The sequence below is a fragment of the Camelus ferus genome, chromosome 19, assembly GCF_009834535.1.
Source record: "Camelus ferus isolate YT-003-E chromosome 19, BCGSAC_Cfer_1.0, whole genome shotgun sequence".
Classification (NCBI taxonomy): Eukaryota; Metazoa; Chordata; class Mammalia; order Artiodactyla; family Camelidae; genus Camelus; species Camelus ferus.
In genome coordinates this window covers 2,722,864-2,864,560 of record NC_045714.1, presented here as the reverse complement: position 1 = coordinate 2,864,560, position 141,697 = coordinate 2,722,864, and the positions used below count along the sequence as shown (strand labels likewise).

General features: G+C 47.3%; 4 protein-coding genes and 1 non-coding gene across 12 annotated transcripts; 1 reads left to right on the top strand and 4 right to left on the bottom strand.

The window, feature by feature from the left end:
* Nucleotides 1-12,176: 12,176 nt before the first annotated feature.
* CD40 (CD40 molecule) lies at nucleotides 12,177-22,334 on the bottom strand. Of its 2 annotated transcripts, none has more exons than XM_014561762.2 (9): nucleotides 22,202-22,334; nucleotides 18,814-18,892; nucleotides 18,414-18,539; nucleotides 18,006-18,152; nucleotides 17,553-17,646; nucleotides 14,806-14,867; nucleotides 13,152-13,250; nucleotides 13,017-13,045; nucleotides 12,177-12,467 (listed from the first exon to the last, which is right to left on the bottom strand). In XM_014561762.2, exons 1-9 carry the CDS (start codon nucleotides 22,250-22,252, stop codon nucleotides 12,321-12,323), a joined length of 834 nt encoding a protein of 277 aa, XP_014417248.1. In that variant the 5' UTR covers nucleotides 22,253-22,334; the 3' UTR covers nucleotides 12,177-12,320. The 2 variants fall into 2 exon arrangements, with proteins under 2 accessions (XP_014417248.1, XP_014417250.1); XM_014561764.2 differs by having other exon boundaries at nucleotides 12,321-12,467; nucleotides 13,164-13,250.
* On the bottom strand, nucleotides 13,944-14,015 carry TRNAV-AAC. Its single transcript has one exon. It is a non-coding gene; the product is annotated as a tRNA-Val (tRNA).
* Nucleotides 22,335-41,039: 18,705 nt separating the features above from the next.
* On the top strand, nucleotides 41,040-69,813 carry NCOA5 (nuclear receptor coactivator 5). 5 transcript variants are annotated; one of them, XM_032461280.1, is made up of 8 exons: nucleotides 41,040-41,196; nucleotides 52,050-52,116; nucleotides 60,750-61,076; nucleotides 62,447-62,583; nucleotides 63,563-63,689; nucleotides 65,548-65,747; nucleotides 67,112-67,432; nucleotides 67,893-69,813. In XM_032461280.1, the coding sequence occupies exons 2-8, from the start codon at nucleotides 52,079-52,081 to the stop codon at nucleotides 68,480-68,482; spliced, it is 1,740 nt and encodes a 579-aa protein (XP_032317171.1). In that variant the 5' UTR covers nucleotides 41,040-41,196; nucleotides 52,050-52,078; the 3' UTR covers nucleotides 68,483-69,813. The 5 variants fall into 5 exon arrangements, with proteins under 5 accessions (XP_032317171.1, XP_032317175.1, XP_032317172.1 ...); XM_032461284.1 differs by having other exon boundaries at nucleotides 67,112-67,455; nucleotides 67,893-68,087; XM_032461281.1 differs by lacking the exon at nucleotides 52,050-52,116 and having other exon boundaries at nucleotides 41,042-41,196.
* A 667-nt stretch (nucleotides 69,814-70,480) lies between these two features.
* Nucleotides 70,481-107,606, bottom strand: SLC12A5 (solute carrier family 12 member 5). Of its 3 annotated transcripts, none has more exons than XM_014561753.2 (26): nucleotides 107,197-107,606; nucleotides 94,262-94,356; nucleotides 93,796-93,927; nucleotides 93,261-93,407; nucleotides 92,386-92,440; nucleotides 91,755-91,885; nucleotides 89,917-90,158; nucleotides 88,974-89,185; nucleotides 87,151-87,321; nucleotides 86,751-86,849; nucleotides 86,546-86,603; nucleotides 84,461-84,635; nucleotides 83,730-83,848; nucleotides 83,312-83,410; nucleotides 82,279-82,398; nucleotides 81,832-81,936; nucleotides 80,384-80,552; nucleotides 78,075-78,270; nucleotides 77,060-77,229; nucleotides 76,547-76,678; nucleotides 75,481-75,588; nucleotides 74,492-74,614; nucleotides 74,200-74,399; nucleotides 73,857-73,871; nucleotides 73,467-73,600; nucleotides 70,481-73,264 (listed from the first exon to the last, which is right to left on the bottom strand). In XM_014561753.2, exons 1-26 carry the CDS (start codon nucleotides 107,315-107,317, stop codon nucleotides 73,173-73,175), a joined length of 3,420 nt encoding a protein of 1,139 aa, XP_014417239.2. In that variant the 5' UTR covers nucleotides 107,318-107,606; the 3' UTR covers nucleotides 70,481-73,172. The 3 variants fall into 3 exon arrangements, with proteins under 3 accessions (XP_014417239.2, XP_032317168.1, XP_032317170.1); XM_032461279.1 differs by lacking the exon at nucleotides 107,197-107,606 and adding an exon at nucleotides 99,840-100,111 and having other exon boundaries at nucleotides 70,665-73,264; XM_032461277.1 differs by lacking the exon at nucleotides 73,857-73,871.
* Nucleotides 107,607-111,815: 4,209 nt separating this feature from the next.
* MMP9 (matrix metallopeptidase 9) lies at nucleotides 111,816-118,910 on the bottom strand. Its single transcript, XM_006187637.3, has 13 exons — nucleotides 118,643-118,910; nucleotides 117,880-118,112; nucleotides 117,358-117,506; nucleotides 116,933-117,061; nucleotides 116,670-116,843; nucleotides 116,291-116,464; nucleotides 115,726-115,902; nucleotides 115,448-115,603; nucleotides 114,433-114,718; nucleotides 114,172-114,311; nucleotides 113,686-113,836; nucleotides 113,492-113,595; nucleotides 111,816-112,111 (listed from the first exon to the last, which is right to left on the bottom strand). The coding sequence occupies exons 1-13, from the start codon at nucleotides 118,778-118,780 to the stop codon at nucleotides 111,993-111,995; spliced, it is 2,130 nt and encodes a 709-aa protein (XP_006187699.1). The 5' UTR covers nucleotides 118,781-118,910; the 3' UTR covers nucleotides 111,816-111,992.
* Between the last annotated feature and the right edge of the window lie 22,787 nt (nucleotides 118,911-141,697).

Below are 141,697 nucleotides of genomic sequence, written 5' to 3'. Positions count from 1 at the left end.
TTTGTGACTGGCTTTGTTCAATTATCAGACTGGTTTTAAGATCCATCCTTTTTATTGCTGAATAATATTCCACTGCATAGATATACCACATTCATCAGTTGATGGACATTTGAGTTGATTCCACTTTTTGGCTCTTTTGAACAATGCTGCTGTCAACACTCATGTACAAGTTTCTATGTGGATGAATGTTTTCAATTCACTTAGATATACACCTGGGAGAAAAATTGCTGGGTTATATGGTAACCCCATGTTTAAATTTTTGAGGAAGAGAAACTGCCAAACCATTTCCAAAGTGGCTGTACCATTTTACAATCCCACCAGAAGTAGATGAGCATTCCAGTTTCTCCACATCTTTGCTAACACTTGTTATGGTCTTTTGCATTTTAGCCATCCTAGTAGCTAAATTCTAATGGGCTTAAAATAGCATCTCATTGTGGTTTGATTCGCATTTTCTAATGACTGATGATGTTGAGCATCTTTTCATGTGCTTATGGGCCATTTGTATGTTCCCTTTGGAGAGAAAGGTGTATTCAAATTCTTTGCCCATTTTCAATTGTGTTATTTGTCTTTTTATTGTTGAGTTATAAGAGTTCTTTAGATATTCTGGATACAAGTCTCTTATAAGATCGTTTTTGCTTTATTCCTACAAGGAAAGATTATAGCAGTATCAAAAATGGGGGGGAAAAACAGTGAGAGCTGTCATAAATCAAAGGTGATTGTAAAAATATATACAATTCATTAATTCAAGAAACAAAAACTTCATAATCATCTCCAATGATCCAGGCACTATTCTTGGCATTGGGGGCATAGCAATGAACCAGACCATTAAAGTTACTACCAAACATTTCACTAACTAAAGTTCTTGGTTTCTAATTATATGGAGAAAAGCAAAAACCAAACAAAGGAAACAAATAAAAAAGAAAACCCATGCTCTGCTGCGCTTGAAGAGACAGATGCAGTCATGTCTGGGGATGACTCAGCTATTAGATGGTCAGGGAAGGCCTCTTGAGGAGGTGACCCTCGAGCTGACAGCTTAGGGAAGGGAAGATACCGAGCTTGCAAAGATCAAGGGGAGAAGGTTCCTGGACAGAGGGAATAAATGGAACTGAGCTTGGTGTGCCTGGAACAGAGTGGGTGACGGGGAGAGTCATATGGGATGAAGTGGGAGAAACAGACAGAAAAAGTCCCCGGTAATATGAGGTGTAATAAACCAGAGCAAAGGACTTGGATTTTTGTAAGCACACGGGAATCCCCTTTGAGACTTTCAAGCAGTAGAGACACATCATCGGATTGTTTTTAAAAGCCCTTCTGGCAGCGGTGTGGTGGATCGTGGGGATGCAAGGTGGACACAGCAGGACCAGTGTGGAGATTACTGTTACAGGCAGGCAAAGGATGATGATGGCTTGGGCCAGGGCAAGAAGCAACAGAGGGAAGTGACAGTTTCAGAATATGTTCTGCAGGTAAAGTTGACAGACATGGCTGGTGGATTGGATAGGACAGGCAAGGAAGAGAGAGGAACCAGGGATAGGTCCTAGATGTTTAAGCATCTCCTCAACAGGGAGGGCAGGAGTGGAGACAGAGATGTGGGGGTAACTCAAGCTCCATTTTGGACTTTTAAGGAGAAATGCCTATTGGACATCCAAGTGGTGATGTAGAGAAAGCAGCTGGACATTTCTCTGAGTCTGGAGAGATGGATTTGGGAATCACTGGTGGTGTTGAAGTCCACAGGACTGGATAGAGTCCCGAGAGAAGAAGGGGGCCAATGGCACACCAGCTTTAGAGCCCTAGAGGAGAATCTTAAAGTGGAGATTGGGGAAGAGCAGCTAGCGAAGAGGATGCAAAGAAGAAAGCATGGAGTTGAGGACCCAAGAGGAGAGGTGTTTTGAGAAGAAGGAAATGGTTGGCAAAATCTTGTTGGAAAACACATCCGTGTTACTGAGTTCTAACAGAGGCAGTTGCTTGCTGATGGCTCTGAGTCTGAGCCTGATCTCTCTTTGGTAAAAGGTGTGAAAGACAAACCACTACCAAACTGAAATGTCCTCCTTGGCATTGAAAGAGAACTGGAAAGTTCCCAAAGACCACAGATCATGTACCACCCAAGACCCCCACATCCCTGGGTTCTCCTAGTGCACATGGAGAGCCATTTCTGCAGGCAAAAGGGAGTCATTGAAGGCTGTGGACAAGGGCGTGTCATGGTCAAATTGGCGGGCTGGGGAATGGGCTAGAGAAGGAGAAACTGGGCAGGAAGAGCAGAGAGGTAGGGAGCCCTGAAAAGAGATGTGAGGTCTAGACTAAAGCAGAGGAACCTAGAGATTGTCAGGAGGTCCCCTGAAGCCGCTGCTTAACCCCTCAAGTCTCAGAGCCAGCACCTATATTCCCACCTTACTTTCTGTTCTTCCCAAGTCCTACCTCCTCCCCAGCTCTCTCTGACCCCCGCAAGCCCCCATCCATTCCCATTCTGCCCCACACCTAACACACAATGTTAGAATTTACTGAGTGCTTACTATGTGCCATTCAATCCTCAAACCCCTCCACTTCACAGATGAAAAAACTGCAGCACAGAGAGGGCTAACAAGTGGCCCAAGATCACACAGTAAATATTCAAACCAAGGGGCTCTGAATAAAGTTCGTGTTACAGTGATGGAGAAAATGGAACCCAACCCCCTGTCTCTGAAGGAAGCCCTTTGTTAGTGACCCACTCCTTGCATACCTCCAGTGATGGGCATTTCACCACCTCTCAGGGCAGTCTGCTTTGCTGGTCAGGTTGATTTGTAAATCTTTCTTTTTCTGTCCCTACAGTCTGTCTCCCTAGAACTTCTCCCCACTGGAGAGGCAGCAGAGGGCTGGGGGCTGGCATGGATGGTGCATAAAGGTAGAAGGAGGGCTCTGAGGTCAAGCCAACCTGGATGAGCATCCCTTGCCCACTCTGAGCGTCTGTTTCCTCATTTAGGAGGTTGGCTGATGATAAAACCTGCCTCCGGGTTGTACGGATTGAGTGGCAGATGCTCAGTCCATCACCAGGCCCACCGAGAGCTCTGGGTAGGTGGGAGCTGCTAGGGTCATGGTCATATCTGCTCTGTATAGTCTGCCCCCACCATCCCCGGGGACCCTGGCTGTCAGTCCAGGTCCTCAGCCTAGGCCCTGCTGTGGTTCGTCCCTGGCCCATCCCTGGGCTCCCCTCTCTGCCCCAGGCTGCCTGCCCTCCTGCGGCTCAGGTGAACCCAGCTGCACCTGCTCCCTAATCAGGATGCCAGGGGCCCCCCAACCCCCACCCCCCTGCAGGGCCCCAGGAGGCTCCTCACTAATTCCTCTTCCTCAATCAGCCAGTGCTCTCAGAGCCTCTCAACTGATTGTCCCTTTGTTCCCTGCCAGGCCAGTGCCGCCTCCAGGGCCCAGCTCTCCCCAGACGGCTCTTTGGGTGCCCTGCCCACCCCCTACCCCCTGCTCTGTCATTTAGGTTGTGTCTGGGTCTGCAGGCTTCTGAGGAGGCTGGGGTGCAGTATGACTGGGGCATGTACAAACAAAACCACCGGGAGTGTGTGGTTGTGCACACATACACACACACACACACACACACACACAAAAGAAGTATCAACACAGGAGCAGGAAGCAGAGCACATCTTTTTAAAGGACGTCCACATTAACCAGGAAAACACACATACACACTTTGGGAGACAAGAAGGCACAAATATAAACCACCCAGGGACATCCACACACAGTCCAGCAGGTGCTCCATCCGCTCCAGCCTGTATTTCAGCTCCCACCACCCCTCTGCTGCCAGGCCCCTCCCCACTTCTTAACTCCATGGATGGGTTAGTTAATGCCCAAGGCCCTCAGCCCTAGTGAGCACAGATAACAACGCAAATCTCATTTCCAGAGCGTCTGTGTCTGGCTCCCACCCCCACCCCGCTGCCTCGGGGCTGCGCTCACACACCAGGCCCCCCACCTGGCCCAAAACATCAATAGGTGCTGATGGCCTGGCTTCTGGCCTTTATCATCCCCCAAAGTCGCTGTGCCCCTTCCTGGCAGATGGGAGGCCCAGGGCGGGGGAGGGAGGAGGGCCCATCCTGCCTTGTGACACCCCCCCACCCCAGAGCCTTAACACACACCGTTTCCAACAGGAAAAGCTGGCCTTGCTCAGGAGACCAGATGATCACATCCTAGTCGGCTGGCTGCGTCCTCTTCTGCCTCAGTGCATGGAGGGGTCCCCTGAGAGCTGGAGGGTGGGAGGGGAGGCAAGAGGGCTCTGGCACTCTGGGCTGGATGAGTCCCTGTGTGCCCTGCAGCCCTCGGCTCACCCCCTGACTCAATGGCCCAAATACCAGCGGTCACACAGGTCTTTGGGGAGAGGACCCAGGCGCTGCTGGCCAGAGAGGAGACAGAGGGAGCACAGGGCTTTGGAGACCTGCTGCCTCAAACCCTTGCCCTTTTCAACTGAAACACACCATCCTGTTATAGGGGATGTGAAAATACTGAACTAGACTTGACCCTTGAACAACACGGGTTTGAACTGCACAGGTCCACTTATATGCAGATTTTTTTCAATAAATGCATACTACGGTACCATACAATCCAGGATCGGTTTAATCTTTGGATTAGGAGCTGTGCGTATGGAAGGCCAACTGTAGTTGTATGTGGATTTTCCACTGCACTTCTAACCCTCCATGTTATCCGACGGTCAACTGTACTTCCAAACATGTTGCTAACTTGATGCTGCCCCAAGCTCTTCAAGTAGCCCCAACCCACTTGTCCCCTCCCTGACTCTCTCCTCATTCCAAGAAACTGAAGAGTTAACACCTGGCACAGCAGGGGGCCTCCAAGGACCCTGTCCCTCTGAGGTCCCTTCTCATTGGTCCTTGCCCGTGATTACAGGTCAGCAACTAAAGATGTGGCGCATCCTCCAGGACCACAGTCCTGACCCTGATTCTGTTGCCCCTACTTCTCACCCTGGACCCAACCCCTCCCCCGATGCAGCTGCCTGCCCAGTTCGCCCTGCCTCTCTCTCTCTGACTGGGGGAGTCTGAAGCACAGGTGACTCAGGGCCTCCTCACAGCCGAAGGGTCCTGCATCCAGCCCTGTGGGTAAGAGTCTTATTGGGCAAGGGCTTCAAAGGAGAGTTGGAGGAATGGAATAGATGGAATAGAGCCGCCCCACAAAGACCTCAAAGGGAAGGAAGGTCAGCAGTCCCCTCTCTGGGTCTGGCCAAGGGAGAGTGGCAGTGGCCCTCCCACCTGAGCCCCAGTTTCCTCTGCCGCTGGCACCCTTGCTGCCCCATCCTGCTAGTCCCTCCATCATCTGTAGATTTATTTCACAATAATTTCATTTCATCCCTCACTATGAGGGATGAGCCAGCAAGGTGATTGGGGACTCTGTGTTGGGCTCATAAATTTGCTGCCCTGCTATGAAGCCCCCATGAAGTCCCCTGGGGGGGGGGTAGATAGAGGGTAGATGGAGGCAGGTGAGTGTGATGGGCTCTCACCCACCTTTTCCTGTCACCCTTGCTGGGGACAGGAGAGGGGGCCGCACTTGCAGGGGAAACGGGGAATTTCCCTGCCCTAGAACTGCCAAGGGTTCTCTCTACATTCATTACAAGCAAGGCTGATTATCACTTGTTATGCAGGTAGACCCACCGTCCCCTGCCCCTCACCAGCTCCCAGCCAGGAGGGGAGGCCATCTCCTGGGTGGGCACTGGAGCTGGCTGAGGGGAAAGGGGACGAGGAGCCGGGTCTAATGCCCCCTCCTTCCTCTCACTTGTCAGCGGGAGGCTTTGCGCTGGGTGGGGAGTGGGAAGCTTGTGAACAGCTAGCGCCTTTCAGGAGGGAAAAGCATGCATGCACACACACACACACACACACACACACACACAAACACACGCAGAATAGTAGCACGCCCACACTAACACCTGCTGGAGAAGAGATCACAAACACGATAGCAGAATCAAAGCCACATAGGAGAAAGAAGCACGGGATTTGGAATCCAGAGGAGCCAGGAATTGGATACTGGCTGTGCTGTGTTTCCTAGGGCCACTTACTCAACCTTTCTGAGCCTCACCGGGTTCAGCTGCAAGGATAACCATACCCCCTCCAAGGGTTGTTGTCAGGATCAAATGAGATAGTGTGTGAGAAGTGCCTGCACATAAATGGCAGAATCACTGCTTGCTACACACACACACACACCCCTGCCCTCACCTTTCTGTATCTCCCCATAGCTTCACCTCTGCCCTCCAGGAGCTGCCCAGAATAGACCCCCACCTGGGGCCATATTCAGGTCTTCTTCCTTCACCTCCCCCAGCCCACCACCAGAGCAGAGACTCAGGGAACTAAGGTTTAAACCAGTGGTTTTTCAGTCCTGGTTGAATGTTAGAATCACCAGGAATCTCTAAAAATATACCGAAGCCTGAACTGCTACCATCACACCCCCTACCCCACGAACATTTTAATTTGTCGGGAATGAGATTCGGGTCATTCTCAGTATTAGGAGCTCAAGCTTGGTAGCCAGACAGGACGGAGCCCTGGCTCTGCCCCACGCTGCTGGCTCTCTGATGGGGAGGAATCCCTTCCCCTCTCTGGGCCTCAGTGTTCCCCTCTTGGAGAACACGCACCCCTCACCCCAGGAGGGCTGCGGGCATCGGTCTTCAGCGTGGGGTCTGGCCCTGGTCGTGCGCTCAGGGAGCCGGCTGGGTCCCCTCAGCTCCAGGTGGGACTGGGGTTTCTCGCCGTCCACCCCCACCCCAGCACGTCCCCTCCAGGCACTGCTGTGCCCTCCTGCCGCTCTCCATATGAATCCTTAGCCCCCTGCCTTCCTCAGGCTGAAGGCTCAGCATTTCATCTCCCCGGGGGGCCCCACCCCCCCATTAACCCTTCCCAGGGTCCAGGGTGGGATCAGGCCTGCAATTAGATTCACACAAGAACTGGTTTCTCCTCGGGACCCTGGCTTCCCAGATGGGAGTGGGGACCCAGGAGAGGCAGCTCTGATCCTGATCCCCCCCCCACTCCTGCCTAATTAGTATTCCAAGGAGAGCTGGCTCCACAGGCCCCAGGATTTGTTTGCCAGCCGGCCAGTTCCCTGTCTCCCCAGTTCAGAGTGAGTAATTCTGTCCCTCCCAGGCCCATTTAAGGGAGTGAATAATTAGTTACATTCAATTAGGCCTCTTGCTGCCACTGTGGCTCCTGCCTGCCTCACTTGGGGGGACACGCGCACTAATGAGATGGCACATGTCTGACACCTGGGAGCAACTGTTAAACACTGGTGACCCCCTACCCCCGCCGCAGGGGGCCGAAGGCTTTGACGGGGTGGAGAGGGCTGGATGCTGGGGAGGAGCGGAGAGGAGGAAGGCAGGAGGGTGGGGTGTAGGCACCTTGGATGCAGGAAGGGACTCAAGAGGAAAAGGGGAGAGAAGCCACCTAAATGTCCATCAATATGGAGCCCTTATGTGAATCAGGCTCCAGGCAGACAATGGAATCCTATGCAACAATTAAAAAGCGTGTTGTTAATCTATATTTATTGGCAGATGTCTGCGTATACAGCCAAGCAAAGAGGGCTGCTTACAAAACAGTGTATGTAATAATAGCTCAAGTTTAGAAAATATTTTGGGCACAGAAAACAAGTCTGGAAAGACCTGTAGCTTGTGGGTGGCAGGGGCAGTGGGGAGGCTAAAGGTGGGCTTATTTTCCTGTGTGCTGCTTGGTTGGGGGGCAAGGTGTGATGGCTAGGTGTGACTTTCGTGATCAGCCAGAACAATAGTACGCGTTCAAGAGAACAAGGGTGAGGTGGAAGGGCTGGGAGAAGGGAAAGGAGGTGGTTGGTTAGGGAGCTAAGCAGAATGCAGGGATGGGAGGGGATGGGCAGAGACTGCAGAGGGTGGGAGGGAGTCCTGGAGAGAAGAGGAGGCAGGGAACTAGTTCGGTGCCAAGGCCCAGCGGGATGTGCCAGGGATGTGCCAGTTGACAGGGAGAGAGGCAGAGTCTCAGGGACTGGGAGAGGGGACTGGAATAGAGGAGAGGGGCCCTCCACCCCCAGTCCCCCATTCACTGCCCCCGTCTGTTTGGGCAAAACCTGCTCACTGACTTTACTGAGCCCGCCCCCACAGCAGTGCCACCTGTCCCAGAGGAGCCCCCCTCCTGAGCTTCCCCCATCCCCCAGACTCCAAAACCACAGCATGGGTTTTTTTCTTTTTCTTTTTCTTTCTTTCATTTTTAAATTTTTTTTACAAATTAAAACTGTATCTCCCCACCCCTGCAGGTGGGTTTGTAATTTTCTGTGCCAGGATCACTCTTGGGGAGAGAAATCCTTCGGGGCAGAGTCTTTAATAACTTCTGCTGCCCAAGGAATCGACTGCAGGGCCCTGAAGGCTCAGGGGGAGGGTACATGAGTCCATGCCTGGGAGACTGGGATGGGGGAGTGTCCTAGAATTAAGAGGACATCTTCACCCAGCTCAGCCCGAGCCCCTCAGTCCTCGGGCGGGCGTCAATGCTTTAGGTCCTGTTAACCAGGGTTGCAGGGTGGAGCCTAACCCCCAGGAGCTCTCTCCAGCCTCCCAGCTGGGGTGCAGAAAAAAGAGACTACCTGCTTAGGACATGTTGCCTAACTTGGTTCTGGACACTTCCAAGGCCTCAGTTTCCCCATATAGAAAACAAAATTGTCAGACACAATGAAATTCCCAGTCTCTTTTAATTCCAGTCGTCTGTGACATGCTTTCTTGGGCTCTCACGGAGTTTTAATTGGGGGATTGGTAGCATTTAAACATTGGGAGATTTCACATTGAAATCTGGATTCCCAGCAATACACAAATCTCATTCCTTCATGGCAGCCATTGGAAGGAATCCATAGACGCTGCCCCCACCCCAAGATGGGCAGAGCCTCACCACTTTGCCAGTCTGTGCCGTCCTGACTCCTCCTGAACTGGGCTGCCTCACTTTTTAGCTCCTGTGCGCTGGTGTGTTTGCCACCCCTGCCCTAGAGATGGGCTGTTCCTGCCTTGGGCCTTCCCTCTGCCCTGGGCACACTGTCTTTTAATGGCCTGATAACATGTCTGGTTTTTTTTACTTGATGAGTGGGTAGGAACCACAGGCTTTCGGATCAACCTAGTTAGGTGCAAATTCCAGCTCTAATTCTTCGGACCTTAGTAAGTCATTTAGCCTCTGAGCCCCGTCTGTAAAATAGGCATTAGAAGAGACTGTACTGCCTTATGCAGAGTTGTCATATGGACTCAGAAATGCATGTGAAATTCTTAGCACCGTGCCCAGCACACAGTGAGTACTCAGTTCATCCGTGTTCATAGTGGTGTCACTGCACAACCTTAGCTCGAGGGGAGGCCACAGTAGGAATGCAGTTGATGCTTGTTAAATGAAGGAAGCAGTGGAGAGGGAGATCTGGGGAACGGATGAAATTGTAGAGTAGAGGTTACAGGAGGCTCAGGCTGATGGCCAAGGGAAGAAATGAGAATCTGCAAAAATCAGCTGCCAGGGTCTTCGGACATTAATTTGGCGCCACCTTCTGGCTTACGTGAACCTCACACCCACCCATTCATCCACCAGCCAGAGCAGACCCTACAACACTGGGCTCATCCTCTTCTTTTTAGAATTGACAAGACCCTTAGAACTTATAGGACCAAACTTTCATCACATCTAGAGGGGAAAAAAGTCCAGAACCAGAGAGCAACTTTCCCAAGGTCACACAGAAAGTTCCAGGTTGAGCTCCGCTGAGAACCCAGAACTTGCTACAACTGCCAAGAATAACCCTTTTCCTTTGTCGGTGATGCCAAGACACACAAAATTGTACCTTTTCATGCCTGACTTCTGCTGACTCTTAGGGGGAACTTCTCCAAAAGCAGACTCTGTAACAAAGAAGGAATGCAGGTAGTTTATTCAGGAGTTAAACCCAAGAAGCATCAGTGGAGCGGTGAGGAATGAGACAGGGAAGGGAAGGAAGCCCATGCAGAGGGGTGCCTGTGGCTCCGTCCCTCTAAGGAACCTGGGAGACAGTGTAGAGCACACCTCAGATTTGTCCCTCCTAAGGGCAAGGAAGCTGGGGCATTTACCCTTCAATTTTCACTCCTATTTGGTTGAGAGTATTCAGGGCACCAGCTGCCCCCAGGTACATCTTATCTGGCCCACGCCTGCACCAAACATGTTTTTAAACCAAGGAAAGCCCCGAGGCAAGCAATGCCAAGTGCTTGCGATAGGAAACGGGCTGCTTATCTAGAAATGTGAATGCCAAGGGTGGTCCCTGGACCGGCAGCATCAGCATCACCTGGGAAAGTTCTTAGAAAGTCTTGGGCTCCATCCCAGACCTACTGAATCAGAAACACTGGAGGTGGGGCCCAGCAATCTCTTTTAACAAATCTTATAGGTGGTTCTGATACATGCTTCAGGTTGAGAACCAATGACCTAGGAGAAAACAAAGGAGCATCTGCTACAGCCATTGTCTCCATTTGCCAGATGAGCAAATTGTGACGCTGAAAGGTGAAAGTGACCTGCCCAAGGTCACACAGGTAATAGGTGGCAGAGATGGGTCTTTTGTCTCTTTCCACAATACTGTAACATACAGAAGAAAAACCAGCATTTAGACTCTAGGTAGGAGATAAATGTGAGGTCCCCGAGCTCCCCTCCCCCAACCGCACAATGCCACCGCTTTGTCCTGCTTTCCAAACCAGTCATCTCCCCCTGGTGCATCCAAATGGTCCTTGAAGCTCTTCCAGGCAGCCTGCCAAGCCAGGTGCCCCTCTCCTGGCTCCTAGCTGCCCTCACAGCCTCCACTGGGGACAAGCCCTCTCCACCCCCACCCTCCAGACAGCAGGACACGTTGAGAAAATCCGGAGCAGCTTCTCACAGGGGCAAGGGTGAGATCCCAGGGTTAAAGCAGCCCGGCCTCATCTTCACCATGAATCTTTGTGCTGGAGCTTCGCCTCGCTCTTCCTTCTCCTTCTCGTCCTACAACCTTCCTCCCCTCCCCTCTGCTCCCACTCCATCTGCTGCTCCTCCTGGCTAGGCTCCCCCTCAGTTGGCACAGCAGGAAAAGAGAACAGGACAGTTTATTTTTATCCTAAGATACTGCTTGGGGGGAAGGGGGCACCATCTGACCAAGAAGCAGCAGCTCCTGCAGCAGTTGGGAGGTCAAAGGAGGTGGGAGGCCCAGGAGCTCCCGGGGAAGAGGCTACAGATGTAGGCTCCAGAGAGCAGGTGGGTCTGGGAGAAGCAGCACAGGACCAGGAGTGGGGAGCTCTGAGTTGCAACATCCTGAACTGCTGTGTGACCATAGGTAAGTCACTTCACCTCTCTGGGCCTCCATTCCCACCTCTGTTAAAGAGGGAGGGAGGGAGGAAGAGAGGGAAGGAGGGAGGGATGCTGGCCCTGCCTGCCCTGAAGGCTGTTGCTGTGAACATGAATCAGATGGGAAGAATTCTTTGCAAACCTGATGCCAAGTGCTAGTGCACATGGAAACCGCCCTGGAGGGGCAGCAGCCTGGGGACCTTCTTATTTATTCTCAGAAAGTGATCTAATTCTGTGAGCTTACCAGCATGTTAAGCAGCTCATGTCACCCAGCATGTCCACCCCCATTTTTCTTTTTACATGTTTGATGACTTTTTAATTACATAAGCTGTGTGTGAATTCACTCTCCTTTTGGGGGGAAAAATGAAGCATTATGGGAAAGTCAAATCTTTCTTTAACCAACCCTCCCCCAGACACTTCTTCCCCAACCAAGGCATGACAATTCTTTGAGCTGAGCATATTCTGTGTATTTTTCCAGAACCCCTTTGTTACCCTTACATATATAACATATACTATGTTTATACACATTTATCCATAGACAATATATCATACCGTTTTGGGTTAAGTGCTTTAAAAAAATAAACCATTCCTCAACCTGCTTCCCCCCTACCCCACGACAGTGTTTTCAAGATCCTGTTGCATAAATATATTACAATTTTATTTAGCCAGTCCCCTGTTGATAGACAGTTAAGCGGTTTCCAGTTGCTCACTGTCATGAACAATGCTGGGATGGATGGATATTCACGTATATGCCTCCTGGGCTCATAGAAGCCACCCATTAGATCTGTAGGCACTGCATCTCTGGGTTGGAAGGTTTAGTGGATATTACTATATGGTCTCCCCCAAAGTTTTGTCTCCACCTTTAAAAGCAAACTGGGAGACTGAATGGGCTCCAGGGCTGGGGTAAGAGTCTCCCCGAGGTGAACTGTTTCTGGACTGCAGGGGTGTAGGCAGAGGGGGGCTTGCCAACCCCTTGCCCTCACGCCGCTGCAGCAGCCCCAGGCTCTCCGGCCACGTGCCCATGTTGCACGCTCCTGGGCACGCACAGCCTCACTCTCGCTCCTGCACAGAGATGCGGCTTTCCTTGCCATCCTCCTGGGTGACCGGCTGGCACCAGTGTAAGGTCTCTTGCACTGGAGTGGGGTCAGGATCAATCGTCTCCACAGGATCCTGCCTTTCAGCCTTAGGGTGGAGGATCTGGGGAGACAAGGCTTGGGGTTACCCCTCGCAAAACCTCTGAGCCTTTCCCTGGAAGCAATCCCACCCCTCACCCCAAGCCCCTTCCCCCTTTCCCAAAAGGCAGGTCAGTGCTGATTTCATGGGTGTCTCCTGCCCCCTGCTGGCCATATCAAAGCTGTCAAGAAGCTTCCATAGTGGGAGCCAGTGGGTTCAAGGAGCTGTCCCTCTAGTACCCATTCGTAGGCCCCCCCCAACACCAAGTCCCCCAAAACGGGGTTCCCCCACGTATTGAATGCCATGAAAGAACAGCAAATGTCAGATTTTGCCAGTGGTGCCTGGGCGGCTCTGTGGGAAGGTGAGCTCTGGAGATGACAAAGGCTGGTGCCGAGGGAGTGGTTAGGAGGAACCCTGGAGCACAGGGGCCGAGGGAGAGTAGCCAGTTCTGCTGCCACCCCACTGGCCACAGATGCAGACCCTGAATCAATTTTGCTGCCCCAGAGACAACAATGAATCAGCCTTTCTCTCCAGTTAACCAAAACTCTGAGCCGGTTCCCTGGGGTGACCTACCTTAGTCTCTTGCTCCTTGGCCACCTTTCCTAGAGAGAAAACAAAAATGGGATGGGGAGTTAGTGAGGCCAGATCAGGAAACGGGTGGCCGGTTCTACTGTACCTTCTGCTCCCCCCTCCCCATCACCTCCCCACCTGGGGACTCACTGATACAGGCAGATACCAACAGGACAGCAAACAGGATCCCCATCGTGATGGGGATCACCACCAGGGCTCTCATCCGATGCTGGAAACCTGGAGAAATTGAGACTTCAGCAATGGTTTCCCCACCCCGACCCTTCCCAGAGTTACTGTGCCTTGCTGAACTCCCAAATCCTTCCGTGTCTAAGCTCGTCTACATCAGAGGTTTACAACAGGTGGCCCCAGGGAAAATGCGGCCAGCAGATGTCTTTAGTGTGACCAACACTATTTTTTTAATTTTAAAAAATATCTGCCAAAATTTTAAAATCAGGGGATTGCATATTTAAAAATCTGGATATCTGGTTTCTTTTAGAAATTTGGAAGATCCAGCCTCATCTGGCCCTCGTTGGCCAGAACTAGGGGGTGACAGGTACCTCCATTCCTCCCTACTCTTTGCCCAATACCAACGCTCAGCACCATTTATGTCTACATTGTTGCTTTTGTTACTGTTGCCTTTGGAGGGGAAAGGAAAGTATTTCTTGTACCTAAATATCTATTCTAAACAGGAAGATGAAAGAAAGACCAAAAGACAGGGTAGAGTTTAGGGTAAGGCAAGTGAGGCTCTCTCATTGGGACAAAATTTAAGAGGGTACCAAAAAACTCAGTAATCAAGATTAAGTCACGTTTTAATGTCATGTTTTGAAAAATCACATCAGCGAACTCTGGCCCACAGGCCAGCTGCCTGTTTTGTTGTTGTTGGGGGAAGGTAATTAGGTTTGTTTCTTTATTTATTTTTTGTTTATTTAATGGAGGTACTGGGGATTGAACCCAGGACCTTGTGCATGTTAAGCACATGCTCTACCACTGAGCTATACCCTCCACCCTCCAGCTGCCTATTTTTTAAATAAAGTTTTATTGGAACCAGGGCCAGAATTAGGGTGAGGCAAGTAAGGCAAGGTTGTACAAGAGCAGGGTTGGAGATCCTGTTTTTATTTAAAATTTTGCTCTTTTGCTCATTATGGATTTCTTGCATTAATTTTGATTTTTTAAAAAAATACTTCCTCAACTGTTATTTATCTTGATGATGCATTTTTTATTTATCTTGATGACTGCATTTTTCTGGCACCCCCTTAAATACTGTGCCCAAGGTAAGTGCCTCCCTCACCTCACTAGTCCCAGCCCTGCCAAGAGGAAAAGTGATGTTTAAGGAAAAGCAAAGAGAGTGTATTTTCCTGACCTTTTTCATTCATTAACATGACCCTGCCTAACCCTTGGAGTTATCTGAGTCTGTGATCTATGCTGTAGGCCAGCCTCCTGGTTCTAAAGTCAAAACTGAGGCCCTGAGAGTACCCACGATGTGCAGGATGGCAGAAGAGCACTGATGGACCACCCAAGGTGCCAGAACCCATGCCAGGCATTTACACCAAATTATGAATGGAGGTGGTGGTATCCCATTTTACAGATGAGGAAACTGAGGCTTAGATGAGGGAGGTGACTTGCTCAGGCTCCACAGATAATTGACAGAGCTGGTTGCCACAACCCCAAACTCTTCCTCCTCTTGCCTCCCCTTCCCTCCCTCTTTCCCCATCAGTGCTTCTGGGGGCCCCAGTCACCCCCTCAGCTCCCCACCTTCCTCGCCTGCTGTGAGGGCCCATTCTCCAGGACTTACCACAGATGACATCAGTCTTGTTAGTCCCTGCACGTTGCTCCACGAGGCCTTTGCTCTCACAGCTGTGTACAGACATGTGCGCATGCGCGCGCGCACACACACACACACACACACACACACACACACACACACACACACACACACACAGAGAGAGAGAGAAAGAGACATTAAGTTTCCCCAAACATAAGCTTTCCAACCCCAGAGGGAGACAGCCAACATCCAGCAAGTCCAGGATCACTAAGCACATATTCTGTGCACCCTCCTGTGCTGGTTATTACAGGAATGACACAGACTCTGTTCTTATGGAACCTGTGAGTGCAGAGAAAAGAGTATTGTGCATCTTGAAGGAGTGATAATCGGAGAGTCTCTGATGAGTGCCCAGCTTTGTGATATGGGCTAAAGTGAACTGGGGGTTGTTGTTCAGAGAAGAAGAGACAGAATCCCTGATAGCTGGATTGGAGAGATGGTAAGGGCTTCTCCACCTCAGCATGACTGACATTTGGGGGACACATAATTCTTCTTCTGTAGTGGAAACAATCCTCTATGTGGTGGGGATATTTAACAGCATCCCTGGCCTCTACCCAAAAGACGCCAATAGCATCCCTCTCCCTGGCTGTGACAACCAGAATATCTCCAGATATTGTCAAATGTCCCCTGCAGGACAAAACTGCTCAGTTGAGAATCTCTGGTTTAAAGGTTGTCCAGAAAGACTTCCCTGGGGAAGTTAGATCTGAGTGGGCCCTGAGGGATGTAAAATTTAGGGCAGCAGTATATTCTAGCTAAGTAGGAGAGCAGGGTTTAGGAGGATGGCGTGCTAGATAGTGTTAAGGAGTTATGGAAAATTGGGTCTTTAGGACCTGATCACTGATAATCAGCCATGGAGGTTTCAAATGGATTCAGCCAGTGGGTTATGTCAGCATCCAAGCAGATGACAAGTTGTGAGAGGATTCAGGTGGCCAGAGAACTCCCAGGAGGAGAAATTACAGAAAAATGGCCAGTCAGAAGGCCACTGCTGGAACCAAAACATGAGATGACCAAGACTTGGGCCAAGGCGGTGCCAGGAGGAATGGGAAGAAATGGACCGAGAAGGACATAACAAAGGAAAAAAAGATCTAAAGTGGGGGAAAGAGAAGCTTCAAAGAAAGCACACACACGAAAAGGGTGCTTAAGCATTTACCAAACATGTTTACGTGGCTTTTCCTCGAGCCTTGTGAGATGAAAGTCATTCCCATTTTCCAAATGAGGACACTGAGGCTCAGATGAGGGTCACACTTCCACGGGGTCACACCCTTTCTAAGCTGAGTGAGGCCAGAACCCAGTGTTCTGGTTCTATTACACCAAGGTGCTGCCACTTTTCAGTCGATATTTGTCAGTAAAGATTTATTGAGCACCTACTATGCACCTGGCACTGTTCCAGGCATAAGGGATGCATGCGTGGAAGAAAAAAAGGTCAAGTCTCATTTAAGAAGTTTGCAGTCTACTGAAGAAAGGCAGACAGTAAACAAATAACAAAGTATATATGGGATGCTACTCTGTGTGAAAAATATGTTTGCATGTGCACACATTTATTTGTTTGTGCATAGAATTTCTGGAAGGACACACAAGATCAGTGGCTGTTGGATGGCTGAGGGCCAAGGTGGATCGGAGACATACCACTATAGGCCCCCTTGTGCCTTCTGCCCTCACACCTGTCTTATTCATTTTTTCAAATTAAATGTGAAAAGTACATCAGGCATGTGTTTAAGGCACTCCAGGCAGAAGAGTTCGGTGCAAGAGAATGAACAGTGTGTTGAGGGGACTGCAAGCAGCGGGATGTGGGAAGAGGTCAGGAAATGGAGCTAGAAGGTCAGAGGCACCACCCAGGAGTCTGGGGTTCACCCTAAAGGCACAGAGAGCCATGAAGCATTTTAAACAGGGAGTGCCGTGATCCAGACTGAATGGTGGAAAACTCACTTCGGCGAAGGGATGGAGAACCCTTTGGTGGCCTGAAGGGAAGAGAGCAGAGGCAGAGAGGCCAGTGAGGAGGCCAAGGCATCATCCAGGCCACAATGATGAGGCCTGAATGAAAGTGGTGACAGTGGAGCTAGAAGGTGGAGGAGTCCCCAAGCATTTGGAAGGCCGTATGGACAGGAACTGATGACTGATTCGGGGTTGGAAGTTGGAGTGGGAGGATCCTGGAACAGATGCCCAGAGGCATGCTCGTGCTTTTCACAGTGAGTGAGAGCAACAGGCAGGTGCCTATGGGTCACCGCGTGGAGGTGTACCCTAGGCAGTTAGATACAACAGTCTGGGACCCGGGAGACAAATCTAAAAGGGAAATGTTGATCCGGACCCATCTGAGGGAGATGGTAGCCAAAGCCATGGATGTGGGTGAGACCCCAGGGAAGGCGGGCAAAGTGATGCGGGAGTGGAGCCTAGAACAAAGTCCTAGAGAACCAGCAAAGGAGGAGGGAAGAGGAGCAGAGGAGGAGTTCAAGAAGAGGAAGAGAGGTCACAGTACCCCCAGAGAAGGGAGCGTTTCACCAAAGATCAGAGATCAACGGTGTCTGTCACCACCAAGAGAGAGCAGGCAAGAAAGTGCTGGGAAGTGTCCATGTGGTCGGCCACGAGGTCACTCTAGAAGTTCTGCAGGTGTACGAGTGTGCATAGACATAGGGAGCAGGGGCTGAAGGACAGGTGGCCAGACAGAAGGGAAGCAGGTCCCATGCTCCTCTTGGGGCAGGAAACACAGGGATGAGCCCTTATACCTTGTCCAAGGGTAACACTTTTCAAAAGCAGATGACACGTTGGAGAAGAAGCCAACCGGGCAGGGTTCACAGATGGTATCAGAGACCCCTGTAGCTGGGAAGGAGGAGGAGGAGGCATTCATCATCACGGTGGACCACCTGTCTGGCTCTCAAGGGAACTGGTGGCCAGGCAGGACAGGAAGAGCGTGCTGCTCTAAACACTCCTCCCACCACACATACCCTCCCCCAACTACTGCAGCCCCTGGGAAGGCTTCTCCCACTGCCTTCCCAAGGCAGATACCCTTGGCAGGAGGCAGAAGGAAAAGGTTCTACTTCCCACCCACTCAAGTGGAGATATCAACGTACGTTGGTCCCTCCATCTCCAGGGCCGAGTGCCCACTGCCCAGGCCCTCTCCTTTGGCCCTCGCCTTCTCTCTCCTGCCCCTAGAGCTGATTCCTGGACAGGCCACTTACCGATCTGCTTGACCCCGAGGCCAGGGAGGCACAAGCTGTTCAGGGTGCAACTTTCGCAGGTGTCACTGGTACAGTGTTGATCTTCTTCACATATGCAAATGGTGTCTGTTTTCGAAGTGCCCTCCCTCTGGACCAGGAGCCCTAGGTCTGCGCAGAGATGGGCGGGGAGGATGGGAACCCTTTGGTGGCCATGCTCGGGGGCCCACTCCTCACACTTCCTATTCTTTTTCTCTTAGACCCTCTTCCAAGTAGGGATGGTAATAAATTAGGTAACAACCAAGACAACCCAGACTCCAACCGATCAGAACAGACCCTGGCTATTTAAAAAAACAGAATGGCTACACTGTCAGGAATGAGCTGGAATATCAGCCCAGCTCACAAGTGCCCCTTCCCCGGCAGCCCACGCACTGGGGTCACAGTATTTGTGCTGGTGACAGTGTTTCTCTCTGTTCCAGGTGGCTATAAATTCGCCGTTACTGCAAGGAAGGCATTCTGTGGCGGTGACCTCTGTGCAGTCGTTCACCAGTTTCTCTCCTGGAAAACAGCAGGAAATGAAGGTAGCTCCAGCCAACACATGAGTCAGATACATCAAAAACTGATGAGGCTGGGGAGGCGGAGCCAAAGATGACAGTCTTGGACCCTTCCAGCCTACACAGTCTGGTGGGGGACATAGAAGAGATAGGAACCCTAGTTCTGGGTAGGCAGAGAGGGACCCCAGAACATCCCAGGGCAGGGATGGGACATCTCAGGGGTCATTTAACACATGAGTTTACAATTGACACATGGGGCTAGAGGGTTGGCATCTCACCTGGCGGGCACAGATTACAGCACTGACTGTTTATTAGATATTGGTCTTCTCTGCATGCAGTGAGTGGTTCTGGGTGGACCTAAAAACAAAATTGGGCAATTTGAAGGGATCTTGAAATCTCCACTGTAGCCGCCTTGGCAGGAAGGTGCAAATCAGCCAGGACAGAGGTTAGAACTTTTGTGTGAAAGTGAGAGTCCAAAGCAGAAAAATGGAGCCTACATATTACTTGGTGTGTTTGTTTTAAACTAAACTGCCAGCTGGTATGATTATAAAAGCACCCAGAGAGTCATTCTGGTATTTTACAAAGTAATTTCACTGGAACCTCACAATATAAACTGAAATATATGTTTACAGATCTCCCTTTTGGCTTGACTCCTGGGTCTTTCCTCTCCCCAAGACCCAAAGGACGTAAGGACTCCAGTACCTCCCCTGGAGTCCTGAGGCTGGCTGGCTTCAGCTGGTCTGCGTTCTGGTTGGGCTATATTTAGCACCTGGCCTCTTCCTTCTAGCCTTCTGCTCCTAGCCCCTTCCCCTCTCCAAGCCTCATCATGTTTTCTCCCTCCAACCCCTCATCATCTGATTATCTGACCCCTCCCTCATGAAATGTCAGGATTGTGAAGCCAGAAGGACAAAATCCAACTCTTCTGCTTTACATATGATGAGAATAAGGACCAAGGAGGCAGGGTCACTTGCTCAAGGTCACACAGTGATAGAATCTGGGTAAGAACTCAGGTCTCAATACTCTCTCTCACCATCAACTTGGGACTCACCTGCACTATTTTTACTACATCCAAGTACCACCCCTGCTGTTAATTACTTCTTCTTCATTTAAATACATTTATTTTCAATGTAAACCTCAAATCATTGTCCCAAGAGAAAAGCCAGTATCACTTCTCCTAAATAAAAGGCAACTCTAAAAATAAATTTAACAGAAACAAAACAATGTTATTAAACCCCAGGTGGTTGCTTTGCTTTCTGACAACCCTCCACCCTAGGCCTGCTCCTGATTTTTGTTTAAAAAGGATTAGCAGGCGTATGAGAGGTATTAACTATATTCTAGCTCCAGAGACTTCCTCCTTGAAAAAATAAAAAGGATTTTAAATGGAACTGGAAAGTGAACCTAGGTTGTTAATTCTACATCCACGTGCTCCCTAAAATCATCCCACAATTTGGGAACAGCCAGTGAAAAGAGCACAGGGTTAAGAGCCAAATAGCTTAAGGTGCCAGTCTTGACTTTGTAACACTTCCATGTTATTTTGCCTCTCTAGGCCTCAGCTTCTATATCTCTAAAATGGGAGTAATACCCCCATATATGTAATATGCCCCACATATTAGGTTGTGAAGGTGAGAAAGAATAGATGTACATGGCCTGGCATAGTGTCTAGAAGACAGTAAGGTGCTCAAAAAATGGCAGTTTTAATGATTATACATTTGTGTTTTTAAAAAATTTTTAAAGATTTGTTTATTCTTTTTTTAATCTCTTTTTTAGGGGGAGGTAATTAGGTTTATTTATTTATTTAGGAGGCACTGGGGATTAAACCTAGTATCTTGTGCATACTAGGCACACACTCTACCAGTGAGCTATACCCTTCCCCCCTTAATTATCACACATTGGTGAGTATCAGCTTGTATACCCAGCACCCTGGCTAACTGGCTGGCTCTCTAGGATCCTGCCTAATTGATGGCCCTCATTCAGCATGGGTGGGCAGATTACTTACAGAAATGCATATCACCCCAGGTAGGGAAGGAAATGGAAACGGCTGCTGCTCCTACCATCACATCACAACGCACCATCCCATGAATGTGCTCCCTGAAGCCCTCTGCAACCTCCCACCACACTCCTAGAACAATGAAAAGTCATGTATGCCATTTTCCAAACACTTGAGAAATACAGCTCCCCCTCTGAAAATTTGTCAACCGCCAGCTCCCACATCACAGCTTCAATCCTGCTGACACCAAGGAGCTCAGGGTCAAGGCTTGGAGACTCATCATCTGAGAGCGGGCTCAGGAATCAGGCAGATGTAGACTGACATGCAGATTCCACCTAGCTGTGAGAATTTGGGCAAGACATTTGCTCTGTTTGAACCTCAGTTTGCTCATCTTTATGAGGGAGTTGAAAGAAATCAGCCCCAGAGAGCATGTAAAGTATTTTGCTCAGAGACTGACATAGATGAAGCTTTTAGTCAATAGCCCCAGCTATTGTCCCCGCCTGGCCTCTACCTGGAGCTAAAATTGTAAGTTTTCTCTTGAGAAGCACAGACCACCCTTCACCCTACCTCCCCTGGCTTTTCCCCCAGTCCTCCTCCAAGAGCCCTCTTCCTCTTCTCTCCAGCTCTGCCCTCTTTCTGCGTCCTTTTTCCCTAAGAGCCATGGCTTAGAGTGAAAAAGCTCTGAGACCAAAGCAGACCCCACGGACTCTCTTCCCTTGCTGCCACCCCTCTCCCAAATTCATGTGTCATTCCTACCTTGCCTTTGTGCCAGAAACTACAGCCCTTGAAACTTAGGGGGAGACCAGAGGGGCTGGGATGAGAGTGTCAGGTACTCAGGGGGATTCCCAGCCTCCAGAATGAGGAACTACAAAAATACATTTTAACTAAAAGTGAGTCAAGTGCGGACCTCTGAAAATCCCGGAGATGCGCTTGGCTGGGCATATCTGAGCCCTTATGGTGCCAAGAGAAACCCCTGGTCCTAACCCTTTCATGGTCCCATGAACTGTTCATCTCGCCCGAGAGTCCCCTATGACATCTTAAATTCACAGAGGCATAGAAACAGCCTTGGGTATTCCTCCTAAATTGGATCACCCAGGATTTGGGGCTAGGGTGGGAATGTTAAAAGTTCCTTGCCTTCTCAAAGAAGCACCTGGGCCTCTGCACTCATGCCTTGTTCCCACAGGACGCCCTGGGAAAAGGCAGCCCCAGCTGAAAACGAGATGATAACCACTCACAGAGGCTGGCATCTGTCCACAATAAGAAAGAGAGAGGAATCTGGCCAGACCCGCCTCTTCCCTTATCTGGCCTCTCTTTCCGTTTCTGAAAGCCCTCATCCGTCTGTTTTTGGCCAGCCTCTGAGGCAGACCCAGACTCAAGCCTTTTGACCAGATAGAGGCTTGAGGCTTCTAAAACCCCAATCCCATCCCTGCAGGGACGTTTCCTGCAGTGACCCCACTACGTGACCTATGTGGGCTACCTGGGAACCAAATCTGGGAGAAGAGCGAGGCAGCCCACCTCATTCAGCCAGGACCCGTGGTACCTTACCCAGCTTCCACCCACCCTCGCATCCTACCAAAATCAGCTGGAAGGTCCCCTCCCGCGAAGAATTTCTTCTCTTCCCATTCCCTACTCTCAAATCTCAAACTCTCGCCTCTGGTGGGAACAGAAATTCTACTCACGGTGGTCAAAAAGCAACCCCAGAGGAGACACTGCAGAGGCAGGCGAACCATGGCGAGGTGAGCACCAGGCGGTGGGAGCAGAGGGCGCCGGGCCTGGGCCTCTACCAGTTCCCCTGCCCCAGCCCGTGGGCCCTCCCAGGAAGGGGGCGGGGTCTTCGGGGCCCAATCGCTGCCAAGCTCGCTGGAGGGGACGCGCTCCCGGCGGCTCTCCCGCCCGGGATTTCCCCCAGGACACTCCCAAGCAGTCTGATTCCCCCAGGAGTTTAGGGACGCGCTGTGGGGGGAACGGAGGCGGGGGCGTGGGGGCGGTGGGCTGGAGAACCGGGAGGCGTGACCCCAAGGAGAGCCCTTCTTGGAACTCCGCGTCCCCTGGGACTACAAAGGCCAAGCTTAAGTGGGCTAGGAGGCAGCCCGCTTCGGAGATGGGGCGGGGGGCGAAGGGGAGGGAGAGAGACACCCCCCCCGGGTGTCGGGAAGACCCCCGCATGGTTCTTCCCCGCCGCCTCGGGCAATTCCGACAGAACTGAAAGCGTTCCCACCGCGGATGGAGGGGCCTTAGGAAGTTCCCAGAAAACGGGAAGGCCGCAGCTGGGGTGTGGGAGGAGGACTGGGGAGGCATTTCCAGGAAAAATGTTTCCCAGCTTACAGTTTCGCTCTCTTTTCAAAGGAAATTCCCTAGCGTGGGTGCAGAGTCCCAGGCGCCCCATCCATCCATCCATCCATTCATCCCCATCAGATTCTATTCCATCCCAGTTCACATCCGTGCCCTGGAGACAGGCACTTAACGTAGACCAGCCTCTCGTGGGACGTAGGACCCCTTGAGAATCTTAGGAGACTGGGGACCCCCTCCTTCTGCAGAAACATGCACACCCTTGTACTTAGTATTTCCTCAGTTCGGGCCCTCCAAGCCATTCTGGAACCAATGTTAACACTCTCTGCTCTGCTGCAGGAAACACTTGGATTCTAGTGTAGGCTCTGCCTTTTATGGGCTGAGTTTCTTTCAGCCTCAGTTTTCTTCCATGAAACCTGAGGAACTTGAACTAGACAGCGATTGGAGTGATGACCCTCCAAACTCTTAATTTCTGGGCTGGGCCAAAAGGCCAAGCTGCACAGATCAGGGAGGAGGAAAGAAAAAGGGCTGCTAACCCCGTTCTCCTGGCTTCCAATCACAAAGGCACATTTGCAGACCTGTAGATTCTACCTCTGGAATCCTTCGCCTCTTTTCCATCTCCTCTGCCACTACCCTAATTCAGAGGCTCAGCGTCTTTCACTTGGACTGTCCCAATATCCTCACTCATTCAATAAGGGTTGAGCCAGTACCACGTGCCAGTGATCTCTCTCTCTCTTCTCCCCCACCCCACCCTCGTCTGGCTGTTCACACCACTGCAGCCTTTTGTAGGATCTGGTCTGATCAGAGCACTTCCCTGCTTAAAAACCTCTTTGGACCTTGTTGTTTATCTATTCTGTATATAGTAGTTTGTATCTGCTAATCCCAAACTCCCAATTTATCCCTACCCTCCCCTTTCCCCTATGGTAGACCGGAAACTAACACAACATTGTAAATCAACTATCCTTCAATTAAAAAAAAAAAAAAAAGGAAAAGTAATAAAGGCTTGTCCTATGAGATGTCCCCAAAACCCCACAGAAACCTCTTTGGGCTCCACTACACCCTCAGGATGGTGCAGCATGTAGTCTCCACTCAGGCTGCACCCTCCCCACACTCACACCCTACCACGTCCACCCACACATGCTGGCTTCACCATGCTCACCTTTTCCCCACTTTCCAAACACACAATTGTTTTTTCTTACTGTATCTTGCTGTTTCCTTCTTCCCTTCTCCTTCCTGGGACCAGTTTAAATTTTGTCTCCTCTTGACTCCCTGATACAGAGGTAGATACTCCACCCCATCTTAACCCATCCCCCTGTACTCCCATATCATTAGCATGCTGGGCTGTCACCCCCACCTGCCTGGCCCCATTTGATTATGAGCTTGTTGAAGGCAGGACTGAATCTATCCCAGCCCTGGGCCCCCAGACACATTTGCTGAATGAATAAATAAGTGAGGAGGTTCCATAAGTTCTCATTCTAAGCACAGTCTCCATCAAGAAGGAGGTACAAAACAGGTCATCTCAACACAGAGCTCAAACTGGTAGTCAGACACCAGTAGTCCAGGAACACTTGAAATCAGAGACCAGGGAACTTCATGAAAGCCACACCAGCATGCCTGGGATGAAGAGAACATTAAAATATCTTTTCCCTTTTTAACCCACTTTGAAAAAACAAGCACAGTTTTAATTCCGGGGGGGTGGGGGTGGAGAGGAGGGGCGTTGCTGTAATAACTTCAGCCATTACTTATTCTTTATTTGCTTGATTCTAAAATTGGGCCCTTCATAAAACTGCCTTGGAAAGGAAGTACACAGAATTAAAACATTAATTATATTATATAAAACATATCATAGCAACAATTAAGGCAGCTTAAATTAATGTGTGAAAGGAATAAATAGTAGCCTCCGGGTTGCCCTGTGGGGCGAAGACCAGATGAGATAAAGAGAAGATATTTTAGTGTATGCACATCCCAAGGAGACATGGGCTGGCAGACATGGGCCCAAAGAAGGCACAAAATCTCTTTGGGCTGAGAAGAGTATGCTGGAGGAGGAAAGACAGAAGATGACTTAGGGGGAGGGTGGCAATATTTCAGACTTTCTTCAAAGAGTGGAACTAGGAGGATTTCAGTGATGGGAGTAAGGCAAAGGACATTGCAAAGAGTGGGGACCCAGGATTTTGGGATCACAGAGGAAATGGCCTTTGTAGGGAGGTAGGGGTCCCATGGCCAAGGTGAATAGGTGAGAAGCGTGCCTGGAGGTCAAGTCCGCAGCACTGCCAGGATCTGGCTACCAGATGGTTCTAATATGCAAACCCAATCGTGCTGCTCCCAGGTTTGAAGCAAATCCCCAGAGCCCTCACTCCTTAAGCTCCCAGGGCCTCAAGGCCGTGGGTTTCCTGGCCTGCCTCTCTAACCATCCTTCCTGCTGTCAACTTACTGCCCCCAGACTATGCTGGCATCTCTGCCTAGAAAACCCTTTCCCACTGTCCTTTCATTGGACCAACTCTTTCTCATTCTTCAAGGCTCAGCTCAGGTGCCCCTTCTCGGAAAGTCCTCTCCATCAGCCAGCCTAGGATGTGCACACCTGCTTCCTCAAGCCCTCTCAGAACCCTGGAGCTTTTTGCCTAAGTAAGACTCCAGCCCTACCACACCATAGTTGAATTATTCTGTTTACTCACAGAACCAGTTTATGGAGGCAATTCAACTCAATAGGACATAATAATGAAGCTTTCTTCCCCCCTAAACTCTGCCTTCAGCCCTGCTGTGTTGAATCTCCATTTTCCATCCCTTAATGACATCCTGGGCAGATTACATTACTTTTGGATCACTTTCTGTTGTTAAACCTCCATCCTTGAAAGCTTTATTCTCAAACTCAATTTAAATCTCATTTTATCTTCTCCCTTACTTATCTAAGAATTGACTTGCTCCCACCTGCTTGGATAAAAGGTGGAGGGAGAGGCATGGATTGGTTGGGAGACATGCCCAAGCACCCTCCCTCTTATTGAACTTGGGAGGACGGAGTGGGAGCAGCCCTCCGGAATAGCCCTCTCCCTGTTGGTTGACCCTGCTTTCCTGGCTACCCCAGAGTGCCAAATGTCCAGACATGGTTTCTCGTGGGGCACATGAGTAAGTTTCTTACGGGCTTCTGCACTGCACAGTTCTCTAAAAAGGGGCGTCTGGCTCAGACTTGAGCTTTCCTAACTCACCCCACCACCAGGGCTCCTGCCACTGGTGGGACCCTCTTGCTCAGCAGTCAGCTTGCTTGGGTAGGATACCAGAGAGCCTGGCTAACCACTGCAGTGTCCACTTGACCCTGAGAAACTTGCATGTCTTGGCCTGCTGCTCCACTTCCCCCTTCCCCCTCCCCATTTCTTCTCCTCAGCTCAAATAAGCAAAATAAGCATAGGGGGACATCAGCAAGTTCACTACCAAGTAGACCCCCAGTGGGGTACAGCATTTCAGCAACCCCTTCTTGAAATCACCCCTCAATATCCGGGGACTCCCAGTTACAGAGGGACACTGTCTTCTGCCACAAACACTGTACTCCTCAATAAAACCAAAGAACTCTTCTCTCCCCAGGATTATTATATGCACAAGGAAAAGGAAAGTGAGGTTTTGGCTAGGGGATTTAGGACAAGTTTGTCCCCCTTTAGTAAACCTTGGAGGGAAAATATCTGGCTCCTGTTTGGAATGCAGACTACACAGAGCCTGTGGCTTTGGCTGTGGGCCAACTCCTAAGTAACAGGGAACTCCCACTCAATCATATTTGGACCAAGGCATCCCTCACATGTAACTTCATTCCTAGAAAAGAGGATCTTTGTACCCTGAGGCCCACACAGAGCCCAGGCACATGCTGAATACTAAACAATTGTTTGTTGAGTAAATGTGGGACTATGAAATAATGAGACAGAAGGGATCCATCAGAATCCACCTACTCTTCCCCTCACTGTCCTAAGTAACTGCCAGTCTCCACCAGATGACTGGGCTCTCTAGCTGGGATCCCCAGGCCCAGCTGTGGACAAAAATCTTTCCCTTCAGCTCAGCAGAGCTGGATTGGGATTTATCAGAGGGAACAAAGAAACTTAGGAAAGAACCCAGCCAGAAATTAAGGAAACTCCAAGTGCCAGCAAAACAGATGAGTGAGCCTTCAAAGTATAGAAGTTCTTTATCATGATCCGGGTAAAGCCACTCACTGACTTGGCTGATCCTGATTCCTAGACAAGGAGACATCAGGTCTGGCTGGTCTTCAGCCTTCTTGGACTCTGATGTGTGGAATAAGAGAAGGTTTTGGCTCGGGGAAGGGATCCAATTTCTTTACCATGACCTCAAGATCCTGTGTGATCTGGCTTCTGCTGACCTCTCCTTCCACTTGCCCACTTGCTTGCTGCACCCTAGACATCCAAGCCTCTCAGTTCCCCTCTCAGAGCCTTTGCCTGGGCCACTCCCTCTGCCTGAAATGCCTCTCCTCCTACTCTTCATCTGTTAACTATTTTACCATTCAGGTCTCTGGGGAGATGGCACCTCCTCAGAGAAGCCTTCCCTGATCACTTTATCTAAAGTGAGTTCCTCCTCTACCAACCCTCCTTCCCCACTGCTGTCCTCTCTTGTAGCACCTGTTCTAGTCAGGGTTGCCATTGCAAGCAAGAGAAGACAATGTTGGCGAACTTAAATAGAAGAGAACATTCTTGTAAATGTATCAGGCAACTCATAGAATTGACGGGAAGGCTGAAGAACCAAACTCAGGCAGGGACTGAAGGAGGCAGGACATAGTCAAGACTTCTACAGAACAGGTCTTACAAGCCAGCTCTGTGCGAGCCCACCTCCAAGAGCCCTCAGTGATCCTGTCTCCTGGTCTTTTCATCCTTGGGTAGTTCCATCATAACTCCACTGTTGGTCTGTGTGACCAATAGAAACAAGAAGTGATGTCACTTCCAAGGTTAGTTTTAAAAACTACTGAGGCTTCAGTCTTCTGTGCTCTGTTGCGTACTCTCTCTCTCTTCCTCTCTCCTCCCTGCCTCTCCTTCCTCACCCCTTGTCTCTCCCTCTCTCTCTCTCTCCCCCATCAGGCCCTCTGGGGAAGCCGGCTACCATGTCATGAGGATACTTAGGCTGTCTAGAGAAACTTGGATAGCAAGAAACCAAAGTTTCTGGCCGTCAGCTGCATAAGAGAGTTTAGAGGTGGATCCTCTAGCCCTAGTCAAGCCTCAGATGACTGCAGCTCAGCTGACACTTTGACTGCAGTCTTGTGAGAGATGCCTAATCAGAACCACCCAGCCAAGCTGCTCCTGGATTCCTGACCAACAGAAACAGTGAGATAAGAAATATTTGTTGTTTCGAGTCATGAAGTTTCAGGGTAATTTCTAACACAGCAGAAGATAACTGATATCATCTCTAAACTGACCCTGAACTTGAGCATCATTCCCTCAAAGCTCAGTCTTGGGAAGGGGCAACAGAGTGACCACGCTTGGCTGATACCCCATATTCTGGCTCCCAGAAGGTAGGAAAGACATCTGTGCCCTCTTGGCCTCCTCAGTGGGTCCTGCCCTTGCCCCATTCCCTTCAAATAAGAAGGATGTTCAGATACTGAGCAGCCAAAACAGTCCATTTGCACTGCAGTGTCCTTCAGAACACTTACCACGAGCTGCAGTTCTCCACACAGAAAGGCATTTTCTCCTTTCCCCTTCCTCCTCTTAAGTTTGGGCACACACCAGACCCCAAAACCAAAAGAATCAGATGGTCTCTTGGACCAATGATGTAGGGAAGATATCCTTAAAAGTCAAAAACCTGTTGCCTTCAGAAATGCCAAACCCTGAGGAAGGAACTATGAGAAGGCCACGTCTTCTCAGTGAATTAGTGGGGGAAAAAATAAAGTTTGGGAATCAGGATGAAGAAATACAATTCTGCGTTGTTTCCTATAGTTGAAGCCCAATGAACAATCAAACCTTTCCTGCTATTGATATATATACGAAGCAGACACTTTAAACAGACCAAAAAAGTTACCTATGGCCCCATCCTTGAACATTGAAATTAAATCAATGTTTTTATTTGTACACACCACCTTGTTGTCCTTGTCCATGTATACCGTCAAATTTTTCTTTCTCAAGGATATCATAGATAATTTTTCTGCTTTATATTTATCTGTAACATTATACCATATGTATTATTTCCACTTCTGTAAATATCTATTTTTTCTTTGTCTTTTCATCCTCTTCCCCTTAACTTTCCCCTGGTAGATATCTTTCTACATATCTAAGATTACATTTGTTCATTTCATAGAAAAAGAAATCTTAATCATTTTTCTGCAGTCACTTTCTCACTTAGCCATATATCATGGAAATCATTCCAGGCTGGTAGACACAGACCTGATGCTTTCTTTTTTTTAGTAATTGTGTAATATTCCATGGTGTGGACTTGTCACAATTGATTCAACTATTCTTTTGTTGATGTGCATTTAGCCTGCATCCAAGTTTTTACCACTGCAAAGCACGTTGTAACAGCACACATGTTTATACATATGTGCTTAGGTATTTGTGCTTTAATTTCTATAGAACAGACTTCTAGAAGTGGGATTTGTGGGTATGCATCTTGTAAATGCTAACAGATATTTTCAAAATACTTTCCAAAAAATTGGGAAATTCACATATATGAAGGGACCCTTAACTTTGCCTTCTCACCGTCACTAGATGTTATCATTAATTTTCATATTTGACAATCTGTTGGGTGTTGCTTTAATTTACATTTTCCCAATTATTAGTGAAATTGAACAGCCTATCAATTCAATTTCATTAATAATTAGGAAATAGCCTATCAAATGGTTATCCTCTTCTATGAACTAACTGTATATATTCTTTGTCCACTTTTTTACTGAATTGTCTTTTTTATGTCAGTTTCATTCATGTATTTATTTGTTCAGCAAATATTCATTGAGTACTTACTATGTGTCACGTGTTAAATGTTATACTACTGACTAGACAAATTCCCAGCCCTAGTGAAGAGGTCTTCGGATATCGATATTAACCCTTTCCTCTGTCATCCATGTTGAAAATCAGCTCAGCTGTCTAATTGTACCTCCAGGCTTTTCCTGTAAACATTTTCTGGCAGACTGTTAATCATTATGGTTTCGGATTTTATGATGTAAAAATATGGATGCCAAGCTCAGCTAATCATTAGTTTGTTAGAATAGAAAGAGCATTCAATCCAATCTCCTATGTAGCGCCTTTTTGTAACCCACTCGCATGCCGTCCATATACATGCGCCTGTTCCCTACTTTAAGTATCTGTAGCCTTCTGCCTGGGGGACCTTTTATAGCTGCAGGAGTATGTTTAGCTCTTGAGGGGATCAGGACAAAAGTTCCAGAGTTAATGCCACTGAGAGCAGCCTCCTACCAATGACAAGGTGTTGGTGAATGAACATCCCAGCTCCCTTGTTCCTTAGGTGGGACAACTGAGAGGTGTGTGTTCTACCTTGTCTTCCCCACCCAGATAAAGCTCCACATCCCACAGTGTAACCTGGTCAGTAACCCACCCTGGAATGGCTTTCTTCCTCTCCCTATTTCACTTCCCCACTCATCTGTAGGTACTTCCTGGGGCCACCTCCCAAATGAACTAGTTGCACTTAACTCCCGGTCTCAGTTTCTGTTTCTGGGAGAATCCAACTGAGGCAACTTTATTTGCATATGAGGAACTAGCAGCAGGAAGTGGCGTAGCTTGATGGGTAGGAATGTGGCCTCTGAAGTCAGAAGCCTGAGTCCAAAGCCTGGTTTCACTTCTAACTATGTGGCCTTGAGCCCGTTTTTAATCTCTGACTTCTTCTCTGTTAAAATGGACCTAATAGCTCACATGGTTATCATAAGAATTAAATTAATTATGTAATTATCTCATAATATCCCATTAAAATTTGTATTAATCATCGACATTAGAAAACTGAGTCCTAGAGCATACGTGTGCCCAGTCACCAGGAACCTGACACTCTTATGTCCCACACTTCAGAAGACTCTTCTGTCTTCCCATGGGCTGGGGATGTTACAGTTATGGGGTTCTGCTTGTCCTGGACTTTGAATTCTCCTAGACTTATAGGTAGAATTGGATGTTTATCAGTGCTATCCAATAGACCTTTCTGCAGAGAGGGAAACATTCCATATTTACACCATCCAGTATGGTAACCACTAACTATTTGCACCTATTAAACACTTAGGATGTGGTTAGTGCAACTGAGGAAGTGGATTTTTTATTTACTCATAATGAATGTAAATAGTCACGTATAGCTAATGGCTACCATATTGGACAGCTCAGGTCTAGAGAATGGGGGCTCAGCAATGGTAGGAAGAATCTTAGTTCTTTTCTTCTTCCCCTGTTTTCTCTCTCCTCCTGTCACCTTTCCTAGCCCCAGCTATTCAGCTTCATAGCACTCTCCACCTTTCCCTCCTTTGTGTATGCCACGTTCTATGGAGGGAAGCAATAGGAACTATGATAATCGTTGTATTTTCATACACCCAGCCAGGTGAAACAAACTCCTTTTTGATCCCCTGGTTGAAAGACAAGACGAATGCCTGCTATAAATAAAGCTGAATAAAGATCCTTTTCTGGATGGCTTCCATTGTTCCCTGTTCCTTACAGTATTCACACTGAGATAATTTCCAGCTTCTCAGATCCTCAATAGTTATAAAACATACCATTACCTCATTTTCATTTCATTAGATTTACAAGTCACAAGACTACTTTGATCTTTACCAAGTTCACCATTAATGGTTTCAAAATAATGGTTCTTTCCATTTCAGCATGAGCCCAATACAGAACTTCCTACCTGAGTATTCTTTTATCTCCTGATTCCTTTTAACTGTCTAGACAATAGCAGCTAATGGAGTTTTCCAAGTGTCAGTATGTATTTCGCATCCACAAAGACGTTCCCCACACTGCTCTGTAATCCCATAGCAATAGCAGTAGTCTCTTTCAAACCATCTAATCCTGATAGATGACATGGGAAAGTCTGCCTGAGTCATGTATCTGATAAACCATCAACTCTCCCAGGCTATATTTCCATGGCACCTTTAATTAACTCCTTGGGGCACAGTGGGACACATGACACATGGGCTTTGGAGCCTGACAGACATGGGTTTTAATCCTATTTTAATCCATGTTGTTTAACTATCAGAAAAAAATAACTTCCCCTGTTTGAGTCTCAGTTTCCTCATCTGTAAAATGGGGGAATAGGATACTTACTTTGCAGGGTAGTGAAAGGACTAAGAGGATTTATACAGGAAACAAGATATTGAAGTCATTAAAAGCATGGACTTCACCACTAGGATACTGTCCTGTCACCTTGGGTAATTTACCCATTTCTCTGAGCCTCGATTTTCTCATTTATAAAATAGGGATAGAAATAACTACCTACCCATCAGGGTGTTGGAAGGATTAAATAAGGATATATATACAGCCCTCAGACAGTGACTGACTCACCTTAGCATGCCCTGAGGAGAGCTTCTCATCCCAGTCATTGACTACTTTCTTTTTTTAATTGAAGTATAGTTGATGGACAGTAATATATGTGACAGGTGTACAATATAGTGATTCATATATTTTAAAGGTTATACTCCATTTACAGTTATTATAAAATATTGGCTATTTTCCCTGTATTTTATATGTAATAGTTTATACCTCTTAATCCCCTAACCCTATACTGCCCTTCCCGCTTCCCTCTCCCCACTGGTAACCACTAGTTTGTTTTCTATTATCTGCGAGTCTGTTTCTTTTTCTTTCTTTTTTTTTTTTTTTTGTTATACTCACCAGTTTGTTGTAATTTTTAGATTCCACATATAAGTAATATTATACAGTATTTGTCTTTCTCTATCTGACTTATTTTACTTAGCATAATGCCATCCAAGTCCATCCATGTTGTTGCAAATGGCAAAATTTCATTCTTTTTATGGCTGAGTAGTATTCCATTGTATATATAAACCACATCTTCTTTATCCATTCATTTGTTGATGGATATTTAGGTTGCTTCTGTATCTTTGCAATTTAAAATAATGCTGCTATGAACATTGAGGTGCATGTATCTTTTTTAATGAATGTTTTTGGGTTTTTCAGACATATATCCAGGAGTGAAATTGCTGGGTCATATAGCAGTTCTATTTTTAGTTTTTTGAGAAACATCCATACTGTTTTCCATAGTGGCTGCACCAATTTACATTCCCACCAACAGTGTACGAGGGTTCCCTTTTCTCTGCATCCTCGCCAACACGTTTCTTGTGTTCTTTTTTATGATAGACATTCCAACAGGTGTGAGGTGATATCTCATTGTGCTTTTGATTTGCATTTCCCTGATGATTAACAATATTGAGCATCTTTTCATGTACCTGTTGGCCATCTGCATTCCTCTTTGGAAGAATGTCTATTCAGTTCTTCTGCCCATTTTTTAATCAGGTGGGGTTTTTTTTTTAATGTTATCTTGTATGAGCTGTTTATATATTTTGGATATTAATCCCTTATCAGTCATATCATTTGCACACATTTTCTTCCATTCAGTAGGTTGTCTTTTCATTTTATAGATGGTTTTCTCTGCAGTGCAAAAACTTTTAAGTTTAATTAGATCCCATTTGTTTATTTTTGCCTTTTTTTCCTTTGCTTTAGGAGACAGGCCAAAAAATATTGCTACAATTTATGTCACAGTGATTATCTACTTTCTTTAGAGCAGGATTCTTAAGCTTTTTTGTGTTGTGGACCCCTCTGACCATCTGGAGAAGCTGATGGAAACTTCTCAGAAAAATGTTTGTAAATGCATAAAATATGATAAATAGAGTTATAAATGAAACCACTTATATTGAAATACAGTCATCAAAATATTAAAAAGACAAATGTGTGCTATAGCACTGCATGTGCTTCTATTAATGGATTAAGTAATAAGATCTAGTGGCAAGTCTAAAATTTACATAATTTCAAAGTAATGATGAGTGTAAACAATAATTCAAGACATCTGCAATAAATGTAATGTGAGATGAAATATCTGCGACTTCTATTGGAGACAACATAGCAGGCTCTGCTAATACTGCTGTTTGTTGACTATATTCCTAGTTGAGAGAAATACTTAATTTCAGTTACAGGTAAATGAAAATAAGGAAGTAGGTTTTTCCCAGTTCATGAACCTCATGTTAAAGGGCCCTGCTTTATGTTTAGCACCCCTTATTTTCAGCTGTGGGATTAGGAAGTAACCCAAAATTTTCCTCAAATCCCATTGCATGGCCTCTGATTGAAAAAGAAATTTCAAGACAGAAATCCACCACCCTGTAAGGGTATGCAAGAGGCTGACAAACTACTACCAGCGAACGCTTATTGGGCAGTACTTGGCAGATACTGCTCAAGGGTTTTAGGTATGTTAATAAGCAACGTTCACAATAATCCTTTGAGATAGGTCCTATTACTATCTCTGTTTTACACTAGAGAAAACTGGGACACAGAGAGGTTAGGTGACACACTCAAGGTCACACGGCTAGCAAATGGTAGAGCCTGGATTTGGACCCAAGTAGTCTTAATCCATAGTCTGCACTCCTAGCTACCATGCTATTCTATCTCTCTACTCTGAATGGGAAGAAAGAATGAGATTTAAATCAAAACTGTCGGGATGAATAGAAGTTAATTAAAGAAGTGGCAGAGAAGGGAGGAAGGGGGATGAAAATGTAGGAAAAGGATTGGGAGAATATTTTAAGGGATACTATTGAATCTGGCCAGCCTTATGAGGCTATATGACTACAAGGCTGTGTCATAGAAGGCAATACAGCTCCTGCCTGGTTCTTTCAGCCACTCTCTCAGAGCCCTGAACCCCACTGGAGCAGCACAGGTGCTCTGAGACCGCCATGCTGTGAGGAAGCCCACACTAGCCCATGTGACAAGACCATGCGGAGAGGCTCTGAGACTATGTGAAGAAAGAGATGCCCAGCCAGCGGCAGCTGCTCTTTCCCCTGCTGTCAGACTAACTCTGAGCTGGAACTTCTCAAACAAACCCTTCCCAAGTTCCTGATTCCCAGAAAGTACGAACAAGGATAACATGGTTGCTTTACCTCACTAAGATGGAATCTGGACACTCACTCATCCTTCAGAGTCTGTTTCAACTGACTTGGCCAGTTATCCAGTTCTAACCCTCATAAGAGGGATTTAACATTCTCAGGTTATTTGTGAGGGACTCTGAAATATGGTAAATAGCTTTTAGGCATGTTATCTCTGCAATTTTAATTACCTAGCCACATGGTTTGCAAACCTGGGAGAGTTTTGTTGTTTTTTTTTTTTTAACAAAAATGTGGATTCTCAAGTTCTACCCTAGACTCACTGAATAATTATCTCCATTAACTCAGCTACTCTCTGATGTTATCCTTAAACTTTTTTTATGATTATTATACTTATATTCTATTTCTATACCCCAACCTATGTAGGCAAATTAGGAGATGGATCCTTTGAGAATTTCAAAGGAAGAGGGGCACTAATCAGATTCTCTAGTCATCTGAGCAGCATAAACAAGATTCAATTACTTACATCAAAGATAATTATCTTTAAATGTTTTCACAAGTATATTCCACAGGGCTCTGGAAATAAAATAAATATATTCCATCTAGAGTAACAATAATTGAAACCATGTGAATTTCCTCAAATAGAAACAGAGATATTACAGAAACAATGAATAGCCCTTAATTTAATCCTCCTAAAGAAAAGAGTTATATAATAAAGAAGTGATACCAAAAAGCACCTACCTATGACATCATACATGAAAATCAATTCTAATTTAATTAAAGATTTAGTTATCAAAAGAGGGAAAGTAAATCATAGTAAAATTAGCAAAGAAAGGTATATATTTATTAATTTTTCTGGAGGGATGAAAGTCAAAGGTCAAAAATGAGTCAGCAAGGCCGTGTTCCTTCTGGGAGCTCCAGGGGAAAATCTGTCTTCTTGCCTTTTCCAGCTTCTAAAGTCCTCCTGAATTCCTTGGCTTATGGCCCATCCTCCATCATCAAAGCCATCAGTGCAGTAACATCTTCCCATCTCTCTCTCTCTCCCCACCCCACCTCATCCCCCTCTTCCTCTGTTTCTCTATATCCATCTCCAACTCCATCTCTCTCCCCTGCCCCTGCTTTCATCATCATGTCTCTTCTCTGACTCTGACCTTCCTACCTCCCTCTTATAAGGACACTTGTGATAACAGTGGGCCCATCTGGATAATCAAGGATTATCTCCCCACCTCAAGATCCTTAGTCTAGTGACATTTGCAAAGTCCCTGTGCCATATAACCTGTGAATATGTCACAGGTTCCAGAGATTAGAATGTGAACATCTTTTGGAGGACATTATTCTGACTACCATGGTTGTATGGAGCCATCCTGATATGAATGGATTTGTCATGGAGGCTGTCCCTGAAGGCTGCGAGGGACCTTAGTGACTGCTCTGCTGCTCTTGAGCCAACTCTTTCAACATACAACAGCACTTGCCAAGTGGGGCCAGACCCATTCTGATCCACTTTATTGTCAGAATCTTCCTCTGAGAAGCTATTAGCTTTGTTAAGACTCTGTATAACCACAAACAAAGTCCCCTCCACACACACCCCAACTGTCCTGAAGAACAAGGACTCACTGATCAACTTCCAGTGACATTTATTGCATTTATTCTACCTATGAACAAAGTAGTCCATGAAAACCCAAGGGCTTCTATTTTCTAGGGATGGTGTAACAAGCTGTTAGCACAAGCAAACCAATAGAAAGACAAAAACTATGGTGTCATAAAATGAACCTACATGAGATCTATGAGCTGATGAGTCCGTGTGGTGAGCCAGACATGATTCTAAGAACTTTATGAGTGATATGTGCTACTTCATTTCATTTAACTTACTTTATACTGACCTTATGAGGTATGCCCTATTCTTATCCCCAATTTACATATGAAGAAAATGAGGCATGGGAAGTTAAAGAACAAGCTCAAGTTGGCCCAGCTGGGAAGTGGTAGTGTGGAGTTGTGGATGTGGGGCAGTCTGATTGTGATCCACTTCATAAATGGTAAACTCCCCAAACAGACGGGTCCAGGGTGGGCCAGGGAGAGGGATGTTGTGAAGCCTGTTGTGTTCAGTGGCAAGCCTGTCTGCCCTCATTCTCAATGCCTCTCTCCTCACCTCTCTCAGAGGCCAAGGACCCCCACCAAGACCAGCAAAGAGGAATGAAGAGTTTCTTGATCAGGTGACTCCTCTGAGATTTGAAAATAAGATATATTAGCTCTTTAGCCTGGAAAAAAAATGCATTTATGCATGTAATATTGCAGAGGGTTCTAGTCAAAAGAAAGTTACTGGCTGAGAAGGACAGAGCATCACTTCTGTGTCTTCCTGCCAAAAAATGTATAACCTGAACTTAACAATGAAGAAATATAAGACAAGCCTCAATGAGGGACGTTCTATAAAATAAACAGCCTGAACTCTTCAAAAAAGTCAAGGTCACAAAAAACAAAGAAAGACTGAGGAACTGTTGCAGATTAAAGGAGACAGAAGAGACTTGAAAGTTAAAGGCAACATGTAACTCTAGGCTGGATCCTGGACCAGAAAAATAGTTTCTTTTGCTCTAATGAACATTAGTGGGACAACTGGTGAAATTCAAATAATAGGCATGATGATACAAAGATACTATAGAGATAATACTGAGATACTAAGTATTTAATCTAACACTGTGGATTAGGTAATACAAAGAAACAGAGTTATTATAAAGCAAATAAGGTGAAATGCTCAACATTTGGAGAATCTGGGTGAAGGATATTCAGGAATTCTTTGTCCTACTTTTTGCAACTATTTTTAAGAATCATGAAGTTTAGAGCCAGAGGGTTTCATGTTATAGCCAATGAGAATTGTGCTTAACCTGCAGCCTGTCTGAACTCTGCACATCTTCTATATCTACAGGAAAAGGCTGAGAGGTGTTCTCATGAGACAACTAGTGGAACAGGATGGCAAGAAGTTCCTCAATTGTGGAATGAATGTACAGCAACCTGGCAGTCAAGAGCCCAAGTCACTGACCTCCAGTGCTCTGTGACCTTGGGCAAGTCATGTAAGTTCTCGATGATTCAAATGACTTACCTATAAAATTGACATAATAACAGCATTTACCAAGGCGAATATCTACATGACATCAGGAGAGGGAAGGAATCCTTAAACAAGACACAGAATGCTACAAACCATAAAGGGAAAGATTGAAACATATGACTACATTAAATTTTTAAACTTTTGAATTACAAGACACCATTAACAAAGTAAAACAACAAACCACAAAGAGAAGACCTAACAGAAGATCAGAATCCAGAATATATAAACAATTCTTATGGATCAATAAGAAAGTGTAAATAAACCCAACAGAAAAATGGTCCAGCGGGGAGAGTATAGCTCAGTGGTAGATTGCGTGCCTAGCAAGCACAAGGTCCTGGGTTCAATTCCCAGTACCTCCATTACAATAGACAAATAAATACAACCTAATTAATTCCCCCTCCACCAAAAAAAAAAAAAATGTATACAGTACTGTATGTCAACTATAGCTCAATAAAACTGGAAGAAAAAAATTTTTAAAGAAAAAAAAAAAAAAAGGTCCAGAAATATCAACAGGCAATTCATAAAGGAAGAAACCCAGATAGTCTGTAAGAAAAGATGCTCAATATAACTAAATTCAGGAAAATTAAAACTAAAACAACAAAGTTATCATTTCACACCTATTGTTATGAGCAAAAATAAATAAATGAATAAAGTCTGAAAAGATCAAAAGTTGGCAAGGATATCTAGAAATGGTACTTATATATTACTGGTAAGAGTATATATTAATACTTCACTGGAGAGCAATCTGGCTATAAATCTCCTAAAGTTCAAGATGTGATATACTACAAAGTCATTGATTTCATGCCTAAGTGTGTATTTTAGAAAACTCTGACATGTGTACACAAGAAGATATGTACCAATGTGTTCAACGCATGACTCCTTGTAATAGAAATCTAACTGTTCTGTAGTACAGATATGTAAACTGTGATTGAGTCATACAATAAAATATTACACAGCATATAAAATGAATAAGTTAGAGCAGTAGTTCTCAAACTTTAGGGTGCATCAGAATCTCCAGAAGGGCTTGGCAAAGGACGAACTGCTGGATCCTATCCCTAGAGTTTCTGATTCAGTGAGTCTTGGGTAGAGCCAAAATTCTGCATTTCTAACAAGTTCTCAAGGTTGCTACTGCTACTTGCTGGTCTAAGGACTACACTTTAAGAACTATTAAACTAGCTATATGTTTCAGTACAGTTTAATCCTGAAAATCTAGTACAGTTAAAACAATAAAAGCAAATTGTGAAAAGATACATAATATATATCTAAAAACATTAAATAATAGTATACAGATGATGTATATATATTTAATATATATATAATATACACACACACACCACTCTATAATAAAAGTACAAAACATACATGAAAATGTATTTCAGGAGAGTGATTATCTCTAGAAGAGAGAGGAAGGAGATGGCAAGAGAGTATTAGGAGCAAGAAAAAGGTATGTATTATATTATCTTATGTAGTTTACTGCATGTTTGAAATGTTAAGGAATTTTTAAAGTTTAAATTATATAGTATCAGAACAGAATAGAGAGCCCAGAAATAAAAATAAAATAATAAAAGATAAATTATATAGTATCTATCACATAGGGTTGTTGTGAAGACTAAAGGAGATAATGTGAAACTTCTGGGTGGGTAAGGATAACAAGATGAAGTTGAGTCACAGAATCACTGTACCTGGATAGCTAACCAAAAAGTAATAATGAAAAATTAAGTTAAATGATACCCCCAAAATTAATCAAGAGAATTAATTCAATCAAGCAATGAAAAAGGTACAACTTTATGGCATAAGCATCAAAACGGGGTAACCAAGGAAAGAAGCAGAAGATTCTGAACTGAATCAAGTGTGGTTTTTAACTTCACTCACAGAAGGATATCAGGAAAGCAGGCGAATCCATAAAGTCCTGAGACTTCTCACCTAGAGTGAGTGAACAATCTGGAATAAAGTAAAGGGAAAATACCTGGGAGTTCAAGTCTATATCTGCCTTTGGGACCTGTCAGCAGAGGCAGGAAAAACCACACCACTTCCATTTTCCCAGGTACCATGATGAATTATGGTAAGGGTCTGAAGGCTAAGCATATCTGCTCATAGGCATCAGACACACCCTGCACTATTCACAAGGAGAAAAACTAGGCAACAGAGTGCATCCCTGTTTCTTTCCTTCGATTATTTTTATTTGTACTCATGTGATTATTCGTCTAATTCTATCTCTCTGCTAGACAGTAATCTCCAAGATAGCAGAGATAGGTCTGCATTTGCTCATGAAAGTGCCTAGCAAGTAGGTGTATGATAGATCAGTGAGTGAAATAAGTTGGTGTGAAAGAAATGTGACTTCCCACAGTGTTCAAATTCCACAGCTGCCAATTTTATTTGGCATGCACTATTCAAAAAGAGAAAAATTAGACCCTGTGGGATCTGGGGCATTTTCTTAACTAATCAAAAAGCCTACCTGATTCATATAGCCATCGCTGTATGTATGTAAAAGAGCGTATTTACAATTGTGTGAGCAAATCCCACTCCCTGTTACAAATATATTGTATAGAGTAAATGAGCAATACAACATTTTACATGCTTCAGGGTCAACAGTTACATTCTGGGAAATTTATTTTTGACATTGAATGAATATTCCAGGAAGAAATAAATAACTCAAGAAGAACCTGTGACTATATTACCGGAAGCCTTTTGCCTCTTGTCAGTGAAACTAATAGGATACACAGCCTATTTAAATGTAAATTTAAATAAAACCTTTTCTCTACCTCTCTGCTCTCTTTGTTCCTTGTGATCCAGAGGTTACAGGAACATACATACTAATCTCCAATACACACATCTACAGTTGGAGTTTTATGCAAGACGAAATCAAAGTATTTTAAGATTTAAATGATCTATTACTACAGTTAAAGAGGAAAGAAGGTACTCTGAAAATCAGAAGAAAGACGAAGCCCTTCAGGGTGGAAAAGACCTGGCCTGGGACCCATCCTCGGTCGAGATACGGTTACTAGGCAACCCCTCGCGTTCTCAACCGCCGCTCAAGCCACAACCCCGCCCTCGTTGCTAAGGAGATCGACGCCCCAACTCAGTCCTGCCGCAAACCCTCGCGCTCTTGCGACATTGCCGCGCCTGCCGCTGCGTGCGCGCCCTCTGCCCCCACTCTCCGCCCCGGCCGCCATTGCCTCGTGCCCGCGCCGGTCGGTTGGTGGCGCCTTTGTCCTACGGTGGGCAGGTGGGCTGAGGCGGAGGCGGCAGCGGCGGGCCTGAGGGGAAGGAGCGGCCGGGAGCCCGCCGCGCTGGTAGCGGTGAGTGCCAGGAAACGGTGGCCGTCCGCCGAGGCGTGGGGTTGACGGGCAGGCGGTTGAGGGGGGCCAGGGCCGGATGGGGAGGCTGAGGCGGGAGGGCCCGCTCGACGCGCGGCCGCGGCCTCGGCTCCTCTCCGGGCGCGCGCAGGGCTGCGCATGCCCTGTGCGGGGCGCGGCCTTCTCTGGCTCCGGTCCGGCGCAGGCCTGGCCAGCCGGGGCTGCCAGTGGTGGACCCGGGGTTTGCGGCGCCGCACCGCCGCCGCCCATCTGTGCGCGACCCGCCGAAAATAGTCCTCCAGGCTCTTCTGTAGGCTAGGGCTGCACATTTCGCGCCCCCTTCTCGAAATGTGAAGTCACTCGCTTGCGGGGCCTCAGCGACTTGCTGGCGCAGTCGGGATTCGAACCCGGGCCGAGGAGGCCGGCCTCACCCGGCGTTCTCCTGGGCGCGCGGCCCAGGGCGGCGAACCGAGCGCGCCGTCCCCAATCGTTGCCGCCTCGCGGCCCCATGACAGCGTTCTCGAGGCGTCTCGTTGTTAGGTGACACCCCTATCCATTTTATAACGCGGACCCGGGCCCAGGAAACGGGGAAAGAAACAGCCCGAGGTTACCCCGGCAACTAGCAACAGAGCCCGCGCCTCGACCTGCTGGCTCTCCCCGGACCCCGAGCACTTTCCGCACCCGGACAGCGCGCCGGGGGGCTTTTGTTAAGACGGCGTTTCCCCAGTTTCAGCTTCTCGCGTTGCACTTTTATGTTCGTGTCCCCATCTGTACTGCTATTTATTTATCAAATGTTATTTTCTTTCCTCTGACTCTTTTTTTTTCCTCCTTCTTAAATACATTTGTTTAAGGTGGAAACGTAAACCACAACCCGCATAATGGAAAGCCATTTATTTTTCTAATGCTCGTAAAAAAAAAATAAACACTTGTCTATCAAAATAAACAGTGTGTCCTTGTTCCTCCTGAAATTATTCTGCGTTCCACGCTTTGGGAAACGCTGCCCTAGGAGTCTTATGGGGTTAATTGTGGACCTCCCGCCTTTAGCTCTTCACAGAATTTTTCCCTGAGACTTAGCGGATTCCATGAAATGTCCCAGGGTCGTCGGGGATAATAATATTATAAAGCTTTCTCGTTGTAAACTGCTCTCTTTATTGACTTAACGAATGATAGTCCCAGAGAACTTCAGGAACTGTGCGCTCAAGGGCACCGGGTGTGCCTCCTCAATTTTCTTGTAACATTGTGATGTATTAGCTACCTGACAGTTCAAAAAAAGAAAAAAAAAAGTTTCTGCAAACGCCGATGGAGCAGTTTGGGTTTTTGACAACTCTAAATTTAATGTTTTCGGTATGAGTCAGTTTGGGTGTGAAAACTAACTTTCTCATGTTGACTTTTCCAAAACAATAAAGTCCAAGCTTTGCGTTGTATTGGCGATCACTTGGCTACAGGTTAACGTCAGTTTCTTCTTTCGTTCTGGTTGCACTGCCTTTCTGTTAGCTCATCTGACACTCTCCAGATACTTCTTTGAAACTTCTGACACAGTCTTATAATCTAAAACATAGGAACAGTGATTTTCCTTGTAGAATGTGCTGGAGAAACAGTATTGCAAGGCCCAGTAGAAGGAATTTTTCTAGGTGCAGGTTGTTCAATGTCGCGCGAACACCACACTTTGAAGTAGGCATTGACAAATTAACTCATTCATTAGTTAACAGTCTATTCTATTTGTAGTCTATCCATAAGCTCTGTTTTTGTGTGTGAGAGAGCAGATTTTCTTTAACTCATTGAAGGAAAAGTCAGCTTAAGCCATTCAAGGGTTTTTTTCCTCAAAGGCTGTGTTAAAAATCCATACTCTTTGGGGTTACTTTGTATGAGCACAGTATAGAACTTACATAAGGCTAAGGTGATTTTCTTCACATTTCTAACACAATCCTATGCGGAGAAGAAATGAGAGTTTTATTTTACTGTAGTCAGTTTTAGAACTTCAGCAAATGGAGCCTCATCTACTAGTGCTCAAAAGCTAGGAATAAACATCTTTCGGGAAGGCTTTAGAAGTCTGACAAGAAAGAGCACCTGATGGTTTGAAACTTCATTTTAAATAACTATTGCAAGCATTCCATCTCTATGGCCTGCAGATGGCAGTGCCTTTGTACAACCTTATTATTAATTGCAAATTGTTGGAATTCAGTTGTGCTTTTAAGAATGGGAAAACCTTTGAAGGAAATATATTTGATATTTTATTCCCTTCTGTTTATATTTTTTCTTTGTTTTTTGGCTCTCCACATAAGAAATGAAACATCTATTCCTAAACTCCATTATTCTTGGTGGTAATGATAACATACAACCAGCAGTGCATTTGGTACACAAAACAGGTTTACAAATAGCAACTCACTTTCTCCTAACAATCATCTTGTGAAGTTTGTCGGTATCTTTTTTGCACATGAGTAAACAATGGCTCAGAAAGGCTGGATTTCTTGCCCAAATCACATATTTAGTATATTCAAGATATTACTGAAAACAAAAGGATTTTGTGGTCAAGCAAAATTGGGAAATACTGAGGTAAAGCAGTATCTTTTCTCCAGAACTTCTCAGAGGCTTTAACATGTGCAAATGTAGATGTCCAAGAGAGGAAGGTATTGTGATACTTTTCTTTTTCTTTCCTCCCTTGAATATCTTGAAGTAGTAGTGTTTCCCAAAAGTGAGTACTCTTTCTGCTACTTTCAGTTTCCTCTCCATACCTTGAGGTTAACTAATGATTACCACGTGCCTTTAAGACAAGTACTTTTAAATCTCCATCAGCTTTCTTATGCCAAAGGATTTGTCCTGTGAACAGCATACACATTTGTCTAGACTGTTGAGCTTAGGCAGAGTTGAAGTAAACTATCAGGAAGTTAAAAGGGCAGTGACACCAACAGAAAATTGTCCTCTATGTTATTCTCATTAATGAGATGCATTAATGAAAGGATCAGGGTAAGGCCACTGTCTGAAGCAGCAACACATTAGGGAAATATGAAGTATTCTGACAGCTAAATATATAATACCAGCATGCCTGCTGCTTTTTAAATGGTGGTTTTATTACCAGCAGACATGAATATTTATAGGGATGGTCATTTTCATTCTTTATCCTATCACTAAAAAAATAAGAGATAATAGGTCAACTGGACTAATAACTTTTATGGTAAGAAAATAATTACCTTCAAAGAATCAGAACTCTTCTAGACCGTAAAGCTCTTTTCCATTTATTTTATATTTAGAACAACATTATTGTTGGCCTATGTAAAGATTAACAACTCTAGACAAGGATCAGGGCAACCTGAGTTGCAATTGTGAACCGTTATAAAGTGGAGTGTCTCTAAAAAATATCTTGAGGTAACTTTAGTTCTGTAAAATATTTTGAGTGGTCCCCTGATTTGGATTTGGAATGATTAAATACTGAAGGTTAGGTTGATCCTGTAGCTAGTGGGCAAGCTTTGAAGAAATTTGTGGTATAGGTAACTTGGTTTTAAGTGAGTATACTTAATTATGCAGTTGGAGATTGAGATAATAATAACAGGTATTTAGGGTCAGAGATGATACAAGATATTTATTTTTAATCTCTTCAGAAATTATTTTTAATATCCAAAAGAAAAAATTAGAAAAAACATGATTTTCATTCGGTTTTAAAACTTAGGATTATAAGCATATAACTGAACTTTTTGCAGCATTTGGGAAACTTAAATTAGAATAGTATCAGAGTCACTAGAATAGCTTGTTGGAAATACAGATCCTTGGATGCAGCTCCCCACCCCAACTCCCAACTGATCGGTCTCTGAAGGTGGGAGCCAGGGAATCTGCCTTTCAGAAGCCACCCTGTGGTTTTTATGTACATTAAAGTTTTGAGAACTCTTGATTTAGGGCTTTAGTAAATGAGTTTTCACTGGAAATGGAAGATTGAAGCACATTCTAGTACTAATTTATTTATATACTAATTAGTGTATTACTAATGGGAATTGACAGCTCTGGTTTATGGTTGGATTTACATTAATGGATTTGTTTTAAGCAAGACCTTAATTTTAACTGTAAAATGTTTTTTAGCTTCATAATTTGAACTAGAAGTAATAGGAATAGTTAGAATGTCTGTGGTTTTCAATATTTTAATTCCTTCCATTCATATCAGTCAGATGCTTTCACCTTAAGAAGAAAGCAGACCTACCAAGATTTTGTGGTCTACTTAGTGACTAGGTTTGCTCCACTTCACTTGTAGTGGTGTGAATATGAAGTTATATGTATGTGTGGCCATTTTTCTTTTTTTGTAAAGAGTTGCGTCTAGATAAAAAAGCAAACGCCTCAGAAGTTATAGCCCCTGCCAGCAAAACAATACTGACAGCTCTAGTTTGTGAAATTTAGAGAGAACTTTAGTGGGTAGTTTGCCGTTATTAACCAAAGAAGAGGATAACATGCTATTAAAAAGTGGCAAGCACAGTGGTTAATATTTTTCCTGCCAGTTTATAACTACATAATTGGAAAAAGAAACTTAAATTTTCAGGGTATTTTTTAAATGAGCAGATGAAATTGAAGGGAAGTAGTGGACTGCACACTCCTCCTTGTGGGAGCAAGGAGCACTAACCTTATACTCAGATATTATTATTATTATTATTATTATTATTATTATTATTATTATTATTATTATTATTATTATTACTACTACTACTACTACTACTACTACTACTACTACCACCTTTAGCATGGTAGAAACTTTGGTTGATGATCCCATTTCCTTTGGAGGTTTCTGTGTGATTATACTTTCTATACTGTTTTCAGGGATTGTATTTTTACAGATTTTAGCCATTGTTTTGACATGTTCTTTGTAACAGTTTATATTTGTGAGTTATTTCTCCTTGAACACAGGAGTTTAAAGGGGCTTCTAAATGAAAGATCTAAGTACATGTTATGTATAAGCTAAAGAGGTAAATAGATAATGGTAGTTCCCAAATGCCTGCCAAGGATCACCTGAGAAACTTGTTAAAATATAGATTCCTAGGCTTAATCCTTAGATTCTAAAAGTTTGAGATGGGATCTGAAAATCTTAGGTAATGCTGATGTATCTTATTAAAGAAATGCAATGTAGAAACTGAAAAAAATATATATAGGGGTAATAAGGAGTTGTTTAATGGATATAAGAGAGTTAGTTTTGCAAGATGAAAAAGTTCTGGAGACCTGTTGCACAACAGTGTGACTATAGATAGCACTACTGAATTGTATGCTAAAAAATGGTTAATATGATAAATGTATGTTATGTGTTTTTTATCACAATTAGATTTTAAGAAAGTAGAAAAAATTATGGAAGGGTGATTTGTTTATTTCTTCCTGATCAATGGATTGTTGGCTATTAAATAGTGACACTTCTGGCCGTAAGTTCATTTTCTATTCCTTTATTGAAGGTAAAATCATAACCTTTTAAATATTGTTCTCCCACCTATTCCCTACAGTGTCAAACCAATGATCCTTGAACATTATTATTATGGGCAGTATTTTGAATGTCTTAGATTTAAATACTCCTCCCTTCCCTCATTTTTTGGATAATACACATACAGGAAGCCTTCATAAATTTGACTTCACTGAAACTCTATATATGGTAGTTCAGTTCATAGCCTCTTAATAGGTCCTCTTGCCACCAATTTCTTCCTTTTTTATAGCAGTTTTTTATCTAGTTCACTCTGGCTTGCATCTGTAATTCCTCTCTTTCCTCCTCCTGTTCTCCCATTCCCTGCATTAAACTTCCTATAGTATTTCTAACTTATTATGTCCTTCACACCATTCCTTTCCCTTTGCATATGCTTGAATGACTTCTCTCTTTCTGGTAAACTTCTTCTCATCCTTCAAGACTCAGTTTAAATGTCACTTTTAGGCCTTCCCCACCTCTGCCACCTCTCCCCTGTCCCCTATTCTTCCTAGTCTTCTCTCTGCCCTGCTCCTCTTCCCTACAGCATACATACACAGTTATCTGTGCCATAATCCCACTTGAAATTGTATTGTGATTCTCTATGTGCATGTGCCTCTCTCTTATAAACAGTGAGCTCTTTTAAGACAGAGACTTTAGCCTTGTTATTTTCTTACGTCCAAGACTTAGTGCAGAGTATGACACATAGTAGATACAGAACCATTTGTTATACTGATTATAAACTGTAATTTTCAAGTTCATTAATTTAGTTCTCTACAGATCCCGACTTGTACATCAAGTGACTTGACCCCACCCCCTACCCCCAGAATAGGACTGGAACTCAGATTTGCTGATCCCAGCCAAGTGTTCTTTCCTCAAAAGAAGTAAAATGGGACAGAAGTTAAATGTTGATGGAGAATTTTTGTCCAAGTTGTTGAAGCAAATAGATTGTCAGTAGCAAAAGCTAGAAACGTTTGAGGTGATAGAAATTGAAGTGGTAACTGAGTAAGTAGGTCCTACCCTGTTGAGTGGGGCACTTAAACATTGGAGTGACCAGCATAGACTGGGCCTTTTCTAGGTTTCATCAGCATTTAATCAGAGAGTCCTTTAAAAAGTGTTCAAAATGGAAATCAGTTTTTTGCACTCCCTGCCAGAGGCATGTTTAAGCACTTTGGTGCCAGACAGACCTGGTTTTGAGTTCTAGCTCTGCCTCCTGATCATCTGGTAACCTCAGATAAGTCACTTAATTCCTCTAAACTTCAATTTCCTCATTTGTAAAATGGAGATCATAATAGTACTTAACTCCAAGAGTGGTAGAAAGAATTACATGAAATAATGCACATAATGTTTTTAGTACAGGCTCTGGGACAGAGTAGGCGTTCTGTAAATATAAGTTATCATTGTGTCCCCCATTCCTATTCCCAAGAATAATATTCTAATACATTTAAAGACAGAATAATTATTTTAATTAGAAATGGAGGAGATAATCAAATGTGACAGAATGCATAGTTTTCAAAGTGAGCTTGTAGGATTGATTTAGAAACAGAAACTAACACAACATTGTAAATTGACTGTACTTCATTATAAAATAAAATTTAAAAATATCAAACAGAGCATTCTTGTTTCCCTGACTCGTTACAGTGGAACTCGTTATAATATCCCTGGTGTTAAAATAATACCGTTAAAGTCATCTTCATAAATAAAATTTAAATGGGAAGTCCCTTCCCTTCCCAGTTTTGAGAGTTTAATGTGTGATGTCCACTGTCTTGTCAGTGTGGTTTTCCCAGTAGCATTATCATTATCATCGTGCATTTCCAATTTAATAATTACTGATTGTTAGTTGGTTTTCAACTAGGCCTTTTAGCAAGCTTTATTTCATTTGTAATCACTTACTGAAATTGTATAGGCTTCTGGATCCTTTCAACAGCCATGGTGGTACTGTCGAATGTGGTTCATACTACACTCATTTAGAATAGTCCACTGTTTTCCATTGCAGTAGCCTGTGTAGTGTAAAAATTGGTTTCAAGGTGAAAAGAATTGGTTTACGGTGTACAATTTAAAAATAGAGCAAAGCAGTTCATGATACTATGAATGAAACATGCATTTTTGTTTATAACATTATCCAGGGACCATTGTGTGAACCCTGTCTGGCATATTACTCTAAAATAAAATTGTAGATTAGACATTGTGTCTCCTTTGGGAGTTTTTTACCCCGTTCTTTTGTGATTTAAAAGCACTCTGCCACTTCCTGTATAACATGTTTTCTGGATTTTCCCTTGTTTTTTTTTTAAATGTAAATCCCTTCAGTTAGTGCTATTTTTCTTGTCTAAAAATTCTTACCTGAGAAGTGCTTTTAACTGTTTTCTCCACTTGGAAATTATAGATATTCAGGCCATGGTAAAGTACTTAGTGGTGATGATGATTTTGAATGGCATTCATGTTGCTAATGTAATTGACAAAGTATAGAACTCCCAACCAAGCTAAGGTGGAAGAGACACTAAGAGCCTGACTTGACCAGGGTAGAATACAGCAGGAAGAGAAAGAAGCACCATTTCTTCCCTTTTCTATGCAGAGGAGGCATTCCACCTCTCCTTGGAGACTCCTAAGTTGCCACTGCCCTCTTGTTGATTAAATTCTCTCCAATTTTAGCTCCCACCTAATGTCCAGAAAGTTCCCCAAATGGTCTTTTCGTCTGTTTTTTCCTTCTCCTTTACATTAACATCATTTCTGTTTCCTTGGTGTAAATTATGTATCTCTGTGAGGATTTAGGAAGAAAAATAATCTGATTCAACTAATTAATACAAAAGCCCCTTTTACCAGTCCCAGTATTTGCATTTCGAAGAGAAATTTCTTCAAATGAACCTCCAACCTCCAATTTATGAGTTTTCAAATTATATGATAGTTCATTGAGATGGGGCAAGGTTTTTTATTTTCCTGATTCTTTAAGTCTTCGCTGTACCATGATCAGTTACCTGAGGTTATTTGTACTTTTGGTATCTTCTCTGTTCTTCCCATATTTCTGAACTCATAGGTTTTCTAAAAATTCTGTTTGCTTGTATTTTAGGATTTTTTGTGTATAGGAATTGGTGGTGATGATAGTTTTTCATAACTCTCCCTGAAAAGCCATCCACCCCTTTCCTAACTGAGCAGTCTTCTTAGATTGGCAGTGAAACTATCAGAGTTTCCCAGGTCTTATTTTCTCCATATCTGACTCAAAGTAGATATTTAAGTAGGAATGGATAAACAAACATTTGACTTACTACACTAGAAGTTTGCTAAACCCCCAAAATAAGAAACCAGTCTGAGAGTTCTTTTTTGCAGACAAAGCATAAGCCACATCATTCAAATATGATTGCTTTGGACTACTTCATGGATAGTAGGAGGCAAATTATAATCAGAATGGCTTAAAGATATAATCTTGAATTTTTAAGTAATCTTTCAAATGATTGCAGGAAAAACTCACCATGTCAAAGGAAAATATTTATCTCCTTCAGTCCACCTGGAACCAGTTTTGCCCCAAAGGTGCATAGTACATGACTGCTTTGGTCTCCCCAGTCCTACCTATATGTAGGCACTCACAGAATTGACTATAATTATACTGTATAATAGTCCTTTTTATATTATGAGGGCAAATTGTATAAATTTAAAAATACCAATTAAAGTAGTACCATATGTTCCATACTCTAAATGTTTACCAGGTCAAGTCAATGTTAGGTGAGTTTTCTTTATTCACAGGACCATTTAATAATACATAGAATCCTTCTGGAAAATATGGTACTTATTTAAAAGAAATCTGCACTCACTACCACCACTGCCCCTGTATTCCAGAGGTACTTTGAAAACTACTTAAATAATCAAAGACATTACATTTCTCTCTTGAATCATGGTCACCGTATATTAGAAAGCAGTACAAAGTAAGTGAGCAGACTAGGTCAGTAGGCCCTTCTTCTAAACTTGAACTGGTATTCTTCACAGTTATGTATAAAAGAACTAGATAGTCATCATAAGGCCTGTCATTATGTAATATGTAATTCAGGCCTTAGTGAACTTTAAGGGTTGTAAACGGTGATGTGCAGTGCCAAAGCCACGATCAAATATTACTGGCCAAGTCCTATAGAACATGTTTCCTGATTCTTTAAAAATAGATTATAGCTTGTGTCTGCTCAATTCAAAAAGCAAGCGACAATTTAGGTAGAATATACTTCTCTATTTAGGTATGTTACCTTCAGTTTTGTCAATAGCCATTCTCTTAAGGATAATAGACTTCTGACTTAAAATGAAATTGAAGATCATTCTCACTTAAAACAGGAACTCAAAAGTTGACAGCATAGCAGAGTAAAGTCTGTACCAGACCACTTAAGTTTTTTGGTATTACTGTGGTCTTTCATGTGACAGGACTCTGGTTAGAATTTTTCAAATACGTAATTACTATTTTGTGCTTAGTACCATTTAATGTCATTAGACGCACTATCGTTTGGGGAATAAAATTACATTGCAGCAGAAAGCAGTTTTATTCCTCCATTCACTAAAGTATGAAAACTTTAAGTCATATAAAAATTGTCAAGTGTTATCTTTGGGCATAAATCGGTACATTTCTTCAGATACGTCATCACTTCTTAGACGTAATATTTATTCACTTCAGTTTTTGCAAAGCAAGTTTGTTTTGTTTTTAGCAGGCAGGCTTTAACTACACAAATTGGCTTTCTGTAAGTTTGTATGTTTCCACTGTTCTCCTTTATCTAGTGGTCTAGGAGCCAGGCTTCTGTAATGAAAACTTATGAGGAGTGTTTTATTACCTAACGCTGCTATACCAAGTGCCAGTGTTTATTCTTAGGTACTTACCTATGAGGGTTATAAATGTTAATATGTCATATACTTTGTTCAGAAAAAAATTAATCAATTTATTTCCTACATCTCATTTTGGAAGATTCTATCCAATGGAATGCAACACAAGGCAAACTAAAAGGAGACCTTGCTTCATAGATTATTGGAAGTTTTAAGATGATGGATTGCAGCCATTACTTCTTTGTGACCTAAAATGGAATTATTTGCCTTTACTCTTTTTTTTTAAACTCTCTTTCTCTCTTTCTCCTCCCCTCAAAAGAGAATCTGACAGCTGGCTCTTCAAGAGTTTAGAAGACAACCTTTTCCCCTTTTAGGTGTTAGGTTTAGGCTTGACGGAATGTTAAAGGATTGACATAATCACTTTTTTACAAATTATGTGTTAGCTAGAAAACTGAGGGACATTCCCTACCAAGCCATGACAATGTACTGCCATAACTTAATAAAAATTGCCCAAGTGACAGTGTGTCTGCTGAATGGATTTTCTTACACCATCTGGTTGTCACTGTAGTTTTTTTGGTTGTTGCTTTCATTTGAAATGTGCTGATGATCTTATTTTTATTCCGTAGCATTGAACAGATGGGTTGATTATTCTTTTCAGATATTAATAAGGCAGCGGAAAGAAGAAATATGAATACGGCTCCATCAAGACCCAGCCCCACACGAAGGTAAAGTACCCTGAAGCAGTGAGTTCCCTTGGGAGAGTTGGGCTCTGGGGAGTTAAGCCCAACTTCGTACATCAAGGGTCTTTTCTCCCCCCCCCAACAAATCAGAAACGCTCAAGCGAACAATAAGAACATGAGCCTTGTGTGAAGGGGCCTTGCTGCTTTTTTAAAACATACATCAGGAGATGCAGAGGAAGCTTTGTGTTTTCGGTGGCAAACCCAGCAAGTTCAGCTTGTGACATGAGTTGCAGGCGATTGGAAGAGGATAAACCTCTGTCTGTCCTCAGTTCACGTGGCAATGGGAGCCTCCACTGCAGGAGGAGTGCCCCAGGGTCGTTGGCGTGTGCCATGCTGCACTGCAGCAGGCAGCAGAGATTCGACTCTTCATTCCAAATGGCTGCTGGTCCAGATGTTAACCCAGGTTTACAGAAAGTGCTGCTTGAGAGATTGCTGCTATGCCTGTGCTGCCGATCCCGTTTGCTCTCATGCTTGGGTTACCTATTGAGGGGAAATAAAAAGGGCAAAAACACTCCACCTCTCAGAAGTCTCCCTTTTTCTTAGCTTTCCTGGAAATAAAAGGCATTTCCCCAAATATTCTTCCTTCCAGTATTTACAGAAGAGATGGTCCTGATGTTTACCCTTGAGATATGCATTAAATTGGCCCCTTCTCTCAAAGAGGAGCCTTATTAATGTTACCATTTACACCAAAGATGAGTGTATTGTATTCAACTGTCTGGCCCCATAAAGAGCATACAGGTGGATGCAGTGTGTGCAGTTTTGTGTGGAATGCAAACACATATTTCATATCTGGTATCTCTTCATGGCCCAAGCGGATACTCAGTATGGATTTTGCCTTTGCTCCTAAGTGAAATTGCCAGTTTTCCACAGTAAACTACATACCTAAACTATTTACCACCATAAACTGCATTTCCTGTGATGAACTGAACACTGTTGAGTATGATGACTCCTAGTCTGTACTGATAGCTCCACAGGTCACTGGGGATACACCCAATTATCTGAGCAGTTAGTTACACATAACATACAGCTATCCTGCTTTGGGAGAAAAACACCTGTATTCATTGTTACCTACTAATGGAAGAGAATGGCTGCTGTGTGTTTGGTGTATATGCCCCCACTTGGATATGACGGGTATTTTCTAAGCTACCAGAAACAGATTATACATATACATGTCTGTTCTGCAGAGTTCAGGCAGGGACAAAGTAACGCTGCTGATTTCAGTTGGATTCTTTGAGCACTCTGCCCACACAGAGGAGTTGAATCTGACACCATAACTAAAGCTACACTACAGCTGTTAGGTGGATGCCCTGGTCATTCATTGGTTTCACTGCAGAAGTGAGCATATACATTGGTATTCTGTTCATTCTAACACCATAAGGTATGCCTGCAGCTTGCAGGTAAATACAGTATTGATTGATTTTGTGTGTATGTGTGAATATCCTAAAGAATATAAACGAATCCTGTAGAACTTCAGCAGTTCCATACAGTGTCTGCTTCTGTTGTGCTGTATCTGACAGTGCTGCAGATGTTGGGCAGTCCCAACTGTGTTGTTCGTTATTCCAGTAAACATGGAATACAAGTACTAGGAGTTTGCATCTAATGTTCAGAAATATGGGGCTCCGTTAGAAGCTGTGGTTGCTAAATGGCTTGAAGGGAGATACGGTATATATCCAATTTCTAAGGAACCCTAATGTGTGTGTTTCTGAAGTAGGTCGCTTACCAGGAGTGTAGAATTAGTCACTATAAAGACACTGACTCCACTAGTAAAATCCTCCTGCTCTTTGTTGTCCCCATGATGCTTATGATCTCTGGATAATTTTGTCTGTGTGTTTCTGCAGGCAAAAAGAAAAAAAGGGCAGTGGGGCACATTACATAATACAGAGTAGTTCCCATTTGTGCTGTGGATTGAGAAGAATATTTTATATTATCCCATTAACGGTATACTTAACCAAATGCTTTTAACATTTCCAGTTGATTGTAGGTATTCAAGAAACATTGGCAATGTTGGGGAAATAACCAGCTCCCCTGGTTGGAATTCAATATAGCCATGCCAGGGCATTAAATTTAAAAGATTAGTTTCATCCTAACCTAAAATGCAGCTCTATAATTTCACCTGTAATGGAAGAAGTATCTTTATGGGTTTTTTTCTTTTTTTAATATCCCTGCCCATCCAAATTAAAACATACAAACAACATTAGAGGGGGCCTTTTAAAATGTTCTCCTTACCAAATATATAAATAAAAATATTTGTCACTTTTATATACCTTTTAATACATTACCTTCCTCAGAAATAAATTCTAAAATGAAGTTGTTGGGATGTGGATAGTGTAGTGGCTTCCTGCTTTATTTATGCTTTATTTACAATCAGTAGGAGGGACAGCTAGGCTAATTCAAATTCCATTAAGAATCACTCTTCCCCTTGATGTTGTATCCCTAACTGGATTCCTCAACATGTTATTAACCATGATGAAGTTCTATATAGTCATGCTTAATAAGGTTCAGGGAAAAGGAATGTTCATGTTTAGTAAAATCTGGTCTGAGCCCCATCTAAAATCTGAGCAAAGAGTCAGTTTTTTTTTTTTTTTTAATTTAAAGGTAAAAATTTAAAACCCTAATGCCAGACAAATAGAACATTGTTTTCAAAATAAAACACTAATATATTGACCATTGCCCTGATTGTGTATTATCTCTTAAGATGTACCAATAGCACAGAAGTAAAATACAGTAAGTAGACAAGGTGGGTGGTTAGCCTGGAAAGGGCTAATCATTTCTCTAAGGGTGAACACTGGATATCACTCTCTTTGGGTCTGTGCTTCCAGTCAAAGCCTTGAGATAATAACAAATGTACCAGTATGTTGACAAGAACCAAACTGTCTTCATTTGACAACCTTAATCATTATATGTTCCCCCAGCCATAGGGGGATGCATTGTTCACAGGGAAAAAAAACACTATATAGCAAACATTTCCCTTAAGTTGCACCTCTGTGTCTTCAGTGTTGCTACTTTTAATACGAAAATTGTTTTTAAGCTTGCTGGCAGGACCTTTGTAACACCTTGTTTTGCTGGACTTTAACCTTGAGTATCAAAACACCTGGGTATCTTTGGGAGTTTTCGCAGGATTATCACCTCTTCAAATGTCTCTGTAAGCACAGTTCTGCTGGAATTGCTCTTTGTTCCGTAACATGCCTCCCTAATGACTCCAGCTATCAGAGTGTTGCTCTGACAATATTGGCCCAACCAAGCACAGCATTCTGCATCCGGGATCCCTGCTCTGGATCAAATTTCAGACTGAATTCTCATCATTTAACCACTGGACCACTTCATTGGACTTCTTTGTACTGCGTACTTACCATGCAAGTTGGCTAGCATTGGTGCTAGACAGCAGTCCTTACCTTCCTCGAAGACTGGACCATGATTCTAGTCGTACCTCAGTTCTCAGTTTCCGTCTTCAGCTCAACACTTTGGCAATCCAGGTCTTGAAACATACCCCTGTGCAGACCTGGCCTCCAAGTGAGACTATTTCTTGAACCCTCTTGCGTGATCTAAAGAAGAGCAAATAGAATTAACTTAATCTACATCAAGAACTCTGCAGAGCATTTTCCCTACGTAAACATGAAGGATATTAGGCCTGGTTCCTCTTCGGTGAAAGTCATCAAGAAAAGAAAAGAAATAATCTAACTGTAGGCAAGTTTCTTACATGGCCTGAGGTGATTTCTGCATGTCCACAGTGTTAATTCCTTTGATAACTGCTTGCTCTTGGTTATGAGACAGCGCTAGCTCAATGTGGGCCTTACAGTTAAAGATTCCAGGCTGTAATTCTGCACAAACACTTAAAGAAGAGCCGTCAATTCTCAGCAAGTGCCACCTCTCCCTACCAACAGAAAAATCCTCTTTGTGTTTGAGAAAATCATCAATGTGCTTCCTAGGAAGAAGCATGGGCACTTACAAAATTTGAATCTGTGAGGTGTGATATCTCATTGCACCCCGTGTCCTACCTGCACCTAATGGCAAAATTCCGCACAAGTCTTTCTGTTTCGAACAGTAGCATGGAGCCATCATGGTGGGGGATCATCACATTGCAGCCAGCTATTTAGATAATGATATTTGTGGACAGTGTCTGTGACTGAACAGAGGTATGAAGAGCTGATAAAGGATTTTTTTCCAGAAGCAAAAAAAGGCTGGCCTTCCAGGCAAAATATTCCAGTGAACAGAAAGAAAGGATATGTGGATAAAGAAAAGGACAGAGGCCTTCCTCCCTGACCTTCTGTACAGCCAAGGCCAAAGAACACCGTCCTGGGCCTGAGATCTCAGTCTCTAAGCCAAAGAGAAGCTCAGAGTCCATCAGTCTTCTAAGATAATCGTCTTATGAGTTCTTATTCTGTAAACTCTCCCCAGTGCTCTACACAGCCCTTTAGTGTCCAGGAAGAGAAGCAGTTCTGCCAGAACCACATCACTTGCCATCTGAGCCATGGTTTTTCCCTCCGCCCATCCCTCCTTACCTCTCAAATGTTTCCAAATGGTATGACTATATTTCTTTCATGGCAAAGAACATGTGGCTTTTTTCTCCCTTGCTGAATAGATGAGGAATTTGCAACAGAATTTTAGTGCTGTTTGTCAACTGCCTTCAGTTTGTGGACTCTGGTGTTGAAATGCATTTAACTACTGTTCAGTTTCTTTTTAGCCTCTAGTGACCTGATGCCCTGGTACCTGAGGGTACAATGCATTGGTTTCCAGTTAAACACCTCTGGTGCCATGGGATGATATGGTAAATTTTATTCTCCAGAAACTTATTTTCTAACCCACTTGTTATCAGAAGTCAGGCATCTCATTCAGCAGGCTTCATCTTTGGGGCACTTTGAATCCTGCACATTGTACCACCCTTTTGTTAGCTGGATCTTGTTTTGAGATAAGTGTTGGGGCCAGCAGCAGGAGCTCTTTTGTTCTGGGGAGGTCTTTGGGTTCTGAAGTGACCCTAAAAGGGGTTTTGTTTTGTTTTTGTCTCCAGAAGAACAGCAGTCTGTTACACTGCTCATCTTTTGGAGAAAGGAAAAAAACTTTGCCTTTTCATTTTAGAGAATTATTATTCTCTCTGTCCCTGCTTCTATACTTCTTTGGTTCTTCTTCCCCTTCTTCTACATTTTTACCTAGAAGGCAATTGAGGAGGAATTTGTAATTTTGTTGCACACAGACTTGAGATTCATTGAGGGGAAGGGAGTGCTTGCCTTCTCAAACTGGAAGCATGAACCCAGATTTTGGGAATCTAGGGCAATTATGGTCAACCTTCAGGGGTAGACTCTTGATGAATGAGTAAGGTATTTCAGTAGATTCAAAAGAGTGAGAACCAAATATGGCATTTATAATTATCCTAAGACTGTGCATAACATGCTGTGATACGGTGTTCTTATCTGTGTCCCCACCCCCAGTGTCACCAGCCCAAGGCTTTGTGTGTGGTCTTTGGTCTATAAAGTTCATGATCTCTCTCAGCTTTGATTGGCAAGAACACTTGAAATCTGATTCCACCTCTAATGACTATTTCTAACTGTTCCCCAAGGCAGGTTTATCTACTGATCATTAATCCAAAAATACTTTACAGTTGTCCCTTCCCATTGGATTCTGGGCATTTGACCACATTTTACATTGTATCAGATGTTACATATGTTAGAAGGATTATATGACTTAATAAGTAAAAGTGAAGTAAGAATCCTGGTTAGTCTGTAGTTTATTCTAATAGGAAGAATGTTTAGCTGTCCTCATTTAAATTCCCTGATCTCCCATATGTTTGCTTCCGCAAATCAGGAGTACTTGTGAGCCTTAAATATATGACAAGAACTTTTCATAGAAGCAGAGTTGGCATTTAAATTGTTTTTGCTGTGACCATGTGGATGATATGAAATTGAGGTTTTCTTCCAAGCTGAGAGCATCATGATGAATGTTTGTATGTGTAGTCATGGTAGGTGACAAAAGTATAAACAGAGCATGATGCCTGCTCTTGAGAGGCTTACAGTTCAGTTGAATAATTCAATTTATTAAACATTTACCTAACTATGCTGTGTCCTATGGATACAAAGCCTTCAAGAGTGCTTACTGTTTGGTAGGAAAGCTTTGTAAACACATAACTATAGAACGTTGTGACAAGTCCAATAATAGAAGTATGTGCAGGAGCAAGATTCATTTAACATATTCATGGAGCATCTGCTGCATGGTCAACAATATAAACCTACATAGTGGCTTTTTAGTAGAGAGTCAAACTGACAGTCCTCACGAACCTGCAGACTAGTAGGGCAGACAGAGATTAAGCAAGTAAATTGATATGTGATGTCAAATTGTGATAAATGGCATGAGTAAAAACAAAGTTCTGTGAGAGAATGTGGTCAGGATGTAGGGATAGAAGATAAACTTTTAGACTAACAGAATCAGAGAGTGAGGAATACTTAAGCCTGAGCCTTGGAAAAGAGTATGGATTCATTCTTGCCGCTCCATTAGAGGCATTAGGAAAAACCTTGACTAGTTATAACAAAGGCCAGTTTTGTAAGAAAGTGGTGAACTAGGGAGAGAGTGAAACAAGGTTGGAGAAGACAGGAGCCAAGACTGTACAACCTTACTAGCTTTAGTAGAGATTTGGGGCTGAATTCTAAATGCTGGGGGAAACTAGTGAAGGGTTTTACATAAGGTTTTACAAAAGATCACTCGAGTAATCTTAAGTAATATTAGAAAAAAGGTAAGAGCAGAAATGGGAAGACTACTTTAGAAGGCTCTTCTTGTGCTTTGGGGGAGAGATGATTATGGGTTGATCTTCCAGTGGTACCAACGGAGGTAAAGAAACATGGGAGAATGGATATCAATTTCAGAGAAAGCATGAGCAGAATTGGAAGTGTGATTGGGAGAGGGTGGGGCTTTAAGGAAAGGATGACATCCAGTTTCCTGGCTTGAGCAACTGAGTAGATGGATGTGCCATTTACTGAGATGGAAAGGACTGGAGGAGGAGTATAATTGTTGGGGAAGATCAAGAGTTCAGGGCAGGTTTATGGAGGAGGTAACCCTTAAAGTGGGTCAAACAAGAAGATGTCATAAAAAGGTAAACCAGATCAAGATGAATAATAGAAATAGTAAGTGTTTACTAGTTGAGCCGGAGGAGAGATCAGCAGTTACTAGAGAGATCAGAGATTTCTTGAAAGACGTGGGACATGAACTTGCCTTTGAGGATTGGGTGATACTTGAACTAATGCAGGAAAAAACATTCCTCATTGAAAAACCATATGATAAGACAGAGATGTCATGTGAGTTAAGGCATAAGAACAGCTTAAGTAGAACTGAGGAGGCTGAGTCAGGAAATGGGGGAGAGAGAATAGTTGGAAAGGGACCGGATTTGTTAGGGAGGGGTGCCCAGAAGCATGATAGCCAAGCTGCAGTTGGTAACAGGTGGAAATTCAGATAGTTAATCTTGCATTTATGTGCTGAATGAATTGAAATCTGGAAGATTGGTTTTTGGTTTTGTTAATGGACACTCTTGGTGCCAGCATAGAAGTAAGAGTTTGATTGACACAACGTTGTAAACTGACTATAAAAAAATTAAATTAAAATTCAATTTAAAAAAAAAGAAGTAAAGGTTTGGATTGAACTTATGAATCCAGTGAGAATGGACAGAAATAATGAACAAGGTTCAAATGGCCTAATGGAGATAGGGAAGAAGAATCGAAGTTAACTTACTGAGAACTTAAACCTTGGTAACTGGGAAGATGATTTTTGGCAGAAGTGAAAAAGTCGGACCGGGCCTGAGTGGGTTGCATAAGAAGTTTAATTTTAGATATGTTGGGGATGAGTTTCTAGGGGAGTGGAATGTCTCATGGATACTAAATCAGAGCCGGCCAAATATACCTGTGACTTCAAACACTGTTGTTTTTTAAAAAACAAAACTAAACACTTTGGCAAAAATGAACCAGGTTCTATGTAAACCTCAGACTGAAAGAGACCACTCACTACTCAGTAACTATGTTGAGAAGACAGAGAAACTGGATGTTCTTATACTTGACTGTATGTATCTTACTGTACTTCTCTTTCTTTTTTCCCTCAATTTGATGAATCCTGCTAGATGTTTTAAGTGAAGTTTTCTGTACTTTAAGGACAACTCTTTTGAGCACCGTTACTTGGTATGAGATTGTGCCATTTGCTATTTTTCTTCATGAGTCTTGCCCCTTACTATGAGCACCCAATTCATCCCCTGTTTTAAAGCCTCTTTCAAACAAGTCTGGTGGGAAGAAATAGGTTCTAGGGGAAGATACTTTAACTTTGAAAGCCTATTGAGATAGAGATGAGAGTTTGACATGCTTGCAGAATACTGAATTACTCCTGAAGCCTGGTAAATCCTACAACCCCAATCAAAACCTTTGGCTCTGGATCGTAAAGCCTTCCTTGCCCTAATCTTTTGAGATTGTAGAACCTACTAGTCTATTTGCTGACCAGATGGATGACTGTCCTTAACATTTCAATCATGTTCTCACTGTTTGACTGCCATGTTTTAGAGAAAAGTGCTTGGAGGGTGGGGGCTTCCTCCAATATAGAGCTGATGGATTGGCTTATTCAGTTTCTTTGTCTTAGCATCTTCTTGCTACCTCCCACAGAGATCCATATGGCTTTGGAGACAGTCGAGATACAAGACGTGATCGATCCCCAATTCGAGGAAGTCCGAGGAGAGAGCCCAGAGATGGCAGAAATGGCCGGGATGCCCGGGATAGTAGAGACATGCGAGACCCCCGAGATTTGCGGGACCACAGAGATAGCAGAGACATTCGGGATCACAGAGACAGCAGAAGTATGCGTGATGCTCGGGACATGAGGGATCTTAGAGACTTTCGTGACCTAAGAGACTCAAGGGATTTTCGAGATCACCGGGACCCCATGTACGACAGATACAGAGAGATGAGAGACTCCCGAGATCCCATGTACAGGTACATATACAGTTATTCTGCTTGGTTTCTGTTTTAAGTCTTTTTTATGTGTGTTCTGCTGAACTGATTGAAAGCTCTATACAACAGTGACTTTATCAGCCCTATTATTTCCAGTGTCTATCAAGTGGTGGATGTGGTGCTCGATAAATAATTGCTGAATATATGAATTAATGATGAATTATGCTTAGTGAATGAATCTAGATCTTACCCTGTGGCCTATGAAAGACAGCATTGTGCAAATCAAAAAAAAGATGGAGTGCACATTGTTTGAGCCAGGCGAAACCACAGAGAAGATACACAAATGGCCAATAAATACGTGAAAAGATGCTTGACATCATTAGTCATCAGAGAAATGCAAATCAAAGCCACAATGAGATACCGCTTTATACCTACTAGATGGCTATAATAATTTTTTTTTTAAATAAGTGTTAGCTAGGTGTGGAGAAACTAGAGCCCTCATACATTGCTGGTGGGAATGTAAAATAGTGTGACCACTGTGAAAAACTGGCGATTCCTCAGTATAGTAGCAGAATAGTACATAAATAAATAATATATAACTGTAGTAGAATTATGACCTATCAGTTCCACTCCTGAGAATATTTCCAAAAGAACTGAAAAGAGGGACTCACAAATGTATGTGAATGGACATGGCAGAACTACTCTCAGTAGCCAAAAAGTAGACATAATTCAAATGTCCATCAGTGGGTGGATAAAAAATGTGATATATCCAAATAATAGAATATTATTCACTCATAGAAAGAAAAGTGATTCTGACACCTGCTGTAACCTTGATGGACCTCGAAAATGTGATACTATGTGAAATAAGCCAGACAGACAGACACAAAAAACAAATATCATTTGATTTCACTTATAGATTTAGAAAAGGCAAATTCATAAAGATAAAGTAGATTAGAGGTTATAGAGATTGGGGAGGAGTTTCTGTTCAGACTGTTCAGGGTGATGAAAATTCATTTTATATATATACTTTTTGGCTTGTTTGTTTTGTTTTTTAACCACAATTTTTAAAAAGCACAGGGAAGGAGGCTAGGGGTGGGGGCATGAAATGGTTTCTTGAAACTAATATCAATAATTACTACCAGTTATTTTGTATTTACTTTAGGCCAGGGAGCTTACTTTATGCTGAGAGCTTTCTGTACATCCTCCCAGTCATTTTGGAAGGTAGGTTAACTTAGTCTCAACCACAGAACTGATAAGCATTGAGTCCCTGATACTTAACTTTGTCTAATCCCAAAGTCCTATGCCTTACTATGCTTACTTCCTCACAGACAACTGGGTCTTGAAGAATTCTCTGTATTTTATTTTTGTGGGATAGGACTTTTAACTTTGTGCAAATTTCTTTAAATTTTCAGGAGAGAAGGATCTTACGACAGATACCTGCGAATGGATGACTATTGCAGGAGGAAGGATGACCCTTACTTTGACCGCTACAGAGATAGCTTTGATGGACGAGGCCCTCCAGTCCCAGAAAGTCAGTCTCGTGCAAAAGGTAGTGTCAGAAACAGTTTATTCCTGTTACTGGTAGAATACTTTACAAAAGAGAGAGGAAACTGATGACCAACTGGAAAGGGGCTAATGACTTGGCCAAGCAATTCACAAAAAGAAATACAAATAGCCTATTCACGTACACAGAGCATTCAGCTTGAAAATCATTTTTTAAATGTAAATTAGTCTGGTTTAGTCATGCAAAAAGAAGAAATAAATATGAAATTCCAGCAATAAGAAAAGAAATGAACAAAAGTTGGAGCTGAAGAGGTTAAGTACTTACTTTTGCCCATTGAGCAAATAACTGTCTGCCTTACCTATGTAGCATGTGGGGGTTTTTGTTTTATTTATAATGTTTACCTAACAGTTTCTCCTTTTTAGGTTACGACAAACATGTTTTTTAAAAACTCTGTTTTTCTCAATGCATCTTTAAAGATTTTAAATTATTTTATACCTGGACAAGTTGAGTTAAGAACCTCATTTTTAATTTGTTATAAAACATACTCTTTACTGGCTTTCTTTTTTTAAGCAAGTAATAAGTATCTGTCAATAGTTGTCCCAAAAATGCAAATCAGAATAGTAATGAAATACCGTCTTTTACCTATCAAGTTGGCAGGAATTTTTTTTTAAATGACACTTCTCGATGTTGATTAAAATGTGGAGAAATAGCACTAGGTAATCCACCCTTGTGAAGGAATAAATTAGTAATGGCCTTTCTAGGGGGCATTTTGGCAGCATGTATCAGATAAAGCATTAAAACAACCATGCCTTTTCATCCAATCATTCCATTTCAGTGAATTTATAATAGTAAAAAATAGTAATTATGGTTAATTTCAGGTGGTAGTCTAGAGGACTAATTCAGAGAGTGTGTGTATATTATGACCTTTACCTACAAGTAGTTCAGGATTTAGAATAAGACCTGTAACTTAATTTTATAGAAAGGTTCAGTCTGTGTTGTAGTTTTCCCTGGTGTTATCTTGCAGAGCGTTTGAAACGTGAGGAACGGCGTAGAGAAGAGCTTTATCGTCAGTATTTTGAGGAAATCCAGAGACGCTTTGATGCCGAGAGGCCTGTGGATTGTTCTGTGATTGTGGTCAACAAGCAGACTAAGTAAGAATGCTTTGGATATTTTTCCTGAGTGAGGAGAAGGACCAGAAGAGAAATTCAGGCTCCATCTTGGCAGCTGTATCCACTGAATTTGGGTTGTGTATTCTGGCATTGCTATACCATGTTAGCCAGTGTCCTTTCAGTTGTAGGTGACAGAAAACCCACTGCAACTGGCTTAAGCCCCAGAGGGGAGTTTTCAGTTTGCTTGACTGGGAAGTTCAGGTATGGCCACATCCAGGGTCAAACTGTCGTAAAGACTTGGTGTCTGTATTGCCTTCATTCTCAGACAGGCTTTCTACTTGAAAAGGCAGAATGGTACTAGACATGTATCGTCTTAGCTTAGCAAACCCATGGAAAGAGCTGCTCTTTCTCATTGCTTCCACCTGAAGTCCTGGAATTGTTTTTCACTGGACTACCCTGGCTTACTTCCCCATCCCTGAATTAGTCACTTTGGCCAGCAGTTCTGGTCATGTGCCCATCCCTAGAACTAAAGGTGGGATTAGTCCTGTGGAACCACGTGGACTGAGTGGGAGAGGGAACCCTTCCAAAAGGAAAATCGAAGAGGGAGTATATGCTGGTCAGGCAGAGCAACAGATGTCCCCTTTGTGGGACAACTCTTAATCCCCAGTACTTTGGGAAGTACACGTCTCTGAATTTGTCAGCTAAAAACCAAGCCACCTTTGTGAAGTGCTGTGGCCTTGCAGAGCTGTTAGGTGACCATGCTAGCCAAGCCAGAGTTCACAGCACCATTGCATTCCTTCTGTTTCACATTCTTTCCTTGAACAAGCAGAGTAGAGATGCAGAAGGGAGTACAGCAGCCTGCAGACTTGGCAGTAGCTGTGTTCCCTTTCCCCAGGTGGTTAGTAAATAACTTCATGTATTTTCTAGCAGTTTGGGGTTAAAGAGCTAATTTCAAGGCAGAGACTAGGGAAATCAGTGTTGAGACACCAAGCAGTAGGCAGAGCTCACAGGCTCTGGGCTACCTTACTTAGAAATAGATGCTGCTTTAACCTGTAGATAGCTTTTTTGTTCTTTTTTCTTTTAAATTCTTTTTTTTTTATATATGTGATAATAGCTATCATTTTCTGAGGACCTACTATGTATTACATCATGCTAGGTGCTTTACTTAAATTATTTTTAATCTTCACAATAGTCATGTTACATGTATATTTATTCAGCAGCTTTTTTCTATGCATGGCAAGTGCTAGGTCCTGGAGCTGTAATGCTAAGCAAACACACATGGCCTCTTCCTCTTGTGGAACTTATCCCCTATGTGGACAGATGACAAAAATAAATGTATTGGTGATGAGTCCTATAGGAAGAAATCAAGGATATGATTTAGATTGGAGAGAAAGTCAAGGAAATGACATACAAGCTGAGCCATATTATTCCTGTCTTATTGGTAAAGAAACTGAGGTCTGTAAGAGATAAAGGGACTTGCTTAAAGCCTCAACTTTGCAAGCAAATGTTAGGACTAGGATCCAAACCTACCTTTCTAGCATTTAACACTCATGCTTTCCCCACTATGTTGTGCAGCTTCCCCAAAGACAGGTATGTGCCACATGTCTTAGGCAGCAGGATGGTGTTAAGGAATGACCATTGGACTAGAGAATCAGGAGAAGGACCTGGGTATTAAATACCTACAATAAATGCTATTGGCAACTTCATGTGTGACCATTCTGAGTCAATGTAAAGAGAAGGAGTTGGTCTAGATCCTTGGAGCCTGAAGAGGGGGCTAGGGAGACCCTGGGAGGGCTAGGATTTGAACTCTCCATAGGAGCACACAGAGCTGGCTGAGATGTCACAGTGTGTGGATTGGGAGTTGATCAAGTTCTCACCTGGATCCTGTTTGTTTCTGCAGAGATTATGCTGAATCTGTGGGACGGAAGGTTCGAGACCTAGGCATGGTAGTGGACTTGATCTTCCTCAACACAGAAGTGTCACTGTCACAAGCTTTGGAGGATGTTAGCAGAGGAGGGTCTCCTTTTGCTATTGTCATCACCCAGCAACACCAGATTCACCGCTCCTGTACAGTCAACATCATGTTTGGAACCCCACAAGGTATGGAGGCCCAAGTGGGTCAGAATTCCAGAAGTAGTCACTAGTCCATTAATTCTTTTATGACTTACTCAGATGCAGCAGGTTTTAGGTAAATGTATTTCAACTCAAATGTGGTAGGGCTCTTTTATAAGTGTCCTGGTGGAAACTTGGATAGTCATTTGTCTGTCTGATATTCTTTCATTGGATACAGTTCTGGGCCTGCCATATATGACGATATATTTAGCCCTTAGGTGTATACAGTGGTGTGCTGGCAAATGTTTAACAGCCAGTTCTGGAGGTGGGGGATGGTGTGGTTTATAGCATTTGCTGATTTCCATGGTGTAAATACTCCCACCATGTTCTATTTCAAGCCACCAACATGAAGTCACTTCAAGGTAAGTTGGGAAGAGATGTGCACAGTCTGCTCTCACCAGTGAGAGCCAGCTCCAGCAGAGCTCTGGCACATACTACACTGAGTGCAATTGAGTCCTTGCTTTCATTGAACTTTCTAATGAGGAACAAAGAATACAACAGGCAATTAGGATACTATGTGTAAGTGTGCTAGAGAAGTGGGTAGAGGGGCTGTGAGAATAGGGAGGTTGCCCTGACCTCCCAGAGACCCGGAGTAGGTTCCTTGAAGTCCTTCCCTAAAGTAGCTTTTAGTCCTTTGCTCCCAGATTGTTGAGACTCAGCCAACTAATGTCCTACTCATTGATCTTACAACATAGACTTTTCCCTTTTCCTACCACCTTCAGGCTCTGTTTGCCTGACTAGTTACACCCATAACCACAGAGTGTATAAGGTTCTCAAACGATCAGGTCATTTGTCTCTCTGAGGAACTGTCCTCAAGATGTGTGAAGACATTTATATCAAGTGCTGAGAAATCTTCTCACCACCCTGTAAATCATGTTGCCCAAGGGTGAGGAGAGGAGGTTATTTAGGGTCACAATTTGATCTTAATCCATGACCTTTGAACTGATGAATTCAAAATCAGCTCTCTCCCAAGGAGCACAGTGGAGAGCTAGGCTTTACAGAAGGGCTTTTTGGACCCCTGTGGCCTGCCTCCTGTGGTTATTCTCCACATGGTCTTTTTGAATCTGTGAGAGACTTTCATGTTACTTTGGTTTTTAGCACATGGCTGTGATCTAGGAATACCCCCAAAGAACTAGCTCTGTACAAAGATGTCTGAACTCTTCCAAAGAAATCCATTCACCTATCTTCCCAGCCTTTATCTCCCTCCCCTTCCAGCTGCTCTCCATCTCCCAATCCAAGGCTTTTTGTCACTGAAATGTTTTTCTTGATGGTTTGAAGTTAGGAAAGGCTTGGTAGAGTGGACACTCAAATCTGTCATGGGAGTAAATAACTCTTGTCATCCCCTCCCACAGAGCATCGCAACATGCCCCAGGCAGACGCCATGGTGCTGGTGGCCAGAAATTATGAGCGCTACAAGAATGAGTGCCGGGAGAAGGAACGTGAGGAGATTGCCAGACAGGCAGCCAAGATGGCTGATGAAGCCATCCTCCAGGAAAGAGAGCGAGGAGGCCCTGAGGAAGGAGTACGCGGGGGGCACCCTCCAGCCATCCAAAGCCTCATCAACTTGCTGGCAGACAATAGGTATCTCACTGCCGAAGAGACTGACAAGATCATCAACTACCTGCGAGAGCGGAAGGAGCGGCTTATGAGGAGCAGCACCGACTCTCTGCCTGGTGAGCTACGTGGCAGGGCCGAGGTGAAGTTCTGACTCTGCATTTCTCTAATCCCCAGGCTCTGTTGGGAGGGTTGCAGGCCCAGGGCTCTTTGGGGTGGGTAAGGGAAACGAGCCCATCCCTTGGATTCTCCCTTGGGCCATCCATGCTGATGTAATGATATCTTAAGATTTGGGTACTGGATTACGATCCCTGTAGTTAATGTGGTGGGTGGGCTAGTATTGCTGGCTCCCTAGTAACCAAGATGGATGCCCTTTTTTCTTTAGGGATTCTCTAGGGGAACTAGACTGTTTCCTGGAAACAGCACTTACCATGAAGTGGCCCCTTTGGGAAATTGATGTTATAGTCTGTGTACTATGTGATTGATGTGATCAGTGATTGTTGTTCTTCCCTGGGCTGCTAAGCCTCCTGCCCATGGAGGGTACATTTCAAGCAGGTACTTCCTCATTCTATCTTCTAGGCCCGATTTCCCGTCAACCACTCGGGGCGACTTCGGGTGCCTCGCTGAAGACACAGCCAAGCTCCCAACCGCTCCAGGGCGGCCAAGTGCTCCCCTCTGCTACACCCACTCCAGCTGCACCCCCCACCTCCCAACAAGAGCTTCAGGCCAAAATCCTCAGCCTCTTCAATAGTGGCACGGTTGCGGCCAATAGCAGCTCTGTATCCCCCTCGATTGCTGCCGGAAACACCCAGAACCAGAATTTTTCCACAGCAGCGAACAGCCAGCCTCAGCAAAGATCACAGGCCTCTGGCAATCAGCCTCCAAACATTTTGGGACAGGCAGGATCTGCTCGGAACATGGGCCCCCGGCCTGGGGCTCCTTCCCAAGGGCTCTTTGGCCAGCCTTCCACTCGCCTGGCACCTGCCAGCAACTTGGCTAGCCAGAGGCCGGTGTCTTCCACAGGTATCAACTTTGACAATCCAAGTGTACAGAAGGCTCTGGACACACTGATCCAGAGTGGCCCTGCTCTCTCCCACCTGGTTAGCCAGACCGCAGCACAGGTCGGGCGGCCCCAGGCCCCCATGGGATCGTACCAGAGGCATTACTGAGGCTGAATCTCAACTACTCCCGGTTCCCTTCGTCCCCTGGCCTCCCGCCTATTGCGTTCTAACTAGAGTTGTTTGGAGGATGTTCTTTGCGCCTGTCCAGGTCCACATCGAATGTCATAAGTTTCTACCACCTGCTCTCTTCTGCCCAAGGCTGTGTTACTTATTCCTTCTAGAGTCAGAGTTTTGTACTGCATTTGGGGGTGTCCTTTTTTTTGTTGTTTTGTTTTTGTTTTGTTTGTTTTGGTAGAAAATATCTCTGGGGTCACAGGGAGTATAGGTGTCTGGGCTCTGTCTCTATATCTCATGGGTCTGTCTGGTCTCTCTGTCAGCTGGATATGGGGGCAGGGGAGGAGAAGGAGCCAAGCCCCAACTGGCTGAGTTTGGGATGGCATTTTCATGTCAGGAGCCACTGCCCTTGTTTATTGTGAACCTACCAAGATTTCCCAGCCTCACACAGGCCCGCCAGAGCTCGAGCTCCTGCCCAGGGTTGCAGAGTAGCAGTCTGGACTTGGCAGGCACGGTGCCATCATGCCCCATCCCACATACGTGGGTCTGCTTGAGGGCTCATAAACCAGCTCCTCTGGAGTTGTTAAGGAGTGGCCGTGGCAGCCACAGAGCAGACACATTTCTGCCTGACCCAGTGTTACTGGTTTTAGGTTTTCTCTTTTTCTTTTTTGCTTTCATTTTGTTGGAGGATCTCCCATGGACTGAACAACTCCAGTGACCAGCAGTTTAACACAAACTGTGAATCTGGGCCCCAACCACTCTTACCCCCTAACTTTTCTGTCAGCCTCTCCCTGACCAGTAGTGGTTTCATGGAATTGTTTCTGAGAAGGCAACTCTCGACTCTGGCAGTGAACACCCATTGTTTTCAGTGATTGTTTTGAGCTTTTGGCTCAAAAATGAGGCTCTTGTTGTTTTCTGAGCAGCAGGAGGTAGGGACCATTTTGATATCAGACTTTTGGTAGTTGGACATGTTCTGGATATAGGCAGCTGTTTGTAACTTTTGAGCCAGAGTGATGTTACTAGAGGGAGGACTTCTGGCTGCTGCTCTAAATGGAGCCAAAGGAAGCTGCCCTCTCCCTACGGATGGTGCTCATTAGAGCCTTGTGGATCGGTCTCAAGGGGCCCGTGGCAGAGGGAGTGCAGTGACTTCAGCTGAGTCCCTGCCAGTAACTGAGTAAACAGTGGTTTCAGAATCTCAAGGTCCCCAGATGGCAGTGTTTTATGTTCTGACCTGTTTGTGTTATATAGTGTTTTTTCCTCTTTGGAACTCTTGTGTTGTTAATAAGATGAGATGATTACTTTTTAATTAAAATGAAAAAGTGAAAGCTGTGTTGTCTTTTTTGGGTGTGAATATCTGCAGGGCCTCTTTGTGGGCCTTCCTTCTAAGAGTCAGAAGGTGAGGTTCTCTGACAGAGCCACTGACTGGTTTCAGTCTGCTATGAGGTCTGCCCCATCTTGCACTCAACCTGCAGTCAGGCCTCAAAACCTCTTTTAACCTCAGCTTCTTTTCTTATGCAGCTCACCTAGTTAGAAGTTTCCATAACCAGTTCAGAGCAAAAGCCTGCTGGTTAATTGTAATGCTGTGTAAACGTCCATATTTGTGACAGACTTTGTGTCAGAGGCTTGTCCTCCTTTTGTAGGAAAGGAAAACAGGACTGTGAGGAGGCCATTTCTGGCCGAAGGCCAGTGGAGAGTGGGGCACTCTCCTGTTTTGATTTTGTCTCAGTTACCACCTTCTGTTCTGCTCATTGTGGAGAGAGTTGGCAGAACCATAAAGTCACAGGTAACAGCCTTGGAGAGCAGTTAATAGAGAGCCCCATCAGGAAACTTGGGGTGGGGGTGGGGAAGTAACTGACACAAGGCCTCCAGTGAATTAGGGACCATGATGCTGACAGCGCTGAGCCTGACCTAGTAAGTGCTCATGACCTCATAGATGTCAGTGCAATGCCCCTGCTGCCAGTTTCTTTGTCCCTCTAGGACAGGGCCCCAGAATTAGCACACAAACTCGGCAACCAGACCTGGAGGATCAGCCCACCCAAGTCTCCTGTAGGGGGAGGTCAGTGTTTCTGATTAAAAGCCTGGAGTCCTCTGGGAGGACCACCTTAAATACCCTTCTTGCCACCTACTAATTCTTCCCCCTAGAGTGTTCAAACAGCACACCTCAGGCTGTGAGGGGTATAATAAAATTATTTTTATTGCATTTTGTGCAGACGGGAATCTAAAAAATTAATACAGTAAAAGCTAAAAAGCATTAAATGGGAGCATTCAACAATAAAGGAAAGAACCAACCCTCTCCTTTTCATATTGGCACAAAGAACACAAGATCAATACTGAGGCAGAATGCAGAATACTGAAACACACTGAAAATTAAAGGCAGGCCTAATAATAGTAATAAATACTCTTGATTTGGTTTGCAACCTCTTCTATTTACAAGGGTTTTCAACTTCATTGCATTGCCCTGCACATAGTCTAAAACAAAAGCAACACTAGTTATCACTACAAGGCTATTGAAATATTGCACTCAGAATAAAAGTCACTTGAATGGACATGAAACATCTAGCTACATGATTGTAAAGATAATTTGATGAATGACGTGTGATAACATTCATAACAAATATTGCACATGTAGCACAGAAAACTTGGGTTTTTGTTGTGAGATGTCTGTTCATCAACGGAAACTTTGCTCTTGCCAACCAGACAGTCTGGGCCCAGGTAGTGCAACTTTGGTTCCCTAATTGATGTTAATACAGCCCCTTTTCCCTCTGCCTATCCACCACTTTAGCCCAGGGAATGCTCAGCCTCCCAGAAGGCTAGACCCAGCTGTGGTTCTCAGAGGGAGGTCTTTTGAAGGATGGGGGTTTGGGGGAGGTGCTGGTGTCTAATACCTCCAACTTATGATTACTACCTGGAAGAATCTATCCAGCCCCCTGCTGAAATTTCGGAGGAGCCTTGGCCTAACCGGCAGCTGTTCAGACCTAATTCCAGCCACACCTGACCCAGTCTAGATGGCACCAGCTCCAGCTCTCTGCCTTGGGCTGGAAGGAAAGGAGGTGGTGAGGTCAGGAGTAGCCAGTAGCTCCAGCTCTGGGAGGTGGGCGAGATGTCTAACTAGGTGCGAAGATCAGGGCCCTGGAGCTGGAGGTACTGTACCCAGTCCCAGAGGACCCTGGAACGAGCATGCAGTGCCTATCCCCCTTAGTAACGTGCCCTGGGGGGAAGGGAACCCGGCCAAAGCACTTTCTCTAGGGATAGAGGGCGCCTCCAACCGGGCTGGTGGAGCCAAAGTGCTAAGGACTGGAGTTGGAGAAGCCAAAGGCCTTGGGTCCTAGTTGGAGGAGGGCAGAGAGGCGCTAAGAACAAAGCACGTGGCGACTCCAGCCCTCCCCCAGGCCCAGGTACCTGGGAGGCGCAGCTAGAGGCCGCTGCTAGGCAGCGAGGCCCGGCCCCGGGACGCGGAGAAGGCAGCTGGGTCCCCGAAGTCGGAGCTGCCGGGTTGGGACAGGCGACATTGGAACATCAGGGGCCTCCCCGGTGGGTCTAGCCCCTAAACCAGAACCTCTGCCGCCGCCTTCACCTGTCCCAGGGAGGAAACTCCGGGCGACGGGACGCCCTCCAGCTCCCAGATTTCAGTCTTTGGCGAAGAGCCATGGGATAGGGGGAGCAGGCGACTATCCGACTGAGGAGAGACGCCTGCTTCCCCAGCGAAGGCACCGGGGCGGGGCTTCCTCGGTGGGGCAAGGGCCTCTCTCGGTTTCTTCTCCTTGAGGAGCGCCCCTCCCCTATCCTGGCCCCAGCTTGCATAAGAGCCAATAAGAAGAGGCTGCGCGCGCGTCTCTGCAGCCACAGTGGAAGCTCACATCCGCTGGGCGGCGAATCCAGGAAAAGTTGGACATTTGTCTCACCTCGTCTCCGAAAAGAACTAAGAGGAAGGGTCGGAAGCCAAGGGCGCGCAGAAAAGGGCGAGGAGGCGTCGAGGGGGTGTCGAGGGACCACGACTCCCGCCTGGGCCTAACGCACTTTTGCTCTCAAACTCTCGGATGTCAAGGAAATCCCAGCCTCCCGAGGCCTCTGCCGTCCTTGGGCGCCCCCAGCGGGAAAGCTCGACAGTGGCGAGAAGTCTGTTGCGCTTCTAGTCACAGAAATATGGGGACGTTAAAAATACACGCGATGTCTCCTTTACACTATGTATAGGCTCGGCCGGCCTGCGCCTGCGGCTGCACTAGGAGTGACGGACACCGCTGAGTGCGGCCTCCCACCCCGCGCCCTCCGGGCCACCGGGGGAGGAGCGCAGAGCGAGGACCCGGGCGGTGCGTGGGAAGAGGGGAAAAGAGCCACGCGGACTACCCGGGGTCCTCAAAGCCCCAGCTCCGCTCCTCTCCGCGCCTCCTCCGGACTTTTATTGCAGCTTCTCCTCCGACGGGGCGAGGCCGGGCTTAGAAAAAGGGCAGCCGGTGCCGACAGGGCGACACGCCAACGGGGAGCTCGGGGCTCTTATCTCCGCGTGGGGGCGGTCCTCTCCGAGTCAGCCCCGACGGACGTGACCTCTGGGCTTCAGGCAGCGGGAAAGGGGGCCAGGGCGTGGGCACAGGGTCTGTATGTAAACGGTGACAGCGGCAGGGGGCGCGGCAAGGGCTCCAGGGCCGCGGGCCGGGCGCGCTCGGGCCCGAGTGGCAGGTCCTGGCTCTCAGGAGTAGATGGTGATGACTTCGCGGCCGCCGCCGCGGACCAGCATCACTCGGTCCAGGTGCTCGGTGAGGACCTCGAGGAACTCCATGTCTGAGGGCCCGTCAAGGAGAAAGACCGTTCCCGTACCTCGCGATGGAATTAGGGTCGCGCTCAGCGCCAGGGGAACGCTGGGAATGCGTCCCTGTCCGAGGTGCTGATTCTGAAGCAGGACAGGCTCCTTCCTTCCCAGAGTTAAGACCCAGGTCCCCTGACGTCCACCACCCCCTTCCTCCCAATATTAAGCCCAGGATACAATTTTCGTCACCGTTGCGGTTGCGAGGAGGCCCAGGCATGTTGAGCAAAACAAGCTTGGCGTCCCGGGATTTCTTGACGATGACCTCGTTCAGCCGCACAGCCGTGTGCATGCGCCTCACGTTGGACTGGTTCCTGAGGGAGGAAGAAAGGCAGGAGGGTGCGTGAGCCTGGGAGAGGGGAGAGTTGGATTCAGGAGCCCTCCCAGCCCCCGGAGCACCTGGCTGCTGGGACCTGGTCCTTGCAAGCCAGGGACTACCAATCCCAGACCTCTCCAAGCTGGGCTATTCAGAGACCCCCGAAGTCAGGAGCACAAATCGAATGTTCATGATAGAGTGAGGAAAGAAGGTACCCTAACCAACCCAGAATTTTAAAATTCTGAAGCACTTACAAGTTCTCCCACTCCCTTCAGGAAACACAAGAGAAGCAAAGAGAGGAAGAAAAAGAGAGGGGGTCAGAAAAAGCAGGAGCGGCTGATCATCGTCCACCCTGAGTGCAGACTGGTCCTGCTCTCCCAGCCCCTCAGCCTTTGCCTTTCCACTGCCTGAACCTGGGAATTCTGACCATTCGCAATCAGGCCCAACCAGAGTTCTCAGCTGGGGAAACAAAGACAAGGTCTGGGCTGGGTCTTCCAATTGCCAGACCAGGACCCCTTCTGCTCATTTGCTCTGCCATGGGAGCAAAGACCCTGGAGGCTCACCCCAGACCCCATCCCTTAGCCCCCAGGCCCGTACGGCTTCATGCTGAAGAAGTCCTTGATGCCCTCAGAAGAGACAGGACTGGGGCCCTTATTCTTCTCTGCCACCGACTTGTCCTTGGTCCAGGTGAGATGGACTTTCTCTGGATCTGCCTCGCCCTCCCCCTCAGGCTCCTCTCCTGGAGATGGCGAGCTGCTAGGGCAGCTGGGAGCACTCTGGTCATGGATCAGCTGCACCTGAGGGATGAAAGAAGGGACAGCATGTGATTCCTTTGGAGCCCAAACGTTCTGCTCCCACTGGCTGGGGCCAAACCACTCCAGCTGCATACCTCCTCTTCTGGCTTCTCCTCACTGTCACCGGCTGTTTCTTCTGGAACGTTGAGGCGGAGCCGAGTGTTGGCTGGATTCTTTCTCCGGATTGAGCCACGAGACTCATCTGTGATACTCTGGATCTAGGGAGTGACACAGGGTGGTGCCAGTTCTGCTGGAAGTCACTACCCATGCCCCAAAAAGAGCTACTCCCAAAGCTGATGTTCAGTCAAGATGTGTACTTTTGAGACATGTACCGGTTGTTAAAATACTGCATTGTTTCCACACCAAATGGCTATTGTTCCATGGACATGGCCACTCAAACTTCTCTCCAGAACTCCTAACCTCCCCACTATTCAGCGACCAAAGTGTTAACACCTGGCTCAGCCGAGCTCTACCTTATCACTAAGTCCCAGTGTCAGTTCTGGTGGCCAGTGTACATGCCATTTCTTACAATCTTACTGTCACCCACCTCCAAGGGCTTTTCTGTCCCCAGACCCAGGGTACCATCACTCATTTCCTCAAGGACTGCACTCCCTGGTGTGGAGCTTTCATCCAAACTCCACTCCCCATGGGAGCTCACCATCATTACCCCTGAGAACTCACCATCCACACCCTAGGAGGTTTGCCCTCAACTCCTACCATCAGCTATATCCTGAAATATCCATCTGTTACCCAGTCTCTGAGGGTCTATCACATGATCCCTTGTCCCCCACACTGGCAGCCCACGCCCCTGAGGAATCATCATCCATACATCTAATTAGCCTGCACTATTCTCCCTTGGGCCCCAGAAGTCTCACAGAGAGCAGATCTGTCACCCATGCCAAAGCCCCTCTGCATCCTGGCTAGGTGGCTTGATAGATGCAGGTGCAGTGTATACCCCCACTGCTGGGAGCCCAGTTCCAGGAGGTGGCAGTGCCAATGGCCAGGAGCAGGCCATCCCAAACCTGAGCAGACCCAGAGCTGCCAGCAGCTTGAGACTTTCAGAGCCCAGCCAGGGCAACCTCACCTCCCGCTCCCGCTCGTTCTTGGTTAAATGCATCTGTTTTAGGATCTGGGAACGCTGCTCCATCACCAGCGTCTTCTCATAGGTGTAAGCTGAGATGTCACTCTCATGCTGTGGGCAGGCAGGGGTCGAGACAGGGTGAGGAGGGCAAGGGAAGAAAGTATGAGCTCTGAGCTCAGGTGCAAGGCCAAGGGAAGGGAGGCAGGCCCCCTTCTTTCTGTCAGCCCAGGGCTTCCCTATCCAATGACCTAGTTTTATCAACAATTGTGGGAGGCAAGGACAAAGCAGAGGGTGATGCTCTTTGAAGGAATGCAGCTCATTCCCTCCTCAGCCAAGCATAAGACCCAGAAAATGAATGGGTGAATTAGTGAATGAATGGATAAATTAATTACCTGGGTGAGTAGAGAAGGGGAAGAAATTTTAAAAGGAACACAGAGATGAATGAATACATACATGGATGAATGGATGAATGAGTGAGTACATTAATGAATATATGGGTAGATTAATGAATGCACAGAGGGATGGGTAAATGGATACATAAGCTGAGGGGAATGGATGGATGAGAGGCTGTGGAATATAATCTCTCGGAGCATGGACTCTAGAGCCAGTCTGCCTGGGTTTGAATACTGGCTCTGTCACAGTGTGCACTGGGGACAAATTACTTAAGCTTTCTGTGCCCCAGCTTCCTAATCTGTAAAATGGAAATGCTGATAATTGTGTATGTTTCATTGATTGCTGTGAGAATTTATATATATATGTGTGTGTGTGTGTGTGTGTGTGTGTGTGTGTGTGTGTGTGTGTAGTGCATAGAACAGTGCCTCACATGTAATAATAAGCAGTGTTAGACATGGAGACATGGCTATTCCTATAGAGAGAGGGGTGGATGGATTGATGGATGAATGGATAGACTCTCAGGTGAATATGTGAAAGGATAAAAAGTGGATGAGGGGGAAAGGATGAAGCATCATAAGCTGATGGGTGTTGGGGTTGCCTTATTTGGTGCTGGGGCCCAGGGGAAAGACAGCCAGGTGGAACTCCAAAACTTCAGAGGTGGCTCCTGGAGACTCACCATCTCCACCACCTCGACCTCCGCGGTGATACGTAAATGGTACAGAAATGTGGTCAGGTCCTTCTTCATCTGGATGCTATTGTCGTCCATCTGGGCCACTGTGAAGATTCGCATCTTGCACTTCCGCCAAACCTGGAAGGGTGAGGGGGACCCAGAAAGATCCAGCCCAGATGCGGTGCAGAGACCCAGTGCCAGAGCCTAGAGAGGACCCTGTGCCTCACCCTTCCCACTCACCTTCCCCCACACACATGCAGCCCCACAATCCTCTATCTCAATGGCCACACCCTAAAAAACTCCCCTGCTTAGGTGAGGGTCCCTCTCTTGAGTTAAATATTGTTCTCCTTTATATTTCAAGGATATCTGTGAGGGGAGACACAGTTCCCAACATCTCAGAGTGAAGGAGGTGATCGGAGCCCTTTCCCGGGAGCTCACGGGGGAGGCTGGCCCCGGTGGAGCCCCGCCCATGGACGTGGGCTGGTGCGCACAAACACGCGCATACGCGCGCACGCGCACCTTGTGGTGCCGCAGCAGGAAGGGCAGCAGCATGAGCATGCCCCCGTCGTGCACAATCCACCAGACGTCGATGCTGCCCTCGGAAAAGCGCTCGGGGTTCCCGGGAAACATGGAGACGTTCTTGGTAACCAGCAGGGCCAGGTGACCGGCCGTGGTTTCTCGGACCAGCTCTGGAGGAGACCAAGGAGACGGCCAGACGGTAAAACAGTGACCCTGGTCCCCTCCTGGCACCCAGCACCCCCACCCCACCCCATCCTGCCTTGGCCTTGGGCTAAGGAGTTAGAAAACCCCCATCTACCCGGGCCTCATGACTTATGTGTTGTTTGAACTTGGGAAAACCTCTCTGAGCCTGTTTCCCCACCTGTCAAGTGATAATAACAACACCTGCCCCTTCTGATTAAGAACTCTACCATGCAGGGCTCACTTAATCCTCCCAACCGTCTTCTAACTCAGATCTACCTATAAAGCAGCCTCTGGGTTTACCAGCTGTGTGACCTTAATCTCTCAGGGCCTCAGTTTCATACCAATAAAATGGAGACAGCAATGCCTAGCTGTCACCAGCCTGCTGAGAGAATTAAAGGCTAGAGAAAGCCTCCACTTGTCTGGCACACAGGACACAGTCTATAAATATTAGTTATTATATTACTTATTACCAACTACTACCAAGGAATATTATGCTCAGAGAGGGTGGAGCATTGATGAACAATCATACAGCGAGGAAGGGCCAGAGGTGAGATTCAGCCCTGGGCCTCTGTGACTTCAAAGCTGTAGCTCTTCCCACTGCCCTGCACTGTCTTCCTCCCAGGGTTGTGAGCCCTGCAGGAACCAAGACCGTCTCCTTCACACCTGAGTCCCCAGCACCCAGCACAGTGCCTGGCACATGGCCGGCTTTGAACACCATCACCTGCATTTGCAAAATCCACACTATGACAACTGGGAAATGGTCCTGAGGCCCGAAGAACCCAGCCCACCACAGCCCCCAACCCACCACCACCTCTAGCCCACTCAGCTTTACCAATGAAGTTCCTCCACGTCTGATGATCTTCCTTCTGCCGCCAGTTGCGGGGCCAGCCAACGAGCACGGTATTGTGCTGCAGCCCCCCAAGGCCCCCAGACTGAATCAGATGGGACACGCCATCTCGCAGGTTAGAGGAAATCACTACCTGGCAGAAGCCTTTCACTTTCTCTGCCTCCATCAGGCGCCGGATAGACTGCACGGGGTGGGGGTGAGGGGTCAGAAAAGGACCAGCCTCGGTCCTCCCTGGCCCTGCCCAGACTCTTGCAGTCTCCCTACCTCCCATGTCTCCCCTCCATCATTTTGATGTTTCTGAAGTTCGGCTCTGATCATCTCAGCCTCTAGCACCAGAATCATGCATGGCTCCCTGTCACCTATGGCCCCCATTCCTCCCTGATCAATCAGAGCTCTTCATAATTGGACCCCACACTTCCCACTACCCCACTGCTGCTCACACAGTCCCTCTGCAGACTCTCCACCACACCCAGACTCCCTCCCCCCATAGTACATGACACCCTACCTGGCCCAACTCAACCATCACCTTCTTCAGCTACCACCCCCCACCACCCAGACCAGAATGAAACTGGGCTCTTCTGCATAGCCAGACAACATATATCTAACAAATTTGTAAGTTAGCATAATGGTAAGCATTTTACATGCCCATTCCATCTGCACAATGAGGGAAGTGTTCTCATTGCTCTCATTTTATAGATAAAGAAATTGAGGCTCAGAGAAATTAAGACTTGCTTAAAGGCATACAGCTAATGTATGTTAATGTAGAGGTTCAAGTCCAGGGGTCTGACTCCATCCTTCACACTCTTAACCAATATCCTGATGTCAAACAATTCTTCAGGTTTTACCTCTGCCACCCTAGCATGCAGTAGCTGCGAATGTGCTGTGTGTGCACCAGGCACTGGGCTAGGCCCTGGGGGAGATGAAGAGGTAGAAGACTAAATCCCAGCCCTTGAGGTGGTCACAGGCTGTTTGGGAAGATACAACATACACTGAGGTTGATAGGTGCTGTGTTAGTTAATAACTTCAGGGTAACCTTGGGCAAATCACCTTCATGAGCCTCAGTGTCCTCATCTATTAAATGGGCATCGTGACAGCTACCTCATTTAGAAAGAGGGAGAATTACATAAGATGATATGAGTAGGGCTTAGTATACAGCCTGACAGATTGTAAACACTCAACACATTGTATTACTCTCATGCTATTCCCCATCAGCCTGTGACCACCTCGAGGGCTGGGATTTGGTCTTCTACCTCTCCATGTTCCCCCGGGGCCTCACCCAGTGCCTGGTGCACAGCGCGTTCACAGCCACTGCATGTTGAATTAAACTGACCAGTGGAGGCCTCCAGCCCTGGGCCCTGACAGATTGGTGTGAACGGCCCAGTGAGGCAGAAATAGCAACTGTCACAAGCCATTAGGGGTGCCCCTCCCTGCCTCCCCTCACCTCCCTGGGGCTCCCTTTCCTCTCTCCACTACTAGCCATAGCCCCAAGGGGAGAGAGGCCCAAATGGCAGACAGGAACCACTTCCTCCACCCACCAGGTTCCAGACACCTGTTAATGCCACTAAATGCAGACCCCAACCACCCTAGCCCACACTGGCTCTGTGCACTGCTCCATAGGCATGGGCCAGTGGATGGTAACAAGAGCAGGTGACCTAGAGTCAGAGACCCGGGTTCAAATCCTGCCTATGCTTCCAGCCGGCTTTGTGACTTTTCAGCAATCTGCTTTCCCTCTCTGGGCCTCAGTTTCTTCCTGTGACAAATATGGATACTCACCCTGCCAATTTCATGTGATATGGTGTTCAAGAGAACCCACAGATGTGAAAACACTGAAAGATTTATACTTCGGCAGGAAGAAGTCTGGAGTAGGAATCTAGCAGTTTTTTTTTTTTTTAACAATTTTATTTATTTATTTAATTTCTTTTTTAATGGAGGTACCGGGTTTTGAACCCAGGATCTCATGCATGCATTCTACCACTGTGTTATACCCTCCCCTGCCTCTAGTCTAGCAGTTCTGTGTGTCTGTTTTCTGTCCTTAAACAAAAGGACTGATTTCTCTAAGCCTCAGTTTCCTTACCCATAAAATGTGCCCTTCTGGCTCAGATGGTCGAGTTCTGTGAGTTGGATTCTAAGGAACACACTCACTTAGCCTTTGGACTCCTCTTCCAAGAAAGAGGACAGAAAAGCCTGAGCCCCAGTTGATTGCAAAGGTGGTAAGGAAGGAACGTGGAAAGGAGCAAGGACTGTCTTCCTGAGTGCCCTGTCCTTCCCCTGTCCCCACCAGCGCCTCTACTCACCTCCTCTGCCCGCTGGGCCTGGGGATGGTTGTCCAGAAAGGTGCCCTCAAGGACAGAGCCCACGATGGTCAGACCCTTCCCTGCCTTGAGCTGGGAGGTCAACGAGAGCAGCTGTGGGTGTACCACGTTCTGGTCTTGGTCCACACGCACCAGCACCAGCAGCTGTGGCCTGAAGAGAGTGCAAGGTCACATGATCCAGCCACCACCCACCATACACACATACACCATACACTGGTGAGTTCATTAACCAGTTGTTCTCCATTCTTCCATCCACCTATACCCCCAACATCCATCCGCCCACCTAAACATTCATCCATCCCCTTCTTTGAATAGCAACCCATCCGACCCTCTCCCACACATTCAACTATCCACCCACCCATCCATCTCTCCATCTACCTCACTCATCCATACATCTGTCCATCCAACCACCCACCCATCTATTTTATCCTTCAGTTATCCACTCATTTCTATGTTAATTTACCTACAAATGTATTATTCACTCAGTTATCCCCATAGCCACCTACCACTGTCCATTCACACATTCATCTCTTCACTCAGGCACCCTCCCCTACGTATGTAGACTTAGCCATCTACCCATCTATTTAACTGTTCATTTCCTTATTCATTTAGCCATCCCATCCACCCAACCACCTATCAATCTGGTAGCATTCTATAAGCACCTGCTCTAGGCTAGACCCTGTGCTAAGCATTCAAGGATTCACAGACAAATTATGCAAAGGCCCAGTCTCTGGAAGACCCAGTTTAGTAGATATCAGCAAGGACAAGCCAACGATGTCCTGGGCATAGTCTAGAGTCTCAGGCCTACTCTTAGCATATTGGACCTGAGGGAGAAGAATGAGAGGTCAGGCTTGCAGAGCAATCAGTTAGCACCCTGGGCTGAGAGGCAAGAGGTGAAGATTCTGGGTCCAGTTCTGCCTTCCATGACCTCTGAGACCCTCTCTAGGCCCTGATTTTCACGTGCATAAAATGGAGGGATTCTTATCAACCTAGAGATTTCTAAGAGGTCCTATAACTCTCAGAGTGGATGATTCCACCTCTCCCAGAGCAAATGCAATGCGACATTAAGTTTATCTGTCTCTGCATATGCCTTCTCCATGGAACTGTGTGCTCCCTCTGTCCCCAGAGACTAGAAGGGGGCTGGGCACACATCATGTGTTCCTCTTTTTTTTTTTTAAACAAATGGTGGAATGAATGGATGGATGGAGACTGGTGTGGCAGGTGGGGTTTTGGAGAACAAAATGTCTGGAACTCAGCTCAGCCTGGGTGTTGTAGGTGGAAAGGGTTCAGATGAGGCTGAGCCAAGGAGGAGAGGTGAGAGCTCACCTTTATGGCGGGAACACCACTCAGCCAAAGCAAGCAGGGTGGGTCAGGCCCTGCTCCCTTCCTCGCCCTCCCTGAGCCCTGACACTTGTGCCCCCACCACTTACCTCCAGTTCTTGGTGTGCGGGGGCCCTTCTTCCAGGCGTAACAGGGCATAGCGAGCAGCGCTGAGAGACAGGCCTCGGATCCCATCACCCCACTCCTTCTCTGCCCTGGGGGCCAGGAAGGAGGATCACAGAAGGCCAAGTAGTGTCAGGGAGAACCGTCCACAATGAAGTGGCTGCCCCAGCCCAGAGCCATCTGTCTCAGGCTCAGACAGGAGGTGCACATCGCTCCTGCCACATCCATTTCTCAAAGCTTCAGCCCCTCCCTCTGCTCCTGCCCCGCATCTCCCAAACCCTCCCCATCATCCTTTCCCCTCCATGCTAGCCCCATCCTCTCCCACTTCCTACCTCGTCCCCACCCCCACCCTCCAAGCACCCATCACCCCTTTCCCCTCCTCACCCCCTCCCATCCCTCAGCCTCTCGCAGCCATCCCCACTTCCCACACTTACCCGCGGTACTCGATATACTTGTAGATGAGCCCAGCAATGAGCATGGCCACCAGGGCGTAATACCAGGAGCAGATGAACATGAGGGCCAGGCAGAGGCTCATACCCAGGAAGGAGAGTGTCCTGGACAGTGGGAGGGAGACCCAGGCTCTAAGCCCTGGCAGGGCTGTCACTGGTGCGGGGGCTCTGGCAGCAAGAGTTGTATAGAGCAGGGCCTGGGCAAGACTTGGGAGGCTATGGCCAGGTCTAGGGGAACCCACACCATCATCTCCATGAGCACCAGGGGACATGGGACCTTCTGGATGAATGAGCAGCCGCAGATAGGGCACCACCTCCTGCCCCACCCAACCCCTAAGTCACCCTCTGCCCTGTCTCAGTGCCTTAGACCCTGTCAGACTGCCCTGCCAGATGAGTTCTGAGACAGGGGTCTCTAAGAAGAGCTGGAGGCAAGATCTCGCAGGAAGAATGTGCCCCTAGGAAGAGGCGACTGGCATAGCAGGAGCACTGAGATGGGAGGCAGCTGCCTGGGTTCTGGTCCGCATATGCCATGGTCTTGCTGGGTGGCCTTGGGCCAGTCCTTTCCCTACTGGAGACTTTTGGTAGAACAAGCATGATCATTCCTGCCCTGTCTGCTCCACAGGCTTGTTGTCAGGATAAAGAGCCATCAAGTAAAATGACCGGACTCCCAGCCCCACATAAGGAGCATCTTCCCTGCACCAAGCGTTGTAATGCTCACAAGGGCTGAGGAGGTAGGTGCAGTTATCGTTCCATTTCACAGCTGAGGAAACTGAGGTTTTCTCATTTAGACTGTAAGATGTTGAACACTATGGACAGGAGAGGGATTGTAGCTGAGATAGTTGATACTGTGTTAGGTTATTACTTGTAATTATAAGGAGACCTTCTCCAAGACTTTTCTCGTGCTAGTTGGGCTAGCAAAACTGGAATTTGGGATCCTTAGACGTGGAGAGGATGGGCTGGGATGAGGTTGAGATGAGAGGATGATCTTGTGGGGCAGGGAGGGGGAACGAGCACACACCAGTGGTAATATCGAAAGCGTGGCCGCCAGTTGGGTGTCCTCAGCAGCGTCTGTACCGCACAAGCCAGGTTCACAAACATGTAGCACATCAGGAAGAACCTAGAACACAGAGAGGCCCCAGGAGAGACAGAGATGCAAGGGAAGGCAGAAACAGAAACAGGGAGAGAAAGGGGAAAAGGGAGAAAGAAACTGCGGAGATGGCCAAATCACATTCTGGTGCTTAGAAAGGGGTTCAAAGGCCAAATCCCCTTACAACACACCCTGATGCATGTGGGGCTGAATCTCTGTATAACAAGGACAGGTTTCTATGACAGTGGGGTTGTTAAAGTGTTTGGGTGGTCTGTCCAGGGTCACAGCTGGAGAATCCATGTAGAGAGACCCCCAGAGCTGATGGGGAGGGCCAGAGGCCAGCACGCACATAGAGAGGATGGGGGCGACCTCGTCAAGGGATGCAATAAGGATGCCGATCTCGCAGATGCAGGCGGTGAGGAGCAAGGCCCACGTTGGCTCTCCGTTGGCTTTGCCGTGGCCAAAAACCTGAGGACAGAGCAACCATCATGGGGGCCTGAGACTTTAAGGGCTTCTTGTCTCCTTCCTCCGTTCTTGGGGACCCATACAGTAGAGGCAGGAATCCCCTAGTCAGTGAGGCGGTAGGCAGAGGATGCTGAATTTCTTATCTTTTAAAGGTACCCAAGGGGATACCAGGCTTTTGCAGTATCTTGCCCACTCTGACATTGGTACCCAGTGCAATGAAGTTCAAATGACCCCCGAAGGGGAGAAGGATGGGGACAGATGGGAGAAGAGCTCCAGGGGCCAGCAAATGGCCAGGACTGAGTGCACCACAGAGAGAGCCACACTTCTCTTGCTTGACTTTTGGCTGCCTCCATGAGTCCCTACCCAATCACCAGGCCAAAGGAGGGCCATTTATTTTTCCCCTAAAAGCAGATAATGCTGCCCAAAGAGATGGCACTGATGATGGGTCAAACCCCCAAAAAAGGCACACCCACTCTTCTGAGTGGTTGCACAGAGTGGCAGGGCTCCAGAAGGCAGTGCAAGGCTCATCCTGGCCCTGGTTCACTGTGTGGCCTCGCTGGGCAGAGGCCTGTTGTCCCTAAGCCCTGCTGTCCCTAAGCCCTGCCCCCAACTGACCTGCAGGAAGGGCACTATGCCATCGCGGGAGATGGCCTGCAGCAGGCGTGGGGCCCCTGTGAGGCTCTGCAGTCCAGCCCCACAGGTGGAAAAGAAGGATCCTATGACAATAACCCAGGGAGACGGCCAGGCCAGGGTGCCCACCACCAGGTTGCCATTCACAGCTTCGCCAAACCTGGAATAAAGCAGCAAAGGGACAGGAGATGCTGGGTGAGCGACGCCACCTGGATTTTCAAGGCAGGTCTCCCACGCTACCTTCAGGACCAACCGTATGTCCTCCATAGGGCTATTCTATGCAGGGGGCAAGGGACAGACAAAGCCTCTAATGTCCTAGGCACTTTCTATCTGTGTGACCTTGGGCAAGTCATCCAACCTCTCTGTGTCTCAGTTTCTTCAGCTATAAAATGAGGGTCATTTAAAACCTATCTCATGGTGATAGGTTTTGGTGAGAGGATAAGGAGATAACGTATGTAAAAGCTTAGCACACTGCCTGGAACATGGTACAAATAGTGATTCTTTTTTTTTTTTTAATGGAGGTATAGTTAATGTACAATATTATGTAAGTTTCAGGTGCACAACATAGTGATTCACAATTCTTAAAGGTTATACTCCATTTATAAAATATTTGCTATATTTCCTATGCTGAACAATATATCCTTGTAGCTTATGTATTATATACATACCTCTGAGTCCCCTGCCCATCTTGACCTCCCCCAGTAGTGATTCTAGGAAACGTTCAAATGTGTAATATTATGTCATCCCAGACAAATCCCTTAAACTGTTAGAACCTCAGTGTCTCCATCTTAAAAGTGGGTGTTCTGGCCTCATCGTGTGGTAATGATATGTGAGAATCAAGAAAAGCATTTTCTAACAATGACACTGTCTTGAAAGGGAAGATGCTGCCTCAGTAGGTAGAGAGAGCCCTGTCCCTGGAGTGGGCAAGCAGAGGTGTGTTCAAATGGGCCATTGCTTCAGGACTTTAAGAATCAGAGGAAGGGTTATACTGGATGACCTGCTGAATCCCTTGCAGTCTTGTAGGAGGTCTTGGATTAAATGAAATGGGATAAACAGAGGCTAAGTTGCCCTAAAAGCTAAAAAGGTGTAATATATGCAAATTGTCCATTTGACCAGGTCACCTCCCTGCTTAAAACCCTTCAAGGATTCCCCCATTTTTCAAAATAAAATACAGCTCAAATTTCCTGGTGACAAAACCCAGGCCTCCAGGACCCACTTCAGCCTAGGTCTCCGCCTTATGTCCCCACCTCCCAGAAGCCAGGGTGGTGCTATGGAAACTGACTTCTGTGACAGGACCTCGTATTTCACCCTGCTGGCTGTGTATGCACACGCCCTCCACAGTGTGTGCTCCGGAAGCTCTGAACTGCTTATAGCTATAGGCACCCGTATGTGTGCACGTGCGCACGCGTGCACACACACACACACACACAGCTCTTTCCCTCCTCCACCTTTGTTCATGCTGTTCCCACTGCCTGGAATGCCTTGCCCCCTGCTAGTCACCTCGGTAACCTCTACTCAAAGTTTAAAGGGGGAGGGAAAGATGAGAAAATGTATATAAGGTACTTTGAGCAGCACCTTCTCTTCCCTGACCCTCTGAGTTCTGGATCACAGCCTCCTGTGTACCTCCATAGCCCTGGGGCTTCCTTTATCACCACCCCTACTGCTCTGTATTTCAAGTCTGCTGACAAGCATGGTTACCATTCCCAAAGAGCTCCTTTGGAACAAAAATCATGTGTTATTTATCTTTGTTCCCCCAGAACCCTGGACAGTGGCCAACACATAGACATCCAGGAAATAGTAAATGAATTAGTAGATTCTAAAGTAAAAGAAAAGGGAAGTGTCATTATCCTAAAAGAAAGAAGACAGCATTCATGCTTTCTGAGCTAGAATGACATGAGAAAGAGGAGTTATAATTCAAGAAAGTGAGTGGACAAGCAATCCCTGGGACCTCCCTCTAAAAGCTCCCTTGCACAAGTTTCAGCACCCCTGCCAGGCCTTTCTCCCAGAACTTGGCCCTCCGTGCTCACCTCACCCTCCCCAGAACAGGATCATCCCGATCCCCTTACTTACTTGTCCCGAAGCACGACCCCCTCAATGCAGGCCCCAAACAGAACAACGGAGCTGATGTCTGCAGCAGAGGATGAAGGAGAATTCCCAGGGTGATGTTCCCCTTCCTTCCCACCCATCCTGAGCCAGCAGATGAGGCAGCAGCTTCAGATGCCTTCTGTCTAGCCCTCCCCGCCCACCATGGTCCCAGCCCAGCAGTGCAGGATACAGACAGCGGAGGTGGTGGCAATGGCCAGGATGGTGCCAGTAGGAATTGACTTCTGGGCATCCCGCAGGTCCCCAGAGCGGTTAGAACCAGCCATGATCCCTGTGAACAGAGGAGCAGCTAGGACAGGAGCCACAGGAGACCAGACAAAGAAGAAAGGACACCAGCCTCAAGAGTCAGGGAGCCAGGGATCTAGTCCTGGTACACTGACTCGTGTGAGAACCTGGGCAGGTTACTTGGCTTCTGCGGGCCTTAATTCCCTCAGCTGTCCAGTGGGAATGAAATCATTAGCTCCTGCCTATGTAATAGGGCTGTTGGACCAAGAAATTCCCCACACCATGACTGGCTTTCTCCTATCCATCCACTCCCAGGCAGAGTCCTCCCTCTCTGAGCTCCCTTTCACCTGTGACTGAGGGGAAGTAGATGCCAACCAGCAGGGTGAAGTAGGAGGTCATATCACTGAAGACATAGGGATGGTCCATGTCGACAGGGGTACCATCTGCCAGGCCCACCGAGGGCATCCCACGCCTCTCCACAATAACCCCCTTGGTCAGGTAGGAGCTCCAGAGGTTCTCTGTGGGGGAGACGGGGGAGACAGGATGCTCAGGGGGAAGACCAGACGTCACGATCCCAAAGCTCTGGGGCCAGGAGGTGGGGTGGGCAAAAAGAAAGGTCAAGGTCAACCACCTCTCACTCCCCGGGGCCTTGGCTCCATTTTATATCCACCAACATTCCTAAGCTCCTGCTTTGGGCCAGGTCATGTGCAGGGGCTTTGCATCTGAATCAGATCTAGTCCTTGCCCTCAAATAATCCAGTCTACTAGGGTACATAGACATCCAAAGACCTATCTCAGACTGATTCAGTATGTCCCAAACTCCCAAACTGATCTCACCACCCACTCACCACAAACCAACTCCTTTCCTGTACCTCTTATCTCGGTAAATGGCACCACCATTGACTCAGACAGCTTGACATTGCCCTCAACTTCTCCCTTTCCTCATCTTCCTTTCAAAACCATCTCCAACTGCTGTCCATTATTCCTCCCAAATATTTCTCAAATACACCTCTTCTCTCCTTTCAAGGGTTCCTCCACTTCCATACTATTGACATTTAGTAATAATTGTCATGAGAACAGATAATTCCTTGTATGGGGTGCTGTCCTATAGCATTGTAGGATGTGTAGCAATATCCTGGCCTCTACACACCATATGCTAGTAGTAACCCTCCAGTTGTGACAACCAAAAATGTCTCTAGACATTGCCACATATCTCTTGTAGGGGAGGGGGCGGCAAAACAGTCCTGATGGAGAACCACTGCACCATTTCCACTGCCATCACTCCATCACTATAGGTCAGAAAACCGTCATCCCTCACCTGGACTCAACATCAGCCTCCTTCAAGACCCCCGACTCTGTTCTTTCCCCTACTTTTAGCTTATCCACATTAGCAGCCAGAGTGAACCTTCAGAAACAACAAGCTGTCCTCGTCTATCCCTTACTCAAAACCCTTTGGTGGCATTATTGCCCTCAGAACACAGTCCAAACTCTTCAACATGGCTTCCAAGGCTCACCACAGTCACTCATGCCAGCCTCTCCAATATCATTTCTTGCCCCTCCTTCCTTTGCACTTTATGCCCCAGTCATACCAAATTACTTGTGGTTGGAAGGACACAATATGCTCTTCTGTGTCTGCATGCTTTTAGGCAAGCTGTTCTTCTGCATGTAATTCCCTTATTCCCCTTGTATAACTGAAATCTCTTATTTGTCCTTCAAAACCCTTCTCAGATGAATCCAAGAAGCCTTGTCTCACCACCTTATACACATAACCACGTCCTCCCTTGGGAGGTCTCTGTTCATTGAATGCACATCTACACATGTCATAATTTATTTGCTATTACATTTGTCTCGGCTATTAAACTCCTTGAGGCCAAGAACTGTGACTTACTTATGTTGTGTTCCTGGTGCTCAGCACAGTGCTAGGAATTTAGCAGGTGCTTAGTGAATCCTTGTCAAACTGATGACTTTCCCACTAGGTGGTAAGATGCTCACATGCTCCCTTTCATCTCTAACCCTCCATTATCTCAAGGACAGAACATGTCCCAGAGTAGGTGCTCAGTTAAAACTCATCAAATTTAACTGAATCCCAAGTTGAGTCCCTTAATCCTAACTGTTTAACCCAGAATCCCTGCAGTGCTCCCTGGACACCAGACCTCTTCCCTTCCTCAGACCTTTGATGAGGCCACTGGCAGCGCCAGGAATGCCCTGGATCTCTGTGACATTGTTTCGGGTGAAGTACTCATCACAGGTGGCGTTGAGGAATCGGGAGGAGCAGAAAAGGCCCCAGAGCCGTGTGGTCACTGTCTCATTTCCTTCCCAAGCCAGCTTGGCACAGACATCAAAGCCATGGCGAGACAGTGTGCGATTCCCCAGGAGGCATATCCTGGGGAGAGAAACAAGGGAGGAAGTTGGGGGGGGATGTAACCTTGCCTTGGCTTCAGTAGAACCACCAGGGGAGCGCGAAGAAACACAGATGCCAGGGCCCCATATCCAGAGATTCTGATTTAACTGGGATGGAGCGCAGAATTGGCATTTTTTTTTCAAAGTCCCCCAAGTGATTCTAATATGCAGCCACAGTGGCAAACCATTTTAGTGCAGTGCTATGTTTCAGCACTGTGGACAGCAGTCTCCACGTGCCATTCTTCTGGGCAATAAGATGTAGAGCAATCTGTCCTAGGGAAAGAGGCAGAACCAACAGGGATCTGAGCCCCTGGACTCTCTCTTCAGTGTCCTTTCTCATGATAGAGAGGTGTTTAATGCTGAGAAGTTGTACCATCCACAAGGTAGTCCCCACCCAGGAACAGTTTAACTAATACAAAGTTTTTGTCCCTTCAGAAATCATTCCATTTGGCTCTTCCGAAGTCCATCCAACCAGCATGCAATTGACTTTCACAAGGGAAACTCTGCCTACCTCCAGCAATGTTATCCCACCCTAAAGAGATTGCCCCTAAACCGGGAGAGATTTCCCCTCACAAAGGAAGTTACTCTGAATCTACAATCACTCCAATTCTGAGAGATGGGGACAGGGGTGTTGGCAGAGACTAGTGTGAAGCCCCTGAAACCAGGCCAGGGAGGAGGAGGAGGATGCCTTAGGCTCAGAGCAGCAGCACTTACGGGAAGTTGGGTGGGTCGAAGGCAGATTTGATGACCCCAGCATAGATGGCCAGGATAGAGAGGATGACACATCCCAGGAAGACAAGGGCAAACTTGTTGACATATTTGACGCCCACAAATACCACAGTGGCCATGCAGGTGAGCACACAGGTGCCATACACACGCATATTGTTCAACATGGCTGCTGCCTCCCCGCTGGCATCTTCTGCCTTAAAAATGGCCATAGCTGGGAAGAGGTAAGCCTGTGGGAAAGGGGTGAGGCAGTCAGGTGAGTAACCCAGTGAGAACCAACCAAGAATCACCCCAAGGAAATACCCTGAAGTGCAGGCAGGGCTTTGGGAAAAATATACTCATCACACCATATTGACAGTAGTGGAAGACTAGAAGTAACATCCAATGATAGTTGGAACAGTTGAGGAAATCATGGTTTGTCCTGCAATGACTGCTATACAGTCATTAAAAGATGATATAGCAAAGATGTTGGGAGCAATTCTTAATTTCTGTGCTTTTTGTTATCAAATATAATTCTTAATGATTATTTGTTGTTTTTGTTATTTCAATTAGAAGGGCGGGAATAAATTAGACATGTTTGTACTCTTACAAAAGTTATTTTCACTTGTAAGTTATATTTGCAAAGAGAGTTAGTTAGGGAAATCTATTGCGTTATATTTTATAAAGACAGAATATCATGTCGAAAAACAAAAACTAAAAGGATACACCAAAACGTTAATAATGAATTTCTTCAGGTGACTATTATTTCCTTTTTTACATTCTTTGATATTTTTCCAATTTTATGCAGGGGGCAGAATTGCTTTTATAACTTTTTTAATTTTGTAAAAGTCACAAAGGCCTATTATTATTCTCTCATAATTTGGCTCCTCAGGTCCTTTATTCCCCATCCATCCTCCCTGTCACTGGATGACTCCATTCTGTCCCCAGACCAGAAGCTATGACATCTTTTAGTTCTAGTTCTCTGAAGCAGTGTGGTAGGGTAGACAAGCACCGGCTTTGGGGTCAGAAAGACACAGATTCATATCCCTTCCACACATTCCTTAAACTCCCTGAGCTTTGCTTTCCTTATCTGTAAAATGGGGACATCTTCTAATTCATGGGAGAGTCATGAGGATAAAATAAAATGACACATTGCAGGTCATGGGGTCTGGGTAGAGTAGGGGCTTGGGAAATGTCAGCCCCACTGTCTATATACCGAGGAACCCTCTTCAGCTCCCACCCCCTCCTTCAGGGGCAGGAAGAATCCAGACCAAAGTCAGCAGCCATCTCCTTCAAACACTGCCCACGAACCTGACTTCTCAACTGTCCCCACTCTTAACAGATCTCTTTCTCGGCTCTCTTCTTCTTTGCAATCACTAACCATCAGCCCTCTACAATTAACATTCGTGGAGGGCTGAGAACTGTTCTGGTCACATAGTAGGCAATCACTGTGGGACCTTACTATTTTTATTTCTACCATGATTTTACTCTTCTCAACCCACTTCTGCCACTTGGTAGCCAAGTGACCTTGAGCAAGTCATTTCACCTCGCTGAGCTTCTCATTTGTAAAATGGGGATGATAATACTTAAACCTCATGAGAATTCAAGCTAATGACTGTAAAGCACTTGGAACTCTGCTGAGAGCACAGTGGGTTCCTGATAAACGACAGCTGTTCGTGTTACATAATTAGCGTATCTTGTCTCCCCGACTAGACTGTGAACTCTTTAAAGACAGAACCACATCTGATTCCCCTTCCTGAGTGGCCTAGCCTATAGGAGGTGTCCAGGGAGCATCGATTAACTGACTGACAGCCTGGGACCCACACCTCCTCTTCGGTCCCTCTCACCAGTAGGATTTCGATGGTGCCCAGGATGTACATGGCCCCAGCAAACGTAGTGCCCAGGTAGAAGCAGAGGCCCACGGCACCCCCAAACTCTGGACCCAGAGACCTGGAAATCATGTAGTAGGAGCCGCCAGCTGCAGAAAGAACCCAGTATCAGCAAGAGGTTCAAGGGGCACCGGGCTGCCATAGAGGGTAAGGGGGCATCAGAGACAGTGGTGAGAAGGGGATTGCTCTGAGCCTCACAAGCCTTACAGGCCGTAGCCCTGGGACTGGTGGGAGACCCAGCCAGACACTCTGAGTGGATTTTACAGCGCTAATTACCATGTTGCTAATTACCCCTCTAAGGAGGTCATGGCTCAGAAAATAGGATGATGGAGAGGAGGGTCATCAGGCAAAGGGAGGAGATCTTGCATTGCCCTTTACAATACCATCAACAGCCTCCCTCTCCTCCCCTTAATGGGCTGCCCCCACCTACCCCATGAACATTGTAGCCCAGCCTCTAGGTCTGCAATATTGCCTCCCTGAGGTCCTGATGGCTGCCAAAGCCCAGGGCACTGTCCCTCCTTCCAACTTTCCAGACCTCTCTCCCAACCATTCAGGCCCCGTTCCCCTCCAAAAAGCCCCAGTCACATACCAGGCACAACACCATTGGTTGCAATTGCACTCATGGAAATGGCCGTGAGCATCGTCTGTGAGAAGAGAGATCATCAGAGTGGTAGCCGGAGGGGAGGGGAGCCAAACCTTATACCCTACAAACACCCGCCAAACCCACAAGTCCTCTTCCACTGAGCTTCTCCCTGGTCCTGTTCCAACTTTTACTCCTGCCAAGTCCTTCTTGTCAAGAAAACCTCTTATTCACCATGCACATGGAAGAAACACAAGCTGTAGCATCAGAGAGCTCTGGAAACCCCCGCTTGGCCTCTGACCAGCTGTCTAACCAGAGACAAGTCACTTCATTTCTCTAAGCCTCAGTTTCTTCATTTATTAAATAGGTGTACTAGCTTCCACACTGGATACCTTACATGAGCAGGTGGAGCAAGGGTCACGTGTGAGGAAATGTAAATGTCACAAGAAGTAGGTGTTCAGTGAACATTTGATTTTTCAGAGAGGATGGGGATAATTCAGTTACAATGCTGTTTGTGACACATAATCCCATTTTTTGTGAGTCTGGACCTACCAAATTGCTACCTATTACACATGAGTTTTATTTCTATACATCTTTTTCATCAATGAGTCTGCATTACCTGTGTAATCACACCCACGCACATGTGCACAAGACACACACAAACACACAAACACAGATCCAGGTAAAACCTGGTTAATAGCCATCAGGGACCAGCCTGTGAGATGCTGGAAGACCCAGTCAGACCTAATTTACTCTCAAATATTATACGCAGTGGTTCCTATAAAAAGCTCTGGTCTCATGCTTCCCCCGCTCCCCTTTCCCACCCCCAGGTCCCTGCTCAGCCCAAGCTGTCAGAGAATGGGAGAAAGGAGAGTGTCACTCACACAGGAGCAGCAGATGAAGACCATGCAGAAGGACTCCATGATGCCTGCGATGCCCACCACCCAAGTGAGTCGCAGGAAGAGGATGACACCAAAGATGTTCTGCAGACACGGTAGGTACACGCCCATGAAGGTACCCATACGGGGGGCCTGCCGGAGAGGCCAGCATCAGTTTCTGCAGCCCCTAATCACTACCAACACCCCAGGCCCACTCCTACTCCTCTATTCCTCCACCCACCACTTTCCTTTTCCCTCCATCCCCATCTCTTCATCCCTTTTCCCTCTGATTCTCATCCCCCTTCCCTCCTCCCCTCCTTCTCCTGTCTCCCGTCAGGTCTCCAACACCTATCCTTCAAACCACTGCCCCTCCCCTGCATCTCTATCCCTCATCTCCAATCCCTTCCCCTCCCTCCACCTCCAACTTCTGTCCCTCTGCCTCCATCATCCATCCTTTCATCTGAGTCCATCTTTCCTCCCCCACCCTTTCTCCCCTCTAGCCCGCTTTCCTCCCTCATCCCTTCTTCCCCAAGGCCCTCACCTGTACCGGCTTCTTTTTTCCACCCTCATTGTTTTCTGCCTCTTCATGCTCCCTACTTCCCTGGGGCAGGTTGGTGTAGTTGGCCAGGCCACTAAGCAGGGAGGATACCATGGGACTGGTGTCCATCTCCTCCTGTGGAGGGAGGTTGTCAGTGTTAGGGTGCTAGCATCTAGAAGGGGGGGATGAGCTAGAAGGTAGGAGGCAGAGAGAGATGGGGACCAGGAGGGCAGACCATTGAGGCTGGGATGAGATGGGGAAGGAGAAGGAATAGGCAAGGAGAAAAGGGAAAGAGGGTGGTAGGATAAGGAGGGGGGAAGGAGAAGAAGGGATGGGGAGGTTCAAGAAAGAAGGTGGATCTGAGGGAGGGATGGAGAGGAGGGACCTATTCCCCAGGGAAGGAGGGAGGGTGCAGCTGACGAATGGGGAGATGAACTGTTGTGGAGGCCCAACACCTTCAGCAACCCACCTCAAACAGGGCCATGTTTTTGCCATCATACTCCTTTCCCTTCTCTGTGTCGGTGCTGTTGATGAAGGGGCTGCTCTCCTTGGGGTTTCCATCACCTGAGAAGGTAGAGGAGTCAGGGGTCTGGCACCAGCTGGTTGTCCTCCATCTGCCTGAGCTTCCAGCTGTGTGGCCACTTTTGCTCTCTAAACCTCAGTCTGCACATTGGGAAACTGGAGCTAATACTACGGCCCTGGCAGAATTTTAGTTGACAAAGTGTATAAAGAGACTAGTGCACTCCCTTGCACGTATGGGGTATTTAATGAATGTAGAAGTGCTTCCTTGCTCTTGAGGGTCCTACCTTATTCACCATGGCACCCTAGATTCTCCAGGGCCCCCTCCTTGACCATAACTGGCCCCTTCTTGGTGTTTGAGGGTGGAAGCATGCTCTTTCCTAAGGGGAAAGGCAGAGAACACTGCAGTCCGAGGCCCCAAGGATACTCCACCTCTTAGAAAAGTGACCCCCTTTGGCATCTCCTATGTCCCTCGTTCATCTTCCATCAACATGTATTTGCTAGATGGCTACTATGCGCCAATATGGGCATGGGGGTGGGAAAAAGAGTAAAACACAGAAGAAGACACCATCCCTGTCCTTGGGAAACCCAAGGGCAGGGGAGATAAAGCAGTAACCAGGAATTTCCTACCCAGAGTGGTGGGTTCTGTGATACAAGATGAACGAGGGACTGTGGGAACACAGGAGAGGCATTCAGCCCAGCCCGGGAGGTCACGGAAGGCTTCTCAGAGGAAGTGACGTATCAGCTGAGAACTGAAGGATGAGTAAGAGCTAGACTGCGGGGCAGGGTAGGCAGGAGGGTGTTCCAGGCAGCTAGATGATCAGAACAGCATGTTCAATAGCCCAGAGGTGAGAGTGAATGGATTGGGTTAGAGGAGCTGAAAGAAGTTTGATCTGGCAGGAGTCTAAGGAAGGGGCATGGAGGGGAGGAACACTGGAGGTTGGGGAGTGGCACGTGAAAAAATGAGACTGAGAACGCTAGTGTGAGCTGGGTCCTTAAACAACTAAAAGGCCTTGTGAAAGATGTTGGACATCATCCAGAGGACAGCGGGAAGTCATTGAAGAGTTTCAGGCCCCAAAAAAGTACCATGAACAGAATTGGGTCTTAGAGCAATCACTCTGGCCTTTAGATGAAGACTATAGAAACTGTTTAGGAACTTCCAGTAATCTGGGCAAGGGCTGATGATAACCCAGACCAAGGCCATGTGGAACAAGGAACAGACTCCAGAGTTATTGGCACATATTTCTATGCCAGATATCTGGGGGTGTGGGAAGGAGGAATCTAGGATAATTCCTGGGTTTCTAGCATGGGTAAATGAGTGGATGATGCTATTTAATAAATGGGGGAAAGGAGGAGACAGGGGATGTGGAAGATGCTGAATTTGATTGGGTGTGAGGCACTGTAGGACACTCAGGTGAATATGCCAGAAGCACTTGTATATATGGATCAGTCTGGGTCCAGGAGATAGGCTGAGTAGGAGAAAGAGATGAGGGTAACCCATGAAAAGTTGTGCAGGATGTGTGTGAAACAGTGGGCCTGGATGAGATCATCCAAGAAGAAAGTCTCTTGGGCATCAAGAAGAGGGTCCTTTCAAAGAGATGTAAGGGATCTCTCACAGGCACATTGCCCTGCTTCCAGCCATCGCACTTCCTCAGTTTCAGGGCTGAATCGCAGTAGTAGACATCTCTTTGGACCCTGGAGATAGTCTCCAATGACCAAAGTACAAGTGAAGTTGAGGCCCTACATATTCTGAATTTCCTGTCCCCTCATCTCCTGATAGCTCTCTCTCCATCTCCATCTGCCCAAACCCTCCCCATCCTCTCCTCCAGGAAACCCATCCAGAGTCCATCCCCAGAGCATTACCTGCTATAAATCTAATCTCATCCAAATTGTAGGTGGAGGAATTGGTGCCTCACATACTCAAGGGATACCCACTACCCACTGTCTCCTGTCACCACCTCCACCTCACCCTTCAAGCCAGGAACTCCTGGTTCCCCAAACAGGGGCCATCACCAGCTCTTTTTTTCTCCTCACATATGTGACTTCCTGGGACCAGCAGATCTGTCCTCCCAATGGGATACTGGCACATAATGGGTGCTCAGGAAAAAGTCTGTGGAGGTAATTTCCCCCAGGCTCCCTTCCTGACCCTCAGGGTCTCAGAAGAGCTGTTTGGGGCCAGAAAAGAGGAGAAACAAAATTGAGGTGGGTTCCTCCTCTTTTTAAAATGCTGACAAGATGCCTCATGCTCTTATCACACTGTACTGGGAACTAGAGGGGTTGAAAAAGGATGAGATGAGAAGAAATTTCTTAATGGTTAAGAAAACGGGCTGGAGTCAAGGAGATTCAGGTTCCAGTCTCAGCTTCCTTGGCTGTGTTGACACTTTGGGCAAGTCACATAAACTAAGCCTCAGTTTCCTATTTTGCAAAAGGATAACAATCGTGTTTAATTCGTAGGGCTGTTGTGGGAATTAAGTAAAATGATATCTGTTGGGCATGCCTAGCACAAGAAGTGTAGCTGTTACTGTTACTATTACAATTACGATTATTATTAATATACTATCGTGCCCCACCCAGCCTGGGCTCCCCATCCCACATCCCTTCCCCAGCAGCAAGATTTAGGGACCCTGTCTCCTGCCGGGCTGGGTCCCTCTGCCCCACAGCATCCACTCATAGGGGCAGGACAGCAAGACCCAAAACCTCCCTCCCCTTCTCCTTCGTGGAGGCGCAGAGCGCGTGCTGTGTGGGAAGTGGGGCGTCGTGGCCGGAGACCCGGCATCTAGCAGCCCCGCGCCGGTCTCCATGGCGACCGCGCGGGCAGAGAGCGCAGCGCGGAGCAGAGCCGGCCACGCGCCCGCAGTTGCTTATGTAACGCGGCGCGCAGCTCGGAGCTAGACTCTGGGCCGGATCCCAGCCAGGAGATGAGGGCAGGGGAGGGGGCAGCTCAGTAGGCTTGTCTTGGGTCCCGCCTTTCCACCCGTTGTCTAGATGGGACGCCAGGCTTCCGGCCTCGTCTGCCAGGGCTGATTTCGGCCCCTCCCTGGAACACCGGTTGAGGGGGAGGGATGAGCTTCGTGAATTCTCAGAGCAGGACCACGAAGGGGGATCTCGCCCTGATTCCCCAGAGCCAAGAGTCAGGATGGTGGGAGAGCGCAGCGCTGTGCGCGCGAGAGAAGCAGGGCCAGACTGAGGCTGAGCCCTCTCCGCCCCCGCCCCCGCCCCCGCCCCCTGGGAGCTCTCAGCCCGAATCGGCTTTCAATTAAGCTGCGGCGGCCAGAGCTCCTGGGGAGGAAACAGGCGAGTGGTGCGGGCTAAGGAGCCTCCCCTGGGGGCCTGGGGCCAGGCCTGGGGGAATCCCCAAGCCAGACTAGGGGAGTAGGGGAGGGCGTCAGACCCCAAGAGGGAAGGAGACCTGGGGGTCAGAGACAATATCCTTGTGTTCTTTAGTCCAGAGGAGCCCTCTTACTCTGGTCATTCCCACCTCTCCGAGGTCAGCACCCAGGTTCTCTTCTACATTTCCAAGAACCAGAGATGCCAGTGGCTCTCGGTCTGATGGTTCCGCTTCCCTCAAGTCCAGTAGGTCCTTAGGACCCACCACCACCACCATTTCCAGGCACCACTGGAAGGCCTTCTTTCTCTCTCTGGGACTCAAATCACCTGACCCAGGTCCTGGCCAGTCTGGTTCCAGGTCCTGAACCCTTATATATAGAGAGAAAGTCTCCAGATAGTTCTGCGACAGAGTCTAGAAACTAATGGAGAAGGTGTAGAACTGAAGGGGTTCCTGGTTTGACTCCTGCTCCACACACATAGATGCCTCTTTTCTAGGCCTCCTGAGACCCCATGGAAACCCTGTGGCCCAGCAAGTCGTCATTATCAGGGGAGAGAAAGCAAGGCTTGGGAGATTGGACTGTACCCCATGTCTGGGGGAGCAAAGCCCTCTCCTCAGAGTGGAGACAACTCAAAGGGATCCCAGGTGGAATTTATCCACCTTCATTCCCTGAGCATCGCGTTGGGATGCCTGACTCTGCTGCAGACTCGACTTTGCCAAACCCCTTCCCCGCTGCAGCCTAAGCCTGCTGTAGAGGGGGGCAGCTGCATATTGAGGTAACTCCAGGGTCACTGGGGAGATGAATGAGCTGCCAGCCAGTAGTTCCTAGTCCTGTATACCACTCAGCCTCAGGGAGGAAGAAGGGGTGTCAGACAAAGGATCCAGGACCCTGGTGTCCACAGCCTTCCCAAGCGATCACTTGGCTCTGACTTGGATCCAGGATCCCTAGGACTTCAAGTCAAGGCTGCCAGTCCCTAGAAGACCCTGCTCTTTCAGCCCTTAGTGCCTTGGGACATCCCTGGGGGAGGTCTGCAGGAGTCTCGGCCCAGAGGGTCAAGCAATGCCCAGGGGAGCATTTGAAGGCGCTGAGCGCAGGCAGCCAGAGCGGGAGGCGCGCTAGTGCGCAAGGGACGCAGCGCCGCTGGAGGGTGGGGGTTGGGGGCGGCTGACAGCCCTGATGGATGGCTGAGACCGCTGAGGGGCGGCGGGGGGCATGGGAGCCCGAGGGGGTGGCTGGCCCCAAAGACCTTGGAGCAGGGAAACCGCGGAGGAGGGCGGGGGAGAGCGGGAGCTGCGAAAGGACTTGCTCCAAGCCCCTCTGCTCCTAGCGAGTCTCCGCACCCACCGCAGCGCGTCCGCAGTGTCCACGCGCGGCGCCGGGGATTCAGCCGCTGGGACCCCATTCCTGAGGCCTCACTGGGGAAGCTAGCAGAGCTGACTAGAAAGACTCCCCCCTGTCCCGCCCTGGAAACCTCACTGCTATCCCAGGGTACCCAGAGGAAGGGGAAAGAGGGAAGAAAGGAGGATAATCTTGCTTCCCGTCCTGAATAGGAACCCAAGGGAACGCGAGAGGGAGAGGGAGATTCCGCAAAGTAGAGCTGAAAAATCCCTGGAGGAGGTACGCTTCAGTCTGAGGTCGGACCTCGGGCTGCTTTGGGGGAGGGGGCCCAGATTGCACCAAGTGTCCCCTTAAGGAGACACCGCAGCCCGGACGGGGGCTGTCATCTGGCTTCAACCCCCTATAGGCACCTACCCCCCCACCTTTCAGCTGGAAGTCTCAGAGCGAGGGACTGCAGCAGACTGCGCCCCCCCCCCCAACCCCCGCGCCACCAGTCCACGCTCTGCGCCAGGACGCCGGGGTCCCTTCTCGGGGAGAGGAGCCCTCCTCCCACCCGTCGAGCTACACGTCAGCTCATTCTAGCTCTTCCAACCCCTTCCCACCGCCTCCCCGGCTTAGCTAACCCACGTCTGCCCCCGGGCAGTGAGCAATGGCAACCTCTCAGCCCCCAGCCCTGCCCCGGGGCGCGGCGCATTCCAGCACCTCGGACAGCGCCTGGCGCATTCCAATAGAGCAAGGCTCCAGGCCGCCTTGGGTGCCCACCGCCCGGTCAATCTCAGCCTCTTCCTTGAAGGAGGCGGCCCCCGCTCTGTCTCTAACCCCAGAGCTGCCTCCTCTCCTCGCCGCCCCCGGACCGCTGCTTACCAGGGTTGGCTCCCCCATCGCCGTCCTCGCAGTCCGTCAGGTTGTTTAGCATTGTGGCGGCGCGGAGCCGGGCCCGGGGATGGCTGCACCGCCTCGCCCGTGCCCCTCTGCCCGCCTTTGCCGCTCGCTCGTTCTCTCGCTCTAGCTCTCTCTCGCTCTCCGCTCCACGGAGGAAGAAGCTGCAGTGCCCGCCCGCCCGGCGCACACACACTCGCACACGGACACACGCTCACACCCGCGCGCGCCCCCTCTCAGCGGCGGCGCTGCTCACCTCATCCCGTATGCAGGAGGCGTGAGCCACTGGCGGGGTTTTGTGGGGGGAGCGCGGGAGGGAGGAGGAAGAGGGGACGAGGGGCGGGCAGAGCGCGTCTGGAGGTCCCCTCGCACGAAAACTGGGGGCTTGCACGGGTGGGATCAGAGAGTGCTGCGGGGGACAGGGGCCTCGCTTCCCTTGAGCAGAAGCAGCTCCGCCCGCCCCCCACTCTCCAGCGCAGGCGGGGCCGGCACGTGGGCAGGTGCCATCCCGCGCCCTAAAAATAACGGCAGGGAACTAGGTCGCGGCCGCGGGGAGGCGGCCCCGCAGCGGCTGCCTGGCTGGGGGTCTGGGGTGACCCCTAGAGGGAAGATGAGGGGCACTGAGGCAGTGAGGGTAGGACGCCATGGAATATGGGTCCCTAGAGAGCCTGTCTGCAAAGCTGGGGAGGCCAGCCCTGAAGAATGGTGGAGAACCAGACTCTCTCCCATAATCACTGTTCAAGAGGTGGGAGCTTGGGATGTATAGAGGCCAGAGCCTTTAATTGAAGCACTGTGCTGCCCCCAGGGAGGTTCCGGGTCACTGGGCTGAACTGTCTGGCTCATCCTGTCTTAAGATGGGAGGTATGAGTCTGAGAAGTTGCAGTGAACCTTTTCATTGTGCTTATACTGATAAAAATCCTAGCATCTCTCCTCCAAGAAGAATCACTGGAGTCCACAGACAAGGACCCTCTTGACTGTAGAATGACCCTAGGAAGGAGAGGTGTTGAGGAGAGAAGGCAGCAGTGAGGTTCCACTGGGGATGGTGCAGCCTCTAGGGAGGGCAGACTGGTCGGAGGCTGGCCAGGGACAGAATGGGGGAGGGGAAAATGAGGCCGCCTGTCGGTTTGGGACCAGATTTTCTCCTGGGGCGGGAGTGTCTAATCCCCTAATCCAGGATTGCTTTCTGAGGATTCCAGAGCTAACATGCTTTCTGTGTTCCTCCCCCTCCCTTGACACTAGTCCCCCAGAAGCTTGATTACCCTGGGACCCCTCAGCACCCCTGGAATCCAGGCTTGAACTAGTGAAGCAGCATCAGAGGTTTGGACCCTTTGAGTCCCTGGAAGATGTAAACATCCAAAGGGGAGGGCAGATAAAGGGAAAATGATTTTCCAGACTTACCCTAGCTCCCAACACTAGCCCTCTAAGTTCCAGAGCTGGAGAGGATCGAGTCAATCATCTTAGCTAATGCACAGCTTTCATTGTACAGGTGAAAAAGCTGAGGCCCAAAGGAGAATGACTGCCTAAGAACACAGTGCCAGTCAGTGAATGGCAGAACTTGGTCTAGAATCCAGTTTCCTTTATTCAAGTTTAGGATTCTTTTCCTCAACATAACCTCTTTTTAAGTGGATCCTGCATCCAATAGTAGGGGAAAGAATGTAATCATATCCAAACTGCTCAGCAGCCTCTAATCCTTGGCTACTAAGAAAGGAACAGGGACTGGGCCTGAGATGAGCTCTTTCCCATTTCTTGTGCTCAGGCTTCAGAGATGCAAGACTAGAGTGGCCTCTCAGTTTGCAGCTGGAGGTGGGCCCAGAAGACCTTCAAGGGTCATTTTTAAAAACAAACAAACAAGCAAGCAAGCAAACAACATCTACTTGACTGGATACGCGGTTATAGGACGTAAGTTTTCAGAACCATGGACAGGGCCTGCCGCTCAGATTCTGTTGCTAAACATTTGTCAGTGGTTTCAGATTGGGTCAACCACAGAGTCTTCGATGACTGACTGGGAGGGGCCACTAGTAAGGTATCCTTGCCACTGGGTTTTGTGGACACTGGAAGGACTCTTTAGGGTGGAGAGCTAGCTATTCAGGCAAGGTGTGAAATTTGGTCTTCTTGGCTTTCCCAGAGAGAAAACCACCAAAAAAAGTGAGATGAGTTTGGATTGGTGACAGGGGTTAAAAGGGTTGCAGGTGGGTAGGCCAGTGTTCAAGAATTTCTAAGCATTCCATTACACACACACCACCACCACCATCACTACCACCACTGGCATTATGGTTTTCTACTAGTCCGTAGAGAAAGGTAACATAGTAAAATGTGTAACATGTTTGTCTGAGAAGTGCTGTGAAATAAATTAAGTGCTGAGGTTTTCCAGCAATCCCTGGTCTGGGATGTTCCGCTAGGGGTATTTCCTTTCGTTTGTGGTCCAGAGCCCTGGCTACTCAGGAACTGAGCCTGCCCACAGAGAAAACCTAAATCCCAAGGGAGTACAGGTGAAGGCAGGAGTCATTCCTCTTCTCCCAGGTACCCCGTCTGTCCACCCTCACAGACCCCCAATCTCATGAAGCATCTGGGATTCAGGAAATTGTGGTGCTATCCTGTCCTCTGCCCCCAGACTCTGTGTATCTTTGGGCAAAGCTGACTTCCTCTCTCAGGGCTTGAGTATCTCCATCTGTAAAATGAAAGGGTTGGGCTGCATAATCCATAGGCCTTTTTCCCACTCTTAAAACTCTTCATGCTTGCTCCATTTATCTCAGACTAAAGCCACAGAGCTCTTCCTGAGGAGGCAAGGCCAAGTAAAGAGACAGCCCCAAGGGGAGACCCCAGTCCTTTGATTCACAGCCCCCACCTCTCAAGAAGACTGATCCCTATTCTGGCCTCAGGCCAACCCTATGCAGTGAAGCTTTCAGAAAATACATTGCAGGCACCTCCTATACTGCCAGCTAGGCCTTGGCCAGTAAGGTGACACTCAACTCCGAGCCCCAGGAACATGGCTGCCAGCTCAGCACCCCATCTCCACCCGGAGCGCTAGGAAGATCTCAGGCCAGGGGGATCCTCTCATTAAAGATGAGATGCAGAGCTGAGCAGGGTCTTATTTCTAAACTATGAGTCTCTAAAATTCATCCCCCTCCCACTTTATGCTTCTCGGAGAGAAAGAAGGTCAGGGAAGCTGCCTCATAAGTATCAGGATTTGGAACTGGAAGAAACTTTATAAATTCTTTTTACCAGTCCTCATTTATGGAGAAATTAGAGTCTAGAAAGTCTGGAAAGGTACAGATTTTCTTCATGGGGTGAACTTGTGGCAAACTAGGGGCTAGAATCCAGCTCCCTGACCTCCAGTCCAGGCCCCATCCGCTGAATCAGGAAAAAGAGCTGTTTGGAAGAAACTGGAGCCACCTGACTGGGTTCTTTTTCCATGAAAGGCAGGCAGAGTGCTCCTCCTTATGGCTTAATCCCTATCCACCCTTGTCTCTATATCATTAACCCTACAGTCTAACAGACCCACCCAAGCTCCAGCCTCACAGAGCCAAGGCCATGAACTCTCTTCACTCTTCTCTCCCTGACACGCAGGCCCTGTCCTCCAGACCCAAAACGCAGTGAATTGATGAGTCCGGCACACAGCACACCCCACACATACAAGGCTCGCTGCAGAGCACGTCAACCACCATCGTCTCCGTGGTAACCGGGGGCTTAATTAACAGGCTGCAGCCCTGTCACCATGGCAATCGCACCCCAACAGCCCCCCATTCCTCCACTGATTCAACCCATCTTCCCTCTTTCTCAGTCTAGACCCCCTTCTCACTGTACCCACCCCCATCCCCACCCGACCTGGAGAGCTGGTGCCCAAAGATCAGATCGCTCTGGTTCATTGAGAAGAGGGGAGGGGAGATAAGGGGGATGAGAGGGAGGGAGGGAGAGAGAGAGAGGGAGCAGCTCATCACCATGGCAACTACAGCCCCGTTCCTAACCAGTTTGTTGCCATGGAGATTCCCAGGGCTCACCTTGGGCTGAGGTACTGGGCAGTGAGGTTCTGAGTCCTGGCTTGAGGAGTGGGTGACTGGGAAACTCCTTGGGTAGGCTGGAGATCTCCAGATCAGATATTTATACCAATAATTCAGTGTTGTTCTTCCCAATTTACAGATAGACTGAAACATGAGGTTTGGGTATGGGGGAGGTAGAGAACATGACTCTTCTAGATCATCAAAGAATCTTAGCATTTTTATGTTTAGAAGGACCCTCAGATAGCTTCCTGTCCAATAACTTCTTTATACTCAAGATGGGGAAATTGAGGCTCAGAGAGGGGAAGCAGTGTGCCCAAGGCTACACCACAGAGCCTGAGCTAGAGCATGGATGGGCTACATTGTGATCTTGCTCCATCCCCCTAGCATAAGTTGGCCCCCTCTCACTTCATGGGGACACATCCTAACTCCTATTAGTTTTAACCAGGGCCACACCCTTCCTAGTGCCCTGTCTTCCTAATGAGAAGCTGAGGCACAGCAGAGAGTGGTAGAAAATGATGGGGCAGTAGCTCAGAGTTGTAACAATTTGTCCCAGGTCCACTTCTATCCAGCCAAGTCACCACTGATCTTCCCATGGTACAGATGAGGCAATTGAGGCATGGGAGCTGCAGCCCAAGGTTAGTGGTTGATTCGAGGATCAGCTACTGACTTGCTTCTTTCACCCCCATAAGTTGCATTCCCACCTACAGCTGATTCCCTGGCAGCAGGAAGCACCTCCAGGGGCAAACACCACTTCCTTGATCCAGAATGAAACACAAGGCTCCTATGCAAATAACCTACAAAACCTCCCCCAACCCTTCCTCCACCTTCCACATACTGTCATCTCTCCCCATGGGCCTGGATGAGGACAAGAGGTTGAGAAAGCATCTCCCTGGGGCCAGAGCACTGACACAAGAACAGCTCTGGGAAAGATACCAGCAGACTTTGTGTTCTCCTAGGGAGGCCATGTGCTGGAGGCTGTCTCAGGGCGTAAGAGGTTAAAATTCCCCAAATTACTCTCAAGATGGAACTTCAATAAACTCATGCACACAGGTATCCACCCAACAGATAGACATGGAAATTCACACATCAACATGCCAATCAACACACTGACATACAGTGACATACGTAAGCACTGACTCACTGACTGCTCCACGGGTTAACAGAGCTAGCATGGGATGCCCCTCCTTCAAGACATGCAAAGACCCACACCACCTCTGCCACATGCCCACAGCACTCCAGATTCACATCCAGTTTGCACACACACCTGCACACCCAATACTGGGAGCTGTATTTTACTTCAATATGCAGGATCTTGGAAATGGGAATGGGAAGATTGAGTAATTGCCTTCGGATAAGAGAGAGCCATCTTATTCACAGGCAAGGGGATGGGCAATAGCAGGTGAGAAGGCAGGAGTAGGGGAAGTAGGAACCTACAGCCACTCCCCTTCTCATATGAAGGGCAGTAAGCACCTATTAAGTGCAAGGCTGTGGGCTTGGAATTTGGAACACAGAAAGATATGGTCCCTGCCCTTGAGATGATGGAGACACACAAGTAAATAACTTCCATCCATTGGGACATGTGCTATAATGGTGCAGTGGGCAGGAGAGGAATGTCTGTCTCTGCCTGGAAGTGAGGGAGAGTGAAAAAGGTTTTCAGAAGAGGTTAAATGAGCTATAACTTAGAGTGAGTAGGAGTTTCCCTGGCTAATGGAGGTGGGGAGAACAACATACAGGTATACAGGAGCAGATGAGGGGGGAGTTTGAATGACAGGCTGAATGAAAGGTTTGGCGTTTATTCTACAAGCGATGGAGGAGGGGGGCTTGTGTGGAGAGCAGTTAGGACAAGATTGGAGGCAGGCAGATCAGTGAGGAGGCTGTGTTCTTGGCCATGTGAGAGCTGATGGAGGATTGGACCAGGGTGATGGTGACAGCAGGAGAGATGTGACAAGATTCAGGATAAGTTTGGAAAGTGTCATGGCCAAGACAGGAGGACCAATCAGATCTGGTGAGGTGAGAAAAGAAGTTGAGAATAGCTCCCAGAGTTTTGACTTTTAAATCTGTAAGGATGATAAGGACATTACAGAAAATGAGAAAAGGGGCAGATAGATTATGGGGAAGATTAAGAGAGAAAAGAGCCCCAAAATTCCGAGTGACCACATCCAGGAGGCGGTTTGTTCACGGGACTGGAGCTCTGCGGAAATCTCGGCCTCAGTTTGGTAATCTGTCCAATGAGGGGATTCAACAAATAACCCGCTAAAGGGGTTTTGGTGTAGTTTTGCTGGGGTCAGAGCGAGCTCACCTGCGGCTCAGCAGTGACCCCTGGCGGCCCGGGGAGGCTCTTCCTCCTCCCCGCGCTGGGGCCACTTCAAGCCGATTCTCCAGGCTCCTTCCAGACCTGGCGGGCACAGAGCCAGCGAAGGGACCCCTGACAAGTGCCCCCTGCGGAGAAGACTGTGTGCATACAGGATACTAATTCTTCACCGAAGGCTAGTAGGACTCTTTCCGTCCTCTCTCTTATGTACCCTGCGTGTAACTTCCATTACAAGACCACTGCACTGGGCCCTAAAGAAAGATACCCTCCCCCAGTCCTGCCTGAGCTGGCTCCACGCACTCCTTGTGGAGCTGAAGCAGAGGGAGCTAAGTGAGTCCCCAGGGTCGGGACTGGAGTCCCCACGGGATCCACCCAGGATCTAGCTGCCCGGGGTGGAAACTTCTCTTTCTCCTGTCTTCTTAACGGGATTCCCAGGCGCTGTCCGCGACACCTCCTGGGTGGCTGAGGATTGGAGGATCTGCCCGGCACCAGAGACCAGGAGACCCAGCGACCCGGACTCATTTTCCCTCACGCCCTCAACTCCACCCCTATGCTACTGCCCTACCCCTTCGCTGGTCCCGCCCTTTTCTGCCCCAAAACCGAGCTAATCCTGCCTCCTCCCATTGGCTCCAGACCTACCCCTTAATCACATAGCCCTCCCCTTTCCCTGGTTCCACCTTCTCCCCTCTGGTCCAGCCCCATACCCTAGATAACCCCGCCCCATTACTGAGTTCCGGCCCAGCCCCCTTGGCCCTAACCTCTTCATCATAAGATCCGCCCCTTTGCCTCTAGCCCCACCCTCTTCCCTATGTCCCCACCCACCTCGAATCTGGCCCCTCTTTTCAACATTTCCTTTTCAGCCTTCCCCCATTTCCCTAGTTCCCCGCTTTTCTCTCTTCTCTGGCCCTGGGCTTGCACCCTCTCTCATCATTCCTGGCCCCTTCCCCTCCCAAAAGAAAGCCTGCCCACCATGGCCCCGCCCCTTGTGTCGCCCCGCCCCGTTTAGGCAGGCCCCGCCCCCTGCGGCCTCTACCTTTGGCGTCTTCCCCTGAGAGGCGGCGGGGATCCGCTGCTGAAAGCCGGTGGGACTCTGGGTCAGAGGTCCCGGCAGGCCCCGCGGTGGGCAGCGAAGTGACAGTGAACCTGCGGCTCATGGTGCCGAAAGGGGCCAGGCGGCCGCGGCAGGAACCCGGATCGCACAAGTGGCCGCAGCCGGGATCTAGGAGGCAGAAAGAGCGGATTCCCAGTCTCCGCCGGCCGCCCCCCGCCGGCCGCGGCGCCGCGCAGGGTCCTAGTGCCCGCTGTGCTGAGCGTCTGTATCCAGCCACTTCGCTTTGAGGCCCTGGGTTCTCAATTCCACTGGAAGCGCTTGAGGATCCCACCCACTGCGGAGAGCTATCTTTGCACCAGGGTCCCCAGTGTGTGGCTCATGGAGCTCGGGCCCTCCTAAACACCAGGGTTTCATTCACTCGTTCATTCAACACATCTCGATAGCGCGCCTGTGTTTCGGGTGCTAGGCCCCGGGGGTACAGCATTGGATGAGAGCGACTGGCTTCCTGACCTCGTGTGGCTTAAATTCTAATGAGTGAGAGGAGAAAGAGGAGAAAGTGGGCAAACGCATAGATGATATAATTTGAGATTGTGGTATATGTTAAGAAGGAAAAGTAGGGCCAAGGGATAATGACTAAGGGGAAGGACTACTCTAGGGGATGGTCTAAGAAGACGTCTCAGAAGATTTGATGTTTGAACTGAGTCCTCACTGATGAGAAGGAGCCAGCTAAACAAAAGATCTAGGGGAAGAGTGCTCCTGCAGAGAAAATAGCAAGTGCAAAGACCCTGGGGTGAAAAGACACCTAGACTATTCAGGGAGCAGCAAGAAGGCCAGTGTGTCTCGAACAGAGTGAGTGGAGAGAATAGTGATGGAGAGGGAAAGAAAGAGGAGAGGAAGGCAGATCATATGGTCTCTTGAAAGCTTCAGGGAGGAGACTGGATTTTTTTCTAATCTATAAGGGAAACCATGGGAAGTTTTAGAGTAGGGGAGTGATGTAATCTGACTTGCATATTAACAGGATCACTCTGGCTGCTGGGTGAAGACTCTACTAAGGGCAGGAGTGGAAGCTGGGAGTCTGTTAGGAGGCTCCTGCAGACCCCAGGTAAGAGGTGATCATAGCTGGACTAGGGTAGTGCCAGGCATCCAGTTCCAGATATATTTTGTCAGTAGAACCTACAGGATCTGCTTCTGGATTGGATGTTGCATGTGATGGAGAGAGGCATCAAGGAGGACTCCTGGAAACTCTCATGCACTGCTGGTGGGAGTATAGATGGCAAAACCACTTTGGAAAATTGTTTGGTCACATCTGCTAATGCTGAACTTATACATACGCATCTGCCCAGCAATTCCACTCCAAGGTCTATGCCCCAAATGGCTGCCCATGTTCACCCGAAGACATTTACAAGAGTGTTCATAACAGCATTATTCGTAACAGCCTCAAATCAGAAACTACCCAAGTACCCATTGACAGTACAATGGACAAATAAGTAGTGGTACATTCATACAGTGGAATACTATACAGTACTGGGAATGAACAATCTATAATTCACAGGCAATATGGAAGTCTCACAAATACAGCACTGACTGAAAGAAGCCAGACACAGAAGTGTACATATTGTAAAATACTATTTAAATAAAGTAGATAACAGTCAAAGTCTATCTTGAGCTATGAGAAGTCATGATGGTAACTCTTGGGGTGAAGAGTTAGTGACTACAAGGGGGCATGAGGGGGCTTTTAGGGTGCTGATAATGTTTTGTTTCTTGATCTGGATGCTGGTTAGACAGTCATGTTCAAACAGTTTGCGAAAATGTATTGAAATGTACACTTATGACAGGTCAGCATCTGTTTTATTATTAAATATTATTTATTTTATTAGAGCAATGGATCTCAACTGGGGCAATGTTGCCCACCAGAGAACATTTGGCAACGTTCAGAGACATTTTTGGTTGTCACAACGAGAGGAGGGTGGTACTGGCATCTAGTCCTGCACCAAGACTGCCTGGCCATGAGTCACAGACTCACCATCACCTCCCTGCACTCCAACCCCCATGTTAGGGCCTGGGGTGAGGAGAGGGAGACTGACCCTGAATGGGTCAAGCATCTGTCTAGGATCCCACTACCTCTTTGAAGAAGCCTCAAACATCCTTCAATGTATGGACAGTTCCCCACAACAAAGACTTACCTGGTCCAAAATGTCAGCAGGGCTGAGGTTGAGAAAACCTGTGCTAGAATAAGGAACTTAAAAGATCCCTATATTTTAGGACCAATCAGGTTTTAAGCTTGACTGAGGACAGATGACGTTGTCTTTTATTAAGGTGGTGACAGCCCGACAGGAGCATGTTGGGAATGTGGAGCCCAAGAGTTCATCTGGACTCGGTAGGTTGAGATGCCCATTCGGCATCTAAGGATCATGCCTAGTCGGCAGTTGAACATCCGAATCTGGAGCTCAGGGGAGAGGTTAAGCCTGGGGATATAAATTTTAGAGTCTTTAGCAGAGAGATGCTATTTAAAGCTGCAGGGCTAGACAAGATCATAGGGACTGAATGTATCCAGAGAAGTCCAAGGCTCAAACACAAGGGCACGCTATCATTCAGAGGTTGGAAAGAGGGAGATCCAGCCAGTGAAGTGGGAGGAGAACCAGGAGTGGGGGGTGACCAGAGACCAGGTGAAGAAAAATCTCAGGAAGAAGGGCATTGTCGACTGTGTCAAACAAGCCGAAAGATTATACTGAATGAGCACAAGGAGGTACCCACTGCATCCAGCTACAGGAAGATGGTAGATGGCTTTGAAGAGAGTGATTTCAGTGGAGGAGTGGGGTGGAGCCAGGCTGGAAATGGCTGAGGAGTGAGTGGAAATTGAGGAAGTGGAGACAGTGACTAGAGTCGTACTTTGGGGAAGTTTTACTGTGGACTTGGGTGGGGAATAGAGAAATGGAACAGAATCTAGAGAGAGACAGGGGTCCAGAGGAATTTTAAACAAGCCATATTACAGAACGTTTCTATGCCTGTGGCAGTGTGTCATTCCTGAGCGAGAAATGGGTGAGTTAGGAGAGAAGGGCTCCACCCACAGGAAGCTTAGGCAGAAGTTCTCTGAACCCCTCCTTAAACTCCCACTTGGGCCCTGGGTGTAGAAATTATCAAATCTGACCAAGCCCATCACCTCCACTCACCTCCACCCACCTCCACCAACCCTTCAGTCAAGTCCCTCTGCTAAGCTGTGGGGGTCAAATCCATACTCCTCAGCCTGGCATTTGAACCATCTCTCATTTAGCCAGACCACCATTCCTACTTCAAACAGTTCCAGTATCCTCTTTGCTAAAACCACACAGTAGAGTTCTAAGCCATTTCTAGTGCCCCCAAATGTCCTTTGCTTTTTCTCTTCTCCCAGAATTTGCCCCAAGAGCTCACATTCAAATCTCACTGTCACCACTCACCAACTTTGAGATTTCAGGTGAGCTGTGGAATTCTGTGCTGCAGTTACCTCATTTGTAAAATGGGAGGGAGGAGGTGATGGCAAAAGTAATAGTACCTTTAAGGTATGAGTGGTACCTGTCTCATAGGAATGTTTTAAGGATAGGCTGCATTAACACACGTAAAACACATGCAGCAGTGCATGGCATACAGTCAGTGCTGTACTAGGGGTAGTTCTTACCATATGTATAAAATCCATGTTTTATTTATCCACTGCTTTACTTCTGTGCACTTAGGTTGTTGCCAGTTTCTCACTCTATGACCAGTGCTGCAATCCACATCCTTCTGTGTGTTGTTTTGTGCACACATGGGTGAGGGTTAGAGAGTAGGAACATTTTTAGGTTTAATGATTCTTGGTAAATTACCATCTAAGAAGACTGTCCTACTTGCACAGGAAGGAACTCTTGCTCATCATGTCATCGTGGCTGGGAACTGTTTCCTGACTTCAACCACAACATGCAGAATCACATACACACCACTATTCTAGAATAAAGTGTCACACACTGCACACTGTCCCAGTGTGACCCCCTCCCCAGCAGCCACAGAATCATCACCCTTGTAAGTAAGCTCAACTGTCTGGGGATAAAGCCTGGAATCTGCATTTTAAGCAAAGTTTTTTTCCTTTTCTTTTTTCTTTTTATTTCTTTTTTTTTCTTTTCTTTTTTTTTTTTTTTTTTTTTTTTTGTGGGGGAAGTAATTAGTTTTTTAATTTAACGGAGGTACTGGTGATTGAACCCAGGAGGACCTCTTGCATGCTAAGCACACACTCTACCACTGAGGTATACCCTCCCCCTTAAGTAAGTTTTGAGGGCTCTCTTATGCATCCTAAAGTTTGAGGACCACTGAGAGGTCTTTGAGGACAGAAACATAGTCCAATTCATTTCTCTATCCCCAGTACCCAGCACACAGCCGGCTTCCACGTAAAGGCTCAATAAATGTTTGATGAATAAATAATAGGCTGGCCATTTCCTTGGCTATAAAATAGGACTAATTACATTATACCTTCCTAATAGGAAGGATTAATGTTAATATGTATGAAGTGCTTAGAACACGGGCTGGCACATGGTACGCACCCTGTAGGTTGCATACATACAGACGTGCATTGTACAGACATACATAAATCTGCTCCTCAAGGTTAAAGAATCCAAGTTTATTAAAAAAAAATCCAACAAAATAGGAAGGTGGGAAGAGAGGGCCCAGCCCACCTCCACTCCTCCTTGTCCTCCAGAAAAGACCCACCAGTTTGTACCAAGCAGACTGATCCCCGTGGGGACCCACACTGCAGTGCTGAAGCAGGATGGGGAGCCCTAGTCCTCGGGGCACTGCAGAAGATCAAAGGACACGTAGCCCACATAGTCCACCTGGTTCACCTCATTCCGGGAACTCACACGCCAGTAGAAGCGGTCCTGGCAGAAGTAAGCTTTCTCTGCAAGGGAGAGGCAGGTCCAAAAGGGGTGATTCCAGCCCCCCACATACAAATACAGAAACAGGAGTGAGACCTTCGCAATCATCCCTCCTTCCCTTTCTAGATCTTTCCAAGGTTTTCATATGACACCTCTGCCCCCCCCACCCCGAGATGCTGGAGGGCACAGACCTCCATGTCCAAAGCACAGAGCCTGGCACACAGTCAATGCTCAGAACAACTCATTCAAGAAATCCATTCATTTGGCCAACAAATATTTATCGTGCCAAGCACTGTTAAAGACAGTGGGGATACAGTAGAGAAAAATGCAGTCATGATCTCAGTTCTTACACTCTAGTGGGGTAAGACAGACAGTTAATAAGCAAATGCATAAATAAACGAGATGGATTTTGACAATGGAGAAAGCTAAGAAGGAAATTAAAGTGAGTGATGAATAGGTAATAAGGGTCAGAGAAGGTGGCCTTGGTGCGAAGACCTGAAGGATGAGAGGGAGGCAGCCCAGTAACAATCTGGGGAAAAAACCTTCCAGGCAGAGTGAACAACTGGCACAAAGGCCCTAAGCTGGGAATGACCTTGATGTGTTCAGAGAGCAGCCAGAGGCAGATGAGAGTGGAGCAGAGCAAAGGGAATGACAGGAGTAGTGGGAGGGGATGGGGAGGGGGGAGAGGAGAGAGATCAGATCAGGTCATGTTAGTTTCTTTGACCTTGGAATGGGTCTAGAGTCACCCTCAAGACCATTGCTCTCCACTTCTAACCTCTCCCAGTCTCCCAGAGAGTATATTAAAGGTATTGGACAACCAGTATGGCTTGGACTAGGGTGTTTGCAAAGGAGGTGGTGAAAAGTGAGTATTTTGGTAGCAGAGTCAACAGAACTTGTCAGCTGATTGAATGTGAGTGGTGAGAAAGAGAAAGCAAGTGTAACTTTAGCTACCTTCCCCATTGTACAGATGGGGAAACTGAGGCTCGGTGAGTAGCAGTGACTTGCCCAAAGACACAACTACGAATTGTCTTAGTCATCACTGTAACCCAAGTGGCAGCACAGTGCCTAGCACATTACAGGCACTTGCTAAATATTGTCTAATAAAGGAATAAGCCTCCTGCAAACGAGGTGTCCTGTACTGTAAGGGAAAAAGCTTCCAGATGGAGAGCCAGGAAATCTGGGTCCTGGTTCTGGTTGTGCTCCTGTGTCCCTGTATGATCTGGGGCCGGTCCCTGCCTCTATAGGGAATTTATCTGTGATGCAGGATTTACCTCAGTCTCCAGGGTTGTTTTTTTTGTTTTTTGTTTTTTTTCCTCAGTTTGACCAGTCCGCTAAGGCAGGGGAGCCTACCATGAGGTATCTAAGGGAGAAATTCTCCCCCGACCCTCGTCCGCAGCCCTCACCTTGGTACTGGAAGATGTCGTGAGTGTTCAAGGGCACCCCGGAGAACATCTGGTCTACGGGGGTGGCGCTCCGGGGATCCACTTTCTGCGTCTTCACATCGAACCTGCAGGACGGTGGCGAGGAGGAAAGTGCTGTGCCGGTGGGCAGGCGGATGGCGCGCGGGCTCCCCCTGCCGGCAGTCCTAGGGACTTACCTCCAGAAGTTCTGCCTGCTGAACAGCAACACCTTACCCTCGGCGCGCGGGAGGGCCCCGGTGACCTGGGGCACCTCCGGTCCCAAGCCTAGCTTGTCCAGACGCCTCGGGCCTAGCACCGACTCGCCTGTGTACACCCACACTTTGCGCCCTGCAGGAGATAAGGGTTACATCGATCTGGGGGCAGGCAGGGGACACACATTTTCTCCGAATGTCAAGAGGGAGAACCCAGCGGGGCCTTTCTGCTCTCTGCGTGCCCTCAGTCTCCGTGCCTAAATTGCAAAGCTGCTTAGTATGATTGTGCAAGGGTGCAGTGAGGGCAGACATTCAGCCCTTGCTAAATTGCATCTACCAGAAAGGGATGCCTTTTTCTAATTCGTACAGGTGACTTATGGATGATCCTCGGTCTTTTGCCTCTCCTAGGTTGGTGTTGGGGAGTGGCGGGGAGGGGAGTGGGAACAGAGGAGGGAGAATGGAAAAACGAACCAGAGAAGAAGAAAATCTTCTTGGTGAGTGGCTCCTCAAAGGCAGAGTCTAGCTTTCGGGGCAGCGCAGGCCACGTGTTCTTGATAAGGAAGGGGCCCTGCACCCGGCGTCCCCCGCGCTCAGAGAGTCTCCAGTACCTCCTGGGAACGTGAAAAGGGAGCGGTGCTGCACTGAACCTTGAACGGAAGGCCAGTGGCCAGAGAGACACAGGCGGGTCCCGCCTCAAGCTCCCTCCTCAACCACACAGCCCTGCCCCCTCACCCGTCCTTGAAGAAATGCAGACGATTGCCGATCTCGGCGATGGCATCGAAGATCTCCACTTTGCAGACATCCTCTGCTGGATCCAAGGGCGCTGTAGGGGCCGCAGAAGGGCCAGCAGTGGGGGGACCTGTGGGACCAGCTGAAGGGGGGCCTGTGGGGCCAGCAGTGGGGCCCTCTGAGGGGCGGGTAGTGGGAGGCCCGGTGACGCAGACCGTCGGGGGAGCCGTGGGCTGGGGTTCAGCTGTGGTGGTGGTTGGAGGCCGTGGTTCAGGTTTAGGGCGAGAACCTGAAAAGAAGCAGGGCTTAAGACACTCGGTACCTACATATCTCAATGCCCATGGAATATCTGCTCCCCCAAGGCCTACCTGGCCCCCAATTTTCTCACTTTAGATGTTGGAGCCTCCCTCCCCCAGCCTGATCGATCCTGGGCACACAGCTTCTTTCACACACTCACTCCCACCCCAAGCTGGTGGGGTTTTTGAGCTCTCAATCTGAGTGCCAAACTTATTGCTAGGAGCTTTATAAATTCACATTAGCTCGCTTGATCTTCAGGTGAAGAAAAACCCTATGAAGTAGATTCTTTAGTATCCCCATTTTTTTAAATGAGAAAATAATACTACTAATAATAAGTGATGACAATAATAAAAATATCACACACTTATGTGGTGCTTACTATATGCCAAGCATTATTCTAAAGCACGTAAACCTTCTAACAACCCATGAGGCAAGTATTAGCCCCACTGTACAGATGAGGAAGTTTAGGGGTGAAGTAACATATCCAAGGTCATCTAGCACAAGTGGCTTTTGAACCTACGTCTGTCTCACTCTAGAGTCTGGGCTCTTATCATCTCCAAGCACTGACCTGGCAATAACTGTACCCATTGGCCCCAGGGTCTCCTGCAGATTAATGCTAGGGTCCTAACTTCCCCCCACCCCTTTCCATTCTCAGAGTACTCCGGGCTGGCAGAGCCCAGCCCTTTCCTCTCCTCCCTCCATCCCTGCCCCATGTCCTCACCATACAGATACTGGATGCCCCTCACATCGTCCTCATGCAGGGGGTTCTCCTCAGTGTAGCTGTACATGGGGTACATGAGCGCCTCTGGCACAGACGAGTGATCTAAGCCCAGAGAGTGGCCGAACTCGTGTGCAGCCACAAGGAACAGGCTGTATCCTGGACAAAAGAAGGAGCCTGAGACGTAAGTCCTGGGCTGAGTTCCCAGACCCCACCATCTCTCCCCCAAATCTCTGCCCCGACTGAGGCCCCCAGCCCCAGAGCCTTGGGACCCTGCCCACCTTGGTCTGGGCAGAAGCCCCACTTCTTGTCTCTGTCGAAGTTCGAGGTGGTGGCACACCAGAGGTGCCCATCATTGCGGCCCTCTCTGGTGCAGGTCGAGTACTCCTTGCCCAGGAAGGTGAAGGGGAAGACGCACAGCTCTCCCGCCGAGTTGCCCCCAGTCACCGTCGAGTCGGCTGGAGAGACCCAGAGCCTCCGGTGAGCCAAGTGGGTGGGTCCAATAAGGAGTCAGGGGACGGGCCAATCAAAGAGCTAGAAAATCCTGGTGGCCTCTTTTAAAAGCCTATGGGGTGTTGCGTGGCACAGCTGAGACCAGGCTAGGCTGGAGGGCAGGGCCTGGGGATTGGAGACCGGGCTCCAGAAGCAGCAGTTGGGGCTAAAAGATCAAGCCACTGCGGATGCGGCGGCGGTTACTGGATCTGAGGTGATGGCAGGCAGAGTCAAGGCGGTCCTGAGGACCACCAAGGAGTGGAAAGAGGAACTGATGGGTGGAGGAGCCACGCTCTCGAGGACCAACGCGGAATGAGGGGGCGAGGCTGAATCAGGTAGGTGGGGCAGAGGTACCTCGGGTAGGACAGAAGCCATAGAGCTTGTCCTGATCGTAGTTGGCGGTGGTGGCGCACCAGCGGTAGCCGTCCGAGCGACCGTCGGTGGTGCAGGCAGAGTAGGAGCGGCCCTCGAAAGTGAACGGAAACACGCAGGGCTTGCCGTCGGCATTGCCGTCCCTGGTGTGGAGTCCTGGAAGGGCCACACAATTACCCCAATGTGCCACGAGTTTATTGACCCACGGGCCACCTGTGAACTCCTCCCCTCCTCGCCTCCTTTCACAGATGATGAAACTAGGCCCAGAGAACAGGACAGTGATTTGCAAGCCTCACAGCACTAGTGGCAGAGCTGGGATTAAAACCCAGCGTCTGGACCCCCGAAGGTGGTAGGCACTCACTCTCGCTGGGGCAGAAACCGAACTTGCGGTCTGTGTCATAGTTGGCCGTGGTGCTGCACCAGAGCATGTCGTCGGAGCGGCCGTCCGTAGTGCAGGCCGAGTAGGAGCGGCCTTCGAAGGTGAAGGGGAAGTGGCAGGCGGTGCCATTTGCGTTTCCGAAGTAGGTCGGAACCACTGCAGGAAGAGGGGGCCAGGGGTCAAGGCGGCTGGTGATGCGCGTGGGAAGGGAAGGGAACGGGGTCTGGGGTTGCTCAGGATCTCACCGACGCCCTTGCCCAGGGACCACAACTCTTCATCATCGAAGTGGGCGTCTCCCTGAATGCCCCCTCCAGGAGGAAAGGCGTGTGCCAGGAGCCCGTCCTTACCATCGAAGGGATACCCATCTCCGTGTTCTGAAGAAGCAGGTGGAGAAGAGAGTTAACCACGTACAGTTGCGCAGATTGTGCACTGCCCAAGGAAGCTGAACTGAATGCGTCTAAAATCTCCCCTGCAAACAGCTGCTGAAGACTTGCGTCCTAGCGCTGTACGGCGTCGGGCAGGAGGGGGCGCCGTAAGGGCGAGCTGCAGCCAGGACTGCGGGGACCCGCAAGAGAAAGCCGGGTCCAGGGCCCCCCTCTGCTCTCTCGATGGTCCTCCCTCCCCTGTCCCCGTCCCAGCCCTCCTGGCTTTCCCCTTCTCGAGTTCTCACCCCTAACACCAAACTGGATGACGATGTCGGCTTCGCGGCCGTACACGCGAGTAAAGGTGAGCGGCGTCACGGCGCTCCAGAGCGCGAAGGCACGGGCAAAGGCGTCGTCGATCACATCGCGCGGCAAGTCTTCCGAGTAGTTTTGGATCCTGCAGGGGAAAGGCAGGAGGATAGAGGTCAGAAGACACAGGCAGGGACTGGGGCAGCAGCGACACCCGGTGTCTCAGCGACTTCAGGTATACAAGGCTCCCTGCCCTCCACGCTTTCATCTATAAAGCATCTTCAGGCTCATTTTTCTCCTTGGACTCTCAAAACGGCCCTGGCAGAAGGACTGAGATTGCGAGGTCCATTTCCCCGATGGGGAAACGGAGGCTCAGAGGTGGACCCACTTGCCCCAGGCTGCACATTTCGTGAAACCCATGGAGCAGCCTAAGACGGAGACGTGTTCACCCCCAGGCAGTCCGCGGGGACCCGCCTCTTCCCTCAACTGCCCCCTCCCCTCCGTGGGGCCCGGCCATGCACCAGTAGGTGATGTTTTGGTGGTGCCACTTGAGGTCACCCTCAAAGGTCAGAAATTTGCCCACGTCTGGGACGCCACAGCGCGGGGCACGAATGGCATTCAGGGTGGTGGTGTCCAGTTCGCCAGTCTCTGGCAGGGCCAGGCGCCGCTGGAGACGTTGCAGTGCCCGTCGCAAGGAGTCCTCGTCCTCGTTCATTTCTGCCACGTGAGTGTAGCCATAGCGGTATAGATATTCCTGTGGATGGAGGGAGAGATAGAGACATCCCACAGTGCCAAATCCCTTTCTCTGCCTCACTGGGCCAGGACTCCAACCCTCCAAGTGCTCAGGGACTAGCAAAAAGGCATTGTATCCAGGACTTGGTATACTGGATAGCAGTGAGTGTGCCCACCCAAGAATTTCCCTCCCTTCCCTGCAGACATCCTCAGCTCCTTTCCACCCCGAATGCCCCTGGGACGTGCCAACCTCAAAACTCCCCAGGGTTTACCCCTATTCACCCCCAGCCCATCCCCACACCAGAACCTTCCAATGCCTGACCATTTCGCATTGCCCATCTAGGAAAACCTCATTAGCCCATTCCCATTCATCACTGTCCAGAGCCTCCATCAGACACCACCATCCCCTAGTGCCCGATCCTGGACACCTCTGTTCTCTAGACATGCCCATCACCCCCAACATGCCCCCGAAGTATCCCCTGTAAGGCCCCATGCCCTTCCTGGGACTCCTGGCCAGTTCTTCCCAACTCTAGACTGGGGTAGATTGCCTACCTCTGCCAGCTGCCTGTCGGTGAGATTGGTTTGCCGGTCTCCTGGGAAGACCACAAAGGTGGGCTGGCGTGGTCTGGGGGCGGCAGAGCAGCAGCGCAGCACCAGGAGCACCAGAACCAAGGTCTGCCAGGGGCTCATGGTGAGGGTAGCAGCGTCTGGCTGCAGCTGCTCTTGTGGGGGCTTTAACTGAATCAGTGACCCCGCCCCTCCTGGCCAGGCCAAGAGCTGACTCAGGGGATGGTGTGTGTGTGTGTGTGTGTGTGTGTGTGTCTGTGTGTCTGTGTCTGTGTCTGTGTGTGTGTGTCTGTGTGTCTGTGTGTGTGTGGCAGCCCCAGCATGAGAAGGCAAAGAAAGGGCTTACACCACCTCCTCTCCCCACTGCCCACAGTCCCTGATGCCGAGTCAGGCAGGACCCCAGACCCACAGGAAACCACAGACCCATAGGGGAAGGACTGGGTTTTGCAAACTGCAGAGCTTGTGAGAACTGTATGAAAGGGAGGGAGGAAGACAAGGCTGGAGGACTCCCAAGCCTTCCATCTGAAGACCCCAAGTGGTCAGCCTAAGGGAAAGAGTTGGAAGATTCCCTGAGGCCTCTTTCTGAACCTAATGATCCCCTTTCTTGGTCAGATCCCCTCTGTGGGCCCCTCCCCACACTCCCAGGCTCTGTCTTCTCTTCTCCCTGAAATCCTTCCTTGACTCAGCTTCCTCTCCCTGCTCCACCTGGGGGCAGAAGGAGTGGGCTCTGCTAGACAGGAACTGGGAAATTCCACAGGGGCAACCCCCTCTCCGAATCCTTCAGGATAGTAAAGGGGGGAGTTCATGACATCTGGAGGCCAGCAGACATGGCTTCCTTCAGTGCTTTGGGCAAATGTTGTCACCATTCTGTTTCCTCAGCTGTAAAAAGAGGCCCTTTGTCCCTAAGTTGATGTGAGGATAAAATGAGATCAAACACATAAAATACTTAGTATAGTGTATGTGGCAAGTATTAAGGAGACGGCTTTTAATTACCTGGGCCAAGACCGTGATTCTGACTTGGAGTCAGGAGACTGGGGTCTTGGACTCTAATCAGCTGTGTGACCTAGAGTAAATGCCTTCCCCTCTGACTCTTCAACTGCAAACTCAGGGGTGGTGGGTGGTGATCTCCAGGAGCCCTTTCACTTCTCCACTCAGCACAACTCCAGCCCCAGTTATCACCACCACTATGCCAATAACCAGGATCCTCCCTCCCTCCCTTCTTCCCAGCCTGCCAGTGTAAGGCAGGATCTGTACTTGCCTTCTTCAAAGCATTATTTGGGAAGGACAACAGCAACATGCAACAAGCTGTGTTTAAAGAGCTTACTATATGCCAGGCACTTTGTGTGCTTATCTAATAAATGAGTCTGGGAGATGGAGACAGGTAACTTCCTTTACAGGAAAACTGAAGCACCCAGCTCTGCCATCTCCCTGCTATGCGACCCTGGACAAGTCACTTTACCTCTGAACCAGAATAATAATGCACTTTTTGAGATTCACTGTGTTGAGTATTGTGGTAAGTTCCCTGTAAGCATCTCATTTCATCACCACAACTCTGTGAGGTATGTTTAATGAGTACCCCTCCCATTTTCAGAGGAGGAAACTGAGGTTCAGAGTAGTTGAGGAACTTGGCTATTAACAGTGAGTGAATTACACAGAATCAGAACTCAGGTCTAGGGCTGCCTGGTTCTGAAGTTTTTCATCTTTATTACCATTTACAGGGAACTGAGATGTCCAGGGGTTGGAGGGGATGGATGGGAATGGGATGGGGGGTGCTTAAAACCAGGACCCTTCCTCCCTAATCCTCTGCACCCACTGAAAATCCGAGAGGAGGCTCATGTCTTTGGGGAATCAGAGGTTAGGACAGGGGACCCAGGGGAACTATATTCCAAGCTTCAGAGTTTGGGGTCATAGAAAAATATGATTTTAGAGATGGAAGCAAAGAGACTCCCCAGTCCAGGGGATCTTCATCTGAACCACCCTCAACAGGCCATCAATTGTACAAAATGCCATATCTATGTATTTATGTCACATTTCTCAAATTTAACCCAATTGATATTTGGGACAGAATAATTCTTTGCTTGAGGAGCTTATCCTCAAGGATGTTTGGTAGACTCCCCAGCCTCTACCCCATGCCAGTAGCACCTCCTCCTGCCAGTTATGACAACCAGAAATGTTGCCAAACATTACCAAATTTTCCCTGGGTGGGTGGGAGCGCCAAAATTGCTCCCAGCTGAGGACTGTTGATATATGTTGATTTTTCTATGTAAAGAGTCCAAAGCTTTTATCATATACTCAAACCATTGATCATGGCCCTCAAACCTTTAAAGATCATTTACTCGAGAAATATTTGTTGAGTTTTTATGGGCCAGAATTAGGAATACAGTAATGGCCAAGATAGGCTTTGTCCCTGTGCTCACGGAGCTGAAATCTAGTTGGGGAGAAATTGAATGAGTAATTAAGCACTGGAGAGACAATCAGCATAAGAGGGAGGTGTATTTATCTAGTCTAATTACCATGCAGATGAGGAAACTGAGGCCCAGAGCAGGGAATTTACCTCTCTGAGGTCACAGAGCAAGCCAGGGACAGAGTATGTGTGGGGTTGGGGGGCAAAAAGGAGTGGTAGCTAACAGCCTATACTGTGGAGATTAGCTGAGAAAAAAAAAAAAGGAGCTCTGGCACCAACTTACTGTGTGATCTGAGTAAATGACAGAACTCAGTGCTTCGGGTTCCCCATCTGTAAAACGGGGGCAATAATGGTGTTTACCTCATGCAGCTGCCAGAACCAACTGAGTTAACAGAGTGCCTGGCACATGGTAATAAGTGCTTGCTGCTTCTCTAATTATGACTGCCTCTGGGCTCGCTGGCTGATTTTACCAAGTGGGGAGCAGAGAGAGAGCACCCCGCTAGGAAACCCAGAGCTTGATTCCTGGAGTCAGTCCAAGCAAGAACCCTCCTTTCCTCACCCCCTCCCAACTTCCTCCTTTACCTCTTGGCTCCCCAGCCCGCCTCAAGGGGAACTAGGGGGAGCTTGGCTTTCAACACAGCCCAGGGCAGGAAGTGGTTTTGTCACCACATCCCTTCCCCACTTCCCCCAGCCCCTCCTTTCAATACCACAACAGAGTTTAGCCAAGGCACTGGGAGAGCAGGATACACCCCCAGGTGGGCACCCCCTAACGCTGTCCAGAGTCAGAGCTTGGACACTAAGCCCCTTACCCAGGTGGAGGCCCCAACAGGACTGGGAGGGGGCTGATCTTCAAGCTCTGAGTCATCAGTTGGATGACACAGCCCTGCAGGCTGCTATTAGTAACTCCAGGCCCCAGATTGGGGTCAGCCTCACGAGATGAAAATTCTCTCCCTGTGTCTAGGATGGGGGAACTCCAAGCCTGTTTCTCCCAAACCTGCCCAAGAAGGGAGGGGCAGCCAGGCCTGAGAGGCCCTGGCAGGATGTGAGGAAGACATTGGTGTCTGGGATGTGAAGCAGGAAACTGTGTGCACTGCAAGACATTGCCCGAGGGGAGAGCATCATTCAAGCGTGTCCCCCCCCACACACACAAACACACCTACTTTCCTAGCCCCAGGGTGTCAGCAACTCCCACACTAACTGCAGAGGCCCCAATAATAATACTGTCATGCCAGCCACCCATCTGTATTGAGCTCCTTCTATAGGAAGTCCTAGAGTATAGAATTTGGAATCAGAGTTTAAGTTCAAGTTTCAGCTCCTACTCCTGGCTGTGTGACCTTAAGCAAGTCACTCTGCCTCTCTCTGCCTCCATTTCCCCATTTGTAAAATGAGGAAGAGAATAGTCCTTACTTCAACATGTTATGGAGGGATTAAATGGGATTAGACATTGCAAGTTTTTAGCACATAGTAGGTATGCATGGGGGGATATTAGCTATTATGATTCTGTTACTCTAATGCTCTCACCTTTACAAGTTAGGACTCATGATCTCAGTTAACTTTACAAATAAGATTCATAAGCCCATTTTACAGGTGAGGAATCTGGGAGGCTTAGGGAGTTGCCCACACAGTTAGCAAGGGGCAGACCTGGGACCCAGCCCACACCTGACAGCAGCACCCTGTTCTTGCCATCACGTTGCGCACGTGCTCCAGCCACCTCGGTCTGCGATCGTTCTAATAGTTAATGTGGGGGTGGCAGGAGCGGGGTGCACTTTATTGCAGATTGTAAACCATTTTCAAGGTGACAGACCCAAGGCCCAGAGAAGTGCTTCAGGTTGCTCACTGGCACACAGCTGGTGAGTGACAGAGCTCCTGCCTAGGCCTTCTGACTCCAAATCTCGTGCTAAGATCAGGTCACTGGGTCTGGCAAGAAGGAAGTCAGTGGGGGAAGCAGTCCGGAGGGTGGGGGATGCCCAGAAGTCAGGCTGGAGGGGGTTAAAGCCAGGAACCGACAGAGAAAACAGGTGTGGGGCATTTAACTGGTCTCCATAGGGAAAAAAATGGAGGTGGGGTGAATAAAAGATCAAGGTAGCTGGAAAAGACAGAGAAACGACAAGTGGAGTTTCCATTAAGGTGAGAAGTTCATGTGCACAAGAAGAGACGGCGCTGTGGACGGAGAGGTGTACCAATTCGGGGGAGAAAGAGGATGCACCTGGCTCCAGCTCCCCAGGCATCGGATTGCCCACTGGCAAGTAAGACTATGCTTTGGGTCCCAGCAAAGCAGGTATAGCCCCCAAATACACATTTGAAAGGTTGAATTTTTTTAATTAAGGCTTTATTTTTTTGGAGCAGGTTAAGGTTCACAGCAAAATTGAGGGGGAAGTACAGAGATTTACCCCCGTACATGCACAGCCTCACCTGTTACTAACTTCCCCCCACCAGAATGGTACATCTGTCACAATCGATGAAACTTCATTAGACCATCACAGTCACCCCAAATTCATAGTTTCTGGTTCACTCTTAGTGGTGCACATGCTATGGGTTTGGTCAAATGTGTGATGGATGACACGCATCCATCATTGTGCTATCATAGAGTTGTTTCACTGCCCTAAAAATTCCCTGCCCTCCACTTATTCATCCCTTCCTGCCACAAAGATTGTTTTTGATATTTGAAAAAAAGAAATCCTCCAAGTAGCCAGCATGGGAAAAGTCAGATCTTCGGTAGACTTCCTTATATAGTCATTTTTGGTTTAGTGTTGTTTTACTTTAATGACTTATGGGGAAAGGCAAACATTCTCAGTGATCGCCACCTCCAAAGGTCTAAATCTGATCCTCTTCACCATGGGGGGCAGGTGGAGGCCCTAACCCTCAAGAAACCCCAAGTTAAAAATTCAGTGGTCACTCGGCAGTGCTGGCCTGATAAATCGAGAACCCTGGGAAACAGGGCAGGAGAGAGACGTCCACACAGCACACAGGGCAACTGGCAGCCTCTTTGCCCCTTTTACAAACCTGGGTTGCACCCCTACTCTAGGCAAGGTACACTTTCTCAGGCATCTTCTATTTCTGCAGGAGCATCAACAGCACCTGGGAACCGGTTAGACAGGAAGACCCTCACCTGCCCCCCAACCCCCGAGAAGTACTGAATCAGCCCCTCTGCCAGGGGTCCAGCAATCTCTGTTTTAACAAATCAGCTGGGCATATCCAGTTTGAGATTTCTGCTTTAGTCGAGCTTCATCCCAGCACTGAGAGGGAGGGCTTTGACCTTATATGCAGATGAGAAAATTGAGGCTTACAGAGGTGAAGCCACTTGCCCAATGTCACACAGCTAGTACCAAAATTAGGTGAAAATCTAGGCCTCTTTGACTATAAAGCTGATACTCCTCACTGCAGTATTATAACTAGGACTGATGTTCAAATACTTAACAACAACCAGGACCTCTCTCTCTCTCTCACACTCACACACACACACACACCACACACGTCAGAAGTGATTCCATCCAAGGAACTCCAGGAGGCCCCTTGGGGAGGGGGAGCTGACCATTATTGACCTTGTAATTCCTGGATCTACTGTCCTAGGGATCTGGAGAAAGGAGCTGTGGTGCACTTGGAAGATTCGAAGCAACACCTGTTAACAATGGGTAGGGAAATATTTCAATGTTTTAACAACTGGTGCTTCCCAGCTGAACATCAGCCGTGACTACAGTCCCCTTCCTAGAAGCTCCTTGTACTACCGGTGGAGGGCCTGGAGCTAAATTTAGCCTCAAAGAGAACACAGGTATAACAAATGTCTTATGAGAATACCTGTTCAGCAATGCTTCTCAAATTTGGCCGCACACTGGAGTCTCCTGGGATTTTCTTTTGACTAGTGAGGCTCGGGTTTCACCCCCAGAGAGTCTGGCTTAATTGGTCTGGCTTGCAGCCTGAGCACTGGGATTTTTTTAAAGCCTCCATGACTCTCATATGGAGCTAGGGATGAGAGCAATGCTATACCTGGCCCCAGAAACCTGTAAAAGACTCCAGATTAAGAGACCCTGGTTTGTGTCGGTATTTCCCAAGGCCGGGGACTTTAAAAAAAAAACAACACCCAGATTCTCAAGAGACTCTGATTCAGTAATCAGTGGGGCCCGGAATTGGATGTTAGCAAGCTCCCCTGGTTTAGAAATCAGTGACTCCCGCAGGCTGTGGTAACTGAGAGAGGCTCAGAGATTCCACACCCGCCTCCCCGAGCCCACCCCCCACATAGCTGAAGCAATTGAGAACATTTTGCCAGGAAGTATCCAGAACCAATTTCTGCAGCTCTTCCTTCCCCTGTGCTGCAGAGACATTGCTTCAAAGAACACACTCTGAAACACAGCCCAAGACACCCTCCCAGGAGAGCTGGTTTTTTTTTTTTTTTTTTTCTGGCTGCTCCGCTGCAGAGCCCCAGACCTGCTGGTTGCCTTTCCTTCCCATTAATCCTGGAACACCCTCATTTAAATTCAATTTGCATATATTTGCATACTGAGCTCCAGTGCCCCCCCTCCTTCCCCCGCCCCCCCACCCCAGTGGCATGTTGGAGGAAAGTAAAACTAATGTATTCACAAAGCCCGCTGAGATGTGTTCGAACCTCACGCTGCGCTGGGACTTTGATACACCTGAAGCCAGGGTGTTGGGATGAAGGGAAGATGGCGTGGGCTCCGCGTGGATGCAGCTGGCAGAGAGGACAGCGCTAGAAGCCTCCTGAGGTCTGGAACCCGCAGTTCCAGCCCTGCCCCTGATGAGAGGCCATGTAGGATTTCTCCAGTGGGAAAAGTGAGAGAGCACCAGCAGAGGGGTGAGGGAGCCCCACCTTCCAGAGGGGTGGATGAGAGTCCTTCTCAGCCTCAGAAGGGGCCTGGCTTGGAGACCACCTCAGGCTCTTCCAGCTCCAACCATGGGCCCCAGGATGAGCCTGCCAGGTGAGGGCTGGTGCCGTGGAAGGATGTGTGTGTGGAATCTGACAGACGTAGGTTTGAACTGTATGACCTGTGGGTAAATGACATTCCCTCCTGGGCCTCAGTTTCCTCATCTTCATAATGGGAGTACTAAGCTTATTACAGGGTAATGGGACTCGTGTATTTATTTGGTTTCCCAGTAATGAAATATCTTTCTGAGGCCCCTTCTGAGGCTGGGAAGGAATCTGCTAATGGGTACAGGTGGCAGTGAGTGCCCAGCAGCCCTGAGAGTTCCCAAAGACTGTCCCTGCTCACAGCCCATCAGCTCCCCTTCCCTCCAGCTCATTTTCCTAGTCTGGCCTCACATTACTGCTGGGAGCCTTCAGAAACCTTTTTGATACCTTCCTTTCTGTTTAAGTTAGTCCGAACCAGTTTTGATTGCTTGCAGCCAAGGGCCCCAACTGACACAAGGACCATTCTCTTCCTTCTCTTCAACCTCCTGAGTGTCTGGCTTTGATTGCAAGCACCGCCAGCCTCATTTCCAAAAGCCTATTCTAGTGCAACACGGTCCAAATCCACTCCTCTCCAGCCCTGCTCCTCCCTCTAGGCTCCCCCTCCTGCTTCTATTCATGGCACTCTCTCCTCTGTGAGCTTCCCAATTTCCAAGCCATCTGAACGTAATCCTATGGTGCCGCCCTCCCACTCCCATGTCATCCAAGCAGTTGACAACCTGTATAATCCTCTTAAACCCATCCCCTCCATATTAGTCGGCTAGGGCTGCCATTACAAAGTACCATAGACTGGGGTCAGGGTGGGGGGAGCTTAAACAACAGAAATTTACATTCTCACAGTCCTGGAGGCTGGAAGTTCAAGATCAAGGTGTTGGCAGCGTTGGTTTCTTCTGAGACCTCTCTCCTTGGCCTATAGATGGGCCATCTTCTCCCCGTGTCTTCACATGGCCTTCCCTCTGTGCATCTGTGTGTCCTAATTTCTTCTTGTAAGGACACCAGTCCAACTGCATTCGTATGTGCCCTAATGACCTTGCTTTAACTTAATTACCTCTTTAAAGACTGTCTCCAAAGACAGTCACAATCTGAGATACTGTGGGTTAGAACTTCAACATATGAATTTGCAGCAGTGGGGGGAGGGGGAGTTGGGGCAGGGTGGGAGGGACCACGGTTCACCCCGTGACAATCTCCATCCTCTGCATTGTACTGCCACTGCTCCAGCTTCAGCTACCACTTCTCTCCTGGTAGTACAATAGCTCAGCCCCTCTTGGATCCAGCCCTGACACTCCAGATTCATCTCATTGATCAGCTCTCCCTGACTATGCTCAGAAAACTTCCATAGCTCCCTAGTGTCTCCAGAATATAGACTGAACTCCTTAGCCTGGCATCCAAGGCCCCTCAGAACCTGGCTCCAACCTGCTCTTTCAATCGCCATTGCAGTGAAGGCCATGGCAATGTGGTCTAGCATCTTGCTATTCACAGTATAATTTGTGGACCTATAGCATTGGCATCACCTAGGAGCTTGTTAGAAATGCAGAGTCTTGGGCCAGGCCCCAGACCAGCTGAATCAGAATCTGCATCACCTGCACAGACCCCAGGGAACCTGAACACACACTGAAGCATGATGGTTTACAGACACAAAAGGTGTCCAGAGAGGGACTCATAGGAATGGGACCTGTGGTCACCTCATTGGGTCAGAAACTTGACTTTGTCCTAACACAGCCATCCAACTCACAGGAGTCTGGGATACACAGCAGATGACAATTCCGAACACACAAATGAACTTGACTCTGCAAGGCTATTAAGAATTTCTAACTCGCAAGTATAAACAAGTGAAAAAGTTGCCAGAGATGGCTCCCTGATGGGAAAGGCAAGGTTCTCATCTCTCATTTCCATTTGGCAAACATTCGTTGAGGCCCTGCCGAGTGCCAGGCTGGGTGCTGGGCATCGGGCAGATGGAAGGAACGGAGATGGGAGCTTTGTCCTGTAGGAGTTCACAAACCAGGAGGAAGACAGAACACAAAGGCATGCATTCAGTAACCGGTGTACAGGCCATGGGCCCAAACCACCCACTCTGTCCCCCATTCCTCCATCCCCATGCTCTGGCCTCTGGGCCTTTGAGCATTCCTTTTCCCCCACCACCCAACACACACACCTCCGCCCCATCACAAACCCTTCCCATGTCTCCCCTCTCTGCCCTCCCCTCTGTGTCTGGCTAAATCTTATTCATCCTTCAGATTTCAGCTGAGATGTCACTTCCAGAAAAATGCTGCTGACCACCCAATCTGGGAAGGGGGGCTTTTCCATGCTCCCATGATTCCCCTCAACCCACCACTTCCCTTATTGCGGCATTTTTCAAAATTCAGAGTGAATTTCCTGTTTATTTATCTATCTCTGCCCACAGGCTGAGATCATTTTGAGGGCAGGACCCTTATCTGCTGTGTTCACTGTCTTTGCAGGTATTTCTTAAATATAGAAAAATAACAATAATAGTGGTCAGCTTTTTTTTGAGCTCATACTATGTGTCAGGCATGGTGCTAGGTATATATATGTATTAATTTATTTAATCCTACAACTACACAATGAGGAGGGTGATTTTTTTCCCATTTCACAGATGAAGAAATAGAGACACAGAAAAGTTAAAGAACTTCCCTGAGGTGTCACAGCAATTAAGTGGCAGTTATTCAAACCCAGGCAATCTGGCTCCAGTGTCTGCATATTGGAAAAAGGGGTGATTAACCCTATGAGGGAGAGGTGAGCGGTCAGGGAAATCTTCATCAGGAACCACACCAGAGCTGGGTTTTGAGGAGTGAATAGGAGTTTGCCACATGGAAAAGGAGCAGGGCTTTGCAGCTTTCACAACTTCCAGTCCGGGCCCCAGTGCAGCAGCATTCTCCTGAAGGGCAAATGGAAGGCAAGTACCAGCTCTCTAGATACTCTCCAAGGAGGCCTAGACAGAGTGAGTGCCTTTGACAGCATCAAGTTTCAGCCTGAGTCACCCATGGGTGGACGAAGCAAGTTACGCACATCCTGAGGCTCCAGTCCTTTAGTCTCTGTGTGGGTGAGAAGCACACTTCTCTTTCACCTTGCCCCAAGATTCAAGGCTCATTTCCCAAACCACACCCCATTCCTTGCAGGGATTATTCGGATCATCATCTCAGAGGGAAGTTCCCAGCAAGCTTGCCTCCCGGCAGGTGCAGGCCCAGAGCAGACCTGGGGCCCTAGAGGAGAGCCAGGGAGTTTCCCCAAAACCCCACTCAGGCTATCCTCCCTGTGACCTCACAAACTCTGTGTGCTGCCTTGGGCTCAGGAGTCTCCTAACTTTTAAAGGCCCAGAACTCTTTTAAGAAACTAAATCTCAAGGGAACCTCAGCACAAAAAATGGATCAAGAGAAAGTGCTGTGTGGCTCCCCATCCCTGCTGACCCTGACCCTGAGAGGGCCCCTGAACCCTGGGCTAGCGCAGCCACTTCTTTTTACTGCTGGGAAAACTGAGGTCCAGAGGAGGGAAGAGCTTTGCCAAGAATGCAGAGCAAGTCAGAGCCAGCACCTAGACAGGAAGTCCGGTCTCCTGAGTTGAACCAGCCTCTTGTTGATAAACAGCACCATCTCTCCCGCCCGTCCTGTCCTGAACTCTTAATTGCAATCTGGAAGACTCTACCCCTCCTACACAGCTTCATTCAATCATTCAGCAAACTCTTACTAGGCTCCTTCTAAGTGTCAGGTAACCAGCCAAGCCCCTGACCTCAGGGGGTGGCAAACTGATGCGTAAGACAAATACATGCAGAGATATTTATGATCCACTCTGACAAAGCCTCATCAGAGACCATTCATCCCTTATTCTCAGAACTTATCACACAGTAGGTGCTCAATACATAGGTGTGGAGCCTGAGGAAGGAGAGACGTAGGCTGACGGGCCGTGTTAGACTTCAGAGCTCTCATCTTTCCCTCTCCCTCCTCCCATCACTCAGCCCCCATGCAGAGATGGGCTGAGGACAAGAGAACTCAGACCCAAGCTCTGCCTGAACTTTGTGCTCTGATTGGTCTAGACCTGGGCCGTGTGACCTGGTGGCCGCAGGGTCCATATGGTTGTTTTAATTAAAATTAACTAAAATTTAAAATTCCATTCTGCAGTCTCACTAGCCACACTTCTAGTGTTCAAAAGCCACACGTGGCTCGTGGTGACCATCCTGAATGTCACAGATCATCAGCATCATCACAAAAGTTCTCTGGAATTGTGCTGCTGGTCTAGAGCGACTCCTAGGACCAGTACAATTTTCAGAGTATTTGGGAATTGACATAAGGCTGCCAACTCTTTGTTTTGCCAGAAAATTTTAAAAGCAATAACAATGATTAAAAAAGAAAAGAACATGGACACTAAGAGTGATATGAAATTCTTGATTGGGTTCTCAATTTAAGAAACCCACATTAAGGGATACTGGTGGGACAACTGGAAAGATTTGAATACAGACTGCAGATTGAAAGTGGTTATGTAGGAGACTGCCCTAGTTCTTTGCAGATTAGGGGTGGAGGATTTAGGATGTCTGCAACTAACTCCTATGTGGTTCAGGAAAAAAAAGTATTATATAGTAACCTAAATGTCCATCGACAGATGAATAGATAAAGAAAATCTGGTGTGTGTGTATATATATATATATATATATATATATATATACACACACACATATATACAATGGAATACTACTCAGCCATAAAAGAGAATGAAATATTGTCATTGGCAGCAACATGGATGGGCGATCATACTACGTGAAGTAAGTTAGAGAAAGACAAATAACATATGATATCACTTATATGTAGAATCTTTTAAAAATGACACAAACTTATTTGCAAAACAGAAAGAGACTCACAGGCATAGAAAACAAACTTATGGTTACTTGCGAGGGAAGGCGGGAAGGAGGGATAAATTGGGAGTTTGGGATTGGCAGATACAAACTACTATGTACAGAACAGATAAATAACAAAGTCCCACTGTATAACACAAGGAACTATATTAAATGGCTTGTAGTAACCTATAATGAAAAAGAATATGAAAAAGAGTATGTGTGTATATGTCTATATTCCCCTTCCCCATATATAAGTGAATCACTATGCTGTACACAAGAAACTAATACATTGTGAATCAACTATACTTCAATAAAAAATAAAAATAAAAAAGTTACAAAGTATTATATAGATATATATATTTGTAGAGAGAGAGACAGACAGACAGAAAGCAGATGTGTGAATGTGTTAACAACGAGTGGGTCTAGCTGATGCTTATAGGAGTGCTCATTGTATTATTCTTGTAACTTTTTTGAAGGTTTGAGAATTTTTCAAAATAAAAAATTGGGGGAAAAATAAGTCAAGACAGTGGTTACTTCACTGCTGGGGCAAAGCAGGAGGGGTCCTGTGGGGCTGTGCTGAGACTCTAGCTCATGATGTGAGATGTTGGTTACATGATGGTGCAGCGGACTTAATTGTTCCCCAACCCCTGCAATCCCCTCTCCAAAAATGATACGTCCACCTGGAATGTGTGGATGTGACCTTATTTGGAAAAAGGGTCTTTCCAGATTAATTAAATGAAAGATTTTGAAATGAGATCATTCTGGATTAGAGCCGGCCCTACATCCAATGTCTTGTGTCCTTAGAAGAGAAAGGCCGAGGGAAGTTTGAGAACCAGAGACACAGGGAAGAAGACCATGTGAAGATGGAGGCAGAGAGATTGAGTGACACTATCACAAGCCAGGTAACTCCTAGAACTACCAGAAGGTGGAGGAGGCAAGGAAGGATTCTCCCCTAGAGCCTTCAGAGTCAAGTGCAGCCTTGCCAACACCATGATGTCAGACTTCTGGCCTCCAAAACTAAGAGAATAAATTTCTGTTGTTTTAAGCCACTAAGTTTCTGGTAATTTATTACAGCAGCTCTAGGACATTAACACTGGTGTGTTCACTTAAAGAAAATTCATCAGGCTGTATGCTTAAGATTTGTGCATGTTTCTCTATGTAAGTTAAACTTTATTTTTTGAATTGATGTATAGTTGATGTACAAGTTTGTGTTAGTTTCAGGTATGCAGCAAAGTGATTCAGTTATACATATATACATTTTTTTCTGATTCTTTTCTATTGTAGGTTATTACAAGATATTGAGCAGACTTCTCTGTGCTATAGTAGGTACTTTTTTGTTTATCTTTTTTCTATGTAGTAGTTTGTATCTGTTAATCCCAAACGCCTAACTTATGCCCCCTCCCCCCGCTTCCCCTTTGGTAATCATAAATTTGTTTTCTATGTCTGTGAGACTATTTCTGTTTTGTAAATAAGTCCCTTTGTATCATTTTTTTCAGTTCACATATAAGCAATATCATGTGATATTTGTCTTTCTCTGATTTACTTAGTATGATCATCTTTAGGTCCATCCATGTTGCTGCCAATGGCATTATTTCATTCTTTTTATGATTAAGTGATATTCCATTGTGTATATATACCACAATATCTTTATCCAATCATCTGCCAATGGACATTTAGGTTACTTCAATGTCTTGGCTATTGTGAATATTGCTGCTATGAACACTGGGGTGCATGTATCTTTTCGAATTATAGTTTTCTCCAGATATATGCCAAGGAGTGGGATTGCCGGATCATATAACTCTATTTTTAGTTTTTTAAGGAAACCCCATACTGTTCTCCATAGTGTCTGTACCAGTTCACATCCCCACCAACAGTGTAGAAGGGTTCCTTTTTCTCCACATCCTCTCCAGCATTTATTATTTGTAGACTTTTTTGATGGTGGCCATTCTGACTGGTGCGAGTTGATACCTCATTGTAGTTTTGATTTGTATTTCTCCAATAAGCTCCTTTAAAATGTACTTAAATAAGTTAGAATGACACTTTAATATTGGCATTCATTTATTTAAAAATTGTAAAGAAAAAGTTTTTGTAAAGACAATCTCAAAATAAGAGACGGGGCCCATTAAATGACGTTTAACTTTATGACACCTTTTTCATTCATTTGAGTAAGAATCCGAAAACATGTCTCATCACAGTTAAGCACTGGCTGCAGCTGGGCTGCACCAAAACCACGTGGGAAGCCTTAAAAACTGCAGAATCCCAGACAGAGAGGTCACCGGGACAGGATAGGGAGTCCAGAAATAGAGCAGAATATGTGTGGGAATTTAGTATATGCTAAAGGTGGCATTTTAAATTTGTGGAGGAGGACAGCCTATTCAATATGGTGTTGGTTCAACTGGCTAGTCACTTGGGAGAAAATAAAGCTGTATCTCTACCTCCTTCCAATCTCCAAAATAAATTCCAGATGGATTAAAATTGTAACTGAGAAAAAAAAAAAAAACGCCCTAAAAGAACTACAAGAGAATGTGAGACGTTTTCTGTTTATAATCTTGAGGTAGGAATTGCCTTTCATGAACATTCTCTGACTACTGATCCCCTAACTCTGTGCTCGGTGCTGGAGCTAGGGGCAGCAGGAGACCCTTGTTCTTGGGGAACTCACACTGTTGATGGTGATCTAGAATCATGGTTCCCAGGTTCTCAGATTTCACTAACTGTTAGTAGTAATTTTTAAATGATTTGCTTTTAATAATCTTAGAGTGGGGAAAGCATTTCTACGCACAATACAAAATCTCAAAGCTGTTATAAAAAAGATTAACCGGGCTAGGGGGTAGCTCAGTGGTAGAGCACGTGCTTAGCATGCATGAGGTCCTGGGTTTAATCCCCAGTACCTCCATTAAAAAATAATAATAATAAAATATATAAATAAATAAACCTAATTACCTCCCCCCCAAATAAAGAAAAAGATTAATTAATTTTGCTACCAAAAAATAAATAGCCAAAAACCAAAATGGCCTTTATGGGAGGGGAGAATGGAGATAAGACTGCTTAATGAACATGAGGTTTTCTTTTGAGGTGATAAAAAAATGTTTTGCAGTGAGATAGAGGTGGTGGTTGCACAGCATTATGAATGTACTAAATACTAACTAATTGTTAGTATTGTAAGCTTTAAAATGATTAATTTTATATCATGTGAATTTTACTTCAATAAAGATAAATAAATAAGAATACAATTTTTTAAGGTCCACTAAGAAAAAAAAAACTACCAAATACTCCACTGGGAAAAAGTTTGCAACACAAAGGGCAAAGAATCCATTTCCCTACATACAAAGAGTGCCTACAAATCAATAAGACAAAGATAAACAATCTGGTGTTGGCGAGGGCATGGAGCAACAGACAGCCTCATATGTCATTACTCAGAATGCAGATAGGTGTGAACTTCGGGGAATGTAATTTGGAAATAATTTTAATAGACATAACTTTTGACCCAACAATGTCACTGCAGGATTTTTTTCTTACAAATATACTTACACAAGTGTTCATTGTACTATTCTTTTGGCTTTTTTTTAATCAGTTATCTTTTTGGGGGGGTAATTAGGTTATTTTATTTATTTATTCAATGGAGGTAGTGGGGATTGAACTCAGGACCTCATGCATGCTAGGCACTAACTCTACCACTGAACTGTACCCTCCCTGCTCTCCATTGTACTATTCTTGCAACTCAAGCAAATATACAGGTTCAAAAATGCTTATCATCACAATGAACCTAAGCACCCATTAGTAGGGAACTGATTAAATAGGGTACATTCATAAAGTGGAATCCTATCCAGTCATTAAAAAAAAATGATACATATTTATACGTTCTTTTTTCAAAACTGAGTTTACAATGTTGTGTATTTATATGTTCTTATGGAAAACAGTCCAAGACAAGAAATATTGTGTGTCTTGGCGTGGGGGTGGGGAAGCAATGTCTCCAACAGTGAATATTATACATCCAGTGTTTACAGGTTCTTCTTTTTTCATTTTTTTTATTTTGGGGAAGGAGGTCATTAGGTTTAATTATTTGTTTTTAATGGAGGCACTGGAGATTGAACCCAGGACCTCAAGCATGATAGGCACACACTCTACCACTAAGCTATACCCTCCCTTTCAGTATATACAGATTCTTAAAAGACATTTCTGGATGGTACACAAGGACCCAATAACAGTGGTCACCTCTAAGAAGTCACACTGATATTGAGGGACAGGAAGAGCGATTTTTACCTGAACTTCATATCTCTTGTACTTACTGAATTTTTTTTAACCATGAACATAGACTACTTTTTGCATACAGTCCTTTTTAAGGTTAATTTTTCTATGATGAAATAGTTCAGGCATAGGAAAAATATAAATAATAATGAAATAAACTCAGGTTCCTGCCATCCTGGTTAAGTAATTTAACGTGAGTCACAATTTGAAGATCCCTGTGCTTCCTTCCGTGATCTCACTCCCCTCCTCCCTCCCTAGAGAGAACACCATTCTAAATTTGGTGATATCCAATATACATGTTTTTATTCCCATGCATTTAAAAAGTCTTTTATAATTTCCTTATCTGTCAATAAACACTATAGTGTTTTGCATGTCTGTCCTTTATACAAATAGTGCTAACCTATAGTATGGCTCTTAGATCCGGGCAAGTCTGGCTTTAGATGGGTCTCCCTCTGGCCTTTCTCTGTCTGTGCCGCCCTTCACAGGGCAAGGATTCTAGGAAATGTGCACGCCTGTCAGCCTCTTTGAGATCAAACCCAGGGTACCTGTGACCCCAGAACATCCAGCCCAAAAAGCACCGAGTCTGCCTCCACCTCCTATGCAGGACTCTTTTCAGGGTCCAGCCCGCTGAGGGTGGACCATCTACCTAAGTGTGCACCCCTAGCCCAGAGAGGTGGACAAGAGCCGACTGTTGGGGAGGGGTGGGATGAGGACTAAATGGAGCTGAACCTGGGCTAGAGCGCCCACACACAAAACGGGGGATGGTGTGGGATGCAGATGGAGGCTTGGCCTTAGTTGGTATTCTTGCCTTGGACTCCGCTCCCACCCCCAACCCCCGCCCGCCCAGAGAGAGAGAGATTAAATTATGTGCATTTGGCAACTTGCTTTGTCACGCAACATTACATTTTTGAGCATTATCTATGTTAATATCTATAGCTCCAGTTTGTTGATTTTTTCACTCCCACACAGTATTTCTTAAAAGTTTTCAAAGTTTCAGATCCCCGGCCCCTCACCCAGAAGGAAGGAAAGGAGCTACATGGGCTGAAGCATCTGCACCTTTTGGGAAGTTCTGCCAGATGCAGCTCAACAGCCCGATTTGGAAACCGCAGAGAGGTAAGCGCCTCTTGGCATGCCCCTGGCTTTGCACAGGCTAACACTGTCTCTTGCTGCTGCCCCTCCTTGTGGTCCCCAAGGTCGGCCTTTCCTGGATGGGCTGCTGCACAGGCCACCAGCCCAGCGACCTGGTTCCCGTCCGGGAGGCATGATGGAGGCAGCGCGCGCCCCCTGCTGGAGAGAAACGCGAGCCGAGCTGATCGGTCCCTCGTCCCTCCACCCCCAACCCCGCCCTCACCCAGCCTTTACCCTCAGCCTCTAGCGCTCATTTAAGGCCAACTCCGCTGGGACACAAATAACTAACATCTCCTCTGCTTTTAAAGAACGTTCACACATAAAATAGACACTCTAATAGCTCATTTTCATGGAGCCTTTATTAAGAATAAAGGAGCGCCTTTGAGAATCTGCAGGGCTCAAATCCAGGTCCATCCTCTGATCTCTATGTGACCTCTGGCAAGTCATTGGACTTCTGAATAACTCTGAGGTTCCTCATGAATAAAATGGTACAGTAATGTCACCTACCTCATAGAACTGCTTTGAGGATTAAGATGATGCCTGGTATTCAGCAAGGACTCGTTACTATTTAGATGCCAAGTCCAGGGCTAAGATTTCTCCCTGTGACCGAGAGCTTACTTGTGCCAGCTGCTGCTCTATGTTCTTTCTGTTGATTGTGTCATTTAATCATCACAACTCCATGTGGTGAGTGCGCTTATGTTCACCCCCACTTTACAGAGGAGGAAACTGAGGCACAGAGAGATCAAGCAGCTTACCCAAAGGCTCACAGCCTGTCGGTGGTGGAATGTTATTTGAACCCAGGCAATTGTACTCCAGAGCCTGGACCTTACGGCTACATCCTTGCATCTGTCTGGTGAGGCGGGTACTCTGCCCACTATAGAGCTGGGGACTCTGAGGCTCAGAGAGGTGAAGTGATTTGCCTCTAATCACACAACTAATTAGCACTGGAGCCCTGGCTTGGACTCACCCCAGTTCTGTCTCTTTGCATTGTCTAGTGTAACTCCCTGACAATGCAGCCAGCATGGTGATGCTGTGTGACAAATGAGGATGCTGAACTGAGACGGTTGAGTGACTTGCTCAAGGTCACAGAGCCACTTAGTAGGGAGCTTCTTCTGTTGGGGGTGGGGCCCAAGGACATTCTATATGGGGGCCCAGCACCTCCGCGGCACCCTTCTGCAACCCCTGGCCATCTCTTGTCTTTATGATCACAGCTCCTGTTCCCAGGCATCCGAGTTCAGCACCACTTGCTTTCAGGCCAGCCTCAGCACAGCTGTCACAGCTGTGCTCTCAAGCTGTCACTCACCCAGATCCTGGCCTTGGCATTGGCTCCCGAGGCTTCCTGTATGGCTCAGGGCTCAGATTCCATGCCCCTGCCCTCTGGGAAGCAGCTGGTACCATGGAAGGAGCTGGAGTTTGGAGGTTTGGAACCAGATAGTCCAGGGTTTGAGTCCACTTGCATCTCTTCATTTCTGCAAGACCTTGGGTAAGTTTCATCACCTCCCTGCACTCCTGTTTCATCACCTCTAAAATGGGGGTAATGATCAGTGCTTTGCAAGTACCTGTGAGGATGAAATGCAATAAAGTGTGCATAGCATCTGGTACACAGTAGGTGCTCAGTAAATGTTAGATCCCTTTGCTAATCCTTTGCTCCAGGTCTATGTCCCCTGCCATTCATGTCCCCTTCTCACAGGTCCAGAAGCCCCCACCTTCTCTTCCAAGATGGCCTCTTGACCTGTATAAGATATCTCCAAGCCAGAATTGGGCTGGTGTAGAACACACATCATTTCTGCTGCCTGGGGTAGAGGGGACAGGCATACAAACACTGGCCCATGGGCAGAATAACATTACCATATATAACTCAGCCACTGTTCAGTGGCCCATCAGGTTGGCTGATCACCTACTATATGTCAGTAACTGTTCTTGGTAATGGGGCTACCGTGGTAAATAAGACGAGATCCTTGTTTGATGTCTATCATTGAGAACTTACATACTCAGTGTTCAGCCCCGGGGCTAGCCACCATCGATAATGATATTAGGCCCACTTCTGAGCACTCACTCATTTCTCATTCATTGTTTCATTTAATCCTCACAGATCTCATCAGAAGTATTAATGTCATCTCTAATTTATAGGTGAGGGAACAGAGTTAAGAAGCATAAAAAGGAGCTGGGGGCTGACTGCAGACAGTCCAAGCCCAGAGCCTGAGCTTCCCTGTACTGCCCATGAATCTCCCTTTTACTCCTCAAAGGTTCTATTGTTGTTCCCATTTTACAGATGAGGAAACTGAGACTCAGAGGGAATGAAGGCTGTCCAAGGTCACAAAACATATAAATGTGGGTGCTGGGATATTTGGAGCCTAGATTTGGCCTGATTCCAGACCCCACATCACCCTACCGAGCCAACTCATTCAACAATCATTTTCTTCCCAGCAGAGAAACAAATCAGACCCCGGTCTGGCTTTGGGAGGCTCAATCTCTTGAGGAGTCTGGGAGGTAACTGGCAGCCTCGCACTGTGGTATATATGCTATGACAGAGGCATATAGAGGGTGCTTGGGGAACTCACACTAGGGAGACAACAACTCTACCGGGAAGGAGTCCTGGAAGGCTTTCTGGAGGAGGTGATGCTTAAGCTGGGCATGGAAAGGTAAAGAGCCTAGAAGAATCAAATAGAGTTGGGGGCTGGTGGAGAGTTGCCTGACAACACATGCAGGATATGGCCCCTTCCTAGGTATGGGACTATTGGGCGAGTTAATTTTTCTGTTTATCTCTCCTGGTCTAGGTAATGCCCTGTCCTCTCTTTGTAGCTCTAGTCCTAGAGGAAGGCGTGGGTCTCCTGAGTTGCTAATCTCAGGTTTGCCTCAATTTCCCTTAATCACTCTTTCAGCCCTTCCAACAACTTTGTTTCTAATTTTCCAAATTAGACTCCCTCATATTCTAGGCCTGTTTCCTTGTCTGTAAAGTGAAGGTTCATTCAGTAATGAGGATCCAGTAGCTCCCTTGGGACCACAAAACTGTGCTAAGTGTTGGGACTATCACAGGAAATGAGACAGATGAAAAGACATGAAAATCCTTCCTACCCGTCCTGTCTGTGTAATGATCAGATGAGACATTTACATAAATGACACCTGCTACCTGGGTCTCAGGAATTGCCTGCACAGGCAAACACTCTTTGGCCTACTATTCTAGTTGGGCAATTGTTTTCTGAATCCAAGTGTTCTGGTTCGAGGGCCTTTCCCTCACTTCCCCTTCCATCCTCCAATCCTGACAAAGAAAGATTTAGGACAAATAAAACGAAGCCTTAATTTACACCACAGGGAGTCAACTTAAAGGTCTCATCATCCCAAGTGGTGGTACAGGTTTAAGCTATAAATAGGTCTTTTAAGAACAGGTTTGGCTAAACCCAAAGATGACAATGACATACAGAGAGAAGGTAGTGATGAGCCCCACAGCATCCACCTGCTGGCCGCCTCCTCTCAGCTCTGCTGTCCTCCTGGGGCACCTCAGACTGTGGGAGGAGCACTGGACTGGGAGTCAGGAAACCAGAGTTTGACCATCTACTGACCATCAAGTGCATGACTTTGGACAAGTCCCTTCACTGCTCCTGAGGTTCAGTTTCTCATCTGTAACATGGGAATATTGAGAATCCCTAGGATCTCAGGTTGCTGTGATTACAGTTTAAAAATGCATATAAAGCACCTGATGAAGCACCTGGTACTTGGTGAGGGCTCAATAAACATATACCAGCATGATTAGAATTTGCTGCAGGAGATCTGGCCTAGAAAGGCAGCCCTCTCCGTTAGGCCAGGAAACTTGCTGTGTGATCTTGAGCAAATCACTTTCTCTGGGCTTCAGTGTTTTCATCTGGAAAATGGTAAACTAGTAACCACTCTTCCTGGCTCAGGAAAAGATAGTTGAAGGATCATCTAAGAACCAGGTAGTGGTAGTATTACTACATGAGAAACAGGACAGCAGTTTTACGAGTGTGGAGTCTAGAGCCAGATCGCCTTGTTCTCAGACCCAGCTCTACTCTTACTTAGATTCCTTAGATTTACTGTCCTGTGCCTGTTTTCTCATATGTAAGATGGAAAAAATAATGGCAACTACCTCATAGAGTAGTTATGAGATGAAATAAATTAATGCAGATAAATGCTTAAAACAGTGACTGGCACAGCGTATTTTAGGTATTATAATTAGGAGGCATACTTCACATGGTATTTAAATTGCTTAGGGCTTTGGAATCAGACAGACCTGTGACTGTATCCCAGCTCTATCCTGTTGGGTGTGTGACCTTGGACAAGTCTCTTCCCCTCTCTGAGCCTCTACAGTCTCCTCTCTACAATGGAAGACTGTAACAACCCTTGCTTCCTTCAGGTACCATGATGCAGCAAAGCACATGTACAGTGCCTGGCATGTGGTAGGTGCTCATGCAAGGTGCTTTCCCTCCTCTTTCCCTCTTAGCTCCTCTCCTCAGCATTTTTCTCAATGGTCCACTTTAATATCCTTCTGACCCAGAGTCTCTTCACGGCTTCTAGAAGTCTCTCCATCAAAACTGAGGCCAGAACTACAATTGCATGTTCTGGTAGGAAGAACCCTGGATTGGCAGGCAGAAAACCAGGTAGGTTGGCTTGCTTGTCTTTGTATGGCAGAATTCTATATCTTGTTTCAAGCAGTCATGACCTTGGGCCACGAGCTTTCCCTCTCTGGTCTTGGGCTCCATGAAAAGGCTGTTACCTTCTATATCATGATATTCTGTAATCCTGTGATTCGGTGGCAAAGGCCAAGGTTAGGATTGGGCCTTAGTTGGGCTGGGAATGGGTGCTGTGGAATTACTCCCAAGTACCCCAACATCCTTGAAGGAGGTGACCTGGTCAGAAGCAGGGTACAGCCTACTGACATGGGATGGGGGTTGGAGGTGGCTCTGCAGGGCTGAGGAATCCAGTCCACACTGGAAAACTGCCCAATGGTAGAAAGCCAACCTGCTATCATGTCATTGTTTACCTATCTTTCCAGGGCTGCTCTGCGGACCTAGTCCTACAGAAGCGGGGGAAGAGAGGGTGGAGGGCGTAGCCAATCCAGAAGCCTCATGCTCTATTCCCCTTACCAAAACCTGCTCCTAGGAAAGGACCCAGGAAACCAATTCATAGTCAACTCATAGGTACACACAAGGTGCTCAAAGCACTTTGTCTTCAAATAAGTTTTCTTTGCAGGAGTTTTTTCCCCCAAATTTGTACTTTTCAATTGACAACTTATGCAACACAGACACTAAGAGACAAACCAGGGCGCCAGGCTCCTGCGCAAAATTATATAAAGGTTTAAACAGAGGATACTGCCAAAGGTGGCATTTCGGGCATCAGGAGGTCATACCTTTCCGAAAGGCTGCACACCTTTAACTATATCTATATTATTTATATTGACCAGAAGACAGCTGCGGAGAATATCTTGACGTCCAGCTTTATTATGTAACAGATTTGTACACAAAGCTACGAGCAGAGAACTGACTCTCCCCT

Bases quoted from the DNA above. Each gene is read 5' to 3' on its own strand.
- CD40 (XM_014561762.2), bottom strand. From the start codon at position 22,252: ATGGTTCGCCTGCCTCTGCAGTGTCTCCTCTGGGGTTGCTTTTTGACC. The intron at 18,893-22,201 runs GTGAGTAGAATT...TTTTGTTTTTAG, and splicing joins GGGGTTGCTTTTTGACCACC to GTCCACCCAGAACCACTCAC. The intron at 17,647-18,005 runs GTAAGTGGCCTG...CCTCCTTCCCAG, and splicing joins CCTCGGGGTCAAGCAGATCG to CTACAGGGGTCTCTGATACC.
- NCOA5 (XM_032461280.1), top strand. From the start codon at position 52,079: ATGAATACGGCTCCATCAAGACCCAGCCCCACACGAAG. The intron at 65,748-67,111 runs GTATGGAGGCCC...CCCCTCCCACAG, and splicing joins CATGTTTGGAACCCCACAAG to AGCATCGCAACATGCCCCAG. The intron at 67,433-67,892 runs GTGAGCTACGTG...TCTATCTTCTAG, and splicing joins CAGCACCGACTCTCTGCCTG to GCCCGATTTCCCGTCAACCA.
- SLC12A5 (XM_014561753.2), bottom strand. From the start codon at position 107,317: ATGAGCCGCAGGTTCACTGTCACTTCGCTGCCCACCGCGGGGCCTGCC. The intron at 93,408-93,795 runs GTGAGGGCCTTG...CCTCTCCGGCAG, and splicing joins GAAAAAAGAAGCCGGTACAG to GCCCCCCGTATGGGTACCTT. The intron at 74,400-74,491 runs GTATGCAGCTGG...TTCATCCCTCAG, and splicing joins AGGAGAAGCCAGAAGAGGAG to GTGCAGCTGATCCATGACCA.
- MMP9 (XM_006187637.3), bottom strand. From the start codon at position 118,780: ATGAGCCCCTGGCAGACCTTGGTTCTGGTGCTCCTGGTGCTGCGCTGC. The intron at 115,604-115,725 runs GTGGGCAGGGTC...TCTTTTGTCCAG, and splicing joins GGGCTTCTGCCCAGACCAAG to GATACAGCCTGTTCCTTGTG. The intron at 114,719-115,447 runs GTGAGGACATGG...GCTTCTTTTCAG, and splicing joins GGGCATCCAGTATCTGTATG to GTTCTCGCCCTAAACCTGAA.